The sequence below is a fragment of the Diospyros lotus genome, chromosome 1 (assembly GCF_014633365.1).
Source record: "Diospyros lotus cultivar Yz01 chromosome 1, ASM1463336v1, whole genome shotgun sequence".
Classification (NCBI taxonomy): domain Eukaryota; kingdom Viridiplantae; phylum Streptophyta; class Magnoliopsida; order Ericales; family Ebenaceae; genus Diospyros; species Diospyros lotus.
In genome coordinates, this window is record NC_068338.1 from 49,012,094 (window position 1) to 49,152,845 (window position 140,752).

A 140,752-nucleotide genomic window follows, 5' to 3' on the forward strand; every position below is an offset into this window, starting at 1 on the left:
GTACATCATTCACTCCGCCATGCACTAATTGTGCGTTAAAGACACAACTCAACGAGGTTTAGGATTAGACAAAGTATTAAAGGTCTCGAATTTATAAATGCATGGGGGCATAAAATTAATTTGAAATTGGAGCATTAATTTGCATGTTCTTCATATATATATATATATTTAAGTTGGTGCTTAAATTCACGCTATATATATAGGATTAAAATGGATTAATGAAGAGAACAACTGGATCACGACGCGCGACTCAGGAAATTAAGGTTTCATAGAATAGAAGCGGATGAAAATTAAGTTACACACACACGTTCAGAGTTGTGACTAATTAAGAACAGAAGAGAAGAGAAGAGAAGATCGATCACAAGCAACGATATGTACCTCACTGATCGATCGAGTGCCTAACTAACTAATTAAAGGAGTTCAATCTCGTCTAAACGAAAATCATTCTCAAAATCCGCCGACTCGGTCCAGAGATCCATGTCCTGCAGGCCTCGAGAACTCGCCGATCCACCGCCATTAATGTCCGACGTCCACGGCGCTGTTTCGCCAAGAGAAGGCGGGCACTCCAACGGCATCATCAGATCATCCGCCCATCTGGCGGTGCAGGCGTCAGGATCAGCCGGTTCATTTTTGCTCGGACGTTCATCGTTTCGCCTCTCTTCCTCGATTTCTTCTCTTTGGCTGGAAATCTTCGGCTCGGAACCAAATTGACGATGATCCAAATCGGAATCGTTCTTCAGCGAAGGCTGAACTGTATGTCCACATGAATGGCGGCCGAAGTAAGTCATCTTTAACATGCCAGGTTGTTCTTGCATTCTCTGGACTTGCTTTGTTGCTCGGCAGCCACGATCGTGTTTGTGTGCGCACCTAAAATAGCACCTCCAGCATAATAACATATTGAATTTGTTAGACGATAACCGATCAACTTTATTGTGAATATATATATATAGGAGATGTGAATTGGCATTGAAAACTTAGTTTTATATATTTAGATCGAGTTTGTCCTTCGTAGTCGCTTTCGTCAAAGTGCGTAAAGGGTTTTAATTTGATGAGTAATAGAATTATTAATCTCGAGCTCCCGGAGATATGTATATATATGATCAATTACCTTGGGAAAGTGCAATTGATGATCCGCTTTTGTCCGTACTTCCTCCAGGAGAAGCCGTCGGCCGCCGTCGGAGAGACTTGCACCCAGGAATCTGAAACCTTTCTGCACATCAGAGTATAATTGATGATGAATAATCTGGAGAGAAGATAAAAATTTACAGAAAGATATGGTGGACACTAGCTAGCTACTGGCAACCGCTTTCATCATATGTTCTTAATTTGTCCATTTCTAACAATCCACATCCACAATGCCATGAGAGCCAAGCAACCCATATTGCTTCTTATTTGAGCCCTTATCTTTTCTTTTTTTTTTTTTATAGTATTTTATGTAAAAAAATTTGTCACAACATATATAATTTGTATAACTAACTTCAAATAATATCAAAATTTCATATCAAGTGATATTAATCTCATTTGTGAACGAATTCATGCACGCATTTTTGTGTGCTCAGTTTTGGTGTGGTTGGTTTTGTGCTATATATATATATATATATAGGCGAGTTTACTCTTGGAAATAAAAGAAGAAAAATAGGAATAATCGTCACCTTTTCTTGTAACTACCCCGGCGATTCACCACCTTGTTCTCGCCGGAATCCGCAGGTCTCGGGCCACCACGAGCTTGAAGAGCCACTTGGCTAGTCGCCGGAATCTCATACAGCAGCTCATGGGACTCGCAGGAACCATTCATCCCTACTGAAAGAGTCTGAGTGAAAGATCTCAAGATTTTGACGACGAGCTCCTCAGCTGAGACTGAGCCATGGTCGCCGGAGGACTTGTCGAGCAGAACCAGAAGCTGGGTCGCCGCTTCTTGGCCCTTGACCAGCTCGTCGATCGCCTGTTTCCGGTGGGTTATTGACTTTTCCGGCCAGAGGGTAGCCATGATCTTCTTTTCTAGCTAGAAGAACTTTCAGAGAGAGAAATGATAAGTTACATATATACACAGATATAAATATACGGGGCTGGCGCTCCGATTTTGGTGCCCTACCCACTTTCAAGACTTTAGATGAATATGATATTAATAATTTATATAATTGAATTTTAAATTTGAATTTTTTTTAATGATTAAAGTATTATTTTTTTATAAAATTTTGATAAAAAATGATATTTATTATTTAAAAAATATTAAAATGTAGAAAAATTTACTAAACAATTAATTTTTTTTACAAAATTTATGAAATTGATATTTATTATTTGACAAACATTAAAATATAAAAAAATCACTAAAGTTTAATTTTTCCTATAAAATTTGTGGAATTGAGATTTATTATTTAAAAAATATTAAAATATAAAAAATTTCAAACGTGATGGTAGAATAAGTTAAATCAGTAACCTAAGAAACTTTTAATTTACAACCCACTACTCTATTAATTAAGTTTAAATAAAATTAATATAAATTATATATTTTAGCATATATAATTATATATTTAAAGTATATATTCAAAATTCAAACTTAATTTTGAAGGGGCACTACAGTGCCTTGACTGACTAGTCTTAGGGGGCACTACACTACCTTGACTGACTAGTCTCAAGGCTGGTCCTGTAAATATATATATATATATATATATACAAACATAGATGGAGAATCAAATTGTGGTAATTAATAGTAAGAATATTATTTTTATGTAATTTTGATATTGTATTTTATTGTGAATAAAAATATATGAAACACAATTAAAATAATTTAATAATATTATAGGAAGACCAATAAAAATGAGAATACTCAGTGAAATTGATAAAATAAAATATATATTTAGAAGAGACGAATAAATACTAAAGATTTTTAGCGAGAAATAGTTAAAAGTGATTATATTAATTATAAAATGACTTTTCTAGCTAATCTATGCAGTTATTGACACATGTTTGTTATGATATTAAAAAAATAAAGAAATTTATCCAAATAAAAAGTCACATTACTAAAATTATGTTTAAAGTTTACCTTAGATCAAATAAGGCTCTCAACAACCACCTAGGCTTCGTTTGGCTGGACGGTTTGACCGCTTATAAATTGATATAGTAGCTTTTAACTATCCAGTTTAATTATTTAAGTGTTTGGAAGCTGTATAACTTAAACGCTCATATATCGGCGTTTTACAAAAGTCTCAATCCACCAGCTTTTGAAAAAAGCTACTACTATTTAAGCTGAGTTGACTAAGTAAATCTCTACTTTATCCTCAATCTTTTCAACTATTTCCAAGCCATTGCCATCTTCTTCAACCTCCACAGCCATTGCCATCTTCTTCAACCTTTCACCTCTAGCCTGCCATTCTCGCCATCAGTTTTTCCAGCCGTCGCCGTCTACCAACACCCCCAGTTTTTCGACCGTCACTGTTGCCCCTGCTGTCCGCCATCGCCTTAGCTTTTCCTGCCCATTGCCCGTCGCCCCCAGCGTCTACTGACTTCCCACCCATCGCCCTCGTCTCCGCCGTTGCCCCCATCGTCCGCTGCCGTCATCTTCACAGTCTACCATCACCCCCAAGATCCGCCATCGCAGTCCGTCCGTCCATCTCCTCCTCTGCTCCTCAATGTCTCTGTATATGTATATATATATATATACATATTAATATATTTTTAATTAATTTTAACATATATATACACATTTATAACAATAATTTATAATTAATTTTATTTAAAATAATTATTTTATGTATTTTTTATATTATTAAATAATATATCTATTTTCGTCTTTTTATCATCTTTTATAGCTTATCAGCTATTTTAAACCAAACTCATAACTATCAACTAATAGCTTAAAAGAGCATTTTACCAAATACATTATTAGCTTAAACGCTACATCACTTAAACGCTATTACACAATTTAAACACTACCCAGCTTAAACGCTCTTAAAAAAAAGCCTAGCCAAACTAAGCCCTAATGCTGAAGTGATAGATCAATCTAGTATTTATTAATCAAAATATAAATTAAAAAAAATGAAATATAAAAAATATTTAAAATAAAGTATTTTTTTATTATATTTGTTAAATTTATTTAGTAACTATTAGAAAATAAGTTACATGACTTCTTATTTATCATTTTTTAAACATGTTTATCTCTCTCATCTCCAAATAAACATATTTTGGACCTTACATATAAGAAAAAAATAACCCATATGTCCTCCAGGGCATTTAAAAAGATTTAACAAATAGTTTGATAAAATTTTGGAATGCCTCTCAATCTTATCTTGATTATTCCATATCTTGATTTGAAAAATATTCAAACACTATCTTGATATAATATTATTTTACTCATTTTAATAAATACTACTTAAGTAAATTTCTAAATAGAAGAACCCAATTCAAATGGGAGATGTTAATTGAAATATCCTCCAAAACAAGATAAAAGTTTATTTTATTTGAACAATCCAAGTCAAAAAAAGGTCTATTTGTTAAGCCTTTTCTTAGAGGCAATTTATATCTAATAAACCTCAAACTTGAGGCAATTCTTAAGATATAAGGAGCAAATAAGCTCAAACCTAGCATGGAGATCATAAGATAGACATTTCAAGTATTATTTGTGTCCTCGTCTTCATAAGCTTAAAATATGATAAGTCACGTAAATCAACTCATTTCTAAATTTGTAGAACTAAAAGAAATAAACTAATTAATTAAGTATTTTTTGTGACACGGGTGAGATTGATCAATTCTTATTGTAATTATCGTCACGAAACTCAACCCAAAAGATATAAAAGAATGTTGGAAAGCTAGCCAAATGTACAACATTTAACACTACTCATATTAAATTTCAAGTTTTATCAAATTTTTGATCGACTTATAAATCAAAGTACCGGTATTTCAACTTACTTTTAAAATAATATATTTTTTATGCAGTATTTTAAATCTAAATAATGTAGATAAAATCTATTTAAAAATAATATATATTTATTATTCTTATTTAAAATAAAATAATATATATTTTTAAAAAATGATAAATGCTATTTTAATTTTAATGTAAAATTGGCTGCCCATTGTTGCAGGTAACCATCCGAAGTCACCCAATGACGTCGGGAAGGTGATGCCTTTTGGGTCAATTTGTGGGCCCCCCTTGTTCTCGTTTTCCTTGTCGCGGACCTCTTTCTAGAGATAGGCAAGAAAAGTCAAAAAAAGTAACATAAACGTACGAAAGCTTTGAATTTTCAACACACGGCTCACGCGTTGGAAAAAGTTGCCTTCGATGCGATGTGACGTATTATTTACCCTTCTCCTAGATTGAGATGGAAAATGATATTTTTGTTCCCACACATCCAAACAAAAGATTAAATAAAATTATATAATCTCTATACTTTTTTTAAACCTATTTATCATTTAAAATAAATAAGTGGTGTTCGTAAGTTAAATTGATTTTAAAATTTATATTTTATATTAGTCCAATTAGGTGAGAGTCTTAAATTTAATGATTGAATTTTGAACCCGCCTGACCGTAATATTAAGTCAATAAATAAATAAATAACACCATAATCAAATTAAATTGAAGAATATTTGGCTTAATTTGGAGATTTTTATTAAATTTTGAGAAATTAAATGAGGTATCAGTTTTAATATCTAATATTATTAACCTCTTTTTTTGAATATCGATCGTTAAGTTTTATAATATACCAAAAATACCTTTTATCTCTCATGCTTATGTCTCTTTCTCTTTTTCTTTAACAACGCTTTCTCCACCAATGGTGGTGGCTCCTTTCTCAAACTCTCATTTTATATCTATTTATTTGTACAAGAATCTAACTATGCTAGTTTTTTATATCCAATGATTTAATTCTGACACTGGGGCCACAATAATTTTAATAGAGAACAATTGAATTTTTTGAAACAAAATCATATTTAGGAAAGATGTTATAGTAGTGGAATTCTTTCGACAAGGTAGAACTCTTGGTGGTGTGCTTCTTCGGGCAAAGGCTAAGGCCTCTTGACAAGGGCAAGGCCTTAGCATTGAGACAAGGTCAAAACACCTTCATAGTAAGTCCAAAGTGCATGCAAGGCATTATCCTTGTGGCAAAACTAAACTTCATGACAAGGCCAAAACACCTCTCTGGCAAGGCCTTAGCCTCGCGGCAATGCCTTGCATCTCAGAAAGGCCAAAACACCTTCCTAATGATTGACACATGTCAACACTCGACATTTCTTGGATTCACGCCCTATAAATACCAACCTATAGGACTCATAATAGAAAGAAAAAATTTTGGTAAACTTTAAGCACTCAAAGCTTTCCAACTATTTTTTTTGGAGTATTTGTTTCTTTTGGGTACTAACTTAAGCATCGGAAGGTGATCACATTAGAAGATTGCCGCGAACTTTCTAACTCTCTTTGTGAGTATTAATAGGAATATAGAGCATCATTACGACAACACCTTTTTCTATTGACAATTACATCATTGCGACAACATATTTTCTCTTGGAATTATGTAATTACGACACTCTCATTCTTGTAGAACTTATATTTGGTATTCATGTTCACTTAATAAAGGATTTTATTATTGCGACAACATATTTTCTCATTAAATTACATCATTGTGACACTTTCATTCTTGTGGTAGTCACATTCGATATTCGTGTTCACTTGGTAAAGGTTTTGATTCTTGTGACACTTTTATTCTTGTGATAGTCACATTCGATATTTATGTTCATTTAGTAAAGGTTTTGGTCCTTACGACACTCACATTCTTGTGACAGTTTTGTTTCTCTAGCCAATTGTAGCACCCTCAATAACCTATACAATTTTAGCAGCATGAATCTCCTTTTAGTAGTATCATTTCTCTTGGACATCAACATTAGTTAGTTCTATGTAATCTAATCGTTGTATTTTTTACAACAACACTAAGGAACTCACCTAATATTTTTTTTATTTATTCTTTCATTTATCTCTCTACTCAATTCTTCAATCCTATTACTTTTTCTAAATCAATTACATTATTTGTCTCTAGACTTTACACTGTGCAGTACACTGCCCATTATATTTTAATTTTTGTTATTATAACTATTTTTTTATTAAAATTTAGTCCATCGTTTAATTTGTTGTCAAATCTTATTAACGAAGACCGGCATGATATATATATATATATATAATTCTCAAAATCTCACTTGATTACATAATTTAAATTACTTTGAATACTAAGTTATTTTAAGGTCGATATTCATATATATCACGTTAGTTTTTGTTAATAAAATTTGACAAAAAATTAAAAGAGGACTATTTTTTAAGAAAAATCAAATTTTAGCAATTATAATGCCAAAAACTAAAACACAATAATTAATTAATTTATGAACTAATTTATTATAAAATATAAAATTTAAAAATTAACAATGTAATTTAAAAGTTTAGGGTTCAAGTCCAAATCCTAACAATTTGTGTGATAGTCGTTGAGAGCGACTTATCATTAATAATTATTATTTTATTTTTAAATAAAGGTAAGAAGGGAAAAGATGATAAAAATAATAACTTTATTTTATTTTTCAACAACATGGAAAAGTATTTATAGTTTCTTAAAATAGAGGGAAGTTCTCCAAATTTAGCCTACTCAAAAAATGATGTATGTAATTTGTCTAATTAAAAAAATAAAAATTAAGCTAATTCATTCGCAATATTCTAGTCAGAGGGCTACAAGTCAAGCAAACCCTTTGCTTTGGCACCGAGCATCCATACGTCGTCGTTTTGGGCGGTGGCCGCGTGACCGAACACAGAAATTGGGTGGGCGACGGCGCTACGAGGCTTCCTAGTACGCGAGTTATGCTCAGGTGCGGCAGACTACAGCTACTGAGAATGCTATCGTCTTCATCCGGCCTTAACCCTAGTTTCAACCCAACCATCGCAATCGGAGCCGCCTCTGCAGCTCGTTCCCCATCCTCCACCCTCCCTCTCTTCAGCAACCACAATTTCTCCATCTCTTGCTCCCCGTTTTCTCCTCGCTCCATGACTCTCCCCAAATGCTTCTCTGCAACCACCAGGCCCATCGCCGTTCCGGACCCAACCGATTCTAGGAACGAGGGAGTGGAAACGAGTGGCTCTAGCTCGATGCCTCTCGTGGTGGTCTCCTTCTACAAGTTCGCAGATTTCCCTGACCACGCCGATTTGCGGAAACCCTTGAAGGACCTCTGCCAGCGGCTGGTAACTTATATTCCTCTCTCCGAGTGTACATTTGTATCAAATTTGAACGTTATCGTGCAAATTTGGTTGGTTTCTTGGTGGTTCTTCACTTTTGTTTCTTTGCTGCTGTTAAAGAAACTATATGCTTTAAAATTTGACTCTCATTGTTTGGATTTGCGGCAACTGTCGGAATGGAAAATAACCTTGACCGAAGAATTGAAAGAATTGTTTTTCATTTGTGTTAATTGGGAGTGAGGTCTCAATGTCGTTAAGCAATTAGTTAGGGTTTCCAGGTGGTTCTGAATTGAAATGCTTGTTGGGCAAGTTGAAGTGAGTTTCTTTTTAAGGTGTCAAATTTAGGTTCTTGCTTATCAGTATAATTGATTTTCATTAGTGATTGAATAATCCAACTGGTTTAGTGTCATGGGTCATGTGATTGAATGTTCAGGCGGTAGCATTTGTTTATCACATGGTGTTGCGTTGTTACGGCCATTATCAGGTACTGTTAAAAAAAACCGGGCTGCTGAGTTGAAAATGATGTTAGTTCCTAGAAGGAGCTCTGGGAGTGGATCTATTGGGTACGACGTGGACCATCTGTTCTGTATGAAGTCAATCATCAGAGATCAAACTAAGCTCACATCACATTAATCGTACTAGAAGTGGTCAGGGTGAAATGTGAAGGCCAAAAGGGTTGGGGCGAGCAGACTAACAATATAATATGGAATTGATGCCTATACAACATGCTTGACTGGCAGCGGAAACTTGTTTCCTTGGCCTGTATGTACTGATTGACATGATATTTCTTTTTCCGATTACTTTCTTCCTTTTGGCCCTTGCATATAAAGCCTCCTGCACCATTTTTCCTCTGTTAATGTTTTAGTGATCTTTTTTGGTTTTGATCTTATGCGCACATGTTGTTCCTGCCTCACCAAGCTGATAATGACCAGCGTGTTTCAGGAGGTATAATTCTTGCGCCGGAGGGAATCAATGGAAGTATATGTGGGACCCAGGAATCAGTGGAAAAAGTCCTTGAGTTAATTCAAACTGATAAGCGTCTTAAGGGGCTTAGACAAGTGGAGTCACCTGTGAGCCCTGAGGAGGAAGCCATCCACCATGGACACAGTAGTACTTCTCCCCTTGCTGCAGGAGATGATGCTCCCTTCCGATGGGATCATGTGAGAGTCAGGTTAAAGAGAGAGGTATATCTTTACTAGACCAAATGAGTGTTCCTTCATTTGGACCACAGATCCCTTCTTTGGAAAGGTTAGGAATGCTTTTGTTATGCAGATTTTATTTTGCTTCTCTTGTGTGAACAGATTGTTTCTCTTGGCATGCCTACTGTATCTCCTGCTGAAAGAGTTGGAAAGTATGTAAGCCCAAAGGACTGGAATGCGTTGATTAGTGATCCAGACACGGTAACTAACCAAATCCAAATTCTCCATGTGAATTTTGAATTGATTGATGTATTTTCTTTTGTTTGTGCAATTTATAATCCAGTAAGTAAGAAATGCAGTTTTCCTTCCAATAAATCGTAATTTAGGTTAGCACTAATGAAGCCAATTCCTTTGGAGCAGTTTTGATTTATAACTGGTAGGGCAACAAATATGTTTACTTGAGTTCTCAGGCTGCATCGTTTTCATATTGCTACGACTTATATTCAGTTTATTGTTTGGTATTTCTAGTTGATATTTCTCTCTGTGAAGTTCTTAAAGATGTTGGCCATCACCATTTTCTGTTTTTAATTGATAAAGACGCATTTACATTTTACCTTACTTATTGCCACTAACAAACATATTCACTATTTTTTATATATTTGTTTCTGATATCATCAGTTCCTCTGCATCCAGACACATGGAAAGTGGTCAGGCTACATTTTTTCAAAGGTGTTAGGCATTAACTGGTTTCTGACCTGGCTTAATCATCAGGTGGTGATTGATGTGCGAAATGACTACGAAATTAGAATTGGGAGATTCAAAGGAGCCGTTGATCCACACACCACGGCGTTCCGGGAATTCCCATCTTGGATTGAAGAGGAGTTTCAAGTTACTGAAACAGAAGCTCAGGTGAGGTTGAATAATTCAGATGGAAGCACCCAACAGCATGTAGAGAACCAAGGATGTCAAATGCCACCTCGTGTTGCAATGTATTGCACAGGTGGGATTCGATGTGAGAAAGCTTCAAGTTTTCTCCTCAGCAAAGGTTTCGGAGAGGTAAATTTTGTTATATTATTCCCTGCCACATTATGGATCAAATTACTCCATAAAAAGAGCATTTAATCAATTTACATGATGGATTCTGGCAGTGAACCCCTCAGAGGGACACTCCAACACATGATGGTTTCCCCTATGCGTTTACATAAATGGCCATTATCCAGAACTCTGGCACTTTTAATATTCCCCCATCCTTTTGTTTCTTTACCTAATTTAAGAAATGCATATGGTTGTAGATTAGAAATTTAAGTTTACTTTAGAGATTTAAAGCAAATTACCTGTAACTAAGGGGGGAAAAAGAACCCTTATTGTTTAGTGCTTTCAACTTAATCATGGTATCTACTAACACCCCCACTATAATTTTCTGTTTGAATGTTTCTGTGGAATAAAACTTTTTTCTCCTTTTATATATGCCAAAAAGTTTAGTAATTGTTGTTTGTATGCATGTATGCTTGTGGAGAACAATGCAAGATTAGAAGGGTTAAGTACACAATATAATGTTTTGAAACACCAGGAGTTACTGGCATAGAGCATGAATTTTCTTGTTACGGAAGGAGTAACATTTTGGTAGAACACATATTTTCACTGATTAAGCACTATTGGATCAAAACCTTGCCCCATAGAAAAAGGGTACCAAAAAAGGGAAACGTTTTCCTGTTTAGGAAGCATATGGCTGCCACATTCTCCATGTCATAACAATATTTCGCGCTCGCCTTTGCTTATGTAATTCACGGATGGTAATCACTCTTTCTGCATGTTTGGTTCTTGCTTGTTGGCAGGTTTACCATCTGGAAGGGGGTATTCTGAAATATCTGGAGGAAGTCCCCAAGACGGAGAGCCTGTGGGAGGGCGAATGCTTTGTCTTCGACAAGCGAGTCTCAGTCGATCATGGCTTGGTACAGGGAACTTTCAAACTATGCTATGGTTGTAAACAACCAGTTAGCGATGCCGACATGGAAGCTCCAGAATGGGAATATGGAGTCACTTGCCCACACTGTTACTCAATGAAATCAGAAGAGGAGAAGGAGAGAGCAAGAGCTCGACAAAGGCAGTTTGAGACATGGGGTGTTATTGGAGGCCCAGATAAGGGTCGCCGGCCGGCCAGAAAAACCAGCGGTGATACCAAGTTCTCAAAATCCCTCTAGTCATTCTGGAATGAATTTTGTCTTCTGATGTTGGGTTTTTCTTCTTTTGACATTCCAATGCTTGTGGCAGGCAGATGAATGTTTTTGGGTGTTTCTTCTGTTTTTGCATGCCTCTTCTCCATATTTCCCCCCCTCTTTAGTAGGAGTAGGATTCCAAGCCCCTGTCGTTTTATTTTCTTTAATGCTTGTTACCTTCTATTTTAAGGGCTGGCTATTTTTGCCATACTATTTTTCCATACATTCTAAATCTTATCACGGGCATTACATTTTAAAAATTGAGAGGAAAGAGAATTGAGGGTCAAATTAGGGACTTATTTTCAACTTTTATTAAAAGTTTAAAGCTATCTTAATTAGAAAATAAATTATGTTTGAAAGTACTTTTATCTATTTGGTTAATCAAAAATATTATTTTATTATATTTTATGTTATATTAATATAAATATATAATATATTCATATATAAATTTTATTAAAAATGTGACAAATAAATATTAAAATAATATTTTTGTTAGTTAATAATAGGGTGGACAAAACACAAAATATTGCATTTATTTGAAGGAAAAAAGAAAAAAAAAAAAACGAAGGAAAGCGATTGGTTAGGAGGCTGGGGCCCCGACGCCCAATGCATAAAATACTCTGTAGTCTTCCTTTTCATGTAGTATTTGTTTTCCGTCATTGGGCTGATACATCTCTGCTATCGCGATCGATCCAATTGAAGCTTTTGAGTTAGGGTTTGGTTAGATTTGGGCGAAGAAGATTGTGGATGATGGCCGGAGCAGCTGCCGCTGGATCTGGGGGTCTTTTCAAGTTCCTCTCCCCAAGGCTCCGCCCCCAATCCACCGACTTCCAGGCCGCCGCCATGTGGGGTGTCGCTGCTACCACCACCGCTATCTGGCTCATCCAGGTCCTCCTCTCTCTCTCTCTCTCTATATATATATATATATGTTTGTGCGCGCGCCTGTATTTGCTAGCACGGGTCTCTGTCATCGAAGTCGGTAGTTACGATCTGCGGATTAACCTGTTAAAAATCCGAGCCTTTAATGGGTTCTCAACGTTCGTGTTACTGTCTCCTTTGTTGTGCCTTTGTTTTTCTATATTTTTCTTGTTGGCATTTCTGATTTTTCTGATGTGACTTTGGGGATTGGGTTATTGATCGCTCAACTGGCGACCCCATATGCTTTCGCTTTCGCGCGCTCAACTGATGTGTTTACATGCGTGAATCAACGTTCATGTGATTAAATATCTTTTCATGTGATTGAGTTTGCCAATTCATGAAGCTCGTGATGGGTTAAGTACCGAGTTCTTTATATTATTATATGCAGAATGTTAGCTTTATGCCAAAATTGAGATTGGCTTGTTGCTTGACAAATTTAGGTGCATATTCTAGGAAATATATCTTCATTTATTTCATGTTACCTTCAACAATTTGATGTAGTGCTAGAGTGTCTCAGTTGCCTGTATTTTGAGTAATTGGGTCGACAAATGGAACCATATTGGCTCCCTCTCATTATTAAGTGCATTTTGGTCAATGCTTTTCTTGGTCATATTCTGTCAATTACTAGTATAATCTTTGGTGGACCAGGAATTTCATCGTGAGAGGGGGGGGGGGGGGGGCAATATAGATTTACTAAAGGGTGATAATATTAAATTTATGTGTAGGGAGAAGGGTCAAAATCTCTCTCCCTGGGGAGTGGGGAATAATGTTAAATTATTCAACCCAAATTCCTGGGTCTGCTTGTGATTTTAGTCTTGTTTCTAATCAGAATTTTGATCTAATTGTTGGTTTTGGAAATACCCATTCCCCCCCTGCATATATGCCTGTGGTGGAGTAATTTTTATGTAGTAACAGTTCTAACATGATTACTTGATAGATTTCTGTGATTGCAATTCAAGATTAGTTAGTGATATTTGTTATTTCACTCTTATTTTAAATACTTGGTACTCAGATTCTGACTTGTGTTCTCTAAAAGCCCTTTTGGGTATTCATTGTGTTTTTTATGCTTGTATATTTTCATTTTTGTAGAATTTTCTTTTGTCCTATAATCTATCTGTTTACTTCCCATTGGAAAGATGTTCCTCTAGAGCTCTATCTATGAATGTTGGTTTGGGGTTAGCTAGAAGCTTTGGATTCACAAACTTTGATGTCAATGCATGTAAAGCAACACTGGTCCTTTTATGGAGTGGATGTGTTATGTTAGTCATCGTGGACAGACATTCAACAACACTTCCGAATACTCATCAGTACTCATCATTCTTATTTAAACTTATGCTGCTATTTGTAATTTCTTTTTTTAAATTGGGTGTTCTTAGATACTTTGAGTAGACCTATATTCATAGCAAGGACATACATATCAATCAATTAAACAAATTAGATTTACGCTAAAAATATAGAATAATCAATTGGAAATCAATTCTAAAAAGTACAAGAAACTCTCTCCGTTCTCTCTCTCTCTGTCCTACCCACCCCCAAACTCCTTGTCTACGACTCTATGCTATGCTCTCTCTTAGCTAATTTAGCCCCCATACACTCTCTCTCTAGAAATTCAACTCCCATATGCTCTCTCTTTTAATTAGATTTACACTACAAATATAGAATAATCAATTGGAAATCAATTATAAAAAGTACAAGAAAGTTAGAAACTCTCTCCGTTCTCTCTCTCTCTCCCCTCCCCACCCCCAAATTCCTTGTCTACAACTCTATGCTATGCACTCTCTCTCTAGAAATTCAACTCCCATATGCTCTCTTTCTCTCTCTGAGTATATATGTATATATGTACATTTATATATCAATCCCCTGCATATTCTATAATTTGATGAAGGAGAATTTTTCTCACATCTCCCCATATTTCTCTTTTCAACATTTCGAGGAAATTGAGAATCATGGAATTGGAAGCGGTGAATGAGGAAAATGAGATTGAATCAGAAAGTGTGATGGTTGGTTCACGAGGACAATCACTTGTGAAATTGGCAGTCTTAATTCTCTAGTTCGGACTTGCCTTTAGATTTCCTTTCTAAAAACCAACTGGGATTTTGAATGTTGCAGAGAATACTTTCATGTAGAACACTACAAGACCTGCCCAATTTCTGTAGATGGGCAAACCTCATTATCTTCGCAATTTGACATCATTTTCCTTAATTTGCTGCTCCCAATCCCATTTCTTTTCTCTCTTTGATTTTCTTTCTTTTTTTGTCCCCTGTTTGAGTCTCCATGATTTTCAGTTTCTTTTCTCTCTCTAGAATCCATACTCCACTTTTTTCACAAATTAGGAGATCTGCATATAGAAAGAATCCATGCTCACATGAAAGTCTAGAATTCATGTAGCCAACCCCACATAGTGGGATAAAGGCTGGATATGTTGTTGTTGTTGTTGTTGTTGTTTAGGAGATATGCATATAGAAAGAGAATGCATATATAGAGTTGCACAGAATTTGGGGGTTGAACTCCATCGGCACAATTCAAAACCCTTACATCAATAATCTAATTCTATTTGCAAAGTGTCACTCTAATGCAATCTGGAAATTATGTCATATAAATCGTCATCAAAGTCGTTCATTCCTTCCCTTCACCTCATGATTAGGAGAACATTAATAATTTTGTGTTTGTATGAATCTATCATTTCCCTTATAAATTTCTAATTCAATATTTTGTAGCATAAAACTTTCAAGTTCTTTATATTATATTTTTCCAAAATAGATTGTAATGTTTTATTTATGCTTCTTTTCTAATATGGAGATTGTGGAAAATTGTTTCTTGACATTCTGATATGACAGGCTATAAATTTGTATAATTTAAAATAAGTAAACAGTTGCTATTTTCATGCGTGCATGTAAAATATGATTTTATTAGTTGATTTCGGGTTGCTTTGTCGTGTCTTAATGTTTTTAAAAATTATTGTGTCACCGTGTCCATGTGCTATATTAGCATTTGGATCATATCTGAATTTGTAGGCGTTGAGCTTCTTTTGGATGTGTAAATTTGTCATTTTTGTGTAATGGAATACTTCAAGGGAACAACCTCCTAGAACTTCAAAACCACAAATCTTTTGTGGAGACAGTGCTCGTTGTAGATGATTTGTTAAAAGATTCTAGTACTTCAAAATTTCTTTAGAAATCTGTAATATTGACTAGCTATTAGTTAGCCAAAAAAGAAGAGCAGCAATTTTATCTTTTCAGTTTGTGTTAGGATCTTACCCTTCTTTCAAGAGCTTGCTGTATTGATTTATTAGATGGTTCTTCTCATTGCCTTGTATTTTGCAGGTTCTCCTAAAATTTTACTCTCTACCTTAGAAAACCATAGTTCATTTCTCCTTTCAAAATGTCACATACATATTTTTTCTTTCATTTATTTAAGTTTGACACTTTCTTTTTGGTTATATTTTGCATCTTCTTGTCTACTGACTTTCTGAATGTTTCACAGCCTTTTGATTGGTTGAAGAAGACATTTCTTGAGAAACCAGAGCCTGCAGATAAGTGAATAGAGGCCTGACGTTCGGATGGTAAAACTGACTGATAATTTCCCAACGCCTATGAGAAACTGCAAATAGGGCATTATTTGAATAATGCAGTTTTTATTTTTCTTCCCTGTCATTATATCATGGTGGGGCTGTTTTGGCATTATTTCTGGGATGATGGATGAACTTGTCTCTCTTGTGTTTGTGGAGTGGATCTCTGTTTTTCGTAATTCTTCATAGAACTTTTTTGCTCTCTCTCTCTCTCTCTCTCTCCTGTGAGATCACTTATTTGCTTTCATTTCTGTAGATCTATTGGTGCGTTCTATGTGACTACGGTTTGAATCTCTTTGGGGCCGATCTTATACACGGATTTTGTTGTGCTTACTTGTCACTTGTGCGTGAGGATTTTATCTAGTGCTTAAATTCAGCGAGTTTTACTTTTCCGATAAGTGACTGTGAATCCTCCTCGTGTGGGAAAAAAAAAATAAAAAAAATTGATGTTGTTGGAAATGATGGTGAATATATGCCAATCATATTGATTAATGGCCTGGTAGGATGTTTCAATCTTTCGGTTTGCAAATTAAACAGCAATTAGAGGCCTCCGCCAGTTAGCTTTTATAACACATGCTCCATGTCTCTCATTTCTTCTAGTTGTTAAACCACTACGGTTGCTCTTGCAAATGGGATTTTCTATGTTTTGAATCTGATAATATAAGGGCTTTGCTCGGTAGTGTTTATATATATATATATATTTTCAAAGAAATAGAAGGCCCTCCAAGAAATAGCTATATTTGTAGAATTTTTAAGTTGTCGATTTTAATTGATGGATTAACATTTATGATTATTGAAATAAAGTATTTAAAAGTAAAATATATATATGTATATACACATATTTTACTTAAAAAAAAAAAAAGAAACTATATTTGTGGCGCATTTCTGAAAGGAAAAAAGGACGGGCTGCACCTACTGTTAAATGTTAATTGCGAATTTCTGATGCTCTATTGGGCAACCCGAATGAGAGGCCTAAAATTGGTTAGATAGATGAAGCCCGGCCCCAATAGCGGCCCATAATTGAACGGATTGCCAGTTCATTCCAACTTCCCGCCAAGATTCCCACTTCTTCTTCTTTCTTTCGTCATCGGGGAGCTTCAGATCGCCGCTGTAGCAGTCGGCTTAGACAGGGAACTCAGACCTGTACCGCTGCCTTCGTTTTAGCCCCTGCCTCCACTACTTCTCTTCTGTCACCCTTCTTCGTAGGCTCTCTCTCTCTCTCTCTCTCTCTCTCTATACACATGTTTCTGTCTTTTTATTGGTGGAAGCGTACGGAATACGTGTTGGTGTGTCGGTGATAAATTTCGATGTATCGCCGAAACAGAGGTTGTGCTTGCGTGAAGTAGTGATGGAAAAGGACCTGCCTGATTCATCATTCGAAGCGGTGATCAGACACGTATCTTTCTTTCCTTCTAATTGCCCTTCTTTCCGTCCATTTCTGACTTGCTAACATTTCTTTCCGTCCATTTCTGACTTCCTAACATCTCCGTTATTATTGAATCCTCTCGTTTTAGATAGAAAGAATAGAAAGAGAGAAAATTATTTATATTCGAGCCTTAGTGCGCCTTTGACTACAACTGAATATGAGGTGTGTTCCGTACAATAAAAGATTTAGGTTATGATTTGGTTTGCCTGGAAAGCCTTGGAGGATCCTAGGAAGAAAAAGGATGGATTTGTGAAGTGTCTGTGGATGTAGAATTTCATTTTGAGAGAATTAACTACAGGATACTAGAGGTACACGGTTCACAACTATATCATAGTGTAGTGAACAATGAACATGATGGACCAGATTGCTGCAAAAAGGGTTTCCATGGAGATCTGAATAATCCAAGCTTCTCATTGATGGATACAGATCTAGAAATTTATCTTATATATACACATCAGGAGTCCTTTGACAAGAAGGGGTAAGGAAAGCTTGAATCTAACAGCACCTACACTTGATTTGGCAGGCAGCGTTTTGGGTGAAAGGGATCTGATGGAGTTAGAATAGTAATGCAAAAGAAAAACAACAATAACTTGAGAATATGTCAAGAGGTAGAGGAGTTGATACACAATTAAGAATCCCCGTCCAGAAGTTTTAGGAGATATCCATTGTGCAAGCTGATGGACGATTAAGAATCTTTGTCTAGGAGATATTCATCATGCAAGCTTCTAAACATGTCAAAACAAAGATATTAATGCATTAGACAAGTTCTTCGAATCCAACTCCATGGAAAAGTTTCAAGCATACTTGCAGGAGGTTATTTTACTAATTTTACTAGGCCTAAGCTTGAAATTAGAGCTCTAAAATCACAGCTCTTCTTAACCATGCAGCACATTCTCTAGCCTCCTGGGCAGGATCAAGGAAAATTTCTGAAATTTGAGTTCCCTAGAAGTTTGTCATAGTGATCTATGCCACTCATCTTCGTTTGTAATCCTTCCAGAAGCTTCTCCTCTTGAAACATCCCAGTAGTCCGGTCTTCCTTTTAAGATTATCAGTTAAAAAAAAAGAAAGAAAAACTTCGAGCTCTTAAATTGTCTACAGCTATAGATTTAAAAGACCCAACCTAGGTAATTCTCAAGGCTGTTCTCTTTTAGTCTCTTGTATATCTACCCTGTTTCTTAGTAAAAATGGGTAAAGTTCGCATATTCTTCCGTCTTGAGGAAATCTTCAGGAATAGTCAATTCTCAGATTACCTATGTGCTGCAGCAAATACTCATTAGAATACATATTGCAAAGGAAGTTGTGCATAGCAAAAGAAAAAATGGAAGTCTTTTGATGTATGGAAGTAAGTGTTGGGTTCCTCACCCACATATTATTTCATTGAAGCCCAATAAGAATTTGTTGGCCCATTGGAATAATAATTGTTCAATTGCATGTAATAAATTATAGTGACAGATAGGAGGGGATGACCTGTTCAAAGGAGAATTGGACCTTTGGCTTGAGACGCCTATCAATTAGCTTTGGCTTGCGGGAACTTCTTGTAAGAAAACGTCATTGACCATTAGTATTTTCGCCTTGCGGTTTTAGTTTGGGAGAGACGTGATTGCGACTTTAAGTGGCTGTTTTGGAGAAGATTTTTGCGACAATTTTTGTGGCCGTAACAAAATGCTTGATTTTTTGTCTGATTTGAGTTAAAATTTTAGGAGATTCTTCCATCTAACGCGGGCAATATTTTGTACGATGAATTTCGTGATACATCCCTTTTTTTGTCATTATGGGTGAGATTGTTCTGATTAATATGGGATATTCCATTGTTTCCACCATGAGAATATAAAAAGTTGATATTCGATTATCATAACGTTATTTGCAGCTAAAACTTCTTATATTCGATATTGTTAATAGTAAACTTCCATCAAAATATTGTCCCATAATTTTTCCTTTCGCACTAAAAGATTTTTCCATTTTAATTCTTATGTTCCTATGTGATTTATGATTCATTCTGTTTGTTTCAACTATTATAATAATTATCTAGTACTTCGTAGGGAGAATTTTATTCTATTTTCTGTGTATTCTCCCAACACTACGAGTCTATAAGATAATAATTAAACCTCATTTCTCAAGCTATGTGCAGTGCCTTTTAGCGCTGGTCACGGCTCAGACTTCCTACAACTAAATATGAACTTGCATGAAAAGAAAATAGGGTGTTTAATTGCAATTAAATATGAACTCAATTTTAAGGTGCGGTATCAAAGTTATATGAAAAGAAAATAGGTGCTAAGCAATTTAATTGTCTAAAAATTATTTACATGAAAATTATTAATTAATTTAATTTTTAATCTAAAAATTATCATATTTTTTAATTTTTGATGTTTTGATTACAATTATTTTCATGTTATCCCCCTCCTCACCCCCAATTTTTTTGTTATTATGGTTTGTTTATTTTATTTTTTAGATTACACACTATCATTCGTGTTTTCGTCGAATCTCTTTTAAAGTCAAAATTAAGAATATATATGAGTGATTAGAATTTTTTTTTTTTTGTTTTGAATTTACATCTACCAGCACTTAACAAGAATTACTCTAAAAAAAAAAAATACTTGTTTGCTTTCTCCCAAAAATCAATCCCAGCGATGGACTTACAAGTCCCTCCTTTGCCACCCTGCTTGCTTATCTTGGGTAAGACTTGGGAGGATTCTGGTACGAAAAAGGATGGGTTTTCCTGTTTTGTTATTTTCATGTCTGTGTCAGAGCTTTACCTCCCTTAAGCAAACCGTGCGCATACCTTCCTTGCATTATGGGGATGATTTGTGAGGTGCTGCACGCTTGAGGCAATATTATTATTATTATTTTAAACTAGGTAAACATTGAAGCAACACTTTGGTCTCAATGATGTGACACAGAATCTTCATGGCATCAGATATTCTATTTTTTAATTGCTAATCAAAGGAGGAGATATTCTATTACATGATTTAATTAGTCATGAGATACAATTCAATGGGTTTTGAATTATAAGCGAGAAGAAAACATTGATAACAAGATTTTCCGTTTGGTTTCACTTTTTGATCTGAGAAGTCATATTCTTTTGGGTGGGGGAAAAGTCTTCGACATCTTAGAGAGAGAGCACATCCCAACAAGAAGAAAATTAATCCGTGCATAAGCGGAGAACTGAGAACTGTAATAAGGTACAGAAACATATCTCCAGTAAGAGAAAGTTAGAGAATGTGTAGAATTTTAGATATCGAGACTGGAGGGCACATCACTTCCCTATCCGCCTCTCCGGGCCCGGGCTCGGACACCGCTTCTGACTGCCCGCCGTAAGGTAGCGCAAAGAGTGCCCGTTCGGAAGGTTCCCCAAACCTTCCTTCACTAGAGGGGAGAGATCCTAACACACCACATAAAACTAGAAAAGACAGCCAAAGAAGACAATGACCTATTAAAAAAATAAAAATAAATTAAAGACGATGCATATTTGAACTAGCTTTCATTTCTTGCTATTTTGCTGGTTTCCTTTCCTGGGAAGCGATGAAGAAACCGACCTGTTCTTGCCCATCTCTGTGACCCATCTCACATACTGAGCAACCCAAATCTCTTTACATATGGAGAGATAGATGGATACAAATCAAGATTGGTGAGGAGGGTTGGTGTTGCTTTCCTTGAGATTCTGGAAAACTCTGGAACTGTGGTCGAAGATGTGAGCTCTTCTATTATAATCTGTAGGCTCTTTACCTTCATCTTCCCCCATAATGGCTTCTCTCTCCAAGCATTCCATCAGCTCCACTATACCCTTTTCCTCTCCCCCTCCCTTGCACTTGTCTATCCACAGGCCACCACCTAACATACCCATCTCTTCTTCCAACTTCTTCTCCATCTCCACCGCCGCCGCCGCCCCCCCTTTGGAGCACTCTACCGCCGCCAGGAATGGCCGCTGGTTCCGCTGCAGCCCCGAGCATAGCTTCTGAGTCTCAATGGGTTTTGAAGAAAATCTGGATTTGGGTGTGGGAAGAGATGGCCGGAAGTGGGTTGCTTTGATGGCATAATAATAACAGTAGGAAGCCTCCATCGCCATGTGACTTGAGACTTAATTTGGTTTGCTGAATCGTGGGAAATTAAGGCTATATATAGGATAGGAAAAATAGGTTTGCAACGTGGCGAAAGGTTGTCACGTGTAAGGCAATGGATGGCGTGCCGGAGGATGCGAGTGGCACGGGCTTTGAGGCGCGTAAGACGCCACGTCTCTTTCGGCGGTTCCCGGCGGGTGGCTTCCTCAATTATCCTGAGGGTATGAGGTCATGCATGAGGTTGAGACCCAAGAAAAGGGATGCCGTGCGGCTTTGGAATTTTCTCCCTTTCCCTGATTGGTTGGCCCTAACATGGAGGGCATCGCAGCCGCGGAAGAATCTAAACTGTGCGCGTTGGCAAAATAACTGTAGAGAGTAGTTTCTAGTTATGCATTTTTAAAACATGTCCAAAAATTATTTCAATTGTATTCTACCGGAATAATTGGAGAGTTAATAAGATCTTGATGATGTGCCGAGTAAACAATTTTTAAAATGCAAGTAGTTAATTGATAAATTTAAAAGCTTAGAAAAAATATATAATATGGACGACATTTTTATTGGTCATTTAGCCTAATTGAGTAGGATTGCTCTGTAATTGCGTAAAAATCTTGTTGTGCACTTCCAGGATAGTTTTTGGATTAAATAATAATGGAATTATAGAATAAAAGAATCCGAAAAAACCCGATTGGTATCTTAAGACCAAAGCTCAAAGAGATAAATTAAATACATAAAATAAATAGAAACGGCAAGGTAAGAACATTATTTTGTTAAAGAGAAACGGAGTTACTGTGAAGAATAATCAATTAAACCAACAAATTAGATGACTGCACTAGGTCTAAATGAACCACTGGCACCTAAACCATAATTACATAAGTCTAGAATTCATAATATTTGATCCATCAAATTTTATACTATGAACTACCTAAACTATGACTACAAACATGTATACAACAAATTTGTTTACAAGAATGCTGGCGATGAATTAGCCAAGCAGGAGGACCATACGGCATGACGACGACACTGCCATGCTCAAGCCTCTAAACAGATCTGGTGAGCCAAAAAATTAGCTCCATTTGTCACCCCTTCTGATAATTAATTTGATGGCGCGGCTTATCTACACCGAGCTCATCATGAAAAACGGCTTGTTGACTGCAGTAACACAATTAGCAGATGTGGTAGTGCAAATGAACTTGAAATCAACTTGGCTTTCCAGTCTGCTCCTTTAGTCTCTTCTCGGCAGCTATGGCAGCGGCTACGGCAGGCGGCAAATGCATCAAGCTTCCAGTTGGCTTTTCATCGGTTTCTGGTACAGTTGAGGGTGTGGCCGCAAATAGAGACTCCACATCTTTAAGTGTCAAGACAAGTTGATCTTGATTTTTTGTGTTTCCACTGATGTACGAACTCATAGCCCTGCTTCTGTTGAGTTTATATATACTTTCTTCAACTGTATTTTTCACCTATGAAACAAACATAGAGTTGGAAGGTTAATACTTCTCTCAGGAGCCCAACTAGCCATCCATATGTATACTCCAGTTTAAATAATTTCAAAAGAACCAGAATCTCAGGGGTTATTCTAAACAGAGAATCCATCACCAATCCTCTGGACTAACACTAGAACATTGTTGATTCGAGGACCACTTCACAACTAAAAGGCAAGATAGAAGAAAAATCATGGAAGCATATTGTTGAAGAAAAGAAAGAATCCCTTTAATCATTCCAGACTGCTGCAGAAGAATACCACAGAAAGTTTTATTCTCAGTTAATTGGACAAGTTAACCCAGCAATCTACCTTGCCAGCCCTGAATCAGATGAAGAGGTAAACAGGGCATAGTTGACTTTCATGTATGTAGGATGAAAAGTGAATAGGCTCTGAGTTGCATTCGAAATAAAAACCTTGTGGCACAGAACTTGCAATATATATATTCAGAAAGAAAAATGCTATTTGTACTTCTTGGGCTATACATTGGGCTACACAATGCAGTTAAAATGACAAAAATACCCTCACCCAAGGCGGTGAGACGCGAGAGATATTTTAGTCATTTGTGTGCGCGTGTGTAGCCTAAGGTGTAGCCTTTGATGAACAAGTAGCATGGTCCATTCAGGAATCTCAAATTCATCATATATCATGAAACTGAGTGGTGCTTCTTTTACTCTAATTGCCCCTTAATCAATTTGTTTAGTTCACTAAACCAATCAAATTGGTGGGACACATTTTAGCTACAAAAAACACCAGTTTGATCAGAGTTATAGCTACAAGTAGTGTAAGGAAGCAATCTTTTTATGCCCATGCAAAATGGTGATCCTATAATGCATGCATCTCGATTAGCATCATCCAGAAATAAAAAATCACACAGAAGATTTACATACTATGAAGCGATGAACAATTGTCTTGTTCTCCTGTCCAATGCGGTGGACCCGACCAACAGCTTGTGCTTCAGCTGCTGGGTTGAGTAGTGGCTCTACAAGAATAACATGCTGTGCTTCCAAAAGATTGAGGCCATTGGCTCCATGTTGAATTAATAACAGTAACACCCTAACAGAGCTGGTTTCTGCTTGCTGGTTATGCACCTTACCTATTCCTTTGACACAGCTCTGTCCTTTGAAGTGACTGATGGCAAATTGGGCCTTCCTGTATATTGAATACCATAAGCTTTAGACATAATTTTTCAGAATTTAAAAGCCCAGTAATCAGTTAATATTCCTAGTACCAGAAAAGGAAAACTTTTCATCTATCAGATAATCAAGTCAACTGATTGGGGCAATTTGATAAGTAGAGAGATTATACATCTATCTTATGCATGTGCACTAATTTCAGATTTTCCTCCTATTTTATGCATGTGCAATGGAAATAGTATAGCAGCAAAACCATTTACTTATAGTGAAATGCAGTTGCAAATCAGTATCCTGATGTAACTTAAATTGGTGTTGATAGAATATTGTGGGACTCTGCTTGGTTTAGTTGGACAAGGAAGATTTTAATTTTTTTCCATCTTCCCAGTTACCATGTAAGCTCTTAGATACTAGCCACCTCTATCCATGGCCACATCCTTTTCAAGGACATTATATTCTCTGTCATTAAGGTTTCTCATCAAGTCTTTTTGTCTTCCCCTCCCTCTTTCACTACAGACCAACTCCATCCCATCCATTTGCCTCACATATGCTTAAAATTATCTGCTCATCTCAACATCCTCCAAAAAAACCTACATGCAGTCTCAATCCATTCTCCAATGTCTTAAGAACCACAAGAAAGCTCCGATGCTAGTGGTGTGCCTCACAGCAATAACATCACAAAGAATACATTGCCCTCTTCAATTTCAGCCACATAATATGTGCGTTGAACAATCATAGCACGAAACATGGATGTACCAATATACATGGCTAGAAAATGGCACGCACAATACATATTCTTCTGCAGATACTTATGCACTGACCACGTGCCACAGGCATGTTATGCACATAAATAGGGACGCTACCTTCAAACATCATAGTAGAGATCATGTCCATCACTGAGGGGCATGCATTCATCTTATTGAACAAAAAACTTTTGCAACATGCTGGACCAACAAAACTTCGAAGAGATGGCACCTCTCAGACACCCCAGAGTGTTACCATGTCCATGTAGGTCAAGAGAAGGACTCAGGATGTCAGATGAATTGGCAATAACTGTGATCCTCTACAGTTTTGTGTGCATGGCCCATAAGGGTCAAGCTTCCTTAGGTTGATGCAATTGAGAGGGAGAGACAGAAAGAGGGCTTTCCCATAAGGGTCAAGCTTTCCTTAGACTGGAAACCTTTTGAAGGTCTTGTTCTTTGCCTCCTTAGCAGGCTCTCTGAATAGGTGCGTCTGAGAAGTGATAACTATGGCTTTCATTAACGGCTTCTTAATTCCAGCCACACATTGATATGCACTGTTCACCTTTTTTAAATTACTTGTCCAGTTGTACTTCACCTACATCACTTCTACTATGTGCCAGCCATGGAGACTCCACTCCCTGTTCTCCTGCTTTCTCTCTCTTCACCTTCCCCGTCTTGATGCCTCTAGTATGTTTGCTCTCTCTCTGTCAAACCTTCATCATCATCTCAGTAATTGCAAGATAAGGGGGCCTACCAGGGTTGGTATTGGGCGGGAAGGGTGCATATTTTCGCCCCCCTACTTTTTTGGCTTCTTTATTTTTTCGAATGGGTGGGGGGTTGGAGAAGGGGAATTGGTATTGGTAGCCAGCTGACAATTTCAATTGTAAATCTCAACATCATCCCTGATTTTTCTATGCCTACAGTTCCAGTTCCTGTGGCCTTTATTGAGATATGTCACAGAGATTCATAATCATCTTAGGCAAATGCCAGACAAACAGACGGGCAAACAGTTCCAGAGTTCATTGAGGAAATAAGAGGTTTCTCCATGCTCCAGCTTAAATAGTCAACCACAATTAATGAACTGCAGTAGAGTAAATGCACAAACTTTTTAAGGTAAGCTGTGCAGGAATACAGTAACATCAGAGGCATAGGAACATACTAATCAGAGTGCAAATGTAAATGAATTTTTCCAATTGTGAATGAAACTGCAGGCAAACAAGAAAGGAGCACACTATTCAATATCGAGTAATCACTGATTAATTTTCCGCTAAGCAAGCACAACTACAATCCTTTGGCTTGTATTTATAGTTGAAAAAAATTAATCTATATTTCATTAGAACCTATCCTATCTGAAAATAAGAGAAAATTATGTTCTATAGGCATCTTATTTTTCCTTATTATTTTTTTCTTTACATTCCTTTAAAGAGCTGAATGACAATTAAAGCAATAACAAACACAATCAGCATAAACTAAAATACCATAGAAACCCCTTCTCTGATCTTACCTGCCTCCTTTCATCCTGATGTAACTTATGCTGTTAGCTGTGAATGCATGTTCCAACACATCAAGGACATCATTCCAACTGGAGAAAACAAGAAGTTTTGCCCTTGGATCTGTAGAACTGATCCACAGGATTCTCTTCGTGATTGCTTCAATCTTAGAACAAAACCATCCACAACATAAGAATAAATAAATCAATAAATAGGATAGTAAATTAACAACCACTGTCCTAAATGATGACATTTAAAACAGAGAAGGAACCTAATGCAGAAAAGTGGATTTATAATATGATCAATGACTGGTGGTGGAAATGTAGGCCACAACATAGTGGATGCAATGTTGGATGAATTTGTTGTAAATTGGTTAAGTAGGCACGAAACCTAGCATAATAGTAGATTCACTGAAAAGCACAATGTAGAAAAGCAACAAGGATTCTATTCACCACACAAATAAAAGCATGAGACTCAAACAAATAACCATAACCACGTTGAGACCTAAGGGATCAGGAAAAAGCCATATGGAGACAAAATAAGCATGCATGCTGACAGAAGCATACTCACAGAGCAAATCAAAAAGTCAAAAGCATATAGCAATATATATTGTATGTGCCGTAATAGCCATGCAATGCATGTTATTTCTAGGATATACATTGGTTATATAGAATTAGATAGGAAAGTGACCTTTGTTCCATATGAACCATGAACAGTAACACAAGCTTCAATGTTTTCACAACCCTGGGGAGCACTGTCTGACTTATTTTGTCCATCATCAGCAAAAGCAATATTTCCAAAATCAGTATGTTGTCGGCAGGTTGGGCACATCACCCATTTATGATGTAACTTTCCATGATGATTGAATCTTTGCTCTGTCATTGCAAATAAACCTGAAATAGATACTTGCCAGTATTTAGCAGAGGATGATACATGCAAACTATTCTGTCATAATTCAGAGCAGGGAAGCCAATAGATGGAACAAATAGTTCTCCTAACTGGCTTATTAAGGGCGGGCAAAAAAGCCAATGCATAGAGAAATAATTTTAAGATGAGATCTAATTTTTCAGTAAGTGACAAAACACTTCTTATTTACTCAAAATTTATAAATAAAACTTAATCCAGAAGTTTTCGGGTGTCATCATCCATGCAAACCAAATCATAATACAGATGCGTTGCTTCCCTATTCTTCCTGCTATGAGAAAAGGGTTATTAATTGCACCACATATTATGAATGTAAATTAGCAGGTCACGAGACAACCAAAACATTCATGTTAGGCATTTAAAAAATTTAGCCAGCTGTTGAAATATTATTATCATAACCGAGTAGAAAAGCTACTAGTAATTCACTTCCTTGGATCGAAAGGGAAAAAGCACTTAGAACAGCTGTCTTCTGGAAGAGATCCATTTAAAAGTCACAGTGCAAGAATGTGCTAAACAAGTAAGAAAATAAGATACAAAAAATAGATTAAGAAATGGAGAGTGAAGGCATAAGAATATATGTGATTTGGCCTTAAGGCATATATCTACGCTAGAACCATAATAGCACTATTTCATTTAGCTTAACTTTATGCAATACAGAGATACAACCATAGTTATAGAAGTCTAGAAATAAAGATGAACCTATCTATTATCCTCAAATATATAACTTAACACTTATCTCTATCATAGCTTACTCGACCTCTTATTTATTTTAAACTTAACATTCAAGATGAGCATGAACTGGAATTCCTATCTTGGAATTCCATCTCCCTTTCCCCCCCAATTCTATTGCTGCTCGTGCATAAAGTTAGTGAATGAAATTGAGAATATTAAAATAATAAATAAGAATTTTACATCAATTTTCAACTTTCATCTTCAATCTAAATCATGTGACAGCCAAATTTTGTCATATGCACCATGCTACTGGTAGAGAAAGTAGCTTGCAAGAATTTAAAATGTGATCCAGCACTTATGGTCAGATTTTGATGATAACCCTGGCATTGAAGGCCATAATGTGTTTTATGACACAACACAAAACTATGACTGGCAAGGTTCATGATGTAATCCAAACTTGTGGTTACAAATGATAAAATTCAGCATCAAATGCAATAAAATGCCTTAGTAGCACAAAGTGATTTTACAATGAGAGAGGGCAAGTGATCAAAGTTGATGGAGAAGTGCAAAGACTTGCAAAAGAGAAATGGGATCAGCTTGGATCTTCCTACTCTGATACCGTGTAAGAAAATAAAATATAAAATAATGGCTCAGCCATAAGGCCTACACCTATAGAAGGAACAATATAGGGAGATAATTGTATTTATAGAACTCTAAAGTAGGCAAATTTATAAAACTTTAAAGATAATTGTTCTATAAAGATAGAGACAGATTTATCTTATATTTTCAAATCTATCTCCTATTTATTTAAACTCTAAATTTATAAAAAAAAATCCCTCATATTATATTCTATTGTGGCCTCAACACATGAGTTCATAAATAATGGTGCTTACCATACTAGAAAAGAACAAAATAATAAAAAATATATATTTTTATAAATCCAAATGCATTGTCAGGAGCAGCCATTATGAGAAGCCAACTGTTTTTCTTTTCTTCCATCACGTGGCTTTTGTAGCCACTGGAGAACAATACGAGGGAGTTATGGGTGACAAGAACTCACATTTACAGCAAGTAATATGGCCACATTGAAAAACCATCTTTTGGTTTTGGAGCTTTTCTTGACAAACTGGGCATGTTTCTTCATCAGCTTTAACTACTGAACCCGTTTCCTCTTCAGTAGTAGAACTGGAAGAGACCATTGCAACTTCATCTAAGGATGGACAATTTGTATTCTCTACTTGCATCTTTTGTTTAGATTGTATCAAACCCTGGAAAACACTAACAGTAATGAGTAAGAAAAAGTAAAAACAAAGGTGACAAATTTCATATATATACACCAAAAAAGAGTAAGAAATATAAACATAGGTGACAAATTTAATATATATACACATCTCAGGCAGCCTACGATGTGTAAACCAACATCTGCGAGGAAAACTTTGCAGGGAATTACAAGAAAAAAGAAAAAGGAGCTTAAGCCTCCATAGGTGATTCAAAAATAAGTTAAAAGGCCCAAACATTGCTAATCAGCATAATCCATTGCTTGGGCAGGTGGAACACACATTTCTGATTTGTAGATTCTGGAATTGGGCACCATGAAAATGGGAAGACAAAATTGCAACAAGATCAAAATATGACCTGCTCGAGATTGGAATAACACAAAAATACATGTATGTACATCCAAATTACGACATAATTTCAAAAGATTATAGTATCACTCTTTGTGTTGGGCTTGAAGACTTTATTCCCATTCAGTTATCACTTTGCTCTAAACTGTCTCCACAAACCAACTCTCTGTGATTTTAAGCAACTGATAATTCAACATACATAATTAATACTGCCAAAATTAGAGCATGACAAACAAATCTTAGTTGGTACCTTGAGATAGCGAAGTTGGCCTTTTATACGTGATAAGGTGGTCAAAGCTAGGAACTTATCACTAGAATTTTCAACACTAGCTGCTTCCAGTTCTCCTAGACTTAAGGCATCGATGGATTTATCGTCATCATTCTCCCGAAGGCGCAACCGTGAGGTTGCCATCTTTATTTCATCATGAGCACGCAGAACTTGAGCTTGTGCTATTGCTAAGGATCTTGCTTGTGCATATTCCTTACGCATGCCCTTAACCAAGTCATAAAAAAAATAAATAAATAAGATTCCTGCAAGTCAGATGGCACTGTTTCCTACAATTTTTTAGGGTACTGCACTGCACCAACAAGAAGATTAAGAGAGAAGTAAAAGAGAATATGAATTACAGTTGATGTTTTCAGTAAATCCGGCATGCACATACAAGACAGATACTTGTCAGAAAGAAAAGGAGACAAGACAGACAGCATAGCAACATATTCATAAAAGACAAGTATGCATGCAAAATATTTAAATAAGTCAAACTTATTCCATCATCCGCCACACTTCCTCTTTATAGAAAACTCAAGTCAGTACAACTACCTTCTAATGGAAAATAATAAAATGCTTGATGTAGCTGATGTTATAACTTAAAAAGGAAGTTTCTTGCCATACCTCAAGAAGCATTAGCTGTTTGCTCGCTGTTTCAGTACCATCTCGACCTAACAGAGCCTTGGAGAAGTTCTTTACAATCCCAAGAACAACTTCCAGTTCGGATGGAGATCTTGAGACCTATCAACATAAAAAATATTTAAAATGTTGTGTCATTTTTACCATCCAGTTAAAGGTGACCAAATGGCCTTCAAAACATCTGAAGCAGAAATTCCAGAAGCATTGCACGCCAAAAACATTTCCAAGAAACTAAGATAGTTCTAGTAAAAAACTCTCAATGCTAGTAACTGAACCCAGAGCTCTGAAATGTGAAATTTACTTGCCCCTAATACTACACAAAAATTATGAATTAGCTATCTTGTTGGAAGTAGAGGATATAGCTGTCACATTCCTAGGGGCAGAAGAGTCGTAGAGTCATTGTATTTCTTTTCTTATGCTTGCTGCTTGTACTTAGTTGTTAGTGGTTGTGCTTTACCAGATTGTACATTCCGGATAGATGTATTGCTAGGCTATAAATAAGCCATAGCTAGAGGAGGGAAAGCAGGTTGGGAAATGAATTGAAGTCTTTTCTGTTATCTCTCTCTCTTTCTCTCTAACATTCTCCCTCTTTCTTCCTGTTTCCTCCCTTCCTTCCAAACTCTCCCTCCAAATTCTCTCTAACTCTTAATCCTACCTAAACGATCCCTTGTCAGATCCGAGGATCTGACAATAGCTTGGAGCTTTCTTTGGAAAGTCTCTTCAAGCACGCATGTCCTTGCACAATGGATATCTTTCACCCACTTATGCAACAAACAGTGCTCCATGCTATCAAAAATTTATCAACATCAAGCATGCACAGAGACATTGAAGAGAAAATAAAACCTGAATATTAAAGCCCCAGAATTCTATGCCATGGTTTATCAAAAATAGGAAATTGATAATGATCTACACTAGCACTAACAAGACCAGCATAGGGCTTTAGCAAAGTCATTCGAGTAAAGAAAGTAAGTACTGAAAATTAAATGAAGCTCAAGCACCCAAAACTCTACTACCAAAATCTTCAAATCCAAACCACAAAGCTACTGAACCAAACATTAAAGACTTCAAACATACACCAATGCATAACAGCTTTCAATCAAAAAGTGAAAATTAGCCTTTTCCAGTTTCACACTTAAAATAAACCTTTTTATTTTATAACTAGAATGCGTGTGGGTATCATGCTATCTCATCAAAACCCTTTTCCCAATACTAATACATAAAGAGAAAATGAGAGAAAGGCCTGGCTTGTCAGGGTACAATAATAGATCTAAGTAAAAGTCTCACAAAGAGTTGATGAAGTATAACTAGACCAAAATCACAACCCCAAATGTTTAGCTCAACTACGTAAACCACACATTTTTTGCACACAATAATAATCTTGTAACACATCTTCAAGCATTGGCCATTGACTAAGATTTGCTAAACCAATACAACAAAGAACTTTTGGGACTATTCATTCATATCTCTGCATTCAACTAGCAAAATATTCAGGTTCAATCAAGTGAAAAAAAAAAAAAAAAGATATCTTTTTGGGTTTTCAAAAACTATAAAAATAATAATGAAACATCTATACCCAAAAATAGCAAAACCAACACAAGCGTTGACACCTTTCAGCACATATGCGGTAAACGTTTGAAGACTTGACACCTTCCAACCATACGACATGCCTTCAACTAATTCTTGATATTGACTCAAAATTTTAACTCAGTCACTTAAATATGAGCATCAAGCATGTAGCAAAACATTATAGAGGATACAGAAGAAGACAGCACCAAAACAAAACAAGGAAAACTCTGCCACAATGATTAATAGAACAAGGTGATAGCAGTTCACAGGAGTGGCAAAACTGAAATGAGTTTGCCACAGTGATCAACTGAAAAGGAAATAGTTCCCTCAGAGGTAACTGTGAAGGAATTTCAAGATCTCAAACTGATGCAAGGATCTACATAAGTATGAATTGCAAGGAGAAAAAATGAAACACCTTTTGACAACACAGAGAAGCAGATGAGATAAAGTAAATACCACTACTTTTTCCCCAACATCCCTCTTCCCTACATGATTATCTTCATATTGTGCACTGGATGAAGTTGAATTTTTATCAGGCCTCGACAAAGCCCAATAAAAACGGTTCAGAGCAGACTTCCTTTTTTGCTGCTCCACTGCCTCCTCAACGGATATAATGAACCCTCCATCATGAGCTTTGTTAAGACGAAAGAGCCTAGCCTCATAGACCTGGATAAGGAAAGTTGGGAGATGATAAGGGGATCCATCATCCTGTGTTACAAATTAATTTGCTTTGAAAAACTCAGTTTGACAGAGTTCAAATATGATACCTGAAATAATTCATCTAGCTCACAATGAACACATATAAGACCATCTACATTAGGTTGGCAGTTCGGGCAGTATCTCACACGCTCAATGTCCTCCTCTCTTGGATTTTCCATTGTCTTGTCAATTTCCACAAGTCTATCAAGCAAAGTTTTCCTAGAATCTTCTAGTGAATCCAAACCAGTCTGGATGTAATACTTCAGAGCAGTTATGCTTCGAAAGCTGGACTACAAAATAGTGCAAGTAATTTAGTAGATGAAAAATAATTCAATTCAATAATTTTAACTGCTAAGTTCTTTCAGAAAACTAAGCAAGGCCTTTTTACCATTACTTGCCAAAGTACTAGCCCAAGTTACCATATGAATCAGGATAAGACAAAGTGAACAAATCTAGGCATTAAAAGAGTGCATCAGCTATCTGTTTATTAAAACATCTACTTGGCAAGATGGGGCTAAGATCTATGCATGTCCATTTAAGCACCACCTCTTCCCAAGGTATCAAGTAAAACTTTTGGTTTCATTTTTTGTTTTTGGGCAGCTAAAAATCAAATTACCAAGAACTACCATAAATCCAAGTTATGGAGCTTAAACCAAAAATACAGGTACTCCAAACCCCCCCCCCCCCCCCCCCCCCCAAATATATATATATTTCCTTACAACCAGCAAACAAGTAATATGGAAAAGAAAAGAAAAGAAAAAAACAAAATGATCACTAACCAGGAAGCAATTTTTGAGGTCCTAGAAACATTTAATTTACTGGAGATAGCTTCTCCAATCTTTCTGATCAACTCACTTGAGGAATCCTTATTCTGCTCAATGTGATGAAGAGCTTCCAACCACCAAATATCCTGATTCTTTCTATCATCAAATGCCTTACAAACCTTAAAAAGGATAAAAAGAAAGAAAAAAAATCAAAGCAACAGAATGTTAAAAATAATTCAGTAACTTAATACACAGCAAATCCATAAAAGAAGAAGAAAGGGTGAGGACACAGGTAAAGCTCACCCACTTTAGATCTTAAATTTGAATTTTCATCAACAAAGTTGAAAATGAGATATTCCATTTAAAAGAAAGGAATATTAATAGAAAGCAACCCAGATTTAATTTGACCATTCTACAGGCATGTTAACAATTTGTATGTGAGATATTTCTTAAAGTGGAACAAGCTTCCTCGTAGACAATAGGAGGTGGTCCCAATGGGTTCATTCTCCAATGTTTCTTTGTTCAGTGTAGCTCTACATGGTAGCTAACAGTTCTAGGGGATAGGAGAAATGGGTCATCAGAAAACATTGTCAATGCTTGGACAATGTCCTCCACCAGGACAGAATCCAATTCATCTTTGCAAAAGTTGTTGCAGTAGGGAGCAATTGGTTTCACAGTGACCTAATGTTTCTCAGATAGTTATAAATGAGGAGAGCAATTGGTGTGCTAGTTTTGTCCAAACTCAACCAACTAGGGGCACAAATTTGTAAAAATGCATATCCCAAAACAATATAAACTTGTGACACAAACCCTCAATCTCATATCCCTAAACTAAGGAGCAGAAACACAAACCCTTGCCAAGGGAGGAACAAGGATCTTCCTTTCTTTGTCCAACCCACAGATTGAACTGGGCCATACACAATTTTATGTTTTGGTTTTGGTTTGATTTGACTGCTAAAAAGAGGTTAGGCTAGGTTTGGTTTATAAAGTCTTCCAAGCCAGACCAAACCAGACTGCACACCCTATGTACAAGTTATATGGGTATAAGCATCTCTTTAGTATTAATATAAATATAATGGGAGGCAAACCAGGCTCATCAAAATAATAAATAAATAATACTGTCATGAACCTAGGGTTCATGATAGGTTTGAAAGGTAATTGGAAGGAATTGGGAAGTTAGATTGGAAGAGATAGAAGGAAGTTAGGAAAGAACAGAACAGAGAGGGAAAGAAAGAGAGAGATTAGAGAAAAATTGGGGGGAGATTGAGAGAATTCAAGAGAGGGAAATGAGATATTTCATTCAACAATTAAAATATAATTCTCCTCCTACACCAGTGGCTTATTTATAGCCTCATAGCCATTGCACCCATGTGCAATACAACTGTAATCCTAACAAATATTATATTTTTATTACAATATTGGCCTCTATTGCCCCTAGGAACATGACAATTCCCCCCGCATTGAAACATTTTTTGTCCCCAAGAAATGCCAAACCTCCACAGCTCCTAGTATGCTTTTTCCTTCTCTTCCACAGCTTGGATGGAGAAGTTTTGAAAAACCTCTGTATACATAACAAATTTGTAGTGGTTCTCATGTCCTTGAATATTTCATCACCCTTCGCAACAATATCCACAAATGCTTTTACATGCAGCAATGTAAAAGTGTCAGATCTAGGAGTTGTTGCAGCACAAACTCCAGTACTCAATCCTTCCTTCAACAAAGGTGACAGAAATCCTAAGCGACTGGCTGTAGCAAGAATGAATATTATATCTTTATTGCAATATTGCCCTCTATTGCACTTAGGAACATGACAAATACCACATGCAACATATATTGCAATGGAAATACATTGTCAATATGCAATATTCACGGTGCTCAATAAATGTTTTGTAGTAATCTTGCATCCATGACATGTCATCTATGTAATATAACGCCTATTGTACCACACACCAAAGAACCACCACATATTTATTTATTCACACCCTATGGAACAGCTGTGACAAAATTACCTGGAGATGTGACTTTCTGAACTCTTGCTGGGCCAGGGACAACTTTGAATTGAACACAGACAAGAACTTCTCTTTCAGATTCTCACATGCTGTCCTCAAATATCCATCATCAAAAGTTTTGGAATCTCTATGGGCCTTCTGGTCACATTCTTTAACATGAGTGAGTGGGCCAGATGCAAACCTGGGTAAATTCTCAGCAGTAAATGCGCAATCTGAGTCTTCTCCACTTAACTTTGATCTCTTTCCATCAAATTGAACACAATCTTCATAATTAGAAACACTGGAGGCCTTGCGTTTTGAGCTTTCAGGAGGTTGCTCATTTGAATCTAAATGTTGCAAGTAATCTGAAGTCAATGGGAGTATCTCAGCAAGATTATGATGAATATGAATGTTTAATAAAGGGTCCATTCGGAAATCTTCTGAATGCTCCTTGGCTAAACCTAGTGCTTCTCTGTAAAGTGATGCTGCTGGCGAAAAGTCTTGTTTGATTACGGCAATTCCTGCTAGCCCATTCAATGCAACAACTAATTTCCTGAGAGCTTCCTCCCCTTCCACCTTGGTCTTGCCTATAAGAACCTACAACACAGATCCCAGGGAACAGAAATAAACAAATTGGTGATAATTTTTCCTAGAAACGGTAGTTCCATAAATTCAAAAAATTTATAAGAAACGCACTGATAGTATCTCATCCATGGTCATGGGAGATTGTTGTAAAGAACGCAATCCAGAGCTTCCCACTTGAGGATGACAGCAGGCTTGCCGAAGCTTCAAGAGTGAGTTCAACAGTTTTGCAGCCTCCACTTGGGTGATGAAAGGATCAAATGTAGCATCAGATAGCATGGAACCTACATAGAATACAAAAGCATAACACAACCTGACAAGCCAGTTCCTTATTTGGGACAGATACATTTCTCTTCAACAACTCATAAGGGGTGAAGTAGGAAGTTAGTGAAAGACCTGTGACTTTTTGTTTGAGAATGTCATCTTTGAAACCTTCAATTACTTCTCGAGCATAGCTCACACAAGTTTCATGCTGCCTCTGATAGAAATGCTCTTCAATTGGGGAAAAAGAGAGCCAAGTGAGGGACTCCTCTTGGGGAGGAAGCTGCAATTCATCTGCAACATGTCCTTTTGAAGAACGCCACATTATTTGCTTAAAGAATTTATGAGTGAATTGCATAGCTTCTATGTCTCCCCTCTGCAAAGCTAAGGTCCAAGATTAGGAAATGAGCATAAAGTCCAAAATTATACCTCTTTTAAAGCTTTCAAAAATACTACAAGAGCTCATTCATGAGAGAACATTTATCAAGAAACTCTGGAGAGGGAAGATAAAAATAATAATTAATAAAAGGCAAGCACATGTGGCTGGGGGAATTTTCTCTGCATTATATCATACAGGTAAGCATTTTTTTTGCATTTTCAATCTTTGTCACATTGTTTGCCATAGCCCCCTACCACCAAATAACCTAGGAGTTGGATGCCAGTAAACATGTAGTTATATATACTTAACCAGTTGCCAAACTTCATTATACGGAAAGTTCCAAAGTCCAATCTTGCACCTGGTAACCATCACATACAGAAAAGGTTGGTGATCAACCACATACACTTAAATATGTGTTGAGGAAGATGCAACTGCTGGCAAAATGGAGAAAGAGGAGACCTGGGATGAGACCAGAAGTGGTTGACGATGCTGCCGGTGACATTGATCGGTCAATGGCAGCAAGTCAACAAGTCAGATAAGTGCATGAGATAGTAGGGGTAGGATGTGTTGCTGGGCGTGAAACAAACAAAGATAAAAATGAGAACTGAAAAGTGGACAAAGTTTTGGGGTGTGTCCGGAATGTTGAAATTTTTTTAAAACAAACACAGGTAATCAAACAGAGTGTACTTTCATTTCAAAATATTGAAAATGAACACAGAAAACTGAAAATGAAGGCCCAACCAAACAGGCCCTAAGCTATCTAAATTAAGAAAATATGACATCATGAATAGAAACAACTTCTAACAAAGCGTCAATAACTCAACTGAAATATTCAAGTCAATCTAGCCTAAACTAGGATGCACTGGTCTTCCATCTAAACTAATCACATATGTTGTCAACCAAAAAAAGAAAATGTTATGAGATCCATCAGATTAGTGTTTAGGCGGTGCTTGAGTTCTTCAAATCCTTGAAATTAAACAAAGGCAGCTGTTATATAAGAATATGTACAATGCCCTGCGTCCGTTATTCCATGCTCAAGAGCACATGAAAGAGAATTTCACCTCATATGGATCTCGTATAACTTCAATCCACCACTTCTGAACATCAAATGGACAAGCTTTAAGGAACCTCAAGAGCCCATATAAGTCATCAAGATTTCGTTGAATAGGGGTTCCGGAAATACACCACCGATGCTTCGTATGAAGCCGCAGTGCCATTTCTGTTGCAGCAGTAACACTGCTCTCCACCATTTGAGCCTCATCCAAACAAACTCTCCACCAGTATATTCTGGTGAGGAAAGTTGGGAGCACGGGGTATCTGCAAGACAAAATATAGTCATTAATTCTCAAAAAGCTCTACTAATTGAAAACAACCAAATGTCTAATGGTCTTTATATATTTCTTATATTAGGTAACTTAACCCATGCAATAATATTCTGAAAGATTTTTTCATGAAATAGTAACATAAGAAATTTAAGCCCATTTACGTAATAGATACCAGCCCATCATCACAGATATTAAGAGACAAGATCTCAGGTACCTCTTCTGAAATCTCATAATCCGACGGTCCCCTTCGTGCCTATCAGTGTCATGCGATAAATCATCTTTAAGCACATCATAAGTTGTTAAAACTATATCGGCATTGACAAGCTCACTAATGTCCATCAATGATGGATTTGAAAGTGGTCTGTTCCGAACACCTTCATAAACACAAGTTTTCAAGGAACCTGGATTTGTGTGACTAAAAGAGGGGAAATATCAATAACCAACTGCATAAAAGTCAGCTATCTATATGGATAGCTATTACTAATACAAGATGAACAGAACAAAAGCAAGAACAATACCGAATAATTTCAGCATGCCACTGTTGCAATATAGGAGCTGGGCAAACTATAAGAGATGCACCAGTAGCAATCGGAGCATGAGTAGCCTGAATCAGTTCAGAGCATAGCTGGCAGATATAATCCCCGTCCATGTCAACTATTTTGGCGTCATTGTTTCTTCTAGCACGTTTTCCTGAATTTTCTGTTTGTTTATTTTTACAGCCTTGTCCTTTAGAGGCTTCTCTGGATTTTGAAGTTTTTCCTCTAGTTGAATAGCCCACACAATCTGCATGCTGCCAAGCATCACATATATCACATTGCACCCATAATCCTTTATACTTAGAGCTTTCACTGACAGCTCCACATATGCACTCGATGCGCTCTCTTTTCAATCTTTTCAGGTTAGCTTTCTGATCCTCAGCCATTTGAATCATATCATCAATACCATTCCCAGCTTCAGATGATGGCTTCCGATGAGCAAAGATACAAGCAAGCAGCTCAACTGTTTTTCCCAGTCCCATTTCATCTGTGGGTATCATGAATGATCAGTCAGTCTCTGAAGCTGAATCACAGAAGCATGTGTCTAAAACTGCAAGACTGACTTTTGGCTTTAGTTAAAAGAACCATATAATATCAGACAATCACAAATTCAATATCCTAGCGAAAGCCCTTGCATAGCCATCTAGGTAGGGGAGTCCTAATTTTCATACCAGTTTTTCCATGGTGTGATAATCAGGGAAACATTCAGAATGATGAGATAACAATATGCAACAAAGGGGTAAACAGGTAACTCACATAAGTTACTGCTTTCAAGATCCAGCCTACATGATCATTACAATATGACTGGAAGCCAGGCAACATTCTGAGATATGGCTATCTTCATTCTAGAATGGAGGAACCAAGCAAAAGAGGTGGGAAAACTATGCAGTTCAGTTTTTTCAATCCACAAAAATACCAAATCATTGGAATAAGCCCATGGCAGAAGTGAGTTGGAAGTATTTAAGAATATGGTAAGCACTTCCTATGCTTTCACGGAATGGTTATAAAGGTCTACTAATCTAAACTTGCAATAGAATGACTGTAAAAAACTATCAGAGATTGTACTACCTCAAACACAGAACAACTATTTTGATGTTTTGAAATTATTTGACACTGATAAGATTTTAAGGGAAAAATCTATTGCCTAACAGGATCGCAAAAATGTCAAAACCACATGGAAGATTGCTCTAAGTTCAACCCAAACAGGTGGAATATTTGTTGCCTGTGCACAGTAAACTCGGGGAAAAGCAATGCTTCACTATTTAAGTCCCCACTAGGCCATAGTATAGAGAAAAGCAACTTAAAGTATTGCATGATGTTGCAGAATTTAGGTGGATTTAGCTGCAAATATATAGAAGTCAAGTTCTTTCACACTGGGGTTGCAGAAGGCTACTGCTTTCAGAATAAGGAATCATGGATTATTAATTGGTACCATACATAACATGCCTCAGCTGGAATAGTGACTGCAAGATGAAAATTATATATCAAACTTTTTTCACAGTTTAGGCTTTGAAAAAACTAGAGCTGTATACATAATTGCCGTTTCTTTTATACACCTTTTCCAAAACAAAGGCAGAGATCTTGTGATATCACACAGAGAAAGTGGCCAAACAAAAGGATAAAAGGTTTGTGGTTGCTTTGGGTATGCTGTCTGGCATATAATAATGGAAACAGTGACAGATTCTGGTTACTTGATTAATCTGACCTATATTATAGTTGGCCACTCTGAAAGCAACTGGAAAAAATCATCTCAAATTGGAGTCTTGGATGCTGGTGCATTTTGGGGCTAGGTATGTGTCATACACACAATTGTAAAGGAAATATTCCAAACTTTCATGTTTTATCTACTTTCCATAAGAATGAACTTAGAATGTAGGGATATTAACCCACACACAGTGGAAATAAAACACGTGCACACACCAAATAGAAGAAAAAAGGGAAAAGGCAACAGAAGACTTGCACAACTTGCCAACGTCTATGGGAAAGAGATAAAAGTTCACTGTAGCCGATACAGAGAAATGGTGACAGAAGGGAGTAGGCAGTCACATAACTGTCAATTCACAGGAATTCCAGATTAAGGATTTACTCTAGTATGTTGACTCATACAAATTCCAAGATATAGGTTTCAACAATGAGAAACCCAGAGAAAATAGAAATTGGAAAAGGCTCTTAATAACATAAATAAGAAATAACACCAAAGACGTGATGAATAACACCAGAGTATAGCAGGACTTACCAGCAAGAATACCACCAAAGACATGTGAGGAAGATCTTTCTGGATGCAATGAAACATTACCACTGCAAACAAAATGTAATGCAATCAAATATGTAATAATATGAAATGGAAAGGGCATATTCTCTTTTGTTCGGAAAAAATCAACTAAATTAATAATGAATTAAACAGGATGGTGATGTGCTTCCAGTTTGATCAATAGTGTAAAAGCATCTAGTAAGCATCACCAAATCTAAATGGCATTGTGCACATTGATGGGATCAGAAGGAAATAACCAAGAATTAAAAGAGTGAGTGGTGCTAGCTGCATGCTCCACCAGCAAGTGAAAGATGCGATAGCTGTGTCTTGGAAGAGGGTTGGAGAGGTTAGAAAGGACACAGGAGCAGACAGGCTGCACATTCAGGATAACAGGTTTTGATTTTGGGCAGTGGATCTCAAGAAACAGATGTGTGAAACATGTCCTCCACTATCTCTGATAGTCGGAAAGCTCCCTTTTTGGACAACAGTTGGTCTCAAACTGTTTGGACCAACTTGAAGAGTTTTTAAACACATCGAAGTCCGTTTTCTTATGGAACCTTATTGAAGGAGGTCCATTTGTGTTGAGAAGCCCAGTGAAGGTTAGGTGGTCTGCAGTTCAGTGGGATATAAAGAGGGGAGTGGGCCTGAGGTCTGAAGTGTAGGCTTAGTTGAAGCTGCTCATTGGTCTCACCTGACTCAGTTGTTCAAGGTGGGCCAAGAGACCTGGTCTTATCTTTGAGGGTCAGAGTAGGGGGAGAACCCCTCTCTCTGGACTCTTCCATGGCCAACAGATCTACTCCTGCTCATGTAAGATCTCCCAACTGCAAGAAGGGCAACAGAACAGTGGAGTAGCTTGCTGTCAAGGCCTCCTTTGTGCCTCCAGGTACCCTTAAACTCTCTTGATAGGGATATAGGAATAGATACATATTTTAGAATAAAAATGAAAGTTTAAAACTCTCTTGCATTGCCTCGCTCCAGCTAGAACACTGAGAGCCTCTTCTAAAATTTTTAGAATAGGTACAAAGGATAGTTTAAAAACAAAAGAAAGAAACGGGTGTGATACAAATTGGTTGTCCATTTCCTTACCTCTTTGGATTGTGCAATAGGAACATCTAGATTATTTTCTGAGTTCAGGAGAATTAGAGGGCTCCATCTTAAAGTTAAGGATTATTACTCAAGTTATTGTAACAAATGGTTGGCTAAGAGATCATATAATGACTCTACTTTTCGCGTGTTTGGAGTAGAACCACTACTCTTTCTTACATGTCTTATCAAGCTTATCAAATAAAATAGGGTTGAATGTTAAAAAATAGGAGTTTATGTAAGAAAATAGGGTTGAATGTTAAAAAATGTCACAACACTTATGTGATGGAGGATGATAATGAAAGAAATTACTGAATAAAAAATGGACGTGTGGCAATAAAATAGTTAAACTTGTATGTAATAAAGACATGCCTAACGAATAGGAGAGAAAGCATGCATACAGAAACCAAAGAACTATGGTTGGGCAAAGGATGGAGAGCAGATAGATTGAGATGTATAGCCCCAAGGTATAGCAAGTGCCAAAACCAGATTTGCTTAGCCAGCACATTGTTAGTGGATAACTAGTAATAGGATTTCCAGTAACTAATAAGAGACCAAAGTCTTCGATTATCATAAGAACCTACCTAAATGGATTGTAAAACACTGTCGAACATGTGTCAATTAAATTCAGTGGCACACACAGAGCAGACAAGAATTGACTTCTTTCACTGGCACTTGAACATTCAGATGCCCCTTTTTCTCTCTGTACCATCCAATATGCTGCTCGGCGTTGATATGGTCTAAGCTTGGGAAGTAGGTCAGGTATATTATCTTCAAGCATGGGATTCTCTCTGTATGAATTACGTCATAAAATCCATCAACATAAAGCCAAGGATTAAACAAACAAAATTATACAATGTTGAAAACTCACTTCGATGGCTTGATGGCTTCATAAAATCCAGCAGCATCAAACCTGGCCTGTTTCCTCGAGCTCCAGGCATCTCTGTCCATCTCCTCATGTAAACCGAACTCTACCCCAGCTGACTCGTAACATCCATATCTAGCCTCTGAAGTCATGACTTCAGGCCGCACCCAAGACATTACATTCATCAAACTTTTCTTCCAAAGTTGCCTCGTAGTGTCAAGAAGAGAGTCACATGCATCGAATGCGCCCTTAAGCATCTCCACTCTCACCCTCAGAGATGGCGTTTCCTCTGAAAAAGTAACACCGAGAACTGGCCTCAATGTCAAAAACTTAAGATTGGCAAGGTGAACGAGAGCGGTGACACCCTCATCCGGTCCGTCAAATCCCCCGAACACTATCACTGCTTCATCCTGTATGCTCTTCTCCACGAATTCTAAATATATATCACTAGCAGGTAACACAGGCCAATGGCCTAACCTCATACGACCCAAAAACTCGTCTACATTGCATAACCTAATTCGCAAAGAATACTTCGAGTCTTGATAAAAATTCTCATTCAGTTTACAACCCCAAAACTCTCTGCTTACATTCAAATTCGTCAAGAGAAGTTCTGAAATATCAAAATGCTCACTGGAATCCCAATTGCTCCTATCAACTTCAACAAAAAATGGTTTCCCAACATTAAAAGGTTCGTCTCTTTGCGCACGTCCAGAAGCATCTTGCTCGGTCGATTCCTGTCCGGCAGTCTCGCGGCTTTGCGCTGTCCCCACTGACCGATGCGGCCGTAGTTGCTTTCTTCGACCCATCGATCTCTATGCACAGTACTCGCGAAAAATTACACACGCCTCCAGAGTTCCATGAATTCGCTAGTTTAACTTGAATGTCAACTCTTTAGAGCCCGTTCTAAGTTGAATTTTACAATAGGGAGAAGGTTTCCACAATTAAGATACAAAAAAAAAAAAAAAACACGACGCGCAATTCAATCCTACAACAGCTTAAGCTCGGATTCGTGAAATAAAGCAAAGCGAACACTCGTCCGAACCTGGTTTTCTTCCCGGGGGAGGATTGAAGAAGGCGGCAGCCTCTTCAGAATTGGGAATTGGAATGCGTCGCGCGCGAGTCGAGACCTGCGGCTTCAATAGAATTCGAAACCAAACGATGCGCATTCGATTTTGAGAATCTTCACTTCGCCATGGCACCGAAGTGACGACTCATCAGAAGCTGGTGCCCTCTTACGAGCGTTTTATGACCATGGATCGGATTCGACCCGGTGCCCTCCGTAACCCGTATTCACTTCTTAATATTTATATATTATAAATGGCGATGATATCATTGTTTTTTATTTTTACAAATAACAAATATTTATCGATTACTCGGATCGTAATTAGAACGTTGTATTGCATCCAGAAAAAAAAAATATTTATTTTTTATTTCAAATTTTAAAGGTACTATCTTTTTAAATTAAAAATTTATATATTAAATATAAAATTAAAATATAAATAAGAGACAGTGTAGACATAAACTTATTTAAGTAATATTTGTTAATCAATATATAAACTAGAAAAAATGAGATGAAAAGCATTTAAAATAAAATTATTTTTAATTATATTTATTAAATTTATTTAATAATTATTAAAAAAAATTATGTAATTTTTTATATTAAATTATTTAGATAAATTTATCTTTCTCATTTTTAAATAAATTTATCTAAATAATATTTATTAATCAATATATAAATTAGAAAAGAAAGATATGAAAAATATTAAAAATAAAAATATTTCTAATTATATTTATTAAATTTATGTGATAATTATTAAAAAAATATTAATTTTTTTATATTAAATTATTTAGATAAATTTATTTTTTTCCTTTTAAATAAATTTATCTTGAATTTTATAAATAAAAAATAATTATATATTTTAATATATTTTAAAAAAATTAACAAATAATTTAATAAAATTTTAACAAACGTGACTCTCACGTCCGTTTAACAAAGCAAAAAGTATAATTTTCCAAAACATAAAGTTTATCAACGCAAATCGCCAAAACCTTGCAAGAGGGTCGGAGAGGCTGCCACGTGGATTCATCCGTTTCACGCACGCCGGAAGATATTTCAGTCACTAATACGCCGTCGTGTGCTCGCTCTGTCCCCCGCAGCAAGCCAGCGCCCTCACTTTCGCGCGAAATTAATCAGTGAAATCAGTCCAGACATCAGGCAAATTGCTACCCGCTCTCTGTTGAATCCGGGGGAGCATTTCCAGTATCAATCGCATCGAAATTTCGCAGTAGCAGTGAAGAAAATGGCTGTTGTTTCAGTGTTCAGAGGCATAACCGTACATAGTCGCTCGTCTTTCTTTCACCATCCTCAGGTTAGGTTTCATTCCCGATCTTTTGAATTCCATTGCGAAACTCCCTTTTCTTGATTGTTTGGCTATCTTTATACTCATTTTCTGGATCCGTGATGGCGTTTTGTTCATAATTTGTCTGATCTGGAAATTAAATCTGGTATGCATTGTTCACTTCGGGGCAGTTGTCGCAGGACAAAAGATTCTACATGCGGAATCATATGAACTGGAGCTAGGAATTTATTCTGACTGACGTATGACCTATTTAGATGATGAGTTCTATTTATCTTATCTATTGTCTGGAACGATGGTTACAAGTAAAGGATAACTTAGTGAGTGAATATCCTGCCACCGTAGGGTTTGGAGAACGTGACATGTACACAGGTTTAGGCCCGTGTGTGGCAAGGCTGTTAAATGAGAAGTTGTGGACTGGCCTTTCCCAATGATGAATTTGTGTATCTGTGCAGAATCTCTCCCTATCATGAGGTGGTGATTAATGTCATTACCTCTAATTGCAATTTTAATTTCATTTTAGTTCTGATCATGTACAACTATGGGAACACGCACATTTTTTTTTTGGGCCAAAAAGGTTAGCAATATTTTGGAGCACAGGGCAGACGTGGTGAAAATAATGGGGCAAGCAAGTAGCAAAAGGCGGTTCCCATGATTGGAGTAGGAGTGCTGGTTATAAGTAACTGCATGCGATGTCGGCAGACTCAGCACCCAAGGAGAATCTGGAGTTTATAGAACTTCTATAATGAAACTTGAAGAAGAATTCAGTAATGGGTTGTGGAAGTTCTGTTTGCATCAACCATCAGTTAAGGAGAATATATACAGGAGCAAGGAAGAGAAGAGGATACTAAATTCTCCAGAACCACCAAGTACCATTTTTGGTTAAGCAAAATAAGTAGTATTTCATTTGCATTGGCCAATTTGGTCATAGCCTGTCTAGCCCGTGCACAACACATACAAAAGCATTTATCAGAATATGAAGTTATTGGCTCTTTGTTGCAGTTTCCAACTACTAGGGTATCAAGTCAACCAAGGAAGCTCAATGGTCGCTCTAATGGATTGACTCTTTTTGCTCGATATTCACAAACTCAGGGTCTTTTTACGTCCCGGCTCCAGGGTATCACAATTCAACCTTCCCCAGTTGTTTCCTTCATTTTATCTTATTTTTATTTTATCATTTTTACGTTGCTTTGAATTGAGTTTGTCATTAACTATTTTGGAAGATTGGGAAGTTCTGCTGATTTATGACTTTTTGAGTGATCATCATGGAGCAAATGGTCATTTACTGGGAATAATTTTAGTAAAGTTTTGGGATAGTGCATGCTTTTTGAGTGATCATCGGTGTAAACCATCATTCAGTCTTGTCTTGACCTGCAGATGGAGACGTTAGTTCAAGCTTTAGATCTGCACTTGAAATAGAAATCTTTTAAGCTTGCAGGTATCAGACTAGAAATATGTCCTAAAAAATTGAAAGACCAATTAAGGACCTGCTCTGCTACGAATTTGTGCATTTTGTAGTCACTAGGAACCTTGGTTGAAATCCATCAAAAAGTAGAGAAGATAAAGGAAAAAGAAGAAACAAGAAACTTGATTTACACATGTTTAATGCCACTCCTTTTTTTTTTTTTTCCCTGTTATTGTTCTGCATCCCTATGTTCGCTTTGGGAAATTCCATAGGCATGGCCCATCTTGAAGCTTTCTTGTACTGTGATTTCCTGCAGACAGTATGACGAACCTGCCAAAACTTGTGGAGGATATCATCCAGACTTCAATCAATACTGGTCCACGTGGAGCCCTAAGGCTAGCTCAAGGTATTCAAGCTGTTGTTGGGGTAGGTACTGAGTGGCTAGCAGATGTATCAAAGGTAACTGCAGATCAGCCTTTTGTTTTTTGGTGACATTTTCAATTTGTTCTACTGTGGAAATGTTGACTTATAGTTTTGTCTCTTTTGATACTTTGTAGTTTAGTTGTGGAATTGAAAATTTAATTAAAGGATAGTGTCAACTTTACATCTGCTTTCAGACAGCTTGAATTACTAGGGATGTGACCTTGATTTGTGAACGGAAGTTTCATTGGTTGACATTTCACCTTTTAAGCACAGAAACACTTCCGCATTTTAGCAAATAATTCATGAATGAAATTACTTTTTCTAGTTTAAAGTTGTTAATTGAATAAAATCCATATAATTTTTTTTAATACTATGTTATGATCCAGGCCTGCATGCGCATGTTTTTTTTTTTTTGTAAATTGCATACGCGTGTTAAGTGTCAAAATTTCAAAATTAGTTTGTTTTAACTCTTATGGCATTTTCCCTTTTTGCTTTTGATCTTATGATATAGTATTCATTTCACATGTAACCCATAGAATTTATGAACTAGTAATAGCCTTTATTTTTCTGGTAGTCAACAAATTCTTCCGCTGGAATACCAACTCAGTTGCAGCTTGGGTTACTATCCCCACTGTATCTCAGGAGATTGTTTGAACGCATGGGTGCTACCTATATCAAATTAGGTCAGGTCAGTTCAGGTTATAATCTTCTGGATTTCTTTGCAATGGCTAACCTATAATTTCAGACAGAAGTGAAATGTTTGTGTGCCTAGATTTACTGTTACGAATTTCCTACATCCAAAAATTATATTCCATCAAATCTGTTTGTACTAACAACATTGTTCTTTCTCCTTTTTGATACTTTCTGCTTACAAAAAATCTCATGTGGGTTCTTCAAAAACCATGGGATTTCTAGTTCATAGCATCGGCACCCACATTGTTTCCTCCAGAATACGTCCAGGAATTTCAATATTGCTTTGACAGAGCTCCGGCAGTTCCTTTTGAAGAGATCCAGAAAATCCTGCGTGAGGAATTTGGGAGACCAATAGATAGTATTTATGAGTATGTGGATCCAACACCAATTGCCTCAGCCTCAATAGCGCAGGTCTAAACTGTATTCTTTTTTTCCCCCAAAATTCTAGCTATCATAAATTTAGTGGTTCAAGACTAGAACAGAAAAATATTGTTAACAAATGGAATTGTAAAATATGATCTCCAGGTTCATGGAGCAAGGCTCAGAGGCTCCCAGGAGGACATAGTGATTAAGGTTTTGAAACCTGGAATAGAAGATATATTAGTAGCAGATCTGAACTTTGTATATGTTGTTGCCCGGATATTGGAGTTCTTGAATCCTGAACTGAATCGCGCATCGCTGGTATGATGTGAACTTGTAAAGATATGGAAAATTATGTACAGCCCCATCAAGTGTTTTATATGTTATGATTTGGAAAATTTCTTTCCTTGATTTGAAGAATACTTCTGCTATATAATTACTGAATTGCATAAATGGAAGCAGTTCTTCATAAAACTGAAATGTCAAATTAGCACCAAAAATATTTTCTAAACATATGAGCATGAAAGGGTCACAAGCAGTTCTTCAGAAAACTAAAATGTCAAATTAGCACAAAAAATATTTTCTAAACATATGAGCATGAAAGGGTCACAACTAAAGTTAAAGCCTGTCCTATTTATGTTGGCCAGAACCCCTTTTATATCTAATTTCACAATTGTATGTGATTTCTTTTGCTTCTTGCCAGCTTACCTTGTTCTTCTGTCATGAAGTAATATATTTAGTGATTTTTAAGGTCAATCTCTTTCATTTTTTTTGAAACAACACCTGCTTGAAGATTTTGTCATACTAGATATATTTCTTTAAGTAGGTGGGCATTGTCAAAGACATCAGGGAGTCAATGCTTGAAGAAGTTGACTTCAATAAGGAGGCTGCAAATATTGAGTCCTTCAGGAGATATTTAGAGGTCATGGGGCTTACAAGGCAGGCTACAGCTCCAAAAGTGTATAAGCAATGCAGCACTCGTAGAGTTCTGACAATGGAAAGGCTTTATGGAGTTCCTCTTACTGACTTGGACTCCATAAGCTCACTTGTTTCGAGCCCAGAGGCTAGTCTTATAACTGCCTTAAATGTGTGGTGGGACTCAATGAGATGTTTATGTACTTGGATGTAAGTTAGACCTCGTATTTAGTCCTTGAATTTCCAATATTTTTCTGGAACTCTTTGCAGGTTTGGCAGCTTGCTTGCATGTGAAACCTTCCATGCAGATGTACATGCAGGCAATTTGTGGCTGTTGCGTGATGGACGTATTGGGTTTCTTGACTTTGGTAAAAATGTTTACATTACGCAATTGATTTGTGGTTCATTGGCTAATGCTTTGATCTTTTCAGCTTAAGTTCGTGTCTTTAATCATAATGACTGTTTCAGTTCTTAGTATTAGCAATCTCTGATATGCGGCATATGCCTGCTGCCTGACTTTAAGAACATTGCATCTTCACAACATTTTGTTGCCTGTAACTTTGCCAGTAGAAACAAAAACACACACCTATGAATTTGCTTCCTAAATTCTTTCTGGTAGCATTTCTATGAATTTTTCTTTTGGTGAGAGGTTTCTTGGTCTTTCTAATGAAATTACTTCTGCGAGAAAAAAGGCATGTGGGAGAATTGCGATCTCTGAAAGAAAAGAATATATATTTTTCAATTCTATGCAGAACTACTATATTATGAGGAGCAGTATACCTTTCACCATTTCAATTGAGTGCTTTCTTCTCCATTGTATTTCTAGATCATTTTTAGAAAGTAAATCAACAACAATCGCAAGCCTTAATCCCCCGAGGTAGGGTTGACTACATGATTTCTAGACCTTTAACCATCTCTATCCACGGTTATATCCTTTTTAAGATCATTATATCCTATGGACCTATGCCCTATCTAAGAGCTTCCAACCAACTTTTCATTGGTCTTTCTCTCCCTCTTTTGCTACATATTTACTCCATTTCATCCACTTGTCTCACTTGTGCTTCTAATGGTCTTCTTTTTATATGTCTAAACTATCTTAATTGTGACTACTCCATCTTATTTTCAATAGAACCCCCTCCAACCTTATTATGTATAATCTTTTTTTTTATTGCATCTGTTTATACACTGCATATCCCCTGTAATACTCTTATCTCAGTTATACTTATATTTTGCACATGTTGGTGCCTAACATTCTGAACCATACAACAGATATGGACTTGTAGCCATCCAAGAAAACTTCTCTTTTAACTTTAAAGTGATCTTACAAACACGTAAAATACTGGGAAGGCCTCCACTTTAATCATTCTACCTTGATCCTACGAATAACATCCTTCCTTAATCTCCCCCTTTTTCTTGAACAATTGATCCAAGGTATTGAAATTGATCTTTTTTGGGATAACTTGATCTAAAAAAGTTTCGCAATAACGTAGTCCACTTTCTATTAACTGAACTTACATTCCACATGCTCAATTTTCGACCTGCTTAATTTAAAACCTTGGTTCTAAGGTGTTTTCTCCATAATTTATAACATTTTTAGGAAGTGATTTCTGTAAACTTAGATGTGCAGATTGATGGCTTCAACGAGACTCTACATTCAATTCCACTTGTAATAGCACAGTTCTCAAATCACTGTGTTTTTTCCAAAAAAAACTATGAATGAAAGTTCTGCACACTGTATTTTTTCGTAATCTTTTTTTTTTTTTCAAAAACTCAAAAAATATTATATAATTTATGAATTTCACTTGCTCCACTGAAAAATTTAAATTCCAGGTCTATAGCATAATAAAAGGAATATTTGTTACAAATTATAGTTTTCCTGTTAGCCATTACATAGACTTCTTGGTTGAAGTCTTAGAACATTAGTCAAGTTGCAAATTTTCCCCTCAAGGAAGAAGACTGGGGACTTGCATCGTGGGGCACTAAAAATTGTTAATTCAAAGTACTCAGGTTCTGAGTCAGAGGAGCTAATCAAATGTGTCAGAAAGCCTGAGGTGCAGTGGATGAAAGTTCTGAGGTGCAGTGGATGAAAGTTAAATCAGCCTAGCATTGGGGGGTGGGGGAGAGTAGTGTTTCAAGGTACTTAAAGAGGCTTGTGAGGAGGATGAGAGTAGTGTTCCAAACTACTAGTGAAGGATTGTGATCTACTTTGGAGATTTAATCCTCCAATTTATGGATGATGATGGCCAAGTTCCTTCTAGTATATAATCTGATGGTGGAACCTAAGTTGGTTAACTATCCTGTAGATAAGCCTTGTCCAAGATCAGACTTGCAGCCAACCAACAAAGACTTTGGCCCCCCTGTTTAATCAAATGATAATGGCTTAATTGGTAAAGCTGTCTTTGAAGGATTAGAAAAATAGCAGCAATTATCCAAGTACATACTGGAAAAGAATTTCTTAAGTGTTTCTCTTACCTCTTTACTACTCAGTATTTCTGCATCCAGACAACAATAGGTCTCTGAAATAGAATTTAAATACAGGAATTGTTGGACGCATATCCCCAAAAACATGGACTGCAATGGAAATTTTTTTGGCATCAATTGCAACTGAAGAGTATGAATCAATGGCATCTGCCTTAATTGAAATGGGTGCAACAAACAAGGATGTTGATTCCAAGGCCTTTGCAAGAGATCTGGAAAATATATTTTCATCAATACAGGTACCCTCTGCATTTTTCATTTCAGGTCTTTGATCTGTCTAAATACAATATTAGCTCAGTGCCCTCCTCAATCTTCAATTTTTTGGGTCTTATATAAATTATGGAAGTGGTGATTGGTCAGTGTGCATAGCTTAGTAAGCTTGAGTGAAGAAAGCTAGCTGCAAGGCCCATTCCAGATGAAGATATACTACTTTTTGTATACTTGAAATGATTATCATAACATATGTTTGTCAGCGAGAAGAAAAAAATACACATTCATATTGTTTCTTCAGTATGGTATGAAGTAAAATCAAACATGTTTTTCTACTGAGATTGTAGCTTAGTTTCCAAGCAATTTAGGACCCTGAAAAGGATGTAGCCTAGGTACATTTGTGTTAGTGAGCAAATGAAAATCTCTTTTGCTAAAAGAATGTGGATAGGATTGTCCGGACTAGATACATGGAATTGTTGTCTTACAATTTAATTTAATTCCATTGCTATGATTTTCAACAAGCTGAATCTATGACTGGTTTTATGGCACTACCTGGTATGGATGAAAGAGTAATCTAGTATAAGAGGTGCGAGTTCCCTTGACCATGTTTTAAATGGAGGGTTCTATAAAGAATTTATGGGAGAGTGAGCTAAATAGACTGTTTGTTCCTTGTCCCCTTTTCCCTCCTTGTTCTGTCATTATTTTATGCGCTGACACCTGCTTGAGTTATACTAATAATTCTAAATCAGTGATATCTCTTATTTCAATGCAGGATTTGGATACAGAAATTGTTGTTGCAGCGGCCAGGGGAACAAATACCAATGCAGCTGCTGTATCTGCTAATATAGTTGTTGATGAGAGGCAAATGAATGCATTATTTCTGGATGTGGTAAGCTACTCTATTCTTGTGCATTCATTAATAATTTCAGTTAAAATAAGTTTATGAAGCAACACATTTCAGTGTGTTGTATAAACTTAAGTGGTAAATGGATAATTTGTGCTCAGGGGGTTAGTTTCAACATCTAATTATTTTGGCTGGAAGTCAATCTATTGCCCAAGGACTATCTAAAGACAAATTTTTAGGTCTGTTGGAGAGAGTTTAGTGTGTGTTTTTACTCTCTTTTTTTTTTGTGTGTGTGTGTGCATGCATGCATCTGAAATTTTAAGTTTTTGATATTTAACAGGAGGTCAGAATTATTTGAACTCCAAACATACAATTTGGAATTTATCACATATGAGCCGACAGTTTTTTTTTTTTTCTTTTTCTTTTCATAGTGCAAGCTACCTTGGTTCTTCATTCATTATTTGTATTTGGCAGGGTTTTGTGAGTTATATCTTTCCCTTTCCATTTCTTTGTGTGTTTGTTCTTTCTTTCTTTTTCTTTTCTTGTCTTTCTTTCTTTTTTGGTTGGTGGGGGATGAGGGAAAATGGACGAGAGGCAGCAATGATTTGAATTTGGCAATTTTTCATTAGTTAAGGATCATTTATGATGTTTTGGCATGAAGTTGAGAAATCCATATGGAAGAATTTTTTTTTTTTTTGCATCGTTTAGAGTCAGAAACGGGAATCATTGCTTTCGCAAATTTGCTCATAGAAAATGAATACCTGCTGAAGTAACTTACACTTTCCTGGTGCTCAATATTCCATGTTACTCAATGTCTCCCCTCTTTTACATTCTTCTTTTTGATCCACAGGTTCGAGTTAGTGAATCGTATGGCTTGAGATTTCCCCGGGAGTTTGCACTTCTCATGAAGCAGCTTCTCTATTTTGATCGGTACACTCGACTGTTAGCTCCCAACTTGAACATGCTTCAGGATCAGAGGATTTCCATTGTCTCAAATAGGAGAAATAGAAGCATGTACCAATGAAGCAGTCTACAAGACATACCAAGTTGATATAATGTTCTGCTGATAGGTACTCTTCACTATTTTGTAAATATTACCAAAAGAATCAGACAAAGTCATACCACATACAACCTCAGAAACTCTGAATTTTTTGTTTCATACAGGAATTTGATATAGATGAGAAAGAAGTTGAACATATTTTGTTGTTTCTATCATGTAGTCACCTGTAGCCCTGCTATATACTAATCTGCAGCATCACATGATCCAAATAATAACCAACTCTCTTTTAACTGCCTCTTTGCTATGTTAAATGGATTGCGATTCTTTCCGTATGTGAAACAAGAATTGAAGAAGCTTAGCCCAAAAGAAAAAAAAAAATAAGAAAGAAACAAGAATTGAAGGTTGGGTTATCTTTGCTTTTTAATTTTTAATTTTGAGTTTTAAATTCATTTTCAATTTTTTGTTTTAGTAGTCTGTTTTTAAAAATTAAAAACGTATTCTCTTTAAAATTTTAAAAATAATTTTTAATGATATTTTATTCAATAAATTTGATTTTTTAGTGAATTAAAAATATTTAATGTTAATATATTATTAAAAAATATATATATTTTAAAATTAATGAATTTTGTAATATTTTTTTTCATTACAATAATAAAATATGAATAAATAAATAAATATGTTTTGATTTTAGTGTTTGTTTTGAATGAAAACATTCGAAATAATTTTTGGTTGTTTTGAGTTTTTCTTATAATTTTTTTATTTTTAAAAATAATAAAAGAATGCGTTTTTATTATTTTAAAAAATTAAAAATAAGTTTAAAATAATAAAGAGAACGCAGTCAAAATGTGCAAAGCATATTCTAAAAATATAGAACATAAGGGTAAAGTCAATATAAGTTATACTATAAAAACAATTCTCTTTTGAATAATTTGTTCAATAATACTATTTTTCATCATATAATTTCCTTATTTCTCATAAAAAGATTTATCTAGCTAAATAGAGATTGTAGGTTCATTTCTTATTCTAAAAATACTTAGGTGGCTTTATTTTATAAAGTCCATGCATATAATAACTAAGAGATTAATTATATCATTAATGAGATTCTGACAGATATAAGATTGGTCAAATGTATTAAATGATAAAAAGAATAAAAAAAAAAATTAGTCTTTCCAAGTTTTATAATATGTGACTTTAATCATTGTTAAAAATGTTGTTGGATTCGATTCAAACTTTATTTGGTAAAAAATATTTTTATATATTTCACTATAATATTATATATGAATTTCTTTTTGTTTTCTTTCAGATAACTTTTATACCATGTTTGAAATGGGAAATTCAAAACTGGAAAAAGGGAAGGATGAAGATAGAAAAAAGAAATGAGACTTTAGATTCATTTATGTTTAGGTTAATAAAAAATTAAGAATAAATGAAAAAAAATTGTCAAAAATCTCTCTGGATTTAAAATAAATTTTAAAAATATATACATGTGTTAAGTTATGTCTTTTCACTCTATTTATATATTTTTGACTAAAGAATTGATAACTTAGTAAGTTTTGAAAATATAATTTTTGTTCGAGAAAAAAAGAGATAAAAAAAGATTAAACAAAAAGATAATAAGAGAAGAATACTTTAATAAAAAACTTAAATATCCATTACGAAAAGTATCTTACCTTGTGAGTGATACATATTCGAGAGAATATTATTTTTAGATATAATTTTATTTTTGTTTTGCAAACAAATTATTTTAATAACTTAAACTGGTGACCTTTCAATCACAAAAGAGCACACCATACTGTTGTTTCATAGCTTCCCTTCTAAAATTTGAAAACAGACTCGAAAAAAAAAAAACAAAAAACAAAGCTGCCTCATATAGAGAAGTCAATAGTTTTTTATCAATGATAAATAAAGGCTTCAAGATAGTTTATTATCAATGATAAATTCTGATACACTGAGAAAGGCTTCAAGCTACTATATCCGACAATTTTGGATGAAATCGATCCATACATATAAACCTTCAGTCACAGTTTTAACTTTCAATCACTCCATAGTTAAAGATCTTTGTGTAGTTTTGCGGGATTTGGTCAAAAAGGGATTTCATTTAAGCAAAAAATATATCACAACCAAGAGAGTTCAGTACTGCACATACCAGTAACTTTATCGACCAATAAAACAAATAGCACGTGAATCAACCAGATTACGCTTCTGCCTTCTTACCATGGAAATGGGAACTGCTTCTTTGTAAAGTAATCAATCCTTGTAGAGCGGAGAGCCTAAATGCCAAACACACTGGGACTATCCGGAAAGTACCATCAAACTTTCCGGCCATTCAATCTTAAATTTCTGAAATCATCGTACTTCAATCAAACCTTCATATTTCTCAAATTTCCCACTAAGCTAACTCAGTCTACAAATTCCACAATTGCGACATCTATCCTTCAGTTTCTATAATACTAAACTCAAGAAATCCTCTGAGAAAATTTGTTGGATTATAGGAACAGATGACTCCCACAATCTCCGTAGTTTAGATATCAAAAGGAGTTCCACAAACATTTTCCTCTATGTAGCAGGGTGCCCGCCCCCCCCCCCCCCCCTAATATCGAACCAGTTCCTTGTTGCCAAGTCTTTTCCCAAAATATATGACCTGGTCAATTATCCATCACCTCACTTGGGGAAGAATATCCCATGAGCCTATGAAGTGGGGAACTTGGCAGTGGCGGCAATTCTTCAATTTCTGAGGATAATTTGGACGGAGACCTATCAAATGACGCCTTTCTGTCATTTGAACCCCTTCCAATAGCATGGAATGGTAGCCCGACAGCAAAGGACTCTCCTTCAGTTGAGGAAGTTTTGTTTAAGGATGGTCCATGATCATCAGAACATGATGCAGGCCCCGCATCTGGATAATTATTGGCATGAGACAATGATACCAACTTCTCCCTGTTGTTAGAATTGCTGCAGGTATCAACCTCACTGGGCAGAGGTGCAATAACATCAGCAGCAAAATCAGAATACGGAACAAGATGAGTTCTGTTCTGAAGTGAAAATTTTAGTGCAAAGGAACATGCACTGCACCTCAGCTGATGGCATCTCTTTCTGAAGACGAGGAAATCTGCAGGAAGTTGCAAGATTTCCAAGCAATTGTAACAGGTTAAGAAAGGGGTTCCACCTGCAAGAGGTCGAACATGTCTCTTAGCCAAATGACGTCTCTCCTTAGTATATTTCTGCAGCTCATTTTGATTTGTGTACCAGTGATCCTCAGACTTGGCATCACATCCCCCTGAGGAGAACTCGGAACCTGTATAATGACGTTGACTTGAAGGGCCAGAGTGGTAGAGATTTTGAGATCTCTGACTCGGGTGGGCGGTATATTGGTTTCTGTTACAGCATACATGGGGCAGTGAAGGTGCCAAGCCCTGCCAATCTTGAGGAGAACAATTCAAACAGGAACAATCAAATTGGTTTCTGATGATTGAGGCCTCTGCCGAGAAAGGAATTCGTGCAACCTGACTTTGGTGGGGCCAACTTCTTCCTTGATTAAATCTTGTATTGTACCTAGTATTGCTTAAATTGTGGAATATTTCTGGCTCTGGTACTTCATATTCATGGTGGGGGGAAATCTGTTTTTCCTTCCCAGAAACTCCAGGAAATCTTTCATTAGTCTTCTCTTTGACAATACGTGTTCTGTGAAGCTGATCTTGCAGTTCGTAAACCATTTTTAGTAGTTCCATTTTCTCCTTATTAACCCATTTTAGCTGTTCCAATTTCTCCTCTTCCTGGTACTCGGACCTGCTAGGTGAATGAAAGCCTGTAATGCTTTGGAACTCACTCTGACCATAATCTGAAAGGCTGCCATTTTCATAGCCAACCTGGGCGCTCCTTGAATAAAAAGACCCCTTAGGTAGCCACTCATCTCTCTCATATTTCTTCCTGCTCCTAACTGGATGGCCACATTTTCTTGATTCAAGCAATTCGTCTTGAGACCACTTGCTGCCTTCCACGGGATAATTCTTATTTTCTGATGAAATTGATGAGCGATGTTGTATTTCTGGATATCTACTTGTAATCTTATTCATAATCTCATCCCTTCTGGGCATTGTTCTGCTACTGGTAGACACAGCCTCCTTTAATTTTCTTTTGGATATATGCCGATTATGGTGATCATCAGTTCCATCATAGGAAGAATCACTACCATCATAAGCATAATAACTCTTGGTTGTTGGAGATTTAGGCATGTGCCTGAGCAATGCACTGAACTCAGAGCTCGGACTGGCTAGTGCAATATTTTCCATTGCATCTACAGAGCTCACACGGTCCAAACCACTTTCTTGAGATTGTTCAAGCTGTTCAATGCAAGGAGACGTATGATTATCTGTTAAAATGCTTTCACTCAACGGCTTCCGTGCAGTAATGTTTGAACCCTTCGGGCTTGAAGCTAGCACACTTTCCTCACTTAAACTTCCAAACTGACTCTTGAAATTCGGGGCCAATTCTGTACAAAATGTTCTAATTACAGATGAAGTGACTTCATCAGAAATTTTCATATTTTCATTGGATTCTGTCTTGTAATCTCCACATTCACTATGATTCATTCCACTGTAGTCTCCTTGTGCAGTTTGATTCCTTCCATTAATTTGTTCCAAAATCCTGCTATTTTGATCCACTTCACTTTGAACTCCAGAAAATGGTGATGACTCCTCACTCCCATGATGACTAATCTCAGTTGATGAAGCAACTTCATCAGAGTTGGTGCCTGCAGGCTCTTTTGAGTTGCAATATCGATATCCATTTTGATTACTTCCATCGTTCTGATTCAAACCCATTTCCCTATGAACTCCAGCTACAAGTGATGACTCCTCACTCTGATGACGATCAAGCTCAGTTGATGAAGCAATTTCAGTAGAAAAGCTTATGCCTCCAGGAAGCTTCTCATTCAAATATCCAAATTCATTTCGATCCTGCTTATTTTGTTCCAGAGAACACTCATCTTGATCAATTTCTGTTTCAGCCTCCACTGCTGACTCAGGAACTTCAGTTCTGTGGTGTATAACCTCTGTAGAGAGTTCACCTGAAAACTTTATATCTCCAGAATGCTCCCTATTGCTATCAGAAATTTTAATTTGACCGCTGCCATGGATTTTATCTAATGATGATTCACGTGCAGAAGGAAGCACTTCTCCTTGAATTAAGCTTCTAGCTTCTTTGTCATTAGGAAGATGCTCCAGAACAATTTTCGGCCCACCATCTGTTTGATGTGCATCTGATCCTGTGTCCTTGGAGTCATTTTTGCGTTTCTTAGCTGTAAAAGATTACAAGATTGTGAAAATCAATTCAAACTTGAAGAGGAAACTGTCTTAGATAGATTGGAAGGAGAGGAACATTCTCTAATTAAATTGAAAGGATATTCCCTAAAAGGCCTGACATCCCCAGTCCACCTGAAGCGCACACACTATCAAAATAGAAGGGAATGGAGAGTAAATGACTAACTAAATGAACTAGCCCTACTCCTTCCATGCCGGTAAACTATAATATTTCCGATGATGTTTCAGAAGATGCTGTTACCTTGGAGAAATGTGCCACATCCTCCGCACTGGTAAATGGGAATATTTGGCAACTCTAGGAGAACCCGCCGGCATCGTGGACATTTAACTCGACGAGATTTAGTAGTCAATTGTTCAGTCATCTTTCTACAACTGCTCAGCTGCAATCATAATATATTGGGGCTCAAAAGCAACAAATGTCCATTTGCAACCATGAAAGGGAACTATGCTGAATATCAGAAGTCTCCCACCACCTGCAATTATTAGGACTCTAAATGAGTAACAAGGAAAAGGATCGGATAATGACAGCTTATAGTGAATTTTTACGAGTAGGAATAAACAAATCACATGGTATCTATGATAATTGGACTCCGGTAAATTGGTGAAGTACCTATTTGGATATGCTTTCAACATTTCTACTTGGACGCATAAAAATCTAAATACAAACATAAAAGCAGCAACTTCAACAATTTTTTTCCTTCTATCTGCCACTGGAGCGGCAACAATTTTGTTCTTACCAACTTCGCCAAAGAATTTCGTAGAAATGCCACAAATCACACTAAAAGGACATGCCGTGATAGCCAAATTGAGCGTAATGTGGGCTCCTATAGTCTTTTAACTAAGAATGTTCATGCAACAGTACTGTTCTCCTGTCTGTCTTTGGTAGGCAACAAGTATGCCATGCAACATTTGAGGTTTTGTACTAAAATCAAGATCTAACAGCAACTTGTGCATGTAATAGACTAATAGGTGCAAACAAATTTCAAATGATGCTATAGTATTGCCCAGGTTTTGATATTAAAACAGAGAACAGATCAAATGCACAATGGATAAGAATCATAAAAGAAGGAATACCCTAAAAGTAAAGGTGCTATCTACCCTGATCCACAAATATGTTTACGGGATAAAATCTTCAAATTTGTTTAATGGATATCAGAAAGTAAAGTTTATAGAACAAGAAAACGAGCATATTCTTATTATCTTGACGTTACTCCCTAAGTTATTTTAAAATTAGGTAAAGTAGGAAGAAGATGAGAATTCAACAAAAATGTTTCAAGGAGGAAGCAAAGAAATTACATCCATATGCCATATGTTGGTCAGAAGAAAACATGATAATAAAATTGGACGTGAATCTTTTGTCTAGAATCCATGATAAAATATATGAGATGAGAAGTCATAGGAAACATGCCTTCAAAAATCCAATTAGAACGGCTAAGCACAGATCTAAAGATGATGAAAAGGAAAAAGAGAGGTAAATAAGTCTTATTCCCGCAAGACCTGAACACAAGAAAAAGAAAAGTCTTAACTGTTCGCAGGCACTGCTGTCTAGGCGAAACCAAGTCCCAACACTATACGCAATTAGGAAGTAAAGAAAAGGAAAGCATTCGTAGCTTGAAAATTAAAGGTCAAAGTCGAAATCTAATCCCACTAACCGATTGACCAAAATCAACAAGAATATTTTCAAGTAATCAGATTCGGTGAATGAAATTGAACGGAACCCTTCGGAGTCACTCGATTACGATCGGATCAACATAAACAAAGACACCCCTCTCCTAACGCGCGAATTGCAAAAATCGGGAGATTCAACCAAGGGCCGGCCGATACATTTGCATAAATTGGACACAAACTAATACATACGTGCATATGCATAACAAGAAACAGGAAACGGAGCGAAATTTCTGTTTGAGAACGACGAACCTCCGAAGCCACCGCCGCCGTCTTCTTCTTCCCCTTTCTCTGTAAATATACAAAAGTTTCGAATTCTTGAGTCGTTAGCTTAATGATAAAGCTCGCTCTCGCTCTCTCTGCGCTTTCTCTCTGTTGAGAGACAGAGAAAACTCTTTACCAGTCAGAGAGAGAAAGAGAGAGAGAGAGAGCCAGAGAAAACTCTTCACCAGCCAGAGGGAGAGAGAGAGCAACCGCTTTCTGTCTGCTGTCAGGAAGACTAAGTCAGCTGTAATTCAGTTGTATAATACAAAATTAGGAAAATAAGTATATTTAAAGAAGAGAAATGATTATAGGTATATAGGAAGATCTAACTGCTTAAGTCGGCTATTTATTTATTTTATGGCGCTGCGGCTGCCACTCATTGCTACCTCCCCCATTCCAATCAAATAAACAATAATTTTTATCATTAAGAGTGATTGTTTAATTTGTTGAAAATTAAAATGATTGAATAAATATTTTTGTATTTTTAGATAATATGTGTTAAAATAAGTAACATAAGATTCTATCAAGATAATTTATCTGTAAAATTTATGATAAATTATTAGAGACGGAGAAAAAGATAAATTTATCTATAAAAAATTATGTGATTTTTTTAAAAAAAATTAATAAATATAATAAAAAATACTTTTATCTAAAATATATTTTTTACCTATATATTAATTAATAAACACTATATTTGTTTACTTAGAATTGAAGTGATATATTATGAATAATGATGGATGGTGTTAGTAATACTAATAATAGCAACACTAAAATATCATGCATTTACAACATTGAATTAAATGCGCCAACCACAACCAGAACCAGCAAGCAGCCACCGCCCTTGGCCGAGGGAAGAGCAGGTCAGCGGTCAATGAAGCGCCAAAATAGCACTAACTCGGCATCAACCCAGAGAGCTTCCGCTTGCTTCTTCGATTTTACTCCTTCCGTCGTCTTTTTTATTTTATTTAATTTCTTCCTCTGTGGCTAATAAAGTTGGAAAGCTATGGATAAGGCCCCATCATGTGTTGTCCTTTTCCTGCCTTCTCTTTCCAAATATGATAAAAGGGAAGCTTCTTATTTAATTCCGGATTTGGTGTACAAAATCTTAGTATGTGCAAAAATCTTTTTATAACAATTTGGCATGTCTGTTGTTGCAATGATTTATTTATAAATCATATTCATATATAGTGGTTAAAAGCTAATTTGGGATGGTTATTGTTTTTAAAAATAACCAACGACAATCAAATACAATATTGACAAACAGGTTCTTATTATTTTTTATTAAGCTTTTAACTAAAATTCAACCCTGCTTTCAATTTTTATGATTTTTTTATTTAAAAAAAAAGAGTATTTTTTTTTTCATTTTTTTAACTTTAATAAAAATTACAAACTTTGAAAAGGCTAATTATTAGGTTGTTGGTTCAAAGGACATAAACAGTCCAACTACAGTTTACCATATAAATGTAGTTTTATTTTTATTTTTTTCTTGATGGTGTAATTAAATCAGCATATATTGCATCCTTCAATCAATATCTAGTCTTTAATTTAACTTATCCTTAAATGCAAGGTGTAATTTTTAATTATATTTTTCATTATTTCCTACCTATAACCAACCATGACCTCACCCATTTTTAAATTCAAGATTTGGTGGCTACACCTACACCGACACCTGGACCTACATCATTGATTGATTCTTAAGAAACATTGCTAGCTGCTTGACTTTTTGTCTGGGCATTCATTTTAATTTTTTGAGTCCGGCTACACTCAGTTTTTCATCAAAAATTAAGATTACAAAAATCATAATCAACACAAGGATCATTGTTCGTTGCTGTTTGGCTGTTTTTTGGGTGGAGAGTAATATTCAATCTGCTTGGAGGAAGCTACTTCCATCATTATTGTTAACTGGAGCAATTTCAACCTCATAATCAGGTAAAGTACACAAAAATAATTTGCGTAAACTCACTCGAAATCCTGATTGTAGAATAAGCCACTATAATCTCCAAGAATTACCTTTCAACAAAACTGAGGGAGCTTCTTCAGTATGCACAATCTGGTGCTCATCAGTAGCATCCAGATCGATTAGACTGTTGGCACAAACATGAAACACCATCTACAACCCATTTCAATTTGAACACTAAAAACAAACGCACAAGGTTCAAGACTTGCAACAGGGATATATATGTATACAAAGGTATCTGCCAACACAAACGCAACATAAAGCAGCAACTTTCAAGCTTACCTTCCACACTGATGTTTAGGAAGCCAACACAGCATGGGGCTTATGCACGATGAACGCCTTGAGGAGTTCTTGATACCCATTCCTATAATACTCCAGAGAGAAACACAGCTGCCGGATAGCCTCCCTTTTCTCCTCAGCTCTGTCCAAGATCATAGCACTCTGCCTGTCCACCTCTTTCTCCAGCTCTCCCACTTTCAGTTTTAGTTCACTGACCAAATTCTGTGCGCATTCGGATCCAGTAATCAGCTCTGTGCGCTCTTTATTCACCTGATGCAGACGCAGCTCCAGCTGTTGGATCTGGTTGTCTCTGGAACCCATCTCTGCAACTAGTGAATGAACCTTAGCGTTGAGGCCGTCTTTCTCTGCCATTTGAGTATCATATTTCAGTTTTAGTATGTCAAGATTTTTGTTCAAAGCTTCCACATGTTTATTTCTCCAACCAACATCGGCCATCAGTTGCTCAATTTCGCTCTGAAAACCAATCTGTTGTGTTTCATGTGAACATTTCATTGCTTCCTTCTCAGCTTCGCATCGCCTGATGTCATCCTCCAATGATTTGCTTTGCATTTCTGATGCCTTGAGTCTTGCCCCTAGAAGAGCCAGTTGTTCTGACAGAGCAGTAATATCAGAATTGAGCCTTCCTTTCTCCAACAGAAAGGTTTTCTGGGTATCAGCTAGCGCAGTATTCAAGCCCTTGATCTCCAGTTCACGATCAGTTACATCAGCCATTTGACTAAAAACTCTATCCTGCAGCTCCAGAACCAGCATTTTCTCTGAACTGAGCTTGCCTTCCAACATCGCTATATGTTTCTGAGCTATTTCAAGCTGGCCTTGCAATTCATTTGTGCCTTGAGATTTTTCATTGCAAAGTTTTTCAATTTCATATTCGGAAACCTTGAGCTTTTCTCTCGCTTTTTCCAACTCATCTGCCAATGACCTAATCTTGTGACTGGAATCTGAAACCTGAGCTTCTAACTTGGCTACTCCCTTTTGTAGGTCCGACACTTTTGTTTTCTCCGTTTCATGGTCAACCTCTCGCATCTTGATATTTTTCTTTGCTAATTCAAGTTGCATCTGCAAATCTCTAATAAGCACAGTTAATGCTTCGTTCTTCTTGAGCTCAGCAGTCAACTTTTTGACTTGTTCTTCAGAAAGCTGAAGCTTCTTATTCAACTCCTTCAACCCCTGCTTGTACTCGGTGGCTCTTGTAAGCAAAGTTGCATAATCTCCATTTTCCTCTAACTCCAGCTCATCATCTGCATTCTCCTTCTTGGCCTCTTGTATCATCTCTTTCCCGTTTGGATGCTCAATCTCCATTTCAAAAATCTTTTGCTTCACCTCTTTGCATTCACCAGACATATGCGGGCTTGAATGCCTGTAAATGGAGGAATCAGACAATTCTGACTCAGAATCTGACACAAATGATGAAGATTCAGAACCTTCCTTTTGAGATAGATCAGAACTACCACCAGTAACACTTAGAAATAAGTCAAAGCCAACACTTTGCTGTCCAAATTTTTTCAGGCTCAATTTCTGATCAGGAGTCACAAAGGGAGTGTCTTGGTCAGAGCCACGGTGAGAAATAGCAGGATTCTGCGTTTGGGGCACTGGTGGCACATTCTTGTATAATTCTACAGTCAGATGATTATAACGCTCAGCCAGCAACCTATACATGCGGTAGAATCCCTCTACATGAGCAATCAACTCTGGCCTCTTTTCATAATACATCCCAGCCTTCTTAACAAAAGAATCTCCATCTTCTTTAATCAGTTTAAGCATTTCTTTGACGCTCTGATCCACCTCTGTATTGAAGAAACATTTTGTCACCACTTACAGTAACAATTGTAGGAATATTATTATTTCAGAAACCTAATTCCAATTTACTATCATAGTTAAGATCAAGATTCCACGACTCATAAAAAGAAAAAGATTCCATGATTCTCAAAGCCCATCAATAGAAGGTAGGTAGGTAGGTAAATTCTTAAGAGGATACAAAATGGAAAACTTATATTACAGGAGATAATGACCACATAAAATCTACCCCTCAAGTCAAAGTTGCCTGCAATATACAGTGGACTAGGTGTGATATAATGGCCTCCTTTTGGCTACCAGTGGCCTTCAAATGAACAATTAGATGATCTGGAAACTAGAAACTTTTATATCATTACTGAAGAAAGGGTTAGTCCTCCCCAGATGGATCAAATGAAGATATAAATCAGTTAAGATGGTAGTATAATCACAGCATAAGTTTGAGAAAAGAAAAAGGTACACAAGATAAATTTAGTGACTGACCCTCAAGATTTTCGGCTAGCCATTTAGAATTTTTTGGACTAATGTGATTGTCCAACCACTGTGAATGTGACTTCTCTGACTCCATAGCTTTCATTTGACCTCAAAATGAGCTGCAATATTTCCAAAGTAGTTAGTATAATTTTAAGCCAAGAAACCCAGAACTCCACAATTTCTGCAATATGATACTTTCAAATTTTGCAGCAAATAAGTCACAGAAATGTGAAATTACATAAAACCATCACAGCTTGGCCACAAAAGAGGAAGAGGGAAAAAAAAAATTAAAGATGGTTTTTAGTAATCACATTTTTTGGAGTAGCTGAAGTTGTATAATTCGTTGGCAAGAGAAACAAAAATGGCCGCATTGCAAACAAATGGTGGCATTATTTTAAATAAGAAAAATATTGCTTATTTACACAGGACCTAAACTGAAAGGATTTTGTGGTAGGAAGCATATTTTGATAAGTTTGCAGAAGTTACACATGATATGAAGAGAAAGGATTCAAGCCCCTGAGTGCAAGTTTGCCTAAGCTACATCCAACCATTAAACTGAGTTTGTTAAATGGTAACCATAAAAAGCACGGTCACCCAGGAGTGCTTTGATCCTTAATTTCCCAAGCATTAGTAGGATTCCACCATCAAGATTCCCATGAATTTATCCAAGAAACCAACTAATAACAACAACAACAATTATAACACACGCGCTAAGAGCTTAAAGTTAAAGTGCCAACCCTGGTGCCGGCCAGTTGTAAACAGGCTATTCTATCTCACTTCTTATCCCTCTTAAAAAAAATTGGATTTCATTAACCATGGCCGTGTGATATCTGTTTTTGAGGGGCCAGAGTAGAATATTTGGACCTTGGTAACTCTTTGCCTAAAACATTTTACTAATTTATCCATTTATTATATGTTTATTGACCCCAACTTGCAGTAGATCAAATATATGAAGAGTTTTCAAGGAAAAAAATACCATTTGGCATCCTTAGTTAGCAATTAGGAAACATTTAAAATCTGCAACTTATCTAGTTCAGGTCATCATGTTAATAAGTCAAATATCAATATAATATGGAACTGCCTGATGCCTTTTTTTCCAGTAGATAAAATACTTTGACCAAATAATTGAAAAGATCAATCGCAACGGTTTGGCGGCAATGCACTCATCCAGCACTAATTTCCAGGATACATCAGCACCCCATTAACCAAATCATTGTATTTCTTTATTCTTAAGGTGCAATGGCTATAGGAAAGATGAAATGTCATCTATCAGAGTAAATATAAGATTTGTAGTCTAAGTGACAATAAGGTCAAACTAAATTGAATGCCACATGGCCCTTCAACTTGTCAAGGTCATCAAGGAAAAGGAACATAAAATGAAATGAGAATTAATTACACATTCGTTTTTCAAGTACGACCAAAATTGCTAGAAAATGAGATTTTGACAAACACCTAATTATTTTCACTCAAATTTTTCTTTCCCTACCCTATATCTACGAAATTTTACATTGTATTGACATCCCCAAACACAGAACTCACAATCAGATAACACGTACACATGCGTGCATCTACGTAAAAATATACAACTCAATTGTAAACACGCACGCATATATTTACATGTAGGCAGAAAGAATTGAAATACAATGGAGTACACGAAGGCAAAACTGAGCAGATTCAAGCCCGTAAGCTGGTAAAATCATGCGCGATTAAAAGCCCCTAGATTCAGATCAAACTCCTTAAGTTAAACTAGAATTGCAACTAGTGTATGCACTGGAACTCGACGCATGGCACCAAATCAGGTAATAATTCATCAAAAACCAAAAGAAAAACAGGAAACAAATAGCCAGGACGAAGGAGAAGAAGGAGAGTAGAGCGAGATTTACTTTCGGAGTGAAGCCGAAGAATGGAAACCGATCGCAGCCTCTGAGAAATCGATCTGAAACGCAGAGAGAGAAAGCAAAGGGGCGAGAGAGTGGGCTAAAGGGCGGTGGGGTTTTGAATGAAAGAAACCAACAGCGAAAATGCCACAAGAGACATCTGCAAATTGAAGGCCATTTTGTTGACTTCCGCCCTCGCTGTCTGATTTTCACAATCACCAAACTACCCCTCGCTCTTTGGACGAAACTGCCCCCGCTCATCCATCTATCTGGCCATATGAAATATTGGCATAAATTAAAAAAAAAAAATCAACTTTCAACTTATTTTTAATTTTTTCAATAGCATCAAATTATTATTTAATTTTAATTATATTTTATTTATTACTGCTGTTATTTATCATTAACTAATAACGCAGCAAATTATGCAAGATGACTTGGTTGATGAGGTGACGAAATTGAATGCCACAATTCAATATCAGAGCAAGTTATTAGCCTTTAAATGATAATTTTTTTTTATATATTTATCAATTAAGTCATCTAACAAATATTAATCATATTAAAAATTAATGGTAAAATAAAACAATAATTAACAGTAACTTAGAATTTAAAATAAATGAAAAAATTAAATATTTTAATCAATAAAATTAAAAACAAAGTGAGTGCTAAGTTTTATTTTTGTAATTTACCCCAACTTTTAGTAATCATATTAAATATTAGGTGGGTCAGGTAGAAAATGTGAATATATATGTGGAAGGCTACTTTAGTAACTCCATCAAATAATAACGCCGAAAGGTGGACCCCACCACAACCTGCCCGCCCTTTTTTGCGGAAAGGATTGGCGGGAAAAGTAGAGGATTTCAAACAAAAATTAAAATTTGTGAAGAATATTAAATGGTGATGGTGGTTTGTATTTATTACATACATCCATATCCATATTTTTTTCTATCGAATTTTAATGATTTTTTTACCTTTTTAATTTACATTTATTGATTATTTAATTAATATTTATTGACACACATTTTTGTAACACCCCACATTGAATGATGGAAAGGTTCAGGACAACTTACCCTGATAGATCTACGCGAACTTCCTAGGAAGGTCACCCATTCTTGGGCTTCCCCAAGTCAAGCACGTTTAACCCTGAAGTTATTTGTCTATATTTAGTCCAAAAGGTATCCAGTTGGTGTTGTTTTATTTCTTACTTATCTTCAATGTATACTATCTTTTTCTGGGCTTTTGGGGTATTACACACATCGTGTCATCCTGGGCCTACAGCCATGGGTCAGCTCATATCTCTCGTCCTTCGACAGCCAAGAGCCCCACCTGCACTTGTAAGCCTCTCAATCGCCCTCTGGGGGACCGAGGTGGGATGAACCCGGTGCATCCACACCATCCCCCCGACAAGTGTGGCTCCTTATCAGGAGTTGTAAGGACCATTAGGGGGTTCCTACAAACTGTGTCAAATATTGACACACATTTTTGCAACACCCCGCATCAAGCGATAAGAAGTTCTGGGACAACTTACCCTGATGGGCCCACGCAAACTTCCCAAGGGGGTCACCCATCATTGGGCTTCCCTAGGTCAAGCACGCTTAACCCTGGAGTTCTTTGCCTACATTCAGTCAAAAAGGTATCCAGCTGGTGTTGTTTTCTTCCTTACTTATCCTCGATATATACTACCATTTTTTGGGCTCTTGGGATATTACACATCATGTCATCATGGGCCCACAGCCACGGGTCAGCTCATAGCTCTCACCTTTCGACGGCCAAGAGCCACACCGCACTTGTGAGCTTCTCAGTCACCCTCTAAGCGACCGAGGTGGGACGAACCCGGTGCATCCACACCATCCCCCTTGTCATCGACTTCCTTCATAAGCATCTTCACAGCGATCTCCGCAAGGACTCACACCTGGCATTCGTTTAGTGGGATATACCTCTGGTTCATTGTCATAGCGTCGTCGTTCTTTCGTCCTTTGAGAGTATAGGTTTGAGGAGTGAACCGATCCAGCTCGTCGTAGATCTCTTTTGGCTTTTCTTTTGTCTGGAGAAAGCATTTCACCTGGAGCTCGAGGGACTCACACAGGTGGCATGACCCCCACTTGTATTTGTGATGTATGGACTTACATTTGAGCCAGCGCCCTAACCGTGTCAACGAGCTGCATGACGGTATTCTTCAATGTTTCTTAACACTACTGCCAGGCCTGCGTCACCCCTATCCTAGAGGTAGGGGCTACAGGTGGGCAGGGACACCAGGGATGGATCCAGCCGGATGGAGCATAGAAGCTGACGCAACTGTGCCCCTAACTTGTGAAATTTTCGACAACTAATTAGCATGGTTTGCAGGTTGGTTGGTCATCATTTCGGAACCTTTCGTATTTCTTGTTTTTGGCATTGATATTGACCAGAGAGGGCCCTCATTCTAGCACCAAAATGTCGACGTTTGAAATTGGTCAACCGTGATTCGTTGGCCCGCACTGATGCAATGAATCGAGAAGTAGAAAATGGTTATTTGGTTTGGTTTTGTTGATTCGCTAGGCGATCGGCCCCCTGCAAAGTACTCCGATGCTCAAGTAAGTAAGTGAGTAAAAAAATGCAGAATATCAGCAAGTTAGCAGAAAAAATATACCATCGCTCTGGGAAAAGCTGGTTGATATATAGGAAAAGGAGACGTTCTCCTGCATGTACCATACGTCTGCAGATGATGGGACAGAATATCCAGCGCGGGCAGAAGCAACCATGTAGCGGCAAGGTGCCGACGGGACCTTCATTAATGTGGATAGGGTCCAAGGTGGGCGCGCGAAAATCCAGAAGTGGCTGTAATGATGTTGTTGCAAATGGTCATAATGGGACTGACATGGGCCAATCAAATGGGTCGAGAGGACTAGGCTAAGTTTGGCCTGAATGGCCCAACTGAGATGGCCTTTAGCCCATTAATACTCTTTGGCATATGACATTCTAGTTATGCAAGCTGATCGGTTAGGCTAGCGAACTACAAGGGTTGCTAGGAGCTCGCTCGAAGTGTAGTTGGGAGCTCGCTCGTATAAAGCCCGCTTGGTTGTAATACTCCATGTTCGTATGAGGTTGCCACGTCATTCCGATGAGTTTAAAATACTGAAAAATTGGCTTGATAGCAGTTATAAGTACCTGAATCGGCTATAGGGAATACCTCGGAGTGAAATTATCTAAGAAAAATTATATGGTCTCGATGAGCATTCCGAGAAAAGATTTATGGTATTGAAAGAAATCGAATCGGGAACGATTTTCGATATAACTAAAATATAGCTGCCATTTAGACTGCAAAATCGAATTATTGTAGAAGGCTCCCGAAAAATCAACGGAACCCTAGGGGGCTCCGATTTTGCGTAATGAGTAACCCTTCAATGGTTTCAGGATGAAACAACAACCCGGAAAGGACACTAGGGCGAATCGTCCTTTTTGACTAAGTTTTGAGTTATTAATTTTGAATTTTTTGTATCGTAATGTAAATTAATTTAAGATTTAAGGGCATAATTGTAATTAGGGAATTGCACAAGTGTAATAGAGATGACATTTAGAATTTAATGTGTAATTTTCCTTAATTTAATGTGTATAAAATATATGTAATATATATATATATATATACAGAATGCATGTGTGCGTGCGTGCGTGCTGTGTGTGCCATGCCCTGCAAAACTCCCCATGCCCTGCAAATCAGTCACGCCGTTGCAAGATTTAGAAGGCTTTACATGCAAAGAGGTATGGGAAAAAGTAGTGAGGAGAGGGCGTGGAGTTCACCTATAAATAGATGGAGAATGGGGGCAAATGAAGCAAGGGAGAGAGGAGCAGAATTTGGCCATAACAACTTCAAGCTGCTGTGGCAGTGGCCAATCGAGAGAGAGAGAGAGAGAGCAAGATTGAGAGATCGTGAGAGAGCCGGAAGCAACCAGCTCGCGGCAGCCATGGCCGCTCGAGCTTCTAGTAAGCTCAAGTGGCCATGGCCAACGGGTAGCGAGCAGGGCAGAGCGGGAAGGCGGTTGCGGAGGCTAGCGATAGTGTGGCAGCGAGCGGAAAGCTCGATGGAGGCTCGGGAAGTGGGCAGAGGAAGCGGTCGCAGCCATGGCTGTAACCAGTTGCAACAAAGCTGCAACCAGCCGCAGCCAATGGTGGCCGCGTGCGGCTGCTAGCAACGGCGTGACATGAGCGGCAGCAGCCGAGGAGGCCAACGGCAGGCGGTGAGGGCGGCGATAGGCCGGAAGTCGCGCGGGCGGCGACGACCACATGGCTGGTTGGTTGCAGGCGTGGGAAGAGGAAAAGAAAGAAAAAAAAAAGAAAAGAAAAGAAAAGAAAAGAAAAAGAAAGGAAAAATGGAAAAAAAAATCATAGAAAATAGGAAATTATATTTCGGTAATATTCCAGAGATTTTGGCGAGAAAAACGGCCCGACACACGTTTCAAGGATATGGCACGCATACCGAGAAAGCTGAAGAGGCTAAGTCAAGGTAAGTAAAATTCTCTAAAAAATTTCAAAAATTCAAGAATATCATTTTATGAATTTTCGTAGTGAAATATTTGAGAAAATATTTTAGAAATATTTAGTTTGGATTTATTAAGGAGAAATAGGAAGAAATTGAGAGAAAATTAAAGAAAATGTAAGAAATTATGCAAAAATAGGTTTTAATATTTATTTAAATAATTATGGTGATTATAATGCTTTGAGGTTTAAGTTGAAGTGACTTGTGCGAATTTTGATATCAGCACGCATATTGAGGCGATGCACTTATTTCGAGATAAGACGCGAATATCGAGATAACCTGATAAGTTTGAGAAGGTAAGTGGTACTTCTTAATTAAAGTTAGTTTTATGGAAAATGCTTGGTTGTAAGTGATTTATGTTTAAAAAAACTCGATTCTCGGGAATGTTTTCATCATATTGACATGCTCTGATATGTATCCATCACGTAGACTGCATACATGACATGACTATGAAATGTATATGTACACATTGGTATCATTGATCACACGCATTGAGGCCGTAGGGAGTACAAACTGGCACCGCTACCAAGGGTGCCCCCAGACACCCCGATTTCGAAAGAAATGGCCGTAAGAATGATAGATAGCATGAGGAGTGCAGTTGACACCTACGATGAAAGACATTGCATACACACATGATATAACATTATGTACCCTTACTTAGATGATTCATCATCTAATTTGGGCTTTGCCCCTGGAATATTCAAATGTTCCAGATGGAGAGTATAGCAGATACGAGGATGAATGAGGCATGAAATGGCACTTAGTAGAGTGCATGATAAATGAAATGTATGTAACATAGCCCCTGTATTTAAGTTCTACTACTTTAGATTCTGAACGTTTTGAGGAATGTTGAAGATGTAAGAATTTATTTATGATTAATGTTAAGATATCAGGTTTCAATCACTACTTCCGTAATTTGATGTGTATAATGATTCTCTTTCGAGATAAAATATATGAAAATTCTGGGATGAATTCGAGGAATGATGTGGTTTAGTTTTAGTATTTGAAAGAAAAAAATTATTGTCTAGGAATTGTCCCAAGTTATAATGCGCCCGGGAAAGCGGAGCGTTACATTGGTCCTGCGATCTGAGCTCAGGTTCCAGCAATGTGCGAGCTCGCTTTGACAAACTTAGTTCGAGGTCTACTGGGTTTTATGCGATTAGGCCGGCTTCCTAGGTTGAACCCAGCCCATAAGAAGTAGAGCAGGAAATACCCGAAACAGCATTAAACATGTGATCGATGTGTCATTAAATAGTAACCAAATACCCAACCAAAAAAATTGAAATCTATATAATAAAGCATAACGATTTTTGAAAATGTGCAAAACGTATCAGAGATATATTTTGATCCTATGGTTGAGATGAGTTTTCATTGTATATCAATGGTTGAGATCAAATACCCAACGTATATCCCTCCCCCCACCATCCCATCATTCCTCACTCACTACCTCTCTCTCCCCCTTTGTCTTTCTTTCTCTCATAGACCGAGGCATCCCAACTAAGGATGGGTTGGAAGTAGTAGTTGGCAGTGAGGCTCACGACCGAGGAAGGCAATCAGCGGCGATTGACGATGGGCTGGCAGAGCGACCGATAGTGGGTGGTGAAGTAGAAGCGGCGGAGTTGGATGGAAGCGATTGAAGGTACTGGTGGTGCTGTGCACGCAGGCAACGTGCATGCAATGAGGCTAGTCATGATGGCGACATTGGCAGCTACGATAGCCAACGACAATGGGTGGCCGGCGACTGCTATGCTCGCACAGGGGTGGTTCATGCGAAGAAGATGAAGGAGGAAGAGAAAATAAGGACAAAAGAAAAAAAAACTAGAGAAAAATATTGAAAAATTCTTTAACGAGGGTTCGACAAACCCCAGATGTTTGAGGGCTCCTCAACCCCCCAATTGGCCATTGTGGGGGGCCCTTGAAGCCCCCGACCAGCAACGGTAAGGGGCTCCAAAGGTTCCTAATCGCCACTCTTTAATTTTTTTTAAGAAAATTAAATTTTAAAAAAAATAATTTTTTAAGATTTAATTTTTAAAGCATTTAATACTTAATTTTTAAGTATTCTAAATATCAATCCTTAAATATTAATATAATTTCAAAAGAAATACCAATAGTGTAAGTTTTAATTTTTTTAAATATGTATAATTTAAGAATTTGACATTTAGAATTTTTTTTTTTAAATCATGATTCAATTTAATTGATTCAATTCCAAAAATTAATTGATGCATTTAAACATCACTAACACTAATTGGTGTGCAATTTAATTTTAATTTTTTTTAGATTACATAGTGTTAGCTATTGTGCATTATTTGATATTTAATCTTTTATATTTGATTTGTTTGAAATTATAGAATACATGCCGGTATATTTGATTTAATATTTTTATTTTTAAGTGTTGAATCTTTGATATTTTTAATTTTTTAAAATTTAATTTTTAAAGCATTTAATACTTAATTTTTAAGTATTCTAAATATCAATAGTCTAAGTTTTTGAAATTTTTTGAAATATCATGTAAGTTTTAATACTTAAGGAAATTTAATGTAAGTTTTAATACTTTTTGAAATTTAATATTTTATCTTTAGGTGTTAAATCTTTGATACTTGAATAAATGTTAAATTAGTTAATCTATTCCATTGAGTTACTTAAAGATGTAAATATTCAAAAAAAAATTATTTTTTCTAATTATATTTTTATTTTATTAATTTTATTTTTTATTTTAGGCACAATATTTTTTTTAAAATTAAAATAATATAAAAATCAAAAAGTTTCCGACCATGCATGGTCAGGGAACCAAAAGTTTGAAAGCACAAGGGTTCTCGACCACTCACGATTTGGAACCCAAGATTCTTTGACCCCAAACCGGGGTTCCCCCTCCTGTTGATGGCTGCGACCATGGTGGGCAGCAGCGACTGGTATATATTATTTGATATTTAATTTTTAATTTAATTTGTTTAGATTGTATAGCACTTATTGATATAATTTTTTTTTGTAATTTTTTTCTTTTTATTATAAAACGTTAACAAATATATGATAATTTTAATTTATGTTTTTTGTTCAGTGTTTACAATTTTTTTTACTTACTCTTATATTTTGATAATTTGCAGTATTAGTGATAATTATAAATCTTATATGTTTGTTACTTATTTGAGTTTTATAAAGCGTTTAATATAAGTAAAATTGTTACAATTTCTTCGCAAATTTCAATATAATATGTATAAATTATAATTATATTTTAATCTTAATATTATTTACACCGTACCTTTAGACACGGGTATACGCTAGTATATATATATATATACAAACACTTGCTATGGGTCACTAGTCGAAATAAAAAGAAAGGGAAATGATCAGTCGATCGCAATTCATTGGTCGACGATAAGAGCAAAAATGACAAAGAATAGTGAGTCGGTCACAAGTCGCCACTTAAACCAAAGATAAAGGGAAATGGTGGGTTGGTCACAAGTCGCTGGTCAGATAAAAGGAAAATGTGGATCAGTCACGATTCGCATATCATCGATCAAACTAAAGTGGAAGAGTTAGAATTGGTTAAGACAATGATAATTGACAAGATACTCGGTTCTTCCATTTAAGTTGATAAGAGATGAGAGTAAAACGACGGTCAAAAATGAAGAGAAAAGTGGAAAAAAAAAATCGTCCAGTAAGCTCTTTTTCTATTTTTTATTATTATTTTTTAATTTATCTCACATGTAACTCACACATTATTTTAAACTAGGTTAAATAATCAATATATGTAAATTATAAAGAAGAAGTGTACAATTGGTCAGATCTAAAATTGAGGAGGTGATAAAGCTTTTCATGTAAAGTTGAATTGGGGGAAGTATGGGTTTGACCTATTATATACTGTAAACTCTAAGTCATATAATTTTGAACTTGGCTAAATAAATTTTTAATTTTTTTAATTAATCATAATGTCCCTTTGTTATTAATACTGTTAGAACAAATTAACTCTACACCTTCCTAAACTTTATATTTTTGATGCAAACATTTTCAAAATTTATTCTTTTGCTAAATTAGTCATTGAACTTTCTGGAAATGACCAAAATACCACATCCATGAGAAAATGACTCTAATTTAACTAAATAAAATAGATATTAGAGATAATATTAACTTAAATTAGTTTAATTAATACTATTTCTTATGGAAGGATTGATGTGACTATTTTTGAAAATTTTAAGGACTAATTTTGTAAAATATAAAGTTTAGTAAATTTTCAACTCAAATACTCAAAGTTCAAGGGTTATATGATCAATTTATTTAATACTATTACTAATGGATAAAGTATCCTAAGAAATTTGTGAAAGTCATGGGCCTATATGAAGCTCAAGGCTTGTGTAAATGAAAAGTCAAAAATTAAAGGAATGTATGTTCAATTTACCATCTAAACTATTTTCAAAATCTCACCAAAACTTATTTAAAAAAACATCATTGAGGTACTCACCCTTAAGCTGCTCATCAATTATAATTTGAGGTACCAATATAAGGAAACAATGGCATCTCCCAATTTAAAACTTCAAGTTTTAACTCGATAAGAAATACCACTTTAAGAGGCGTAAACTAATTAAGTTTGATTGTGTTTGGAGTTTAACTTATTTATATTTTACAATGTTTAAATTTGATTTATTTTTTAATCAAGATCTATACGGATTGTTTTTGACTTTTTTTCATTAACACGTTAAGCATGTGTTGTTTTGACCTCGATTCGTATAATTTAAACAAATCAAAATTGAGATTGTTAACAAGTTCGTTTGTGAACGATAAATTAATTTTATGTGCAAGACAATTATAAAAAAATAAATAAACCCTAATTAAATTATAACCAAATTTATATATTAAAGATAAATTAATCATGAAAATAATTTTTCATGAATTTACAATTTTATTTAATCATTTTAATTTTGACAATTATGTCTAAATTAACTCAATTTGGTGAAATTTTTATGTAATATGTAAAATTAAGTGTATTCATATTGACTTGACATAGAATGTGTTATATAATAATAATATTTATAAAACTCATACGTATACATAAGTAAAAATATATATATATATATAACTTGTTGCACACAATTTATTTATTTATTTTATTTATGTGTAAATGGAGTCTCATAAATATTATTATTGTATGACACTTAGCATGCCAAATGAACATGAACACACTTCATTTAAATAGATTTTATATGTTGAATAAAATTATACTTAATTGTCAAAATTAAAATGATTGAATAAAATTATAAGAACAAAATTAGATTATTATCGTGATTAGCTCTTTTTATAAATACAATTGAATTGAGTAAACTTATGCTTATTTATTAAATGAATTTTAAAATTTGGTTCAAACTTGTTCGATTAATTAATAAACAAATATAAATATAAGTTATTTTGTTAATTCATTTACACTCATAATCACTTTTAAGCAGTTAATATTAATGGAATAGAAGAAGAAAAACAAAAAGTCTACCGAATGGCCCAATCTATTTTGTCTTTGGAACTTATTGTGGATAATAATTTGATAAATAATTTATGAAAGTAATTAACAACAATAAGATATATATATAGAGTTTTAATCCCATGATATAAAATTAGTTATTTTTTCCAATAACCTTATTTTCCTTAAACCCCTTTTAACTTATGATATCATATAAAAAGTCTTAAATATATAAAATTATGATGATTGATTTGTAATTAAACGAGTTTAAAATAAAGAAAAATGAGTTTTGAAATTGGGGTGACAGTTTTAAGTTTAATTCTAAGGAAGCAAGGGACATTTTTATTTATATTTTTTTTAAAAAGAAAGTGTCTCATCACATAATAGAGCTGTGTGTGTGGTATGTTAGACCATTTAAAGTGCTCTGGGAAATGATTTTTGGGAGTGCCTGCCATTTGCCAAAGGTGACCTGACCTCAAGTTCTAATGAGAAAAAATAAATAAAAATATAGAAAAGAGTTGGAGCATAGCGTGGCTAATTGGGAGATTGGGAAATGGGGAAAGCAAAATGGAGAGCACTGTCGAGCACCAGTGATGGGAGACAAGCCATGGTGGGCATTGCAAATATATATATATATATGTATATGCTTCTCCCCATGTTCATCCTCCATGCCCACAAGGCTGGCTGGCTGGCCTCTGCAACTTTCTTCTTTCTAATTCCTTTTTCCTTCTAATCAAGAAACTTGTGTCCTAAAAGGCAAGCATAAAGCCTCTACTCATCACCAATCATATCTGGTTTCGAAGCTCCTCCAACCCAACAAATTGTTTGGGGGTGAGAGAGAGATTATTGGATATAAATTTATATTCAAATTTTCATGTGGTTATTAAGTATAGGGAGCGCAGCTAATAATCCATTGCACATGAGCCCCCCCGTCACACACAAAAAAGACTTCAATAATTTTGCACTTTAGCCAGTCATCTCCAACCAACTGTCTTTCAAGGTTTACTTTGTTAATTAATGCAGATTAAGACTGTAAGTTTGATGTGCCCGCTAATGTTTGTTGGTTTCTATACTTTAAGCACGTACAGAACCTGCAGACCAAATCAACATCACCCAACACTTCGTCACCAATAATTATATATTTTATTTTCCTTCAATCCAAACGGGTCTCTTAAGTTACGTATAAAACCATACATCTACAATCTCATGCGGCCTGCCAACAAGAACCACAAGAAGCCTTGTCATTAGTCTTCTGAATTTTTGACTTATTCATTAGAATCATCTCCCAAGAAAAGGCCAAGTACGTTGTTGTTTGTTATTTGGCAATGAATTTGTGACAATTGGGAGTCTGTGGTTGATGAAAGCTACACCTTACCCATAATCAATTACTAGTAATTAGAATAAACTCTACTTCGGTAGAGATGGATTACGACAAAAAATGCTATTCTACCTACATAATAAATTCAATTAGAAATTGTGGTCTTCGGATGGAGATTGGCTACCCAAAAAAATTTAATCTTTGAATAAGAATTGGCTATGAAATCTTACTGCTATTCTAATCTCCCCAAAATAATAATAATAATAATAATAATTAAAATTAAAATTAAAATAGTAGGGATTATTCATTTGGGTATGCAGCAATGCTAGGGAGACCTAGCTAGCTAGAAAGCCAATCATCAATGGTGTTCATTATGCATGCCCCCAAGTCACAACAATCATTAAGCCTCTCTCACTTTTCTTCATTAATCCACATGCCTTCTTTTGGGGCATCTTCAGTATATATCCGTACTTGTTGGAACCTTTTGTAGGAATAGTACCTCATAATGGAGCAATCATGACTTCTTCTTCATCATCCCCTTAATCATCGCCCCCCCCCCCCTTTCACATTGATTTTTGCAAAACCCACATTTTATATTGGTTGATTTGCACAAAACTACAAAAGCATGGAATTGGCGCGCTTAATTTTACCTGCGTCCCCTACCAGATTTTGGAACCCACCCACCTTTGATCCAAGTGGCTTACAGTAAATAACCACCTATTTTCAAAGATTTGCTGGAGGACATTCCCCGACCGAACATGGCTTAATTATAATGCCTATCTACGGAAACAGCTAGCAGTTGGCTGTTTGGCAACTCGGATAATAATAGCAAAGAATTCATAGACAAAAACCAGGATATTGTCGGCCTCCAATCCAATCCAATCCAATAAATGTACATAACTTCGTTCAAAAAAGCAAGAATAGATGTTGAAAAGCAGCAGACAATTCCAATTTTAAATTACATTGAGGCCAAACGCACCCTTCTCGTGCTACTGTTTGTAGTGGCAAATCTCCATTTCCAATGATATCTATATTTGAGAAAAAAAGCCCCTCGATATTTTAAATGGCTGGACAAACCATGCATGTCTTGTGTTTAGATGATGGGGTACCAAAAACCGTGAAATTGTTAATTTATTTTTAAAAGTTAATTAAATCCATATTGTTATTGTTATGTGTTTTTATTTGTAAATAATAGAAAGATTATACGTAATTTCTCATTTAGTTTTAATTAAAAGGATAAATTTAAATCTTAATTTCAAAAAATCTAACCCTTATAAGTTGAGATAATCAGACTAGGAGGTTCGACAGAATTGTTATTGGCTTGAGCATTTCAAAGATAACTTTGACAAACTTAACTTATTTTGTCTATATAAAGACTAGAATCTTCACATGTAAACTTATGTATTGATAGTATTCATAACTTATTTATTCTATTAATTAAATTGAGTGTTAGAGATTATATCAGATGGATTACTCCTTTTTTATAGGTGTTCGCATAAAGACAGACAGTGATAATCAGTCCCAACCACTATCATCATGTCCCATTCTTTTGGAAGAGTAACTTTCTAGTCTCAATAAGACATGGCTAAAATACTCTTAATTTTACTAAATTTAGAGAGATTCAAATGAGCAATACTTGTAAATTTAGTTTCTAATGAAAGATGTAAGCGAGTGTGGATAATGTCTTGCATAAACACAGAGTTAACATGAGCCAAGCTCTATTGATCTTTTGAAAGTAGTGTTGCTAATTACCCATTATACTTAATGATGAGTCATTTTTTTACAATTTTAAAAAGGATACAAATGTCAAAAGAATCATATTTATTTCTGTTTAACCTCACACCTTATTTTAGTAATTGTCCTAAATACATTAGTTCAACATGATTTGACTCTTAGAATTCGAGTCAGAACACAATTAGTTTAATATTTTTTAAATAAGAAAAATTATTTAGCGTAAATGTGACTTTAAGTTATATAATGTTAATGTAATATCACAATGTAATCTTATAAATAAATATATAATAATTGGAAAAGGTAATTGATTATATCTTAATTTTAAAATTTGTGAAAAACTTTCAAGTACAACACGAACGCAGCAGGATTTCACAAATAGAAGCGAATATTTTCTGCCATACATGGGTGTACTTATTAGTAGTCATATCCTGATTTGTACCAGTACATGTTAAAGTATAAGATGCTAGGATACAACGCATCAAGGCATATATATATACTTGTTTAATTAAGGCGGTTGGATGGACATCACTGGCGTAATTGCCGTCCATTGGTTGACCAACACTATTTGAACGAAGCAATTGAGTTGGGGCGTAGATAATACGGTGTGCACATTCCACTTGATCATAGCTCCATATTCCAACCCACAATACAAGGAGACAAAAGACTCGCGAATATATTATGATGGGTCGAACGACTACTACGACTACTCCCACACGAAAAATGCACCGCTAGCTCTCCAATTGCATCAGCAGCTCAACCGCAGAGAGAGAGCGAGAGAGAGAGAGAGCGAGAGAGATATGGCAGAAACGGTGGCAATGAAAAGTGGCGGTGATCATCATCGTCATCGTCATCACTTTGTGCTGGTGCACGGAATGGGCGGCGGAAGCTGGTGCTGGTACAAAATCCGAAGCCTTCTAGAGAATTCCGGCTTCAAAGTCACCTGTATGGACCTCAAAGGCGCCGGAATCGACCGCTCCGATCCGATTCCGTTCTCTCCTTCGACGACTACAACCGGCCCCTCATCGACTTCTTGGCCGCCTTGCCAAACGACCAAAAGGTTCCTCTCTCTCTCTCTCTCTCTCTATATATATATATATATACATACACATATATATGTATATATGTTTATGCATCTTCACCGTACGTTTTACATTGGATTTGCAGGTGATTGTGGTAGGTCACAGTGCGGGAGGCCTGAGCTTAACTGATGCAGCACACAAATTTGCAGACAAAATAAGCCTGGTGATCTATGTTGCGGCGACGATGCTTAGAACGGGGTTTTGGACGGAGCAAGACGTCAAAGATGTAAGCTAAATTTGAATGATCTCTATCCATACTTTAATTTCTTCTCCGTTTCTTCCACCGGGAGAAAAGCTTGACTTCTCGATCAGTGATCTGATCGTAACAGTGACACACCAACCCCACTGCTGTCCGCACATACAGGATTAATTTCTGAATAAAGAATATTATTATAATGATTCGATAATTATATATTATTTTTTACTTTTTCGATGGGACTTATTATTTTATACTTGTAAATTATTTATCATATTTTTGTTAGTAATATTCAGACGGAATATCTGTTTGCATTTCTGTAAACGCCTGTTTTGTTATATATATATATATATTTCTGTGCGAGCGGTGTGCTTGCTGATCAGCTGGCTTTAATTTGATCTTTTTCTTTAGTTTGTCTAGCTTTCATGGACAAGAAAAGAGCCAGAGCAAGAACAGGATTCTAGAGAGAGAGAGTGAGAGGGGAAGGAGGAGGGAGGGAAGAGATCAGGGAGTTTTACTTGTACGTATATCATTTGCCCTAATTAATAAATATATAAAATGACGTAACTATGACATTTCCTCAGTCATAATAGTAGACTTTATGTGTCTTTCTTTTTGTGTATGTTGATTTTATATATGTACAACATTTAGCTTAATAACAAAATAAGTATTTTTTGAGTGTTAATTAAATGTTTCTGTATTAATTAAAAAATTATTTACTTTAACGTTATAGAAGTAATTTTTTATGCAAAAATGATTTATCCTCAAGAGTGCATTTTTATGAAAGAAAAAAGTATTAATAAATAATTTATAATTATAAAAAAAATTGTACCATCATTCCTTGTAATTTTTTTTTTTTTTAAAGGCGATGTATAAAGATTCCATTTTCATCTAATTGGCTATGAGTACATACATATCATGTCCACAAGGACACCTGAGTTTTTGTTTTGTTCTATAAAAAGGTAACTTAAGTTTTCTTTATAAAAAGATTAGAGATTTCCATGTACACATAAAATTAGATTTAATTTATTTTAAGCCATTAGTAAAAAATCATTGTCTACGCTAATTACACTCAGAGATCATTCATGACATCAACAACACTTTTGTTAACTTTATTAACGTCGCCTCATAAATTTTAATTTATAATAATAGAAAATTATATAAGACTTAAGAGTATGAATGAAATTTAGGAAACTCGAAACACAAGATTCTAAATACACTAGCATAATTACTTTTAAATATATGCATTATTAATACTTTTACGTACCCTTAACATAACAAATAAATTGAAATAAATAACAAATATTGAACATATAAATGTTTACTTATTTATAGAAATTTTCTATTATATGCCTTAAACAACACAAAATAAGTCGTACTACTATTCCCTATTAAATTATTTTTTTAAGTTTTGACAGCCCGTGGTGGAGATTATTTAGGGAAGTATACGGATATTTATTTATATTCTATCTTTATTTTTTGGGTACGTTATATTCTGTCTTTTATTAATCTTAAAATCTGTATGTTTTTCTCTTTTGATGAAGCAGGGACTGCCGGATATATCAGAATTTGGAGATGTATATGAGCTGGGATTTGGACTAGGAGCTGATCAACCTCCAACAACTGTAGTTGTGAAGAAAGAATTTCAACGCAGAATAGTTTATCAAATGAGCCCTCAAGAGGTAATCCATCACCTTCACCGTTACTTCTCTTGTCCCTTCGTATGCTAATTATGTTGCAGTCGTTGGATTTGGATGCATCCAACCCATCTCGATTTTGCAAAGGAAAGTGCTTCTATACAAAATTTTTGTATACAAACTGATTATGAAAGTGATTTATGAATTTATGATGATTCTTTGTGTGCAAAATTTCTCTGCGAGTATCGGTTTCCTGATGGATCTCCCGCAGGACTCAACTTTGGCCGCAATGCTGTTAAGACCAGGGCCGATCAAAGCCTTGCAATCTGCAAGATTTTTCGACTCTGACAACGGGGACAAGGTGCCGCGCGTTTACATCAAAACCAGGCACGACCACGTGGTGAAACTGGAGCAGCAAGACGCCATGATAAGGCGGTGGCCGCCGCAGCAAGTGTACTCTCTGGACAGCGACCACAGCCCCTTCTTCTCCGCCCCTTTTCTGCTCTCCGGCTTGCTGGTCACGGCGGCTGATGCCACCGGAAGCATTTAGGAGCTGGGCATGGCAGTTGAAGGCTGTTTTTTTGTGGAGAGTACTGAATTGGGATTTTGTTTATTGACAAATAAAACTTGAATCAAGTGGAGGGTTCGACCTTTTGTGTTCATTATATTATGTTTGGTCGGAGGGTTTCAAATAGAATTTAACCATTGTGTACAAATGGATGTCCCTCGCTGAGAAATGCATCTAGCGGAAGATGTCAGGGAGCATCATTCTACGATTGAATATGAAATTGATACTTATAAATCTCTCACTCTCTCTTCTGATGAAAACATAGGACTTGACCCACAATGATGAAGTGGACAAATGAAGCACACAAATATTGTAGAGAAATGCTATTCCGCCCATCTCACAGCTACCCTCCAGGGATGTTCACAATGCGATTTGGGCAGTTTAGGGTATTTTCAACATGCCAAACCGTTGACATTAAACCAAATCACACGATTTGGTTTGGTCCACGAAAATCGCACCGCAAATTGTGGTGTGGTCTGGTGTAGTTTTCGCGGTCTGATGCAATATTGATCAAAAGCTGAGCAAGAAGCACATATCTAAACCAAATCCATAGAATAGTCCTATAAGCTTGAAACTCATAACCGAATAGAGTAGTAGAACTTACAGTGGTAGTGAGTGAGAGCGAGAGAGAGGCAGGCAGGGGTGTTGGGCAGCTCGCACAATAGCGATCGCCAGCCATCGAGTTATCCGAAGTCAACGACCATAAAACGGATCAAGAGTGGAGGGTTCGAGAGCGAGTAAGAGAAAGGTCAATGTGCAATGAACCAAAGTCGAGAGCGAGAAAGAGACAGATGGAGTGTCGTAGCGACCAAACCACCGGCAACGACCTTCGACTACAGCGTTGTGGATGGGGACGGTGGGGGGCGATGGAAATAATGGCGATGGAGCTCGTGGCGATGGGTGGTAGTGGCAACGATCGAAAAGAAGCTGTGGGAGTAAAGAGTAAGTGAGAGAAAGAGAGAGAGAAGAATGAGAAATAGGGGTGTCACTTGTGCAGGGCAGAAAAAGTGCGAGAGAGAATGGTGGGACGGAAAGGCTGTGGGAGCAGAGAGAGAGAGAGAGATGAGGGCGTCACTTGTGCTGCAAGGCAGAGAGAAAGAAAGAATGGTGGGATTGCGTGTGAGTCTAACAATTCAAAATGTCTTAATGGCATTGGCACCTACGCGTAGCTTTAATTAATGCAAAGGACATGTCTTAATGGCATTGGTAGAATAACTTTAATTAATGCAAAGGACGGATTGTTATTATTTTAATAATAATTTTTATAATTATAATTTTTATTATTCACAAAAATCTTGAAGAGTCGGGTAGTTCGGTTTGAAATCGAACTGCCAAGGGCCCAAACTGTGTAAATCTCGATTTGGGCATATTGCAAATCATTTCAGACCGCTCTGATGAAAAAACTGACTGGTCCAGCACAATTTGGTTCGGTTCAATCGATTTTTGCAGTGTGTCGATTTTTTTGCACACCCCTACTACCCTCAGAGCCACCCAAAAAATATCGCGATATATCATGACCAAAATATCATGATGAAAAAAGTAACCCAAAAGCAAAGGGTTTCAACTTTCTTCCCTCTCACTCTCTCGTATCAGCCATCTCTCTCTCTTGCGTGCGTGCTTCCCTTCTTCCCCTTTTGGTCATCAAGCTTGTTGTCTCTTGTTTGTGCGATCGAGCCTTTGGAGTTCCTTCATCTTGTCCCAGCTATCTCTCTCTCACTCTCCCACCCATGTCGCTGCTTTTTTGGCATCCCTTTGGCTCGCTTTAGCCATCTCTCTCTTTCCCCCATCTGTTGCATGTCTCTATTGACCCCAATCTACAAGGAGGTAAGCCTTTTAAATCTATCCACAATGATTTTCAACATAGATCTATAATATATACGAATATATATGTGATTTGAGTTTGACCGAAAATTTAAACTTAGATCTATGAAGATTTGACTGTTAGATGTTGTTTGTTTTTGAGTATGCAAGTCAATGGAGATAAAGGTGTCTAGTGGTTGACTCTGATTTTTTTTTTTTTTTCTATAAGTGCAATGCATTTATTTAATTTAATTCTTATGTAATTTGGGTTCACTCAGTCAACCCTAACTGTTGATTTGGTTTCCGTTTGCGCTTTCTTTTGCAAAGAATAATGTATCATTTGGAAATTGTTTATGATTTGGTTGTGTTTGAGTTGTTTTTTCCTTCTGAACATGTTAGGTCGACTGTCATCCTGGATGATGTCTAGTGTGTTTTCATGGGAGTGCTGGAGAACACTCCTGATTTGCGCCCGCACTATGGCCTCTCAAGACAAGCTACATAGGGCATGATTGTTGTTGAAGCTTACAAAGCCCTAAGAGATGGTTGTTGCAGCGCTGCAAATTGGGCCAACGCCACCGCTGTGGATGAAGAATGAAGGTCTTTTAAGTTTTAGAACCTGGGTAAGGGAGAGAGAGAATGAATGAATGGGCTCTGGTATGTATTGTATTATTGTAGTAATGTGTTCCTGAAAAAATTGTGCATTATGTGTTGAAAGTTCATGAACCAAAATAATAATATATACAGTTGTGATTAATAAAGTGGCTCTTTTATTGAAACTGCAATTGATGATCTTAATAACAAGGGTGATTTTGTTCTACATATATGTTATTGGATTTTAAACAAATTAAACTTGAATATCAAGGAGGAGAGAGCCAATTGCCAGGTTGAGGATTCAGAGAAGTGCTAGTTTTAAGCAACTTAATGTACATCTTAAATTGGTTTGAGCAACAAGAACAAGAAATTCAACCACAAGACATTGGGAAAATTCTATTTGCAGCCCAGTATTTTACTCTTCACAGCCACATTAAATATGGCTACAGTGAAATGTCGACTTTGCCCTTTATTTGCTCTTCACAGCCACTGTTTTGCTTTCATCTTCGCGCCGGTTGTTTGTTTCTGTACACACACACAGACACATATATACACACACTTGGGGGGTTTGTATATATGTGTGGGTTTGTATATATGTGTGCGTGTCTGTGTTTGTATATATGTGTGTATGTCTCTGTATATGTGCGTGTGTGTTCCGCCGGGGGGGGGGGGGGGGGGGTTGGGCGGCCGGGAAGGGGGGCACCTTGGTGCCAAACTCCAGTGTTCACCTGCACTGAAACAAAACATATTCCAACCTCTTATGCCTTGATGAACTGTATTTCTTCTTGCAACCTTCTTGCTGCTTCATCGCTCTTCTGTTTTTGCTTTAAAAGCTGGACTTGGTTCTCTTGTTTCTTCTTAAGATCCTGAATCTGAAGTGAACAAATTTTGGGACATGTTCTTTGGTTAGAACAGCTTACAAAACACATACTTGAAATCAAGAAGTGAAAGCATCTTATACTGGGTTAATACATAACCTGCGCCTCAAGTGCTTTTAATTTCTGTGCATGGACATCTTGCAATTCCTGTGTTTGTCCATCAGAATTAGCAGCCAGACTTTCAACTTCAGCCAACAACCGGTCCCTCTCTTGCTGCATTAACAAATCAGCTGGAAAAATGAACATCGCTTTTCAAGATTATGAATGATAAAAGGAATTACAAGAAAATTGTATTACCTGAACAGCTCTTTTCTCATCCTCAAGTTCCACAATCTTCTTTCCAAAGTGCAGCTTAAGAGCTACCGTGTCAAATCCTCCAAAAAGTTTCGTCTCTGACTATAAAGACATAACATGAAAATTAATGTAGAAGAAACCAGGACCATGTACATAAGTTCTGTTCAGGAATGCAAATACCAATGCAATGATACAGTAGGAAAAAAATAGAAGAAACAGGATAATCATTTAACTAGTTATCAGATGTAGGACATTGTTTGTATGGACAAATATGAATATAACCACAACATTGCTCATAAGAACCAGCTTTCATTTGGCAACAAGCCTATTCCACTTGTAGTTTCTTCTCTCTAGTATCAAACTTCTTGTAATATTATCACAAAAGGGATAGTTCTTTGTCATAGCCTTTCAAACATACCAGTGAAACTATGCTTGCAATACTTCTACAAGAATTTGAACTTAGTTATGGCATAGCAAACCACATCCTGTAGTTTGATTTTATAATTTCAGTAAAGCCCTGCTTAAACATTTGGTGCATTGCAGGTGAACACTGGAGTTCAGGGGCACTGGCCACCCAGCCCCCCCACTTCCCTTCCCCACCTCCTTCCTCCCCGAACACACACACACATATACAGAGACATATACACATATATATATACAAACCCAGACACACACATATATACAAACCCCTCAAGTGTGTGTGTATATATGTATATGTATGTGTGTACAGAAGCAAACAACCGGCGCACAAAGATAAAAGCAAAACAGTGGCTGTGAAGAGCAAATAAAGGGCAAAGTCATCATTTCACTGTAGCCATATTTAATGTGGTTGTGAAGAGTAAAATACTGGGCTGCAATTAGAATTTCCCAAGACAGTCATTCTGATGACAATAAAATACGAGTTTAAGCAACTTAATGTACATCTTAGCTCATCTGAAGACAATAAATTGGTTTGTACTTTGCTAACAAAATGCTCTCCATAAATAGCTCTTTAAAATTTCTTGGTTCCACTAGTTCTCAATGCTTCAAACATCTAGTGGGTCGTCATCAAGCCATGGATGGTGTGTACGTTGGCATGAAAGGCCGAGTTGTGTGAAAAGTAGGCACCATATGCATTCCATGAACAGCATTTTAAGTTTGATAATGAGCAGCCTGCAGTGCAAGAGATTAGATGTAAAAAAGATTAGCTTGGCTTTGCATTAGATTTGTTCAATGCATTCAGCTGAGATTCCATCCACTCTATAGTTGACTGGGTACGTTCTTCGTCATCTGCAACCAAGTCTGCAATCTTGGCAAACACAATGCATAGTTTATCGTATCTTAATTGGTTAGGAGTACAAATCCAACCGTTATAATTGATCTTTACCCTCATGTAAGATCTACTAACATCTCTCCTCCACCGCCTTAAGATATACCTCTCAGGAATTGATCTGACACCATTTCGGATCAATACTGTAACAACATGCTTACAAATTATTCCCCTAAACTCGAACATGTGACAACTGCAAACAATATCACATTTTTCTTTCTCAAAAACAACCCAAAAAATTTTTTCCTTGATTCTTTCGTCAAATATGATATCTTCACGTACCTCGTACCTCGTACCCAATGATCCCTCTTCAGTAGATACAACCTCGCAATACATCTTCTCTGTAAACTCATCTTGAAACTCCTTGAATTTTGAAATTGTGTACACTTCTTGAAATTGTTTCTCCATGGGATACCTCGATGCACATGGGACCATCTGAGAAAATGACATAACGTCGGCCTGAAACTCCTTTTCAACTTTACACCTCATTGCTCGCTCATATTGTTCCACAAATTGCTTTAGCGAGGTTTTCGAGTGTACATAACCATCGAAGAATGTATTTATACTCTCACTCTGTTGCATTGTTGACATCCCTGCCCAAAAACTAGTTTTCAAGAAACAGGGGACCCAACGGACTCTTTCTCTATAGATTCCAGACAACCAATCGTTGTCATGCAGTGTATATTTCTCAATTACTAAACTCCAACCCTGCTCAAATTCTTCAATACTATGTGATTCGTACACCACGTCATATATGATTGAAAGAATTGAAGCCTTATAACTATGATTCCCAAATTTTTCAGGCAACTTCTTTAGTATATGCCACAAACACCACCTGTGCTTCGTGTTAGGGAAGACTATCTCAATTGCATTTTGCATAGCCTTATCTTGATCAGTAATTATTCCTACGGGAGCTTGATCCTTCATGCACTGAAGCCATGTCCTAAACATCCACACAAAAGTCTCGGTGCCCTCGTTGGAAACTAGACCACATCCAAGTAGTATCAATTGTCCGTGGTGATTTACACCAACGAATGAAACAAATGGCATGTCATACCTATTGATCAGGTATGTAGTGTCGAATGTGACAACATCGCCGAATTCCTTATATGCTTCTCTACACCTATTATCAGCCCAAAATACGCTCTTCAATTGACACTCTTCGTCTAAATCGACACTGAAGTAAAAACCTGGACAAAGGGCTTGCATTTTTGAAAAGTACGCTTGAATAGCAGCAACATCTCCTTCCCCAAGTCTTAACTTCCTCACCTTATCAATGTAGTTTTTACAATTCTTTTCCACAAACGTTAGGTGCTCGTATCCATCATTTTCAACAACAACTGAGTTATAACTTTTCTGTAGTGAAATTCCAGCAATATCATTCACTTCAAGTTGCAGTTTCACATGTTCGCTCAATTGTCTATTGCATCGATACAACCTAGCTTTGCTTAGACTTGTTTCATGATTATGTTCAAGATGGACTGTGCTTATTCGCCATATTCCTAAAACAACAAGTACAGCTGTGATCTTGGCTTTACACCCAACCCGAATAGTCGGTAGAGGCTTCAGAGAAGTACAAGCTTTACTAGTTCTTTTGCCTTCTCGGCTACATGCATAGGCCACATATCTTAACACCCCATCCTCACACTTCTTTGAATTTCTTTTTTTTATTGGAAAACCCACATGGTAAGCATATTTTTTGTAAAATTTATAAATTTCATTCTCATCTTTGAACTTCATTCCAACCTTAGGGACAAGATCATTGTGTTCTCCTGGCAGTTCGTTGTTTAACGGAGAACACTCATTCTCTTGCAAAATTTTCTCATTATCTTCGAATGATTCCGAAAGCACAATATGATTGCCTGGATCAAAACAAGGTACAATCATAAAATAATACAATGTTACCTATATAATTTGCATTCTCCACCGACATTTTATTTTTTTTGTTTAATATCATTAATTTTCTCATAAATCGAGAAAACCACATTTGAATAATTATACTCAGTTATGGCAAATGTCTGAGGAAGTGTGCCGGAGAAAAATTAAACATACCTGTGTCACTCATTGAGGCTTTCCTTAGAATTTATTGTCCGCAGTAAAATCTGAAAAATTATAGAAAGGGAATACGTTACAAGTATAATATGGCAGATGAATATTTAAAAAGAAATAAGAGAAACAGAAACAGAGACTTCAGGCCACATCCGCCGCCACCAGCGGCCGCCGGCAATCACCGCCGGCCGGATATTTTCACGATCAGACTCTTACCATTAGAAACACCAAGTCAAGGGGGGTTAACACACACAAAAGTGGACAGATTCAACGGTTGGATTTTTGTAGCTCTGATTTTTAATTTTTGTCCACAACTAAAAACGAACTGCCAGTCGCCCCCGGCCACCGTGGCTGGTGGTTTCCGGCGATCAAAGTCAACCAACCGATGCCCTTATCCCCATTGACCCACATACCCAAAAACCAGCAACATCCAACGGCCGAATCTCCTTAGATCTAAGTTTAAACTTCCGGCCAAACCGAAATCGCGCGTATATACGTATATATCTTGGATCCGTGCTTATAAAACTAAAAGACTTACCTCCTTGTAGATCGGCGCCAATGGAGACACAGTCGCACCGGTGGGAGAGAGAGAGAGACAGCCGGCCGGAACCATGAAGGGAAGCGTAGGAGAGAGTGAGAGAGAAGGATGAACTGAGGGTATATTAGAATAGAGGGTATATTTGTAATTGCAGCAGTGTGGGTAAATTTGTAATTATCTCTTGGGTGGCTCTCACGGTGACACTGAGGTGGGCCGAATAGCATTGCTCAATATTGTATACCTTCACTTCATGAGTAATGGCGTAGTGTCCATGTGTATATGCTATATCATTCTCATAATTTTTCCTAAATTCTGCATATATATATATATATAGTGTTATACCATATTAGATTACTGTTCTGTATGTATTGGTATCTTCCCCTAAATCGTATTAGTTCTCCATGCTGGTAGCACTGGAGGACACGGCTAAACCATTTTAAATTACTTTACATCATATTGCTTTCATTACATATCCACATAAATGGTGCATGTCTGTTTAAATGGTTTCCTCCATGGGGAACACCAAGTCAGGTGACTCAGGAGGCATATCCAGAATAACAAGCCTCTGTAATTAGCACATATATAGGAAGATGGCTGCTGAAACTTGATTAAACAACCTAGCTAATTCGAAGGATCGTGGAATGGTAAGTTTGTCACATGATCTAAATAAGACTGTCCTGTTCGATTGGATGACATTTCTTTGGCAGGTGGAAGTCAATAGATGATAATAAAAAGCTGCCTGCAGTTTTGTCCAGTTATTTTCCAAAGATACAGCTTCCAAGTTGACAAGGCCATGGAGATGGTATAAGGTCCTCTTTTATTCAAAAGTATTATATACCTCTATTCTTGCTTTTTGCACATTACTGAACTCTAGGAGTGTGATGTAAATTCAGAAAGATTTTTCCCCAGAAGTTTGTGAGCTGAGGTTGAAATTAGCAATGATACAGTATGAAGTGCTTATGCAAACCTGTTGATTTGGGGGTAGGAAAATTTCTTCCGTTCTGGTGATTTTAGCCATCTAAAAGGAAGCAGTAGACTGTCCACTACTGGTCATTTTACAGTGCAGCGGTTAAAGTCAAAGACCATCTGCTGTACGTCTCTATATTTTTTGGGCGTGCAGGCTCATACCACTCTCTAGTCAAATTTAATTACTCCACTGTTAACAGTCTACATGTGGAAGCAATGAATGCTAGAACATTTCAAGCTTGAACTCCATGAAGTTTTCTGATTTCTGCATCCTCTGTCAATATCTTGAGAGACGGCTTCCTTTTTTAATGGATATAAGTTTCTGATTCTTGCACTCTCTCTTCCTCTTTCGCTCCATTATTCCTGATTCTTGCACTCTATCATGATTTTAACTATGCAAAGCATTGTTAACAGCAAAATAATCATGGAGCTCGCTAAGACTTGAGATTGTTCTCTGAAAAACCAGGTAATGTGTTCTTCTACTTTGATTTTTTTTTTTTTTTGAGTTCGTGTGATGACCTGTTAAGTAGTGGACATGCTTTTTACTTAACCCATAGCATATCTTGGCAGTGCAGAAGGTAGAAAAAGATTTCACACTTTATACATGTCAGTATATGAAGATGAGAAGCAGGGTCTATTAATTTTGATGTTTGGATTTGAATTTTAGAATCTAGATTTTGTCATATTTTGTTCAGGTTTTAGTGTTATATTTGGTTTAGGTTTCAGAGTCATTTTCTGATTAGATATTTTAGATTGTTATCTTTTAGTAGGTTAATCTTTAATTATAATTTGGTTGGAATTTCATAATTATATTATAGTTAAGATTGGACTGCCAATAAGTAGGCATATGATGTATTCAGAAAATTCATGTTTTTGATTACTGAATACAGAGTTATTGATTTCCTCTCCTGATTACTCTCTCTCTCTCTCTCTCTCTCTCTCTACTTTTTGCTTCTTCTCTTGTTCTTCCCCCTCCTTACTTCTCTTCTTCCATCTTCTACTCTGTTCTACATCAAGTTTCTTCAACCAGAGAATCAGAACTGAAACACAATGCCTTATGGAATTACCTACATGAATAGAAATACTAATACATTTTTTTCCCCCTTTATTCACAACAAAAACTAAAAATAAATTTAAGAAATTGCTAAAACTGATAGAATTCCCACAGTTTTCTTATTTTATACCTGTTACTTCAACCAGATGATTGCTTGGGAATCAAACCATGTCATCTTTTAAGACCGTATCGGTACCATTGTTCTGTCCATTTGCTTCGGTTCCACCGCCAGCAAGATCCTTGTCTTCTCCAGAAATTTCTTCGAGTGATCGGCCCTTTGTCTCAGGCACCAAGAAGGTAAAAAAGAAGCCGAGCAAGTTCACCACAGCAAGTGCTATAATTGCCCTTTTGATACCATTGTCCTTCTGAGTAAATTTCTGCACTACAAATGCACCGATTATTGCTCCCGCTTTACCAGATGCTGCTGATATCCCGTGGCAAGTTGACCGGAACCTTGCTGGGAAAAGCTCTGCTGGCACTATAAAAGTTGTGCTGTTTGGTCCAAAGTTCGCAAAGAAGAGGGTCAAGCCATAGAACACTGCAAATAGTGTGGACTTGCTATTACAATAGTCCTGCCTTGGATGATCTGATGTACACTTATGACCCCTGAATTCTTGGTATTTAAATCCCATGATTGCCATGAAAATAGACATCAGGAGGAATCCACCAAGCTGGATGACGAACCTTCCAATTTTATCAATGAGGAATACAGTAAACCAGTATCCGGGCACAGTTGCAAAGAGTGCAACTAATAACATTGCTTTAGAGATTAGGAACACTTCCTCTATTGCATTCATAGCTGAGTTCTTCCGCACAAGCCCTATTGCAGGGTAGATGTCTTTCTGTGCCAACTGGAGACTGTAGAAGGCAATATCCAACAAGAACCATGTGCTACTGGTCCCAAGGAGGTGCAGTCCATGTCTTTTCAGGAACTCACTGGAGAAGAGTCCATAGGAAGAGTTGGAGTTAACAGGAGCCTTAGGCCCTGGTTCTTCAACAATTATACCCCCATCCAGGACTTTTGCCATATCTGCAGCGGCCTTCAAGTGGTTGCCTTCAACCAAGGCGGTGTACCTAGCAGTTTCTGGCATTTTCAACCTCCAATAGTAGGTGAGAGCAGCTGGAATTGCACCGAACATTAGTACAATCCTCCAAACAAAATCTCCTTGCGGCTGAGTGGATAGCACATGGTCGTCATAAAACTCGGGAGCTGGATAAGCACTCAGGAAGGCCTTGGAAACACCCATGGCCACAGCCCCTGCAACCAGAATCCCCATTCCTTGCATGGCAAATACTGCTGCAATAAAACCACCTCGGGTTCTTTGGTTGGCATATTCTGACATGATCACAGCTGACAGGGGATAGTCTCCTCCTATGCCAAATCCAAGCCAAAACCGGAAGAAGCAGAGGGTAGTAATCACACTTTGAGCTGTAGAGCCAAAGGAAAGGCCTGAAGCAATGGCGCATCCCACCATGGTGATTAGAGTGATCCCATAAACCTTCTTCCTTCCGAGTTTATCACCTAGCCAGCCAAAGAAAAGCTGCCCTGCAAGAGTTCCACACAAGGCAACACCAGTTATGGCATTGTTGACATTGTCTGGTAGAGTACCAGGACTTGATTTGGATGGGTTGTAGTAGTATAGGCGGCCTATAAGTTTGGTGACAGCACTTATGCAAAATAGATCATAAGCATCAGTAAAGAATCCCATCCCAGCAATTACAATCGCCTTGAAATGATAGAGTTGAGTCTTGGCATTGTCAAGGGCTGAGAACACTGCTCGGGTTTGGTCGGTCATGGCTGGAATAATGATGGTGTAATCAGGTGATTGTGAATGAAGGGGGTTCGAATATAAATGTAGATTGTGAGCAGGTTACTGGTCCTTGATCCTTTTATTTATTTGGAAATTCTGACAGCTTGTTGCTTCGTCAAACAAGAAATTTCCTTTGCATCTAACGACCCATTTGAAAGATTGTAAGCAACAGGGCATTGGAATTTTCCAAGAAGCATGCATGACTTGGCCAGGCAATGACATATTAGAGTGTCCTCATATTGGTTGTGGACAGATATTGACATATTGTTCCTTTTGCAATAGGAGCTGTACATATTGAATTGCCTGCTTGGATGCTCTTTTATGTCTTGCATGTTGTTCTGGTTTTCTCAGAAATTTTGTCTGGACATTATTGGCAATTGGTGAGTTAACGGATTAGTCATGGTAATAGATAGAGATGATTGGAGAGAGAATTTATGTACCCAACTCTACCTTGTGGGATTGAGGCTTGGTGGTGGTGGTATTAATACTGGCACCTGGCACTTGGCACATGGTGCAAATCAGCAAAATTCATTGGTTTCTTCGCATCTTAGCATTCTATATTTAAGCTTCTAGAGGCCTTACAAACTCCAGTTTACTACAAAAAGATCTTCCACAAGTTTGGTAAATACTTTCAAGTTCAAGAATTTCATTTATCCTTGAGATGGAGAAATCCAGAACTGATGGAGGAAGAATCTGGTTTCTTTGTGGGCTTCTTGGGACATTTTTCTTACTTTCTTGCTGCACCAGTGCAGGTCTCTCTCTCTCTCTCTCTCTCTCTCACTCATGTAAAATTAAAGCATTGTGGGCATAACATAATTGCAATTCTGTACGGATATATGTTATATGCTGTTGTATTGTACCTCTTGCAGATGCGGCCATAGAAGTCTCAGACCCAACAGGAAATGTTAATTTGAGCCCGTTTCAGCAATGGAGAAGTGCTTACGAGTGATTGTTAAATGTAATAACATTAACGCTACATCATATGCAATTATCCCTTCTCTCAATACTTTTAAATAAGTTCACTTTGGGTTATTGGAATTAATACTATGTTTTGGGGTGGATTTCACTTAATTGCAAAGATAAAACAATGGGAATGAGATTCATCAACTTTTCTTTTGTTTGATAGTTAAGAAATAACCAAGGCTCGTGATTGTTGCTGTGGTACCTTGTGACAGGTGTCAAACAGTTGTCCAGATAAGTACCGGCTGACAGAAGGGGGTTGGATTAATGTGACAAAAGCCGACACAGCGACATATTGTACGAGAGGGTGCGCAGACCATATACCCGGGCAGTGCTGAAGTGCATTCATCTAGTGAAGCAGGACTACAAGTTCATCAACGGGGCCTCGGTGCAGGATCTCAATGGGACTATTACAGTCGGGTGTAAACACGGTTCGTTTCTTCTACTCAATAATATGGACATTATACCTGCACTGCAAATACAGATTTGAATCTCCCCCATAACTAAGCCTAGGAATGCCTTATTTTTTGCAGGTTTCACTGAAGCAACTATAGTTTCAAGTGCCACAAAGTTATATGAAAGCGTACATTCAATTTTCTTCTCAGCTGTATCAACCCTGCTTCGGGTTCAGGTTGTGGTGTTCAACAAATAAACTATTGCCACAACATATTCTATTCTGTGTACTCTTATCCTTTCCTTGTTCTATTTTCTCTGCAACACAGAAGGCAATATATTTAGTTTACTTTTCTAATAAATTCAAAATTCCTGCTTGTAATGAAACTCATCTGTATATTCACAGGAATGATTACGGTATTATTTGATACTTGCTGTGAAAATTTTCTTTTATGTGGTAATCACCTCTTGTAAAAAAGCAATTTTGCAAGAATAATTTTGATTGATTTAAATTAATTTTATGTTCTGAATTCCTTCGTCTCATTCCCAACCAAGAAATAAATTTTACTGCCAATTAGAGAAGAGAGTCCAGAAAAACACTTTTTATGTCAACCCACGACCTAATCGAATGGGCTATAAACATGGAAAATAATATAAACAGATATAGTATATATTACACCTAGAATTAGGTTACCTTGTCATGCAATGGAATGGAAGCCAAGAAACTGACAAATTCCTTAAAAACCTTAAGCTGATTTTATACTCAAGAAAGAAAAGAACAAAATTAGAAGATTTCAAACTTCTTTGCATTGAAGGCCACCCCCTTGGTCATGACGTATTACACATAGCAATTTTCTTTTCTTTTTTTAAATAATAATACATTGCAGGGAGGGGTACAAAGTTAAACTGCTTTACACGGTTAAATCGGCAATTGCTGCAGTCTTCTTCTGGAGCTCCTGCTTGTTGACACCTACAAGCTTGTCCACTTGTCGTCCATCTTTGAGGAAGAAGAATGTTGGAGTGGCTTTAATCTCCCATGAAGTACTAAACTCCTGCAACATCCCACATTAAAAAAAAAATCGTTTACTAAGAGTTATAGGCATCAAGCATAAGCTTAAACATCATATAAAGCGTTTATTCTAGTATGTGAGGTTGGCTACATGAATTTCTAGTCACATTTACAGAATTTGACTTCCTCCCTTCCGCCTGAAAGATGCAAATTATGTGCACGAGAAATTAGAAGCATCAGAGTTCAATTCTTACAGGAAGCTCGTCAACGTCCACGGTCAAGAATATCATAGAAGAATATTTATCAGCAAGGTCACGATAAGCCGGTGCTATCACCCTACAAGGACTACACCATGATGCACTGAAATTTGCCACAACCTGTTGGACAGTAGGGTAAAATGACAAATTGTATGAAAGAAATTTAAAGAACGTAGGTGTTAAGAGTAATGCATTGATGCTTATAGAATTTCACTCCTAGCATGCACGCCGAGTATACCGGCCACTAAGCCACTCGTTGCTTATATCTGTTGGTCCGAGCCAGTAGATAAAGCGGGAAAGAGAAAATCAAATAAAAGCAAGTTTGTCAATGGCGAACATAATGATATAATGCCATCTAAAAGTGCTATTGAACTGTACATAGTAGATTCTGCTTTATTTTTTTGACCAATAAAGTGTGATAAAATAACTGTCCAATCTTGAGCACAAGGGGATGACCCAATGGAACTCCCCTGCTGCGAAGGGTTTAAACTGCTGATGTTTTCCTTATAAGATAGGAGAAAAAGATAAATAAAAAAACAAAAGAACTTACTATCTTGCCATCCCTGCTTGCTTCTGACAGCTTCTCCTCCCAACTCTGCATGGTGGTTACGAGGTGAACTTTTCCGCTGGCAAGCTCTATTGGTGCACTCTGCTCACTATCAGTTTCAGCTCCACAAAACTGTATAAGTCGTGTATCCCAGTGAATGGTACAACAGTAATGAGGATGCAGAATTTTTACACTTGTTCAAAAGATCACTAGTAGCAGAAATATTGGTCGATAGAATCTGTTTGCAGTATCTTGGAAGCGGTGAAATAGGCTATTGGTGTATATTTTCAAGTATTGCATGATGGGAAAACTTAAAAGTTGCTACTGTTAAAACTGGAAAACCTTTTTAGTTTGTTATCAAGTGAGTTTCTCCTAACGGGGGCCACAGAGTATATGTAGAAGACATTCTAAGTATAATAATTAGCACATCCTGCCTACCAAAGCTCTTGACTTGCTTAACATGTGGGTTCAGCACATTAACTGTTTCTTTGGCTTGAAAAGTGACATAAAATAAAGATTTTCTCAAGATGCAAGTTCATTTTGCTAGTGCACCTAATGGAGATCGATTGTAAATTCGAGCAACAGTTTTTTTTTTTTTTTTTAAAAAAAGGTAATAGGAAGAGTAAAATGAAGTCCTCCAATATCAGGAGAAAGCTAGCTTGGTTGTTTTCAAATGTAACTTCATTACAAAAGTTCACCTTAGTCCAGCACTGTCCCATTGAGTGCGGGCAACCAAGGCCTGATGATAAATCGAAGCAGAACCCTGAAAGTAAACATCCATCAGAGCAGTTAGACAATTGAAGAGACTGACATATGGAAGTCCTGAGTAATGAACTTGTTAACCCTATCTTGTACGCAATGGAAAGATTCAAAGGAAACCCTCCAAATAATACATCATGTCATAAATTAGAAGACATTTGAAAACTCACGTATGTCCTCAATGAGAAAGCCCGTCTTGAAGATTAATCTGATTTTTGAGTCCTTTGCTGAGGTTCCTGAAGATTAAACTGATTTTGATTCCTTTCTGAGTAAAGGCAAGGGAAAAGGAGTCAATTGTGTGAGACATAAACATATATATATATATATTTTAAATGCAAGCTCCAAGCTTCATAAAGTGGATGAATGCAAGTAATTTGAATTGAATTCCTTTTCCATGGTTATTGCATGACACCCACCCCTCGAATGCCAACATGAAAGCTTCAAAAAGATAAGTAAAAGAATAGAGAAATGTAAACACCATCTCTCATATTGAGAACCTACAGTTGTTAATCTACCTTGCATTTCCGTGTAACTTAATTCTAAAACAAGAAGAAATCCACCATATGACTTACACTAGCATGAAGCAACATTGGGACTGAAGTTTGGCTTGCATAAAGAATCACAAACAAAAGGGGTCTCTTTAGATAAATTACTTTGAATCCCACTTAAAAAATATTGAGGTAATTTGTTGAAGGGTTTTAGGGACCTCAATTCATTCTCTTCCAAGTGCAACATAGTGGCTGTGTTCGACCATAAGCTCAAGGTACATGCAAGAGATGCCTTAGTAAGCTCTTTTAATTAGCCAGCAGCAAGAGACGATCGCACTATATATATGGCAAAGAGAATTCATACAAAATATCTTAGCAGGAGAAGCCGCAGTGAGACCGTCTTTCGATTTTCCTTTTAAGGGATGCCAGTAGATGACTTTTTATGCTTATATTTTCTATCACCAGCCCCTCTATGGTGTTCTAAGTTGAGCTATATTGCTTCTTAGCATCCTTAATTTTCATGTAACTGTCCAAAAGTTTCATCAATCTGAATTCGTGTATCCATAATTTGGAAATAATATGAAACTTGTGTGGATCCAAGTCATCTGACCCAAAAAAATTGAGATGTAGGGGACAATTAAACCTTCACAAGTGCCAAATTGAGATTTTTAAGCTTTCTCACGTGGTGACCGATCAAAATACCTCCCAATCCACCAGGTCTCCTTTCTGTTCTAGTTTTCTTCATATTGATTCTAGGCAAAAAAGAGCATCATCACTAATTGGCCTCAAACTCATCAATATCGAAACCCTAAATTCTTTGGATAAACCGTTTCAATTATGCACTATTAATACAAGGGTTTTAAGCAAAATCAGATAAAAAAAGGGATCGGCACAAATAAATGTATTTTCCATGATTTCTCAACCAGAAAAACATCGTACATAGCTTCGACAAACAATTAAGAAAAAATCAAAAACAAAAGAAGCGAAGAACGACGCCATGAAAATTCAAACAAATGGGGGCTTTCATATAATCATATTCCAGTCAAATCGCAGGGAAATAGAACAGAATCTTGAATATTGCCTCATTGCCCGCATAATTGGACGAGAAAAATCAAGAACAGGGATTTGGTCGATTGGGAAACGATGGAGGAATAACCATCAGTTGTAAAGGAGAGAATTTACCTTAGAAATGTATGGATCAGCAGAGGATGGTGATTCTACATCTTGGCAAAGATGGGATCATGAAGCCAGCCAGAGAAGAGACCACCATAAGGTACAAAGAGAGCCTCGAAAACTGTTTTGAAGCGTTGATTTGATTGTTTGAAACCTCGGAGACGAAGAAGACATGGCTAATGCTGCAGAAACCAAACAGGCTTACGCCGCCTATTTTGGTGCCCCCATAACCGACTCCCAAAAATGCCAGCTTGCACGCGCCATCTATTCTGCACGCAAATATATATATATACATACACACACATTATATTTTTTAAGTAATAAAAAAATCACAAATGATAATAATATAGCCTGTCCTCGAGTTAATATATTAATTATTTAAGATATTTTAAAAAACTTAATTAACAATTATTTAAGACAGTTTTATTAATTTTCCTAACCTTAACTTTATAATATTATATAATTGTAGACCAGAATGCTCTTAAAAATTAAGATTTTAAGTTTAGATAATAGTTGTTAATCAATATATAAATTAAAAAAAATAAGATATTTAAAATATTATATTTTTTTAATATATATATTAAACTTATTTAGTAATTCTTAAAAAAAATACATGACTTTTTATCTGATATTTTTAAATATATATATATATTTTTAGATAAGTATATATTAGATCTTACGAATGAAAAAAATTATGATATATTTTAATGTATTTTAAAATATTTAATAAAAATTTTAAAATATTTTTTAACTTTAATTATTTGATATCTTAATTTAAAAAATATTTAAATTTTATATTAATATAATTTTATCTTATTAATTTTAACCAACGTTACCTCTATACAAAAATTAACTTTTGTCCAACTTTCACCTAGAATTTTATACTATGCTAAGTAAATATTAAAATAAATTTTACGCCGGTGGCTAAAACTTTTATAATTTGATATAAATCTCTTATAATTTACTTTTAACGTTCAAGTTATTTTTTAAAAAAATAATAATATTTTTACCGAAGTATGTATAAATAGAATCAACGGGTCTTTTATTATTTTTTTTCTCAAATGCAAGGGTAAATTTGGAACTGCACCTTTCTACTTCTCTCCCCTTGCTTCTGGTTTGGTCTTCGATCCGCTTCCACTACAGAGAAGCAGAGATTGCAATGGCTCTCCTCCACACTTGCTCTTCTTCCACTCCCCCTTCGCTTTCCCATCCTCTTCCCTTCACAATTTCCGCGCCCAAGCCTCTACAATTCGTGTTTCCTCCCTGCCGCCCTCTCCGTCGCCGTTTGGTGGTGGGCCGGCAGCATCCGAGGCGCCTGACCGCTAGTCTCGCCGTCGAGTCTCCCACCGCGTCAGGCAAGGACCGCGGCGGCGACTCCCCCAAGCTCCTCCTCGAGGTTAAAGACCTTAACGCCGTGATTGCGGAGTCCAAGCAGCCGATACTCAAGGGCGTGAACCTCGTCATCTATGAAGGAGAGGTCTCTAATTTCTAATTATATATGCTAAATTCGTTCGCTTGTTTGTATGTATATATACGAACAGATTTATAGCTCTAAAGATGCTTACTTGTTCAATTCTTGTAGGCACATGCTGTTATGGGGAAGAATGGTTCTGGCAAAAGTACTTTTGCTAAGGTGTGGATGCTGCTTGAATTTTATGCCCCATGAGGCCCTGGACAAATAGATATTTACTTAAGAGAGTGTTGTTCATAGTATTTTTAAATTCAATTCATCATTCATGGTTTCCTTCTTGTTGCTTGTCAATCTAATTGTTTTGCTGCAACATCAGTTTTCAGATATGTAAACGGTCTTGTTTATATTGTGTTCTTTGAAGTTTTAAAAATTTCATGAATTTGTTTGATGTCTATAACATGCTCAGTTCAGAAGGTAATGATTTGTCTGGTGGTTAGCAGCCATTGTAATCTGAAAAGAAACAGTATTTCATCTAGTGGTTAGCAGCTATTGTAATTCGTTTTATCTAGTTGTATATGGGCATGCGTGCTTGTCTACTTGTCTGGTTAGAAGCTGTTCTAATTTTCTGCTTGTCCAATTCTATAATTGAGGCTCTGTCGGTGGATTCTTGACAATTGTCTTTTTTTCTTCTGAACAAGTTATTTTGCTGATCTATTATCATTTTCTTGTTCATAAACTCTTGATGAGGCCTTAATATTGTAGGTCCTTGCTGGCCATCCAGATTATGAAGTCACAGGAGGCAGTGTTGTTTTCAAAGGACAAAACATGCTTGACATGGATCCAGAGGAAAGGTCTCTTGCTGGGCTTTTCATGAGCTTCCAAGCTCCTGTTGAGATCCCTGGTGTTAGTAATATTAACTTCCTAAATATGGCATATAATGCTCGTAGAAGAAAACTTGGTTTGCCTGAGCTTGGACCTATTGAGGTGTGTAGAAACTATCTACTACTTTAAAAATTCATCTTTTTATTGGTTGGTCAGAGCCTACACTCTCACGTGAATCAGTATCCTCTCTGAAAATCAGAATTAATTTCAATTTTCTTTTAAAAAACAAGGAGTTGCAAAGAGAGAATCATGACTAAGATTATTCAAGAGGAAAAACCTAGAAAAACAGAAATAATAAAATGAGGACAGAAAGCCATAAGCTTTTGATGACCCATTGATGTTAGGGCCTATTTGATTTTGCTATGAAAATTAGGCTATTGTGTAAGGACGGCCACTTCTGCACCAATTTGCTTCTTATCTTCTAGATTGGAAAATAGTTTATGTTGTATACAAAAATACTCTTTTATTTTGGTCAAACACAATTAAAAATATGCACAAGCCTTGAAAGTGCTTCTAAGTTGTCTCACAGTACAACTAAGCATGCAATTAGTTGAAAAACTGAGACAAGGGAAGAAGATGGAATGCAAAAAGACACTCATTGCTTAGGAGTGTTATCAAGAAGAGCCAGAGCTACTTGCTTCCCCAAATACAAACTTTTTTGTTCAAACAATGCCTTTTGTCAGATTGTAATTGATTCAGAAGTATGATATTATTCTACTACTGGGGAGTTGCTTGATTTTTCTGTGCATCAGTCATTGAGCTTTCAGTGATTGAGGAATGTGTACTCCACATCTTGATTCAGGTGTCTGCTTCAAATTGAACTCTTGCACACCTTCTTCAATGGTTTTGTACTGAAGAGAAAGGCTTTTACTACAAGTAATAGTTAAAAAAAGGATTCCTTATTTTCATTTTTCTTTCTGTTTACAAGAGAAGCAAATTCTCCCACGTGTATGATTTTAATGGAGCTCTAAACTTGTACCGGATTAATGCATTAATGCCATACATACAGTGAAATCAACTTTTATCTTTACCGTAAAGATGACATATCTGCTTTCACAATTTTTCTGCATTTCTGGTCCCTTTCTAAAGGGCTTGATTTTGAACTAACTTACTTGGTTTGGAAGACATGAGGCAGAAATCTGGATTGTGTTTTATGTTGTTTGTTTGTATGCCTGGTCTAGCTAGTAGTTTGATGAGAACAGCACTTGCTAATTTTCTCTGAATAATATGATTCAACTACACGCACTTTATTTGAGCATTTAACTTTCACTCTCGTTCACCCCTTCCCTCCAATAATAATAATGATCAGATGATTTCTTTATCTTAAAGAAATTTAGATAAAGCTTGGATCTTAATTTAGTTCATTAGTAACCAATTACATTTTCTTGTCTTCATTAATGGTAATCGTTGAATTGTTCTATCTGCTGATAAAGTTTTCATTGCAGTTTTATAGCTATATCTCTCCCAAGCTTGATCTTGTAAACATGAAAATTGACTTCTTGAATCGGAATGTTAACGAAGGATTTAGTGGGGGTGAAAGGAAGCGGAATGAAATTTTCCAACTTGCGGTATGGATTCTTGTCTCTTGTTCTTTTTCATTGTACCCTACTGGCTTATAGAAGTAGTGTTCTTTTCTTCCTTTGCATTTATTTACTGGGATGTTGATGTTGAATTCATTAATATGAAAGGGCGATAATTTTTTTTTATTTACTTACTTCATGAATTGGACTGTGCAACGTGTAGCCAAGGTTACACAATTTGGCTTCGAATTTGTGGTTTTGTTTTCTTATTTATGTGAGGGTTACATGTGTAGCCAAGGTCACATGATGGTAATAGCAGCAATTCTGATTTCATTTGTTTCATGGAACACAAAAAGGAAGTTTCATTATTTCTGCTTCTGTATACTTCCTTTTTTCTTCTCCTCCTCTCCAGTTGTGTTCATTTGTCAGTAAATGGGAAACTCAGTGCAGGGATTTCTGAACTTTTCCTTTGTCTTTCTATTTCAGGTTCTTGGTGCAGACTTGGCTATATTAGATGAGATTGATTCTGGATTAGATGTTGATGCTCTTCAAGATGTAGCCAAAGCAGTGAATGGGCTTTTGACTCCTAAGAATTCTATTTTGATGATCACTCATTATCTTCGACTTCTGGAAGTCATTAAACCCACTTATGTTCATATTATGGTGAGCAAGTTATTAATCTCATATCTTATGAACTAGAAGTGATAAGAAAGGGTTAGACTGGAACCACCTATCTAATTCACCTTAAGCAGAAATCAATGGACACGTTTGAGTTCCATTCATATGCATGGCATGCTTGTCTTTTTTGTATTTCAGCATCAGTTTTCTAATCCTATAACACTCCAAGCATATACTTCACAAATCTGTGATATGAATGTCATGACGTGCCTGACCTTAGCAATATTGGAAATTTAAGTTTCTCTTCGTGTACTTTGATCATCTATTTTCTTTGTGAGCCCCACTACTCTCAGGATTGTAAGCAAGCAATACTAATCTTCATTGCCTGCACATGGCATAAGATTTGCTGCATTATCAAACCCGGAGAGCACATTGACCTTTTTGGCTTATGGATTAAACATGCTGAAGACAAACTTTTGTTTTTACAATTATTAGCTCTCAAAAAATATTTATATATTTGTCGCATCAATTATTCATCGCCTCCCTAATCCTCAGTGCCTAATTGTATTCTTCTTTTTTGTCATTGCTGTCTTTTAAAGTACCAAATTGTGTGGATATGTGGTGCCTTTTTAATTGTACATAACTGCATCCATTTGGCTGTTGAATAGTAAAAATATTCACTTTTGCTGAAAATATGTAATTTTCCACCAATAGATTCTGTTTTAAGTAAGCTAGGTTATAGTAAGGTTTTTAATTACATCTGCATCATTTGGGTTCATTCATAACATCCGTTTTCTTCTAGGAGGATGGAAGAATCGTGGAAACAGGAGACCAGTCAGTAGCAAAACGTATAGAGAAAGGAGGCTATAAAACAACTTCAGCGTCATGAAGCTGCAAGTATTATCACCCTCTTTTTACATTCTTTACTTCTGTCATCTCATTGTTAAAAACTCCCATTGACCTATACTACTACTTTCTGATCAATATTTGCAGCATTTGTGTTGATGGTGTGATAAGCCAGTGATTGGATTTGATTCAAAAGGAACAATGGGGGCAAGATACTTGAGTCCCGGCTGCAAAGTTGCTTGCTCTTTTCCAGAATTTGGGTATCAGCAGGCAAAAGCTCATGCGATAACATGTTTCTTCGGCTTTCTGTGGAGACCTGGAAGTTGTTTGAGGCTTACTGTGCTCCATTCAGTTTTGGTCAAATAGATGAGTTACTTCCAATTATGGTTGTAGACTTTTCTGCTAAAATACTTGTCAGCAGCAGGAGCAGTATTACGATTGTTCATTGAATAATTGGGATAAGGCATCTAGCAAATAATGAAGGGATAAGGGTGCCCATTGTTGAGCTGTGAGTTGGAGACATGAATTCTAGACTTCTAGTTGGTAATGTGGTTTATGCAGATGCAAGCTTCTCATGGCATAGGTGTTCTTTTTATTATTATCTTTTCTATGAAAAAAAGGAATAAATCCAAAATGTCAAAGAATATACTTAGTCTGAGGTTAGGGATGCAGCAGCCTCTTCTGCGTTAACTTCTTCTGTTGCACCTACGTGTTATATCCATGGGATGCGGCTGATACTACACCAGGCTAAGTTTCAGCCACATCATCAACGTTTCACCCATAAATCCAGAATGACCTCATGGCTAGCAACCAATCAAGCCTTTTAAGGACAGAGATTTGCTCAAGGAGGGACTTGTACATGAGACTTTTTTCTCAAACATTTAACTCTCATGCCACTTAAACTATAACCTTAACCCTAGTGGTTTAAAAGTCCCAGTTTTGAAAGATATGTCAAACTATTATCTGTCAAGGAAGCAGGGTATAATTCAAACTATTAGATCTGTTAAGTTACGAAATAGTCAAAACAGATTATTGCAAACAATTGACATCAGGCATGCTCAGCATGCACTCAAGACTCTTCCTAACACCCTCAGTCCAACATGAATATTCATGAAGAGATTACGACACCAGAGAGTTATTATCTAATAGAAATAGGCCAGTAAGTTTCAAGAAGTATTTCAACCACATCCTAGCCGTGTATCCTTGCTAAGGAGACTGCTTGAAAGTCCATCCATCTCCAAAAGGGGGAAAATAGCTTGCAATACTTGTTTACGTCCGGAGGAAGACTATTTTATTACAATGATCGATTGATCATCAACAGCAGACTGTCAGTGCCAGCCTAGGAGCAATTCAAAAATGTGCTATTCAGGAATTTAATGTCACAAAATTAGCCAGCAGCAGAGGAAAAGGTAAACAAACCTTTGGAAATTCAATGAAGATGCAACCATACATTGATCTTTGCACGGTGAAGACCTCTAGTCTTCATTAAAGATCACCAGAAAAAGGAAAAAAAACAGGAAAAGAAGAAACAAATGTGTCGAAAGTGGTTCCTGTCCCTGTGAAACTAGCTACCTTTTTCAAGTTTTTCAATTTCTTCTTGGTGCCTCTTTTCTGCCTCCTGAAGTTCTCTTTCAGCATCTTCCTCATCCTCCTTTTCATCGCGTTCTTCAAACTCTTTAGTTGCCGCCATTGCTTTCACAACAGGATCTCTGAGTTCAGAAATCAGTCCACCTCCAATCCTGTATTCATCTTCGTTCCCAATAAGAAACAGACGCTGGTCAGGCCCTGTTACCATGGGGATATCCACAGCCAATAACTTCATATTGTACTGCAAGAAAGCAGCAAATGCTGTTACATAGTCGCAATATGAGGGTGGGCAAATATTTCTTTATCAATTTTCACTTTTCATTAGCATGTGATGATATCAAGAGATATCTCTGGTCTGTCAGTCAACAAGCAAAAAAAAAAGGGGACATCTCTGATCTTGTAAAATCATGAGATACATATCTCAAGATTGGGATGCTAATAACCCCTCCCAAACCACATCTCTGAACTCTACTTTGAAATAGGTACATGTTCATTTTGAAGACCAACCAAAAACTCTAGCACGCGTTGAATAAGGCCCATAAACATGGTGATAGTAGACAGAAATACGGGTGGATTTTCATTTCATAATATGAAATGGTTAGAGGTCCTCACCATATCATGGATATAATATGACATTATTAAAACATTGCCATGCCTACCAAAAAATTCTTTGAAAGAAATTTGTTTTCTTGTTTTCCCAGTTCAATAGATTATGTACAGCCCTTATCTTGTCTTTCAGGAAATTTGTTTCTTTTTTTATTTTTCAGTTTCAGAAGGGAGAAATATCACGGGTGGACTAATGAAACAGCCAATAACAAATCACACTGGTGAATGGTAGATGTCTAACTTCATCCAGTAAACTGACTTACTAATACATTTGAGCTATGTTAGCAAGTTTGGAGTGGAGATCATAATCTTTCTAGCAGGACTGCACTATTGTAACATATGGTTTCCAGGCTAACCATCTAGCAATGCAATACTCTAAACAGGCAATCAGAATTTAAAGTTTTAAACCCTGAGCAAAACGTCAAAAACAATAGTAGAAAAAAATAATAACAAACTAACATGGATACTTGGTCAAGTAGAAACGGCCATTTCTTCATCTTATGATATTTAAAGGTGGCAAGGATCAAGATAAACCTGGCCCTTTTTATTCTTCACTTCAACACTCACTAGACCTTTTCTCTCAGAACCTCGTATAGGGAATATAAGAAAACATCTTTTGCTTCGTAAACTTGGCTTGAAATTCTTTATCATGATTCCTCCTCCTGACATAACATATGCTCTCAAATCAGTCCCTGAAAGAGGAGCACCCATAACCTCAAGAATTCCAGCATTTGTATTAAGCCTCGTCATGGCCATTCTATAAACTTTATCAGGATTGACTGTGATCTTGAACGGAGATACAAGCCCTTCACATAACAAAAACAATGCAACAAAACACAAATGAAACTCCAATAAAAAAGGAAAAAGGCCACCATTAAAAAGAAAAAAATGCTAAAAATGGTTGATCTATTCATGTTGGCTACAAAATGCATACTTTTGGTACTACTTTATATCAAATTTCTCATATACTTGAATCAATTAGACCCCCCCCCCCCCCCCCTTCTTTTTCTCCTCTCCACACACACAGGGAAGAGAGTGAGCCATTTGGTGTTGGAGCAAAATGACAGGTGAGGAGAGTTAGTTACTCCTCTAGTACTGATATATAGCAATAGAATAACAACCACCAAGCCTTAATCCCACTACATGAGATTAATTACATGAAGTCCAAATTGCAAATCATCTTTATCCACTTACATATCTATACAAATAGCAAAAAGACTAAAAGGACCAAAAATTAGGAAGCTAATACAAAGATCAGTCAGAGGAAGTTGAGTGAGCTAGTTAAGAATACATGAATATTAAGAATGCCAACCATTGAGCTTACTGCAAGTATAACAAAATTGCTTTGTTGCCATCTGGACAAACAAACAAGATACTGCAGAATAAACATAATTTGGATAAGTGCAGGACTGGGCTGATATCATTACTAAAATCAAATCAAGATTTACAAGACAGAAGTTCCACGAAGAGACCTCCAGCAATCTAAGTTCAGGATGGGACCAAAACTATGAGGAAGGCAAGCATAAAATAGAGCATCCAACTGTTTTAACAAGTCTAAATCTCCTATTATCATAAAAAGCTCTGTTTGAATTCCATCGTCTAATCAATCAACATTCCTCTACAAAAAGGAAGTCTACCAAAACGGAAAATGTAAATCTGATCATTTCAGAAAAACAAAAAAAAAATCCCATCAAGGTGACTTATTCTTGAAAGTCATCGCCCCCACAATGTGAGGACTGATGCACAAAATTTATAGTATACTAGCATTTCCCATCCTTGTCAATTCTCACCGATCCACGATTTGCATAATTAGATCAGGAAATTATCAACAAGTCTCAGTTTCTGTTAAGACTGAACAAAACTAATAAACAGAGAGAAAATTCAGATAAAGAACTCACAGTGAATGCCACAATAGCACTGGAAAGAGCAAGAAACCCATACTTGGCCAGGCCCTCAGATATCCCAACAAACAGGTTGGCAATCCCAAACAAAATCCTCCACAGCAAAATGCAGGTCAAAACCCCTACTCCGCCCAACAAAACCAGCGAATTCCGCTTCCAGAAAGCCTCAACTTGCAGTCCAACCGCCTCGCGGTACCGCGCCAACGCATCCCGGACCGCCGCGGCGGGATTCTTGACCACATTCTTACCAAAGTTCCCATTAATTTTACTGCCCAATCCCGAACTCTTGAAACTGAAGTACCTAAAACCCAGAAAGCTTCTGTTCAGCAACAAATCGGATTGGGGGCTCAATCGATTTGCCGGGTTCTGGAAGATTCTAGACGATGATGAGAAGTAAGTTCGCGTTCTCTGGCAAGGCGAAATCCATGGAGAGAGAAGCTGAGATATGCCACTAGAGGTATTTAAGTTTTTCGAGGGTTTTGGAGGGATTTGACGGAACTGGTAGATATTTCTCAGGATGAATCTTGCCGAGGGTGTTGACATCTCTCTCTCTCTCTCTCTCTCTCTCTCTCTGTGATTAGATTAGATTCACGACTGCACAAACTCGGGAAGCTCAGAACAGCTTGATTCGTTTATTTAAGGAAACAGTAAAGCAAGCAAATCCCGACTATTCCAGCGGTCAAATATAAATATTCGCAAACAGTGTGTATATATGATAAGACTTGCCCGTACGGATGAGCGGATGAATTGAAGATTGTCCTTGCTTGAGCCCTAATTTCCCTGGGCAAGAGGCAGCCGTGCTCTGCTCAGAATTGCCATCGCCAAGTAAAAAAACAACGCCGGACTCAATTATGCCAGCCCGTATAAAAATTCATTCTTTTTCTACTAAATATTCTAATTTAGAAATTGAAACACGGCTTCAAACTACAAAGGGATCCAATTAAAATTATAGAAAGATCCCATTTTTTTTTTTAATTTCTAGAGAATTTGAATAACTCATTTTAAGAATTTTCTAAGTTAAAAATAGAAAGTAAAGCATAAAATTACATGCCCCATTTTATTTTCTATGCACTGATTGTGATGGTGATTGCATAAAAAAATAGTTCATTATGAACCTGAAAAAGATAGTTTAATATGGTGCTAACCGAAGAAAAAAAAAATCACTAATCTATCTAAATCTTTCTTCTAATATTTGAAGTTAATGTTAACTGGAAACGAGACTGCTCCATCTCCAATCATGATAGTGTGCCTCCCTGCTGGCAAAAGATGGTTGGCTGTGTAGTCCACAATGCCAAGGCTCTTGCAGGCATTCACCACAAACTTAATAGTCATACTTCGTCCTGCTGCCACGGAAACCCTCTTGAAGGCGATTAGCTCCTTCATAGGGGCCCCGACAATGCCTTCGGGGGGTACTCTGTAAACCATCACAACCTCACTTCCATCCCTCCTCCCCACGTTCTTGACCTGAACCTCAAACTCGATGTTGTCATGGCATTTCAAGTCCTCGATCAGAACTGCAGGGCACATAGGCTTGTATGCGCTTGCGCTGTAATTCACATTGCGGCAATGTTGCAGCTTGTGGAGCTTGATGTTGAGTGACCTTTTGGAGGACTTGAGGTTGTAGTTGAACTGGGTGTAACTGAGTCCGTGCCCAAATGGATAGACTGTGGAGCCATTGAAGAATTTGTACGTTCTGCCGGGGTAGCCCAAGCTCTCAATTGGTCTAAATGCCATGGATGTCATTGGCAACATATCAACATAGTCGGCTCCGTACCATGTGAGGGGCAATCTTCCTCCTGAAAGTGTAGTAAAATGGAATGGTTACATCGAGATCATACAGATTTCTAAATGAATGTGCACTACAGATGATAATAGGAAGCATACCAGGATTGTACTTCCCAAATACAACATCAGCTATGGCTCGACCGCCTTCTTCACCGGGATAACCAACCCACAGGACAGCCTTGATCTTTGGGTCGTTCTTGACAAAAGAGATGTCAACTGGACCACCAGACATGACTACAAGAACGACGGGTCCTTTGGAGACACTGGCAACTTGTCTGATGAGCTGATTTTGGTAGCCCGGAAGCAACAGATCGACTCTGTCTGAGCCCTCAGCCTCAACCGACAAGTCCAACCCCACTATAATTGCAGTAGCATCAGCTTTCTTTGCAGCTCTCATGGCTGGGAATATCAAGCTCTCATTCTTGCAAGCAACATCAGCACAACCGGTTTCATATCTCACGTTTCCAAATGCAGAGAAGCCGTCCACAGGGGATACATATCGACAAGGGATACCTATACACAAAAGAAGATTTAATTTGATTTTGACTAATTTCTTCCTTAGAGAAAAAAATCAAATTATATATATAAGCAGGCACCTGCATAGTTTCCAATCATGACTTCGGTGGCATTGGCATGAGGCCCTACGACTGCTATGCTCTTAATTTCACCATAGTTCAAAGGCAAAGTTTGATTGTCATTCTTGAGAAGAACAATCCCTTGCCTTGCTGCTTCGGCTGCCAATTCCACGTGTTCTTCAGAGCAAACATCGGCCTTGCCCAGGGATTTAAACTGAGGGATGCCATCAAAATAGCCTAGTCTCATTAGCACAGTGTAGAGGTTTTTGAGGGCTTTGTCTACCTCTGCCTCCCCAACTTTCCCTTGTTCCACTGCACTGCCTGCATAGTTGCCATAGTAACTCCCGATTTTGTACCCGCAATCCAAATCCAAACCTGAACGCCAAACAGATATGATTTAAATATATTAATCCGTGGAGGCAACAAACAAAACAAACAAACAAAAAGATGAGAGAATACTAGCCTGCTTTGAGTGTTTGTGCAACAGCATCCTCTGGTGTGTCGCCTAACCATTTGTGACCATCTATCATTACTTCTATTGAATCACAATCTGAAACTATGTACCTGAAAGCCAAAATTAGTGATTTGAGTTTTTGATTGTCATTAATTAAGATGTTTGATTTCTCGTTCTCAAATTAAACTCGACCGATCTTACACACCCGTGAAGGTCCCATTCTCCTCTAATGGTGTCTTTCAAGAGTTGTGGATCAGCACAAATAGGTATGCCGTTGATGCGGTTAAAGGAACACATTACACTGGAAACATCTCCATCTTTAACACACATCTCAAAAGGTTTAAGGAATGTCTCTCTCATATCTTGCTCCATAACCTACGAAATTAATACAAAAATAATTTAGCATAAAAACGACATATATACTGAGATAGTATTTGTTAAAATATTATCTAATTAAACCTTTATTGCACTATACATGTGTCGTGACAACTCTTTAAGTAAAAATCTTGAATATAGTGATCATCATCATCATGCACTTACTTAATTACAACTTACCTTTGAATCAAAATGGAACCTATCGGATCCAAGCCAGCTCTCAAGATCATATGCAGCATAGTGCTTGCAACAAGCAGCAACCTTGAGAGGCCTAGAGTTTAAATCTGTAATGTTTTCGGTGCCTTCAACATCTTGCAGGCCTCTGACATAGTTTACAGCATATTTTCCAACCACCAGAGGGTCTTCGCCAGGCGTTTCTTGACTTCTTCCCCACCTGGGATCCCTCACCACATTGATATTTGGGCTCCAGAATGTTAATCCAGCATGCCCCATGTTATACATGGCTCTTGCCTCAGTTGAAACAACCTACAATAATAATGCAACAAAAAAACAAATTGAAGATTTGCTATTACAAGTATCTAGTGACATTCAAAATATTTAAGATTACTACAAGTGAGATCCAAATTGGAAACGTATTTTTTATATTTTTTTAATATTAAAAAATAACTATAAAAAGTTCTTGAAATTGTAAAAGTAACCTAAAAGCTTTTTCTTTTAACCTTTCAGAAACAAAAACGTTTCAAAAATTCCAAAATCACGCACTAGATAAGTTCCCCTCCCTGTATCACAGAAGGGTACTACTGACCTGGCCAATGGTCTTCCAGAGGGACTCATTGAAACTTGCAGCGGTGAGAATAACGGTGGGGAAGCTGGTGGCGCCGGGGATTTGGTCGTCGAAGAAGGTGGCCTTACTGCCCGGTTGGCCGGTGTCGGCGACGCCATGCAGCGCCTCCGACCACCACTCGTACGCAGGCAGGCCAATCCTGGGCACCCCAGTCGCCGTGTCTCCCAGCTGCTGCGCCTTCTCCGGCAGCGTCATCCGGTCCACTAAGTCCTTCACCCTCACTGGGTATGGCAGCGAAGAGTCGCAGAACCCGAAATCCTCCATCTTCAGCCCCAGTTCTCTGAACCTAGAAGCATCGCAGACTTGGCCGAAGCTTCTGTCGGCAGAGATTGAACTGGCAAGGAAGGCGATAGAGAGAGCCAGAAAGAACCAGACAACAAAGCTTGGCTTCGCCATTAATGTTGGTACTCTTGGTGCCAATAATATGCAGACTATTATTAATAATACTAGCTGCAATCAATAACCATCAGACGTACGTACATGTATATATAGGGTCCACAGGGAGTGAGACCAGGGCCAACAGATTTAGTTTATCGATTATTTCTTGGATATATATATCAGAAGTCTAGTTCTGATCAAACTTGAACTACCTTAATCTCCTCAAAACCTTATATAATTGTGATTTTCTCAATTAAAGATAAGTTTATCACCTTGAGAGAAGTACTTTATCTAATTAAACTCGTGCATTATGGTTATGATTTGTCTTTGGCTATGGGTACATTTTGAATATCATTGTTCTACATAAATAATTAAGCTAATTACTAAAACACACATAGACACATATATAAATATATATCCTGACAACACTTTTAATAAATGACAATAAAGATAAGCATATATATATATATATTACCTTTTATCTATATCAAATTAAGATAAAAAGTTGGTTGGAATTGAGTATCTTAATGGATAAATCAAGTTAAGATAAGAAGTTGGTTGGAATTCAGTATCTTAATGGATAACAACAAACAATCCCATAGCTATTTTCTTTCTTTTTTAAAAAAAAAAAAATCATTCAAATCCCATGGCTATTTTCTTCCAACGTAGAGTCATAAATTATGAATTTTTCTCCTATAAATATCATTAGATTAATTTGTGTCTACCAAATGATATGATAATGTATATATTAAATTAAATGGGTAATGTATGTATTAGTTTTGTAGGATATCTTGATTGAAATAGATAAATTTGTGTTTATAAATTAATTTGGTTTTATAGACACACAAATTTTTGTTTTATCTCATCTTAATTAGATAAATTAACCGCATGCTCTCTTCCTATTAACTTGCTTGCTTTAGTCCATTATAGATAAGTTCATGATCATGACGAAAGAGGATCAAATTAAAAAAAAAAAAAATAGAATTCGTCTCTAATGATTGTAAAACTTAAACATGTTTTGGTTCAAAAATTAGATAAATTGAAAAGCACATGCCATGCACTAAGGCCCGCAATATTAAGGGGCCACCCCGGCAAGGCCCATATTATGCTAGCCCTTTGGGCTAATTCGAGTTGGCTTGCACATTTTTGTATTATATTTTACTTTTTTGTTATAAAAATAAAATTTATAATTTTGACTCTACAAATTTTAAAATAATACATTAAGATAATGCTAAGTATTAAATGACTGATACCTGTAACTGTTTTTGTTATCCCAAAATATACAAATAAAAAGTTACAATATACCTATGGGCTTACAGTTTACAAATTATAATGTATAAAAATAAGAATATTACATTAAATTATCTTTATATTAAACCAACCTCAATATATTTTGAGTCATAAAACTTTTAAAATTTTAAACTGCATATATTTTATTTATTGGCCTCGTGAACAAATTCCATACAAAGCGTGATCCCCACCTACACGATCTGTCGTACTCGGGTTTGACAAGTTCGAGTCTCACTCGCCATTTGACATCACTAGTAGAAGATCATAAGTTTACTCGTCTTGTAATTTTTGTAGAAAATAAAATCTATTATTTCAGTTTGGGAGAAAAGATTATGGTTAATGTGAGAATGGGAAAAACAAAAAGAGGTTCTTAATTGCAAAGTGAAAAAAATGATGCCCACAAGCTAGAAAACATATGTAAGGTTTTGGAGATGGGGCTAACTCCAGAAAGTATGCTTCCTCCTACCCACAGCATATCCACAACTTAATGCATATCTACTACTCGTATCATATCAGCGCAACATTATGGACACATCGTGTGATTAATGTTTTTGGAAATGTTATGATTAATGTTTGCCTTTATCATTATTATATTTTAACAATCTACCCCTTTGTCAACCTATTGGGGTAGATTAAAGCAGAAAATCCTGCCTTGCAACGTTAGAAGATGACTTTTTCCTTTTGACTTTTACACTGGTCCCTTGAGCCTTAAAGAGGTGGTCACCCACCGCGATTCCTAGTTTTTTTTGAGATTTTGAAAAAAAAAAAATTGTTGTTAAGTCTACATAAAGCACATAAATAGGATAGATTCAGAAGAAGGTTGGATTGAGATTCAACCAGTGTCAGTCTCCCTAGACATCAATAAATATATATATATATATGCATGAATGGCAACATCTTTCTATGCTTTGATTAAAGAATCATTAATATTATGAATTCTTATGTAATTTTTTAATGCCTTCAGGCTTTTGCGACCACCTGCCCATAAGGGGAGCATCAGGATTGCCTTCCAGACCCTTGTTTTTGTGTTTTAGTTATGCACTCAGTTTTTTTTACCTTAAAAGTTATGGTGATATCATAATTTTGAAGGTAAACTTATCATGGTTCAACGATGTTGATGATTCACACTTCTAGTGGCATCAAGTGGCAAACATTTTTGGACTCTAGAAAGCTGCAGGATAGTAGTCTATACAAAGTTACACGTGACACTCCCTTAATTAGCACCAATCAATCCAATTCGTGGAAGATGTCCTGTCCTGGTAATAAAGTGCTGCAGAGTTCCTCCTCCTCCTCCTCCTCTTCAAAATGCTGTAATGGACTTGAGATCCATCGCCTGTTTCATCAAACAGCTTCCAAGAGATGGCTGGCAAGCTTGTAACCTGTACGGTGAATATTACCCTTCATTCTTGTTTACTGTTTGTTATGCATCTTTACAACTGTTTGCAGTGTCGATTGCGTGAATCTACATCATCAGACGATGAGTACCGTTGGTCGAGGAATCAGTTTATTTAGGCGGTACAGGAATTTTGTGGAACGAGGAGGAGGAGGAGGAGGTGGCAAGTTAAAAGTACATTCAATAATTTGTCTGATCAATCACTGAGGTCACATGAGGAGGTGTCAAGTTAAAAGTACATTCAATAATTTGTCTGATCAATCACTTGAGGTCACATTGTTGTTTCTGTCAAGTAACATGCTTCAATTGTAAACAGTAGGAATCCTTCAGTGCTGGGGTAAAAGCATATGCATGATGAAGGGCTAAGGAAAGAACTTGCTGCTATGAAGGAATCGGGTTTTGAAATTTAAGCTATGCAAAGTTACAGGGGAAGCACCAGTCTAGAATCCAAGATTTTCTCTAATGGGTAGGTAGGTTGCTCCAATTTGGATGAACTTGAGCCAACATCAAGATCATTTTATGTGAAACAACGATTTTGATGTTCTGGATCAATTAATAACAGTCATAATAGGTCTACTGATCATTTTCTTATGGTTTTCCTGGTACAATCCAATATTACTTCATTTTAGTTTTATTTTCCTGAATAGTCTGAACCTGAGCTAATGGTTTAGTGTATGCAACTATACAAGCATTGATTCTTAACGCTTTCAGAACATTTAAGTACCCAATTTGTTGCTCATTTATGCCACAAATTACAAAAATAGTCCTACAGTACTCTCTCTCTCAAGATTTCTAATATAAATTATATAATATATATACATATATCAAGGGAATTAGAAAACCATCCACATTGGCAAACTTAAATAGGACCTCCCTTCAGTTTATCCAGTTTTTTTTTTTTTTGGGGGGGGGGGGGGGAGGGTTCCAGAATTATTATGTAAGATATTTATAGGCATATATATATGCAGGTTTCAATGTACTTATTTTGGCCGGCTGTCTGTCTTGAGAAAGCGGACATATTCCTGCTGCGACAACTCCCCTCCATTCACTGTATCAATACCGCACCTGTAAAAGCTGATGGCAGATAGCAACCAATGTGTATCAGGACCAAGAATTCATCTACTTCAGTGGTAGTAAATTAATCAATAATATCAGGACCAAGCATCCATGTCATTTCCAATCATATAGAATTGTTGTTCCTTCTTATATCACCGACTCTAGGTCAATCTACCTAACTTAAGCTAGGAATGAAAACCCAAAGGTGCCAACCCAGTGGGAAGGAGTTGGGACTTAAAACTGAGAACAGAGGTCTCGTGTTTATACTGTGTCATGAGACTTCGGTGGCCGCTGGACATACATAACTAACATAAGTCTTTAAAGGTAAAAGGCTGATAATGCTATTATGCTACCATTGATAGCCCAACGAGTGCTCTGCTTACTGCCTGAACAACCCATGGATATATAGTGAACAACAGAACATAAAACTGGCCTCAAGGAAGCCTAGTCTCATATGGAAGGTAGGGGGGTTCAAGTGAGGCTCCTATAGCGCTCTAAAGGGATTTTGGGTTAACCCTTTTGGATTAGTAAATGGCATGCTCAGTGTATGAGACTCCTCAATTTGCAAGGATCACGGTCATACTTGTATATATCCTTCCTTTTTATTCTTTTAGCAAAAAAGGCTATTTACATAACTCAAACCTGTGACCTTCCAATCAAGAAGGTGCAACTTCACTGTTGCTACCAAGGTGCACCCTTTTGGATTAGCAAAAACAAAACACGGAAAAATGTAATCACGTACCTTCCATCCATGCCAGCTACAATGACAGTGTTCTGAGATCCAAACCCCGTAATGAATTGAGTGCACTCTGGTAAGTGAAACTGTGCAAATGACCATTCAGAGCTAAAATATTTAGGCAACACTCCTGAAAGAACATGAAAACGTGAGTCAGGGAACGAGCTGTTAAAGCCATATTCACTTTAGTGAGATGGGGAAGCCCTGCAGTATGGAGTAGTTTATAGTTGAACGTGCCCATCAAACTGTGTAGTCCATGAAAATATAAAATAGGTTAAATATCAGTTGAACAAGTAACAACTTCCAGGTCCAGGAAATTTGTTTGCAGGTCCAGAAGAAAGTTTCCTGATCTGAATTAGGTAAAACATGAAAAGAAGGGGCAACAAAACATGGCAAACCTATTTAGCCTCTTAACTGCTGGACAAATAAAAGGAGTATGGAAATGTCGAATGGGTTTTGAGCCATGGATTAACAATCACCAACCCCACTAGATGCAAGTAGATCCCATAACCTTAAATTATTCTCATAGGTGCAAAGAACAGGACTTAAGACCCCCGACCATAGATGCTAGTACTAACAGTCTTAGACCATTTGACCAACCAGCTTGGTGGTAAAGATTGGGGTTGTCACTTGTCAGCTCCAGAAAAAATATGCCGAGGGTCATTCATTTAAAGTTCCCAAAACCATTTTAGAAAATTGATCTTAAAATACCCCAATTTTAGGAAGTAATAAAAAATTATTTTTTCACCGTTTTAGCAATTGTTATCATAGGAAAATGAAAAATTACATTAAAAAAAAAAAGTGTTCTTAGAATTTTCAGATTATTCAGTTTCACAAATAGCAAAAACATAACGCAGAACATAGAAACCTTACCCAAACGAGCTCTAGAATACCATATTAGTACTCTATTCTGCTTACTCTTGGCACCATATTGACATGAGATTGACTTGGCAAAAGATAAAAATTAAAAGATAACTTTATCTGAGCTCAAAATAATGGTAAATTTTAAACCTTTATCACATAGCAGGAAAGCAAATATTTTTTTGATAGCCATTCTAAGATTCATATCTAGAATAATTTATGGAAAATTCTCCATACCTTTAATAAAAGACAATGATGAACCAGGATTGGTATTGTTACTTGGAGAGATCAGTGGATCCAGGGAAGATGAGGAATTCTGATGAGCCATTGCTGCACTTTGACTAACACTAGAAGAAGTTGGTGAATCCTCCCCTACCACTCTAACTCGCAATCTGAACAAATGAATGGTACCCTTGTCACTTGATACAGCCATCCATTGGACATTAGGGGAAAGGGCAATGCTAAATATATCTGCTCTATCCAAACCTCTGCGTACCTATTTAAAACAAACAAGTTCAAGTAAGCAGGTTAGAAAATTGTCAGTGACCATAATAGAGGCATCCACAGTTCAGATGAAGAGATGTACGGTTGACAAAGAAAACAGCCAAAAACTTACAGGAGTAAAGATGTGGGGGTAATGTTGTGATAGGTCTAGCCCATAAGAGAAGGAATTAATCAGAAAAAAGACATGGATTCCAAACAGGTGGATCCAATTACACCAGAATGTGACAACTACTGAAGGCAAACTTACAAGCTTCTAAAGATTCAATCAACCAAAATATCATAACATAGGTTTAAATGGAAGAGTTTTTATCCATCTAATAGAACAAAGATCATGTAACCTACGCTTGGTTTTAGGATGGACATTATTCCTGCTCCGATAGCCATATAGTTAGTGTCTGACCTTTCAGGAAAAGAGCCAATGTTTTAGGAGACACATTTAATAAACTCACATCTAGTGAATCTTGATTTCTTTATTCATCTCTAAAGGCAGTATCTTCTGGTCCATGTATCAAGCGTAATTACAACAAATTCTTGACCTCCACTCAAAGAGAACTCGTAAATTTAAAGGAATAGATAAAACATAAATTCATTTTGATTAAGACAGCATTGACAGCCTTCTACAGGATTTTAGAATGGCTTGGAACTTAAGGAAAAGGAGGGCTTTCATTATCTATATACTGGTTCAAACTATACAGATAACAACATTATTTTTTTTCCTTATTGGAAAATTGATAGCAATATTTAACCCATCAACCAGCCAAAGAGTAATACAGAGCGCCTTAAAAAGAAGAAAATGAAAAATAAAATGATTAAAAGATCAACCACCAGAGTACCTCCTGTAACCGAGTCCCATCCATTGTATTGAAAATTCTTATCAAAGTCCCCTTTGTACTGGCAGTAGCAAGAAGAAGTCCATCCATTGTTAAGGTCAAGCATGCTATTTGAGAATCATGAGCACTTATTAACTTGGTCATATTCAGGCCAAAGTGTTCAATTCGAACCTGCCCTCGTCGAAGACCAGGACAAGCCAAAACAGATGTATTCAAGTTATGTGAAAGGGAACAAAGTCCCTTGGGGTTTGCCAGAGTCTCTATCTGGTGAAGAAGCTTTAGATCTACAAAATTGTAAACATATATTTTGTGCTCAAGAACAACAACAATGCAATCCCGTCTTAGTTTCACTGCTCGAATCTCAGACCTAAATGAAAATTCTCCAATGCACCTGCTCTGATGATCATCCCAAATCACTACTTTACTAGGAGGGTACTGAGTATTGCCTTTACCACCAACAAGTGCCAGAATATTGGACCTGTATAGCATCTCTACAATTCCAAATCCTCCACTTTTAAAATCCCGCCTGAAAGTTTCCTTGAGAGGATCACAATTGTAAATACGAAAACCACGACTTGTGCCAGCAGCAAAGCAACCATAGTCCTGATTCCATGTTACACAGAGCAATTCTGTCTCATCATTGTCTTTGAAATCTGGTTCTATCTGGCTAAAAGGACCAGAAACCCTAGATTCACAGGTAACTAGCCTCGAAGGCGGAAGTATTCCCTGAGATGTTGAGACAGACGAACTTGTGGGGGACGATGGAATAGTCATGAGAACGTGAAGCAATCAGACACTGCAGAAACACAGAGCATCCATTGCCAGAACAGAACAAGTTAGACTCACAATAATTATTCAGAAATTCAAAAGATGATGCTAATCAGAAAAGCAAACATAATATTGATTACCCACTTTTTACCTGACTAGGTCGATGCTGTTGTCTGAAAAATTGATCAACTTGACAACAAGCGTATAAAAGTAGAATATTAATCTCTCCCCCCTCCCCTCTCTCTCTCTCTCACACACACACACGCACACAAATTTGTTATACAGCATCTAAAGATATGATGAACATGCAACGCAAGCATTAAAAAACCAACCATATTTTCACAATCACCCAAATATCATGAAGCACAATCCTCTGTTGTAGGTTTTCAATTCATCATTAATTTCTGAAATGTAAGGGTCGGAAAATAATTCCTTAGAATGTCAAATCCTTTAGAGTTAAATGTTAGAACCATCTGATGACATGATTGAGCATGAGCTCCTTACAATAGAAATTTGTGAAAACTTGAAAATTTTGATAGAAGATGAAAACCCCTTGCAAGGTGACCTCTTTTGTTTAAATTGCCTCTCTTGATGTCCTTCTTACAATAGAAATTTGGGAAATATAGTTCCTTTTGTGGAATATGGATCATATGGCCATGGATAGAGAAAGCTGAAGGTATAGATTTATGTAGCAACCCCACCTAGTAGGATTAAGGCTTGTGATTGTTGTTGTAGAATTAGTGTCATCTATGTAAGACTAGAAAGGATGGGGAATCAGTTGATCATTTACTTCTAATTGTTTGGAGGCTTGCATATTCAGGGGCGGAGTCACCTAAGGCCCAGTAGTAAATAAGTATTGAAGAAAGTAAATATATAATGGCCTAGTAGCAACAATCACAACATTTTTTATAATTTGCTCATAATTTTATTTTTTTACAATGATGATGTAAATAAAATTAAGTATTAAAGAAAATTATGAAGCAAAGAAAGCAAGCATGGAAGAAATTTATACCGAAGAAAATAAACAAAATAACAAAGCAAAAATTGAGCAAATTGATGTTGCACAAATTCCTATAGATTTCGGCTAAGAATTACAATAATGGATTACAATGTCAATTTTCAGGATCAAATTAGAAGAGCCTACTTGCAAAGAAGTTTGTGTTAGCCTCAAAATCAAGACGTTTCATTCCAGCTTGGTTTAATGAATTTGATGATTGGTTGGAATATAATATAAGCAAAAATGTCATATTTTATTTATACTGTTATCTTTTTAAAACAAGGAGATGGTGATTCTTTCATGAAAGAAGGGTTCAATAATTTTTTTTAAAAAAAGATAGACTTTAAGTTCATGTTAGAGATGCTAATAGTGCACACAATTAAGTTCGAAACAACTGTGAAACTTTAATGAATCAAGAACAAACACTGTGTGATTATCGAATTCGTCGAAATGCATCAATTGATTGTATTCGACTTTTTCTACAACAAGAACTAGCCTTTCATGGTCATGATGAGTCTAAAAATTCAAATAATCAATATAATTTTCTTAAACAATTGCAATTTCTAGTATGAAAAGTTGTAATAAATAATTGTAAAAAAATTATTTTAATATTATCATTATTATCTTATTTTTAAAATTATATTTTTTGTATTTAAGTTCGCCTCCACTGAACCAAAATCCTGGCTCCGCCCCTGTGCATATTAGGAGTTTGTTCAACTCCTTTTCAATGAAAAGTGGACAATGCCAGCCTTTGGGTGTCTTGCATTTTCTGGTTCTGGCTTGTCCAAGGAGAGTGAGGGAGTTTTGGCTTATTATTCCTCTCCATGTTGTGTGCATATGTGTAAGACAGAAACAGAAGAACAACTGAAAATCTTGAAAGCTTTCCTTTTTGTCCTAAACGAAATACTCTCATTTCTATTTCTTCTGAGTTATGATCCCAATTGTATGTAAAGAGTTTCTAAATGATCTTGCTTTATAAGTTTTAACCCTTTAAAGAGGTTTCAGATATATATAGCTGCCTATCAGATAGAACATATATTACAAGTGGTATACTGGCCCTAACTACAAGCTATCTTATTCTCTTTGGACTTCACTACTTCCAAACCAAGAAAACCACAATAGCAATAAGTGTCAAGAGTGTAATAACGCCAATAACAACTACACTGCAATGCAGAAAGTATAGGTTGCGCCCCCACGGGCGTAACACGGTTGGTACCCGGGTAGCAGATTGCAGCCAAGAAAGTATAGGTTGCTTGGCATACAAACATGGATTACTTAACTGTACACCGAAAATAATATGGCATAACGTGAAAGAAAAATAAACGGAAGCTTGAAGTCACCACGAATTTCAGATTCCAAACAAACAGATCCACGAGTAAATTGTGAGAAATGAAAGAAATCAGTAAATCACCTAAGACTTCCGAATGGCCAAATCCCCTAATTCCTCAAATTCCCCGTTCCAAGCACGATTCAGCTCGATCGAAACCGTCGATAGCTAGCTGTTTCCCTACACTAAAAAGAAACAGTATCGTCAACTGTTTCGATTCAGGAAAAGAGTTTGAAATTGTGAACACTATAGTCAGACAGGGACGCTGAATTATAATCAGAATTTAGTTCGATTCCAAAGCGTGATTCTTCCCCTCGCGCTCTGATTCCGAGGCGATCGGCGAGGGAGACGGCTTCACTTCGCAGAGGATCGAACCATCGAGCTGAGATCAGCGCCGTGAGAGAGAGAGAGAGAGAGATGTGCGGTAGAAGCAGATCGAGTCGAAACGGAGAGAGAGAGAGAGAGAGAGAGAGAGAGAGGGGGGAAGAAAATTTTTCTTAGCTCCAGATGAGGACACGTTTGGAGCGCGTCTTGGAGAAGATAATTATTGAGAGTTTTAAGTCAATCTAATGATCCAGATGAGTCCAATTTAAACTGAAAATTAATCTAGCTTTTGTGATTATGATTTTTTAAATTTAATCTGGAATCTTTTTTAAATTAATAAATTACTATATATATCCATATATATTAAAGGTTCTGCTCATAAAAAATAAAATATTTTAAGTAAAATAAGTAGTGTTTGAATTTTAATTTTTTAAATAAAATATAAGTATAAATTATTTAAAAAAATAATTATTGAGTATTTTCCTAACTTAATTATGCACTATTTAGGATTAATTACTAAAAAAAGTTTCAAAAGCAAACTTATCAAGTTTTAAAATTTATCAATTTTACATTTTAACTTCCATTTCTACATAAATTCTATTAACACCCATCAAATTTTACATAATTAATACTCTTCTACTACATTAATTATTAAATTAATAATATGTGCAGAGTCAAATTTAAATTTTTTTTAAAAATCAATTACTAATACATCAAAGTTTACCCTACAATATACTATAATAAAAAAAATAATAGTCACACCATCGCACACACAAACAAATACAGAAATTTACATGAAAAACTCAAATCGAGTAGAAACACAAACAAAAAAAAACAAAATATATCATTATGATAATATTGATACTACAATAATGATATAACTATAATAATTTTAAGGTATTAGTCACTTATTTATAAATCTATTGCTTATTTATAAATATATATAAAAAAAATTAAATAAATTTATATTCTAATTAAAAAATAAACCACCAAAAAAAAAAATCCTTATGAGTCTCTAAAAATATAAATCTTCAGTCATTGATGTGTCCGATCACAGTTAAATTTAACATCCTAATTAAACTTAAATTTGAATTTCTGATCACAATTATATCACTATAAATTACATAGATTATATTTTAAACAAATCTCTAAATGTTTATAGACTATATTCGCATATAAATTTATCTGAAAAATGTATTAGGGGAGAAGATCACCTACCCTTAAAAATTAGTCAGGCGAAACTCGAAAACTCAAAAAAAAATATATTAATAAAATATACTTTTGTTACAATAGTTTCATATTCATATAATTCTGATATAAACATATTATGACTTAAAATTGGACGATTAAATAATATGTTACATATTATTATATTCTATACTTTACTCTATGCCTGTAAAATATCTTTAGATAATTATATTAAAATGGAAAAACGATTTCCTTAAAGAAATTCAGAAATTATTTTGATTAGAAAATCACTTATAAAATATTGATTGATATTTTGGTGTTTAATATTTAAAAATAAAATAATAGTTTTTTGGGTAATTTATGGAATAATAACAAATGCATACTAATTTGCCTTTAAAGAGATAATAAATTCCTAAACTTCAACGAGAATAACTTTTCACTCCACTCGTTAAGTTAGACTCAATTAATGGGTCGAGTTTGCCCACAAAATGATTTGACAATAATACCCCAACTGAGTCTTAATAAAAAAACATTATTATTAGTCTCTTTATCTTTTATTAAAAAATTAATTTTAACCAAAAACATTTAATGACCCATAAAAATTAGTAAGTTCATAGCCATACCCTTAATTCAAAAAATATAAGGCCCTATTCTCTTCCTTATTTTCAGATTATTTTTAATTTTTTAAAATAATAAAAATATAAAAAAACTCAAAAATAACAAAAGAAATATATATTTTGACTGTTTCCATCACAGACTCTTAAAATTTTCAAAACACAAAAAATATTACAGATAAAAAAACATATTTTCAACAATTTCAAAACAGACTCAAAACACAACTAAAAATAAATTCAAAACTAAAAATTAAAAACCAAAACATGAAAAGAACAATCCTAAGTACCCCTCAGGTGACAACCCAACAAGCACAAGTCTTGAACAAACACCCTAATTCTCGAGATCAAGTGTCATGCTTGCGTGTAACTTAATAAAAGTAATGGAATAATGATACCAACACTACATTATTTTGAGTAGAGAAACAAACATATTCACATCTTAATGTGAATTAATTACATATTAACACACATTCTTATCGCCAGGGAAGCTGCAATAAGTCCTAGTACAATATAGGAAAAGATTCGGCTTGACAAAGACAAAAGAGCTAGAAGGAAGGAAAACTTGGCATAGTTTTCCCATCTGCCACACGCCAGAAAGAAAATATGGGACCACAGGAAAAGAGAATCCCATTGACATTATCGATGAGAAAGATTCCAGGTACAAACCTGCACTTAAAATACCCTAAAAAAATTGAAACCCAAGCTCATTGCCACAAACAGCAGCTCCAGTGCAGAGGTCCCCCCATCCCTATTTGGCAAAATCTCACAATTCCATGAACACACCCCTCCACTTTCTGATTAAACAAACACTGCCTTACCTGTCCCAGAGATTTAAAGTTCAGAAACATATTTAGGGTTAACAGCAAAGGCTTATATAAAACATAAGGAAAAGGGCTGTGGCACAGTTGCAGACGAAAAGAAAATAAAGCAAACTGTACTTTGTTCCTAGGTGGGTCAAAACAAACTTTAAAAAGTCTTAATTTAAGTATGCATGAATTGTACTTCAAATCTCCATGCAAACTAGTTGTTGAGGTATGCAATATGCGATTTGCTAGGTTGAAAATCTCGTGTTTATATCAGGGTTTAGAAGATTAATGCAATGTTCACTTACTTTTTCAACTTGCCACTTTTGGGAGCTAGAAATTGTGTGAATCTATATCAGTTTTGCTCCAAGTTTGCAGAATACAGAAGGGAACCTGCACCTGTTAGGGATTTAAGAACAATGCTCATCGAGAATGAAAGGAACAAATTATTGATAAGCAGTACGCAACATTTAGCTCTCCAAGTTTCAACACTCGGACAAGAAGATTCAAAAGGGATTTTCAAGCATACAGAGGAAAGAAACCACATTTGGCATGTATAGGTCATGCGCAAATTAATTGAGTAAAGATGTATGTACACTAAACAAATGAAGAACTTAATGTTCTTTGTTGGGTATCTAGGGAAAACAGGAAGGAAGAGAAAGAAGAAGAAAGGCCATAACGAGGTTTCAGTAATGAACAAATTCAGGCCTCTATAGATGAATAAATCTGGCTATCTGATTTAGACGTGAAGAAGAAAAGATGGTGAACGAGGGAAAGTATTCAGCAGGACAAGTTCATTGTAAGAGATAAGGTTGAAGGATGTATTCCAGTCACAATACCTATTCACCAAGCATTTAGAGGACAATAATCACATACAATACACCCAGAAACATGGGAAAGAGAGCTATTGAAATTAGGATGGCACCAGAAAGGGTAAAAATAGGCAATAAAAGGAAATTCAGAGAAAGAAGTAGTACCTGGATCATAGTTAACACAACAATTTTGGAACTTCAATATAAGGACACCAAATGCAGATGTATTAGCAAGCAAAGTTAGGAAAAAAAGCCACATACAAAACGGGCCATTTCCCAACAGCGCATGGCTCGATGGTTGCGCAATGTCATGAGCCTGAAATTAATTTTAAGAAGGAGAAATGTAATGTTATGAAGTTTTAGGTATAGAAGATAAGATTCAAGTAATTAATGACAATGTCGTAAAGTTTATACAGATAAAGTTAGTAAACTGGTCGAGGAAGAGTTCTTGGGACAAAAGATTCACAAGAATGATCTTGCAAGAAGTGTCGATTGAAAGAGGGAGCTCCCTTCAGTCCAAGCACGGAGGGAGAAGAATGGAAATTATCTCCCGCATCATTCACACAATCACAGTAGCCAGCCAGCACGGTTTCCTTTCTACTGAGTGGTTGAATGAATGAGTCGGCAGCTAATTCAGACCCCTTGTCTCATCCATGGATGGGCTGAAGGAAGCTCCCTCACACCATTCTCAACATAGTTCATGAATTTAATTACTCCCCTCACTATTCCACACATCAATGAAAGACAATGAAAATCTTTCCTTCTCGCTTGATCTTCCAAATAAAAAATATACGATTTACTCACTACAATACAAAGTGATTGCTAGCTTTCTAAGAGGCAACCATAAACAAATTAACAGTTTACCCACAGATTTCTGTTTGAAAAGCAGCACTAATTACACAATTTATCAGATGTTAACCATTGGAGACTTTCTACAATAGAAAATGAAACAGAAAGAGTAGTTTGTCCTGCAACTTCAATATGAATAATATCAAGCAATACTCGATTCATTTAGTTGGGTAAAAAATCAATTCAACATCATTATGAAATGTCCAAAAAATCGCTTCAACAAATTAATCACAAGCATATGCTTGTTTTACCTAATGGAAAAAACAAATTTCATCCAAACAAATTAAATGAGAAAAATAATAAGAATACAAATAGATCAATTAACACGCACTTTATTGTTTAAGTGATCATAATAATTCGATAAGCATTAATGTTTTATGCTTGAATTTTTTAAGGTAGTAAGCTGGAAAAATTGGTAAAAGAGAAACATTCACTGGGGCTTCAACCTTATGGCTAGCCCCAATTCCAGTTTGACGGAGATGAAAAAACAATACTTTCAGATCAAAACCTTTTCCCTGGAAAATCATATGATCCAACACAAGAAAGAAAAAATGAAATGAAACAATATGATACTCTCAGAATCAATCCACCGAGAAGGAAAAACTTTAAACTCATCAAGGCAACTAGAACCGAACCCTAGTCTGTAGATGGCTCAGAAATGCCCAAATATTCGGTCAATTTCTTGGCGATCTTTCCTTTCTTATCCAAACTAGCACGGATGAATTTCATCAACACAATACGTGAAGCGTTTCAAGTATGCCGACAACCAATTACCGGTATAAACACCTAAAACTCAAGAACAACTGGGCAATTCAAGAATAAAAAGAAAGTTAAGCAAAATGAACCTTCCACAAACCCTGACCCTATATAAAAGATTGAAAATGCCGAGGCAAATTGCCCTTTTGCCACTTCACCTTACACTGTTTGAAACTAGAACATCCAGTGACGAACAGATCATATCATAAGCAAACATCGACATTATGCAGAAAAGAAAAAGAAAAAGAAAACCATAAAGCAGCAGTAGGGGACATGATCTATCCATTGGAGGTACAGTGAAAATAAAGGAAATCCCTATTGCCAACATAATACAGAAAAGAGAAAAAAAAGAAAGAAAAAGAAAAAAGAAAACTTAACTGGTGCCTGGAGTAATAATCCAAACCCTAAATCTGGAAATGTTTTCGTGCATATAATTTCCGATGTCAATTCATTTCACAGCAACAAGAAGGGAAAAAGAAGGAAATATATGTGTGTGTGTGTGTGTGTGTATAAAAAAAACCCAGGAAGAAGAAGAAAGGAATTAGAAAGAAGGTGAAGAAGATATTATGGTTTAGTAAAAGAAGATAACAAAAAGTCGCAGAGAATACGAGAAGAGGAAGGGCGTATTTATGGGTTAAGGGGGAGACGACTCGTCACTGTCTTCATGAAAGTCAGAGATAGGAAAGCGACCTCAAAGATCTCAGCGAATCAATCTCCAGATAGCACTTCAAAGAGCAAGAAGATCAACACACACACATAGAGAAAGCGAGAAGCATGCTATATATATGTGTGCGCGCGTGTGTGTGTATAATACGAAATATATATGCCAATATCTGCATAGAATTATACATATATGTATGAGAAATGCAAAGCTTTTGGGTTTCTATTTTTTAACAGATGGAAGTGAAGCATTAAAGAGAGGAAGAAAGAAGATCCCAGTTCCAGGGGCTTCGCTTTCATGGAGTTCTCTGAACTAAACTGAAGAGAAGGGAATGATATTTGCTTTGGGCATTCAATGAACAGTTGGAGAGAGAGAGAGAGAGAGAGAGAGAGAGGGGGGTGGGGGGGGAGGGGCGGGGAGAGGGAGGGTGGGTGGGTGCGTCTCTGGACTTAATCGTCCTTTGAACATTGACTCACTAACACATATTTTTCAATTATTTGTACTAGATTTAATAATAAAAAAATAAAAATTCCTTTACCCCATTTTTTATTTTATTAATATTAAAATCTTATATTTATTACAAACCAATCATCATTCATCAGTCTCCATTGAATGTTATCGTTGAAATATAAGGTATAGGTAAAAAATGTTTCAAAACTCAAATTAAATGATTGAATCACTATAAATTAATATTTAAATAAGTAAATTATAAATTCTAATCCTTGTCTTATGTAATAAAATAAAGTTTTTGTTAATGTATTAACCCTGTTTTAATCGGTCAAACCAACCAAGAACAAGCATAAATCGAGAAAAGTAAAGAACACAAAAATACAAAATTTTTACGTGTTCGGATCAATAGATTCTATTCACGGTAAAGGTTCCGCCTCTAGTCAATCCACTAATAGCTTTCGATTACAACCAGATTACAAGATCACAACAACAACAAAAATGTATTGCAAATACATAAACTAAGATCAGAAAAGAAAATACAAGAACAAGTATAGAATCTGTTCTACCGATCTCAAGATCGTGTCAAGAATCTAATCTTATCAGTTACACTAAATCTCTCACGCCTCAGACGATTCAACAACAAAGATTAAAGCAATACAACCTTACCGTGTGATCTTACCAATAAACCGAAGTCAATCGAATAAGAGAAGGATTTATAAACAAGAGAGAGTCTTACTTCAAGAACGCCGAATATAAAGTTTCACAATGCGAGCAATAGTAGATCTAATAGTAATTAGGGCATGAAGCTGCCCTTATATAGCAGTAGGCAATCGGCTGGGCTTAAGCAAAATGCATGGGCTGCATGACAAATGAGCTTGGCTCATAAAATAGATCTCGGCCCAATGGATATTTGGCCCACAAAAATAATCAGTAGATCAATCATATATACATTTAAACTATTAGCTAAATGAACATAAAATGAAACCCAAATATATATAACAAAATGCATACAAACAGCACATTTCAATTATATGAAAAATACATTTTGAATCATAAATCCTAACAATTTTCACTTGTGATTTACCTTATTTACCAAAATTAAAGACACAAGTAGTAAAAGACTAACGATAATCTCAAAATATAAGTGAAAAATAATTTAAATAATTTTTTTAATGGATATCTTAATAAAAACTTAAAAAATATATAAATCTATATGTATATTGTTAAATCTATTTTAAAACAAGATGAGAAATATTTTTTAAAGCATAACTAATTTTCATAATAATATGCAAATACGTTGTTTGGAGGTATATATTGTGAATATAAATGCAAAATTAGTAGTTAAGCTCAGATTTTATTTTTGAATTTTATTTTATTAAATACAAGCCAAACACTACAAATTGTAGTTTTTTTGAGTAAAATATTTGTGTAAAAATTATTTCTAAATATATAAAATATTTTAAGCATCCAAGCCAACATTTCAATTCTAAACATAAGATATTTAAATTTATTTAAAAATAGATATTTGAAAGCACAATTTATAAATCTTTGCAGACTGCCAAGTTCCAACTAGCTGGGAGCCATTTTCACTCTGCCTTCCTTATTTATTTATTTAAATAGTATTTATTAAAATAAGTAAGATAAAATTTTATTAATAAAATTTATCTATAAATTTTAAGATATTTTATTCAAAAGGAAAGAGATAAATTTATTTAAAAAAATTAAAATAAAAAGTCACATAATTTTTTTTAGATAAATTTAACAAATATAATAGAAAATATTTTTGTCTAAAATATTTTTCATATCTCATTTTTTTAGTCCATATTTTGATTAGGTAGTGTTTGTTAAAATGAGTAAAATAAGATTTTGTCAAAATAATTTATTTGTAAAGTTCAAGATAAGTTATCCGAAAGAAAAAAAAGGGATAAATTTATCTTAAAAATTAAAGATAAAAAATCATGTGATTTCTTTTAAAAAAATTTAACAAATACAACGAAAAATACTTTTATTCGAGATACTTTTCATATTCCATATTTTTCAATTTATAACATTACCTTAATAAACACTACCTCATTGAATTTTCACTCTTGAGATGATTGTTTTTGCGCGACCCCTGATATTCGTGCCATCGATTATGTAAAGGGAAGTAAATTACAAGTGTGAGGTTTCGTTTCACTGTGCAGGACGATAATCAAATTCATGACCTATCAAACTAACATTGACGTATTATTTGCCTGATTATTTGATCTATGAACTATGAGTGAATTTCCACTCCTATATGAAGATAAAGATATTATGATAGATAGATATATCACATAAAATAATAGTTAATATATAAAATAAATTGAATTTGATGAAAGATAAAAGAGGGTGGATGGATGGAGATGTGGCTGTCGGCAACAGCTTGAATTTGCAAAGGAAATGATGAACACAGTGTGATTCACACCACAGACGCACAGAAATTATTTGAGGTTTGAAGCATCAACGCAATACATACGCATATAGACAAACCATCGATTTTGTCGCAGTGTTACCGCCGCTTCAGACAACCCTTCTTTCGCTGTTGCCACCGCGGGCGCTTTCTTCTTGATCCCCCTCTCCATCTATCTTTGACCACCACTCCCCCACCCCCACAGCCAAAATGACCCTATTGTTAAAATAATCCTAATATTTTACTTTAAAATAATAATTATATCTGAGGCCGACCAAGTCACCGAATCAACAGATTAATTTGTTTGTAACTTTGCTACAATTGAATGGAATTGACTGGATCATTTATCACTGTTGAACCATAACATTAGTAGTAGTGGGATTTGGTAACTATACCATAGTTGTTGGATTTAAAAAAAAAAAAAAAAGAAAAGACTAAGGGGGTATGGTATGGTATGGTATGGTGGATGAAGACGAGAGTGGTGAATTATTAAAGGGGGAAAAGGGTGGGTATTGATAATTGGAGTTTGAATAACACAACAGTACCGGTACGTACTGTTATGCGGAAGGCTGTCTCAGGCCGTGCTCTTTAATGGAAGCTAGCTAGCTACCTACTACTACAACAACAAGACGAAAGAGAGCGGATTAATCTCATCTGCAACTGCACTTGCACTAGTGACTCTACAACTCATGCTCGCACAGAAGAATATATACATCTATATATAACTTTGAGGGAGGCGTTTTGAATAAATCTTTGTTTCAAAAATTTTGTTAAAAAAATAAATATTATTTATAAAAATTATAATTATAATGAATCTCGAAAATATCATAATAAACGATATGCATAAAAATGCTAATCTTAATGAACCTCAGAAAAATAAGATAAATATTATCTAAAATAATCTTAATACTAAAAAATATGAAAAGATTTCATGCTTTTTATAAATGGATAAATCTTTATTTCAAAAGAAGTAAATCTCTAATATTGATTTCAATATAATCTTTAAATTTTTAATATCTGATTTAAATATTAAAATATTTGTATGAAATTTTTTCTACGCCCTTTAATTATTCTTTTTTTTATAGAATCAAAACAGTTTGAGGGCAATGATTACTAAATTACCAAGAACAATTGAAGTGTAATTGATTCCTACTGATAAATTCATATATTTGATGACGAATATGTGAATTGCAGGTTTTCAAGCATGTAATGCACTAATTATAGTCTGAAGATAGAGGGTGGGTTTGTTTAGTGAGACAAAATCTCTATTTGTGATTTATCTTTTTTGTCAAAATCAAAAACACAAGCGGCGGGGACCACGCAAGAGTAATAAGAAAAATTCTTAAGAGGCAGACAAGTTGACAGACAAACTTACAAAATGAGAATTAAAAGATTAAAATGCCTTCACCCACATTGTATTATACTTTTTTTAATACAATATGACTGATGATATTTTAGTCTTTTAATTTTTATTTTATAAATCTGTTTGCCAACTTACCTGGCTGTAGAAGGACTCGAGCAATAATCCCAAAATAGAGGGTGAGTTGTTTAATTATAAAAAATTATCTCAGTTTTAATAAATATTTAAATAAATCTTATACTTTTATTTTATTTTTATAGGTATTGTATTTTTATATAAAGTAACTGAATTAAAAACCCACTCACACGTTCAGAACCCTAATTAAACCTTGGAAGCCTGTGGAGCGATTGCCGTACTGGCGGGCGTCAGAGACAGTTGTGGTGGTGGCGGGCAGCGGCCGGTCTCCACCGTGGGACTAGTCATGTTGGCCATCATAGATGCATCGCTGTCTTCTCGTTGATCGGCGCCGGAGGTGGAGGTTGCTTTCGGCAAAAGTAGTCTGGGAAGCCATGATGCAAACGCACGCATCAGAGCACGTGGTTCGTGCATCTGGTCGTCGGCACCATGATGCGGAGCCATTCGACTTAGCATTTTGAAGGTCCAGTCCAGTGAAATGGCAACTAAAGCAGCGGCAGCGGCAGCTTGTTGGACTGTGACAATGCCAGATTCTGTCTTTCCGCTGTCTTTCGTCGTCGACAATGAACGGTACGCCTAAACTAAAAAAAGGCATTACATTACGACGTATGTGTGCGTGATAAGTGAGAATATGAATATCTTCTTTGGATCCGCCATTGGATGCAGACAGTATCTTTAATTTCCCCAACCCTAATCTTCTACGAAATTGACACTTTGTCATCGACCCCGTTTGTTTTGTACCCTTTTATTTTTCAATAACAAAAGTGATTTTGAATTTTGCTTAATTAATTTCCTCGACTTGAGTAAAGTTTTGAGTTATAGTTCCAAAAATTAGTATGTAAGCAGGCGCTTACTTCACTTAAATTTAGATTAACTCCTCATTTTTTCTACTTCCACACTAACTAAACTAACCAACCCTTGTGTTTACGTTTTATTTTTTGTTTTTGCAAAAGTAATAAATTACATAATATATATATATATATCATGTGAAGTTTAAGATAAATATATCCTATTTTCAAATAACGTGTATTAATTATATTTTATTTTTAAGACTAAATATTTTTTTATTATTTAGTGTTAACACAAGTACATTTATTACAATAAAGTCAACTAGTAAAAAATATTTAATGTTATAAATAAAATATAATAAATATATATATTATCTGAGATTGATCTATATTCAATGCGCTTTTTAACAGTTGCCTTTCGTTTTTCTTTATATTTATTAGTTTTATGCCTTTTTTAACTATTCAATAAAAAAAAAGAGAAATATTCACTTAAAATCATAAATGTATTATTTTACAATATATGGACAGAATAGTCATTTTCTATGTTAATTGAGAAAATGTTTGTTTAACTGTGAAAATAGCTCATCATGTTCATGAAATATTATAGGCTAAGCATGTAATTTTACTATTTATATAAATTGTGAATATATTACAGTATTCTTATTTGTATTTATCAAAAGTCATTCACTGCTTTGCATATTTATTACCTAATAATTTTTTTATTTTAATTCATATGTATATTTAACTAATTAATTAATTTATCATCATCAATTGTATAATCTGTTGTCCTATAACATAGCAACAGGCATTATTATATTGTTGAAGTCAATTACTAATTTGGGATACATTTTGAAAATAGTGATGATTTTATTATCGACTTGTATAAAGTCATATTGCACAAACTGTTTATTATAATTGCACATATTTTCTGCAATGTACTCTCTTAACTTTATTGTGATAACATATAGTCCAATATCATATCAACCTCAAATTCAGTACACGACTATCCTTCCAATTATGTAGAAGTGGAGCACTTAGTTGGACCTACACAAACTTTATGGGCCTTGTACAGTCTTTATTCAGTCTTGGCCGTGTCACTGTAGAATCTGCAGACTTTCCCTTTTCTCAATTATTTTAGAGAAAAACAAAAACAAAAGTATTGCTGAGTACCCAATCCAAAGGGGCATCAATCGTAAAGATTCTCTCAAGATAGCTGCTACTTCAGGGTGGAAAATGATTGACCTAGAATGAGAGAAGAGTGCACTTCATTACATTATTTAGAATTAAATTTGAAGTAATAATTAATTAAAAAATAAAAATCACCTCTCTCTCTTAAAAAATAAATTTTATAAAAAAAAATTTAAATATTTATACCATATACATTTTTTATAAAAAATATTTGATTACTTTCATAAAAAAATATATATAATAATTATATATTTTTTTATAATAAATATGTACAATCAAACACACTCTAAATGTTCCATTCAAGAAATTTGATGCAGGTTCAAAGAAATATTTTCAACTCAGAAACAGGCTGTTAAAATGTTTTTCAAGCTGGATGCGGGAAAAACAAAAAAGATTTTCAAGCTTGGCCCGAAAATTCGTTCAATCACAACTACAACATACAAATGCAGGCACAAAGCTTGCAATGAATCTGAGAACATCACCATGGCTCAATAAAAATGGTCTTTCCTAGTTTTTTTTCTGGGTAATTCTAGCCTTTCTCTATTTATCGGAAGAAAAAGAAGAAAAATGGTCTGTGCTGTCAAGCCTGACAGAGAGTGACAACGGTAAATTCAATGTAATGAGAAAAGCATCGATCACATGATGGATGTGCTAATTACCCGACACCAAGAAGATATAGTAGCTTCTGGTGCTTTCTTATTCGGCACATAATGTTGGACAATAAAACATTAATAAGTGCAAAATATGAGCATATGTTATACCAGTGACCGGTGGTGTTTCAATAGTAACAAAAGAGGAGAGGAGCAACCTTGAACTAACATTCCGAACAAATAAGAGCACCTTCCAAGAAATGAAAAGAGTTTCTGCCATTTCACAATATACAAGTACATCATCAGTTGGCCATAGCCAAACATTCTCTAGTCGCATTCAACATTAGGACAGTGCTTACACAGCCGGCATAAGAGAAAGCATAGTTGTATCATATTTCCTTATTGCAAGCATTACATACCAGAAACTTACAGATCGGAAACATGACAGCATTGCACTCGTATCTTCAGTCAACCTCTCCAGTTGTCCTTTCGCTGTCTTATCTCCTTGAGAGCTTCCACAGGGGATTTGCTTCCAACCTTATCCTGAAAAGTTTGGAAAGAACTAATTCAGAAAGTTGTATGCCTCAAATGCACTTTGCCTCCACATTACCGAAGGTATGTTCTTATTTAGGTCGAGTGAGGTTGATTTTGGAGAAAATAGATAACACCAAAAAGAAACAAACATAAATTAGTGTATGAAAATCAGACCAAATTGACCCCTCATACTGTGTTAATCTATGTTGCACGGAAACACCTCATAGGTGCCGTTTCTCCATTTTCGAAACGTTTCGGAAACGTTTCCTATTCCCGTTTCGGACCCTATTTATGTCTATTTTTTAGAAAAACGTCCGTTTTCACATTTCCGTTTCCTATCAGAAACGTTTCCCGTTTCCGTTTCCGTGCAACATAGGTGTTAATTGCAACCAGTTGCTAGATTGGTCCAGTTGAGCAGACAAAATCCACCTATTGAACTGGCCTGTTTACCAGGTTACGAATTCCTTTCTTTTTTTTTTTCTTTTTCAGTTTTAGATTTAGATCCAAATTATAATTATTTTTATTTCTGTATAATTACCCTTAACTCTTGGCCCTTTCCCTTTTTTGGTTCGATACTCCAACCAGTTTTTAGAATATTGATATTTGGCACTAAAATTGAAAACTACTCTATGCAAGCACCAATAATTCTCCAAATAAAAGCAATAATATACCTGAATCTCTGGTAGATCAACCCGCATGAATGGATTAGTTTCCAGTTCTTCTTCAATGGTTGAGGGCACAGTGGGAAGTTGTGCCTGTCTCTTTTGCTGAGCCCACGAAAACTTCTGCACTGTCCTTGCATTGTCTGGTTCAACAGTGAGAGCAAACTGTAGATTCTTCACTGTATACTGGAAAAAAAACCAAACGTATCAGTTCCCCTTCACAATAAAGGAAAGACCTGCACTAATGTCCACATTCCGGAGCACACAAACAAGTTTGTCACTCCCGTATGTGTGATTAAGACACCTTCAGTAGGGCAGCCCAGATTTTACCCAACAGAGGAACTCAAATGGAACAGACTATGAATTTCAAAGACAGACCAATACCTATAAATGTCATATTAAAAGAAATCTGAAGCCAATAAGCATTGATACAAACATGTGATATAAAACACATTGATAGGAACTTTTGGAAAATGGGGGACATGGCAGAGAAAAATTGTTTTTACTCATCAAAAAGAAACAAATTATGTTTATTTTATAATTGATTTCCAACTTTTATTTGATTTCCAACATGGTCTAATTTATTTAAATGATTGGCATGCATGTTCCTTCCACAGAGGCTGCATATCCCAAGCATCCCAACAATGTTTAAAATCATGAAAAATAGCAGGAGATGTTTTGGCAAGTCTCCCACACTACCAAATGTTTGACCTGAGTAAACCTTCTTAAGAGTGTCCATGCTTTCAACCGCCCCCCCCCCCCCCCCCCCCAATTCTCTCTCTCTTCCCCACACGCACACTAAAAAAGTGTCTAATTGTATGATTAGCGATAAAAGATTCAGTGACCAAATTTACCCCAGAAGAACCTAATATCCCTCAGTTGCTAAAGATCTAGCAAGGCTTTCCCACATGTAGTCTCTTCTTTTTCTCCAGCTACCTGGAATTAATTATATAGATCTTTTCTCTATTATCAAGCACCAAATCTAATTATAGGATGCTCTTTAGCACCATAACATGTTATAATGTAAAATTAGTTGATGGATGCCTGTGAAGCATGGGAGGTAAACTACACCTTCCCAAGATGGACACCTAGCAGTGAGTTGAGCATTCGTCAGAACAACAATTTTACATGCGATTAGATACCCAGAGATACCTAGCAGAGTGGCAAACATCAAGCAACCCTTCCTCCATAAATAGTAATACAGAAAAGAGAAATAACATGCCACCCAAAGAACAATACAGAGGAACCTAGACATATTACCTCGTGGCCACAGTAAACTCGAGTTGGCTTTGGCAATGAGCCCAATGTCACACATAGGGATTGGTACATTTGTTCGGCTGTGCCTTCGAAAAATTTGCCACAACCAGCAATGAACTACACATTAGAATGAAAATCAATACTAATAGTTCAAGAGACATTTTTCCTGTTTAGAGATGCAATGACCACAAAGAAAGTTCAAAATTATATATGGGTAATTCCCAAAAGAAATTGAAAATCAAACTGATCACCAAAACAAACCTGCTAATGAACAATGCTGCCACTGGTGTTTCAAACCCCATACAATTCAAAATTCCATATAAAGCAAAAACTCAGTCTTCGTTGAAACTTAAAGAGCAGATGAAATAAAACTAATTCCGTTTCAAATTTTCATTAACCTAATACATTTTAAAATTCCACCATGATTTGCAGAAGAACTGTATAAGAATAAGTTTAGAGCAGATGAAATAAAACTAATTCCGTTTCAAATTTTCATTAACCTAATACATTTTAAAATTCCACCATGATTTGCAGAAGTTGTATAAGAATAAGTTTATGAAAAGTTTCTCCACCTGCATAGACCAACTTAGTTTCACAGTCCAACTTTCAATTTCTTTCTATAAAACCTTATGAACAAATTAGGCCATAAACCATAGAATAATGACTGAGGAGATAGGTATCTCCACTCACCAATGTGTCACCGGTGAAAACAGCAGGGTCCTCTTCATCTTTCCCAGTCACATAGTAACTTATATGACCTTTGGTGTGGCTGATGATAACAGGTCAAAGTAACAGGATAAACATAATGAATCAAAATCCAACCATATCATTAAAGATACATCCCAATGGAGAAACAAATGCAACTTATTCAATAACATACTAGGCTACTAGAAAAACCTAACCACTATTTAGGTACTGACTTATGTGCTCAAAATTATAAATCCATGTCCTAGATAATGCATGAGATTGGCGAGACAACAAGATAGAAGCCATACCAAGGTGTGTGAAGAGCCAATATATGGATATCCCTCCCAAGTGACAACTTATCCCCATTTTCTAATTTATCAGTACAACCCTTTACATTATCGACTGAACCGCCATAAACCCTAATCCCCGGCACCAAATCCTTGATCTTCTCATTTCCGCCGGCGTGATCCCTATCATATGTTCACACATATAAGCATCGATTAGTACAAGCAAAACCATGAAAACTAAATAAGTGATAATCACTAAAAACCCTAATATAGAAACAAATTTCAACCAGTGGTGGTGCGTGGTGAGGACAAGCTTCAGCTCGACGCCATTCTCTCCGGCGACCCGGACAACCTTTTCAGGCTCAACAGGATCCACGGCTGCTCCCTCTT

The 140,752-nt window shown here is 36.2% G+C and overlaps 15 protein-coding genes and 2 long non-coding RNA genes across 29 annotated transcripts in view; 5 read left to right on the forward strand and 12 right to left on the reverse strand.

Moving 5' to 3' along the window:
- Window positions 1-290: 290 nt before the first annotated feature.
- Window positions 291-2,022, reverse strand: LOC127804639 (WRKY DNA-binding transcription factor 70). 2 transcript variants are annotated; one of them, XM_052341544.1, is made up of 3 exons: window positions 1,653-2,022; window positions 1,109-1,210; window positions 291-867 (listed from the first exon to the last, which is right to left on the reverse strand). In XM_052341544.1, the coding sequence occupies exons 1-3, from the start codon at window positions 1,985-1,987 to the stop codon at window positions 411-413; spliced, it is 894 nt and encodes a 297-aa protein (XP_052197504.1). In that variant the 5' UTR covers window positions 1,988-2,022; the 3' UTR covers window positions 291-410. The 2 variants fall into 2 exon arrangements, with proteins under 2 accessions (XP_052197504.1, XP_052197494.1); XM_052341534.1 differs by having other exon boundaries at window positions 291-879.
- A 5,752-nt stretch (window positions 2,023-7,774) lies between these two features.
- LOC127804650 (rhodanese-like domain-containing protein 7) lies at window positions 7,775-11,775 on the forward strand. Its single transcript, XM_052341557.1, has 5 exons — window positions 7,775-8,203; window positions 9,130-9,381; window positions 9,499-9,597; window positions 10,108-10,392; window positions 11,172-11,775. The coding sequence occupies exons 1-5, from the start codon at window positions 7,826-7,828 to the stop codon at window positions 11,535-11,537; spliced, it is 1,380 nt and encodes a 459-aa protein (XP_052197517.1). The 5' UTR covers window positions 7,775-7,825; the 3' UTR covers window positions 11,538-11,775.
- Window positions 11,776-20,594: 8,819 nt separating this feature from the next.
- Window positions 20,595-21,558, reverse strand: LOC127804657 (uncharacterized). The gene has a single exon (XM_052341568.1). The coding sequence runs from the start codon at window positions 21,525-21,527 to the stop codon at window positions 21,081-21,083; it is 447 nt and encodes a 148-aa protein (XP_052197528.1). The 5' UTR covers window positions 21,528-21,558; the 3' UTR covers window positions 20,595-21,080.
- A 691-nt stretch (window positions 21,559-22,249) lies between these two features.
- Window positions 22,250-44,011, reverse strand: LOC127807364 (uncharacterized). Of its 3 annotated transcripts, XM_052345166.1 has the most exons (20): window positions 43,832-44,011; window positions 42,796-43,692; window positions 42,509-42,715; window positions 40,827-40,888; window positions 38,573-39,077; window positions 38,269-38,469; window positions 37,791-38,046; window positions 36,486-36,726; window positions 36,204-36,373; window positions 35,529-36,104; window positions 33,535-33,698; window positions 32,824-33,040; window positions 32,513-32,722; window positions 30,476-30,592; window positions 29,834-30,076; window positions 29,019-29,226; window positions 27,053-27,255; window positions 26,377-26,528; window positions 23,887-24,148; window positions 22,250-22,976 (listed from the first exon to the last, which is right to left on the reverse strand). In XM_052345166.1, the coding sequence occupies exons 2-20, from the start codon at window positions 43,593-43,595 to the stop codon at window positions 22,716-22,718; spliced, it is 5,055 nt and encodes a 1,684-aa protein (XP_052201126.1). In that variant the 5' UTR covers window positions 43,596-43,692; window positions 43,832-44,011; the 3' UTR covers window positions 22,250-22,715. The 3 variants fall into 3 exon arrangements, with proteins under 3 accessions (XP_052201126.1, XP_052201120.1, XP_052201128.1); XM_052345160.1 differs by having other exon boundaries at window positions 42,796-44,011; XM_052345168.1 differs by lacking the exon at window positions 38,269-38,469 and having other exon boundaries at window positions 42,796-44,011.
- Window positions 44,012-44,840: 829 nt separating this feature from the next.
- LOC127809814 (uncharacterized aarF domain-containing protein kinase At5g05200, chloroplastic) lies at window positions 44,841-53,670 on the forward strand. Of its 2 annotated transcripts, XM_052348934.1 has the most exons (11): window positions 44,841-45,158; window positions 46,149-46,263; window positions 46,868-47,010; window positions 47,549-47,662; window positions 47,890-48,078; window positions 48,193-48,348; window positions 48,854-49,119; window positions 49,213-49,310; window positions 51,481-51,659; window positions 52,403-52,519; window positions 53,325-53,670. In XM_052348934.1, exons 1-11 carry the CDS (start codon window positions 45,090-45,092, stop codon window positions 53,496-53,498), a joined length of 1,620 nt encoding a protein of 539 aa, XP_052204894.1. In that variant the 5' UTR covers window positions 44,841-45,089; the 3' UTR covers window positions 53,499-53,670. The 2 variants fall into 2 exon arrangements, with proteins under 2 accessions (XP_052204894.1, XP_052204896.1); XM_052348936.1 differs by lacking the exon at window positions 46,149-46,263 and having other exon boundaries at window positions 44,908-45,158.
- Window positions 53,671-55,377: 1,707 nt separating this feature from the next.
- On the reverse strand, window positions 55,378-60,943 carry LOC127788221 (uncharacterized). The gene is made up of 3 exons (XM_052316333.1): window positions 60,710-60,943; window positions 59,034-59,265; window positions 55,378-58,770 (listed from the first exon to the last, which is right to left on the reverse strand). Exons 2-3 carry the CDS (start codon window positions 59,152-59,154, stop codon window positions 56,120-56,122), a joined length of 2,772 nt encoding a protein of 923 aa, XP_052172293.1. The 5' UTR covers window positions 59,155-59,265; window positions 60,710-60,943; the 3' UTR covers window positions 55,378-56,119.
- Window positions 60,944-62,732: 1,789 nt separating this feature from the next.
- LOC127794756 (protein NETWORKED 4A-like) lies at window positions 62,733-67,269 on the reverse strand. Its single transcript, XM_052326025.1, has 3 exons — window positions 67,127-67,269; window positions 65,253-65,362; window positions 62,733-64,762 (listed from the first exon to the last, which is right to left on the reverse strand). The coding sequence occupies exons 2-3, from the start codon at window positions 65,344-65,346 to the stop codon at window positions 62,976-62,978; spliced, it is 1,881 nt and encodes a 626-aa protein (XP_052181985.1). The 5' UTR covers window positions 65,347-65,362; window positions 67,127-67,269; the 3' UTR covers window positions 62,733-62,975.
- Window positions 67,270-80,815: 13,546 nt separating this feature from the next.
- LOC127803245 (methylesterase 17) lies at window positions 80,816-83,843 on the forward strand. The gene is given in 5 exon segments (XM_052339343.1): window positions 80,816-81,103; window positions 81,106-81,182; window positions 81,290-81,430; window positions 82,948-83,082; window positions 83,309-83,843. Coding segments are annotated over 5 exon segments (813 nt in total). The 5' UTR covers window positions 80,816-80,922; the 3' UTR covers window positions 83,588-83,843.
- A 2,453-nt stretch (window positions 83,844-86,296) lies between these two features.
- On the reverse strand, window positions 86,297-94,880 carry LOC127803212 (low affinity inorganic phosphate transporter 8-like). Of its 6 annotated transcripts, none has more exons than XM_052339323.1 (6): window positions 93,215-94,880; window positions 91,065-93,070; window positions 90,530-90,579; window positions 87,172-87,270; window positions 86,974-87,087; window positions 86,297-86,868 (listed from the first exon to the last, which is right to left on the reverse strand). In XM_052339323.1, exon 1 carries the CDS (start codon window positions 94,878-94,880, stop codon window positions 93,246-93,248), a length of 1,635 nt encoding a protein of 544 aa, XP_052195283.1. In that variant the 3' UTR covers window positions 86,297-86,868; window positions 86,974-87,087; window positions 87,172-87,270; window positions 90,530-90,579; window positions 91,065-93,070; window positions 93,215-93,245. The 6 variants fall into 6 exon arrangements, with proteins under 6 accessions (XP_052195283.1, XP_052195292.1, XP_052195268.1 ...); XM_052339332.1 differs by having other exon boundaries at window positions 91,065-93,097; XM_052339308.1 differs by lacking the exon at window positions 93,215-94,880 and adding an exon at window positions 88,127-90,339 and having other exon boundaries at window positions 91,065-91,199.
- A 638-nt stretch (window positions 94,881-95,518) lies between these two features.
- Window positions 95,519-96,531, forward strand: LOC127803252 (uncharacterized). 3 transcript variants are annotated; one of them, XR_008023481.1, is made up of 4 exons: window positions 95,519-95,647; window positions 95,765-95,853; window positions 96,071-96,286; window positions 96,389-96,531. It is a non-coding gene; the product is annotated as an uncharacterized LOC127803252 (long non-coding RNA). The 3 variants fall into 3 exon arrangements; XR_008023482.1 differs by lacking the exon at window positions 95,765-95,853 and having other exon boundaries at window positions 95,525-95,647; XR_008023480.1 differs by lacking the exon at window positions 95,519-95,647 and having other exon boundaries at window positions 95,693-95,853.
- Window positions 96,532-96,981: 450 nt separating this feature from the next.
- LOC127803325 (thioredoxin H-type) lies at window positions 96,982-100,729 on the reverse strand. The gene is made up of 6 exons (XM_052339457.1): window positions 100,491-100,729; window positions 98,991-99,085; window positions 98,760-98,824; window positions 98,065-98,193; window positions 97,512-97,634; window positions 96,982-97,300 (listed from the first exon to the last, which is right to left on the reverse strand). The coding sequence occupies exons 3-6, from the start codon at window positions 98,778-98,780 to the stop codon at window positions 97,160-97,162; spliced, it is 414 nt and encodes a 137-aa protein (XP_052195417.1). The 5' UTR covers window positions 98,781-98,824; window positions 98,991-99,085; window positions 100,491-100,729; the 3' UTR covers window positions 96,982-97,159.
- Window positions 100,730-101,556: 827 nt separating this feature from the next.
- LOC127803316 (ABC transporter I family member 6, chloroplastic) lies at window positions 101,557-106,333 on the forward strand. The gene is made up of 7 exons (XM_052339445.1): window positions 101,557-101,958; window positions 102,064-102,114; window positions 102,655-102,876; window positions 104,220-104,342; window positions 104,781-104,957; window positions 105,715-105,809; window positions 105,906-106,333. The coding sequence occupies exons 1-6, from the start codon at window positions 101,641-101,643 to the stop codon at window positions 105,799-105,801; spliced, it is 978 nt and encodes a 325-aa protein (XP_052195405.1). The 5' UTR covers window positions 101,557-101,640; the 3' UTR covers window positions 105,802-105,809; window positions 105,906-106,333.
- Window positions 106,334-107,065: 732 nt separating this feature from the next.
- Window positions 107,066-110,721, reverse strand: LOC127803307 (uncharacterized). Its single transcript, XM_052339435.1, is given in 4 exon segments — window positions 107,066-107,586; window positions 108,486-108,736; window positions 108,739-108,757; window positions 109,850-110,721. Coding segments are annotated over 4 exon segments (1,080 nt in total). The 5' UTR covers window positions 110,396-110,721; the 3' UTR covers window positions 107,066-107,322.
- A 218-nt stretch (window positions 110,722-110,939) lies between these two features.
- LOC127803296 (probable beta-D-xylosidase 5) lies at window positions 110,940-114,275 on the reverse strand. Its single transcript, XM_052339424.1, has 7 exons — window positions 113,808-114,275; window positions 113,222-113,527; window positions 112,872-113,041; window positions 112,676-112,776; window positions 112,234-112,587; window positions 111,737-112,150; window positions 110,940-111,648 (listed from the first exon to the last, which is right to left on the reverse strand). Exons 1-7 carry the CDS (start codon window positions 114,240-114,242, stop codon window positions 111,038-111,040), a joined length of 2,391 nt encoding a protein of 796 aa, XP_052195384.1. The 5' UTR covers window positions 114,243-114,275; the 3' UTR covers window positions 110,940-111,037.
- A 3,337-nt stretch (window positions 114,276-117,612) lies between these two features.
- Window positions 117,613-124,504, reverse strand: LOC127811871 (autophagy-related protein 18c). The gene is made up of 5 exons (XM_052352062.1): window positions 124,071-124,504; window positions 120,898-121,690; window positions 119,798-120,056; window positions 118,706-118,829; window positions 117,613-117,981 (listed from the first exon to the last, which is right to left on the reverse strand). Exons 2-5 carry the CDS (start codon window positions 121,666-121,668, stop codon window positions 117,888-117,890), a joined length of 1,248 nt encoding a protein of 415 aa, XP_052208022.1. The 5' UTR covers window positions 121,669-121,690; window positions 124,071-124,504; the 3' UTR covers window positions 117,613-117,887.
- A 1,994-nt stretch (window positions 124,505-126,498) lies between these two features.
- LOC127790878 (uncharacterized) lies at window positions 126,499-130,381 on the reverse strand. Of its 2 annotated transcripts, XR_008020842.1 has the most exons (3): window positions 127,893-130,381; window positions 127,224-127,314; window positions 126,499-126,930 (listed from the first exon to the last, which is right to left on the reverse strand). It is a non-coding gene; the product is annotated as an uncharacterized LOC127790878 (long non-coding RNA). The 2 variants fall into 2 exon arrangements; XR_008020841.1 differs by having other exon boundaries at window positions 127,224-130,381.
- A 6,805-nt stretch (window positions 130,382-137,186) lies between these two features.
- The window catches only part of LOC127810215 (uncharacterized), a 9,074-nt gene continuing 5,508 nt past the window's right edge, over window positions 137,187-140,752 (reverse strand). Inside the window, exons 8-13 of the mRNA XM_052349558.1 lie at window positions 140,650-140,752; window positions 140,384-140,545; window positions 140,079-140,157; window positions 139,392-139,505; window positions 138,141-138,317; window positions 137,187-137,478 (exon numbers count right to left, since the gene is read on the reverse strand). The exon at window positions 140,650-140,752 is cut by the window's right edge and continues 20 nt beyond it. Of these exons, the coding sequence (XP_052205518.1) occupies window positions 137,404-137,478; window positions 138,141-138,317; window positions 139,392-139,505; window positions 140,079-140,157; window positions 140,384-140,545; window positions 140,650-140,752 (710 nt within the window). The 3' untranslated portion in view covers window positions 137,187-137,403. The remainder of the gene's footprint in view (window positions 137,479-138,140; window positions 138,318-139,391; window positions 139,506-140,078; window positions 140,158-140,383; window positions 140,546-140,649) is intronic.

What these genes read in the sequence shown, in the direction of transcription:
- LOC127804639 (XM_052341534.1), bottom strand. Translation starts at nt 1,987, where the DNA reads ATGGCTACCCTCTGGCCGGAAAAGTCAATAACCCACCGGAAACAGGCG. An exon ending in CGGGGTAGTTACAAGAAAAG is followed by an intron (nt 1,211 to 1,652) that starts GTGACGATTATT and finishes TCTGATGTGCAG; the next exon opens with AAAGGTTTCAGATTCCTGGG. An exon ending in ATCAATTGCACTTTCCCAAG is followed by an intron (nt 880 to 1,108) that starts GTAATTGATCAT and finishes ATTATGCTGGAG; the next exon opens with GTGCTATTTTAGGTGCGCAC.
- LOC127803316 (XM_052339445.1), top strand. Translation starts at nt 101,641, where the DNA reads ATGGCTCTCCTCCACACTTGCTCTTCTTCCACTCCCCCTTCGCTTTCC. An exon ending in GCAAAAGTACTTTTGCTAAG is followed by an intron (nt 102,115 to 102,654) that starts GTGTGGATGCTG and finishes TTAATATTGTAG; the next exon opens with GTCCTTGCTGGCCATCCAGA. An exon ending in CCACTTATGTTCATATTATG is followed by an intron (nt 104,958 to 105,714) that starts GTGAGCAAGTTA and finishes GTTTTCTTCTAG; the next exon opens with GAGGATGGAAGAATCGTGGA.
- LOC127788221 (XM_052316333.1), bottom strand. Translation starts at nt 59,154, where the DNA reads ATGACTGAACAATTGACTACTAAATCTCGTCGAGTTAAATGTCCACGA. An exon ending in ATGTGGCACATTTCTCCAAG is followed by an intron (nt 58,771 to 59,033) that starts GTAACAGCATCT and finishes AATCTTTTACAG; the next exon opens with CTAAGAAACGCAAAAATGAC.
- LOC127794756 (XM_052326025.1), bottom strand. Translation starts at nt 65,346, where the DNA reads ATGAAAGCTATGGAGTCAGAGAAGTCACATTCACAGTGGTTGGACAAT. An exon ending in GCTAGCCGAAAATCTTGAGG is followed by an intron (nt 64,763 to 65,252) that starts GTCAGTCACTAA and finishes TCTTCAATACAG; the next exon opens with AGGTGGATCAGAGCGTCAAA.
- LOC127809814 (XM_052348934.1), top strand. Translation starts at nt 45,090, where the DNA reads ATGGCTGTTGTTTCAGTGTTCAGAGGCATAACCGTACATAGTCGCTCG. An exon ending in TTTTACGTCCCGGCTCCAGG is followed by an intron (nt 46,264 to 46,867) that starts GTATCACAATTC and finishes GATTTCCTGCAG; the next exon opens with ACAGTATGACGAACCTGCCA. An exon ending in TATTGGGTTTCTTGACTTTG is followed by an intron (nt 49,311 to 51,480) that starts GTAAAAATGTTT and finishes ATTTAAATACAG; the next exon opens with GAATTGTTGGACGCATATCC.
- LOC127803325 (XM_052339457.1), bottom strand. Translation starts at nt 98,780, where the DNA reads ATGGGACAGTGCTGGACTAAG. An exon ending in TGGGACAGTGCTGGACTAAG is followed by an intron (nt 98,194 to 98,759) that starts GTGAACTTTTGT and finishes CGACTTATACAG; the next exon opens with TTTTGTGGAGCTGAAACTGA. An exon ending in TGGACGTTGACGAGCTTCCT is followed by an intron (nt 97,301 to 97,511) that starts GTAAGAATTGAA and finishes GGGATGTTGCAG; the next exon opens with GAGTTTAGTACTTCATGGGA.
- LOC127804657 (XM_052341568.1), bottom strand. Translation starts at nt 21,527, where the DNA reads ATGGCGATGGAGGCTTCCTACTGTTATTATTATGCCATCAAAGCAACC.
- LOC127804650 (XM_052341557.1), top strand. Translation starts at nt 7,826, where the DNA reads ATGCTCAGGTGCGGCAGACTACAGCTACTGAGAATGCTATCGTCTTCA. An exon ending in GAGTCAGGTTAAAGAGAGAG is followed by an intron (nt 9,382 to 9,498) that starts GTATATCTTTAC and finishes TTGTGTGAACAG; the next exon opens with ATTGTTTCTCTTGGCATGCC. An exon ending in TGATTAGTGATCCAGACACG is followed by an intron (nt 9,598 to 10,107) that starts GTAACTAACCAA and finishes CTTAATCATCAG; the next exon opens with GTGGTGATTGATGTGCGAAA.
- LOC127807364 (XM_052345166.1), bottom strand. Translation starts at nt 43,595, where the DNA reads ATGGGTCGAAGAAAGCAACTACGGCCGCATCGGTCAGTGGGGACAGCG. An exon ending in TGGCATGCTGAAATTATTCG is followed by an intron (nt 38,470 to 38,572) that starts GTATTGTTCTTG and finishes CCCCTCTTTTAG; the next exon opens with TCACACAAATCCAGGTTCCT. An exon ending in CCATATTACTTGCTGTAAAT is followed by an intron (nt 27,256 to 29,018) that starts GTGAGTTCTTGT and finishes TATCTATTTCAG; the next exon opens with GTTTATTTGCAATGACAGAG.
- LOC127811871 (XM_052352062.1), bottom strand. Translation starts at nt 121,668, where the DNA reads ATGACTATTCCATCGTCCCCCACAAGTTCGTCTGTCTCAACATCTCAG. An exon ending in ATGGGACTCGGTTACAGGAG is followed by an intron (nt 120,057 to 120,897) that starts GTACTCTGGTGG and finishes TGTTTTAAATAG; the next exon opens with GTACGCAGAGGTTTGGATAG. An exon ending in ATCATTGTCTTTTATTAAAG is followed by an intron (nt 118,830 to 119,797) that starts GTATGGAGAATT and finishes ATGTTCTTTCAG; the next exon opens with GAGTGTTGCCTAAATATTTT.
- LOC127803296 (XM_052339424.1), bottom strand. Translation starts at nt 114,242, where the DNA reads ATGGCGAAGCCAAGCTTTGTTGTCTGGTTCTTTCTGGCTCTCTCTATC. An exon ending in GGAGAATGGGACCTTCACGG is followed by an intron (nt 112,777 to 112,871) that starts GTGTGTAAGATC and finishes TTTGGCTTTCAG; the next exon opens with GTACATAGTTTCAGATTGTG. An exon ending in TGCACAAACACTCAAAGCAG is followed by an intron (nt 112,588 to 112,675) that starts GCTAGTATTCTC and finishes TTTGGCGTTCAG; the next exon opens with GTTTGGATTTGGATTGCGGG.